Source organism: Falco peregrinus, chromosome 4 (assembly GCF_023634155.1).
Source record: "Falco peregrinus isolate bFalPer1 chromosome 4, bFalPer1.pri, whole genome shotgun sequence".
Lineage (NCBI taxonomy): Eukaryota > Metazoa > Chordata > Aves > Falconiformes > Falconidae > Falco > Falco peregrinus.
The window spans coordinates 118,626,806-118,770,984 of NC_073724.1; the positions used below are offsets into that span (position 1 = coordinate 118,626,806).

At 43.1% G+C, this 144,179-nt stretch overlaps 2 protein-coding genes and 2 long non-coding RNA genes across 22 annotated transcripts; 2 read left to right on the plus strand and 2 right to left on the minus strand.

The window, feature by feature from the left end:
• Window positions 1-18,367: 18,367 nt before the first annotated feature.
• Window positions 18,368-57,615, minus strand: EMSY (EMSY transcriptional repressor, BRCA2 interacting). 17 transcript variants are annotated; one of them, XM_055801918.1, is made up of 21 exons: window positions 57,462-57,615; window positions 56,219-56,327; window positions 52,611-52,710; window positions 51,891-51,965; window positions 49,467-49,642; window positions 48,168-48,320; window positions 44,508-44,767; window positions 39,821-40,094; window positions 38,567-38,869; window positions 36,303-36,452; window positions 34,642-34,815; window positions 32,255-32,391; window positions 30,587-30,760; window positions 29,486-29,684; window positions 28,166-28,330; window positions 27,742-27,897; window positions 25,919-25,978; window positions 24,734-24,888; window positions 22,904-23,467; window positions 21,505-22,017; window positions 18,368-19,988 (listed from the first exon to the last, which is right to left on the minus strand). In XM_055801918.1, the coding sequence occupies exons 2-21, from the start codon at window positions 56,286-56,288 to the stop codon at window positions 19,794-19,796; spliced, it is 4,053 nt and encodes a 1,350-aa protein (XP_055657893.1). In that variant the 5' UTR covers window positions 56,289-56,327; window positions 57,462-57,615; the 3' UTR covers window positions 18,368-19,793. The 17 variants fall into 17 exon arrangements, with proteins under 17 accessions (XP_055657893.1, XP_055657892.1, XP_055657891.1 ...); XM_055801917.1 differs by having other exon boundaries at window positions 27,742-27,900; XM_055801916.1 differs by having other exon boundaries at window positions 30,581-30,760.
• Window positions 57,616-65,369: 7,754 nt separating this feature from the next.
• LOC114010428 (uncharacterized) lies at window positions 65,370-68,059 on the minus strand. Its single transcript, XR_003551849.2, has 2 exons — window positions 67,629-68,059; window positions 65,370-67,040 (listed from the first exon to the last, which is right to left on the minus strand). It is a non-coding gene; the product is annotated as an uncharacterized LOC114010428 (long non-coding RNA).
• Window positions 67,474-80,679, plus strand: THAP12 (THAP domain containing 12). Of its 3 annotated transcripts, XM_027777878.2 has the most exons (7): window positions 67,510-67,663; window positions 72,201-72,403; window positions 72,908-73,016; window positions 74,721-74,841; window positions 76,377-76,484; window positions 77,491-77,527; window positions 77,818-80,679. In XM_027777878.2, exons 4-7 carry the CDS (start codon window positions 74,827-74,829, stop codon window positions 79,737-79,739), a joined length of 2,082 nt encoding a protein of 693 aa, XP_027633679.1. In that variant the 5' UTR covers window positions 67,510-67,663; window positions 72,201-72,403; window positions 72,908-73,016; window positions 74,721-74,826; the 3' UTR covers window positions 79,740-80,679. The 3 variants fall into 3 exon arrangements, with proteins under 3 accessions (XP_027633677.2, XP_027633679.1, XP_027633678.1); XM_027777877.2 differs by lacking the exon at window positions 72,908-73,016; XM_027777876.2 differs by lacking the exons at window positions 72,201-72,403; window positions 72,908-73,016 and having other exon boundaries at window positions 67,474-67,663.
• Window positions 80,680-84,817: 4,138 nt separating this feature from the next.
• LOC114010429 (uncharacterized) lies at window positions 84,818-91,391 on the plus strand. The gene is made up of 3 exons (XR_008746854.1): window positions 84,818-84,940; window positions 85,387-85,753; window positions 86,046-91,391. It is a non-coding gene; the product is annotated as an uncharacterized LOC114010429 (long non-coding RNA).
• Window positions 91,392-144,179: the final 52,788 nt, after the last annotated feature.

Consider the following 144,179-nt stretch of genomic DNA (forward strand, 5'->3'; position numbering starts at 1 on the left):
CACCAAGGTAGTATTTCTAATAATCTCCTCGGGGATGAACAGCAGAAGAATTTGCACCCTGAATTAAATGGGGATCCAACAGAAGATTACCTTGAGTTAATCACTGGATGCCCAAGCTTGGTCCCCAAACCCATACCTGGGTGGAAGGAACAGGTGTGGAAGGAACAGGAGTTTTGTCAGAAGGTCACTTATTACGTGTACCCTGAAATGGCTGGAACGTGCCATGAGCATCAGGGGAACAGAAAAAATAGTAGGAACAGGCAGTACTTTTCAGCTCCTGAGTGCGTGTTGGAAGGAGACCCAGCTGCACCCTTCCTCCTACTCTTCCCTGTGCTGGTTTCCCCAGCAAGAAGGAAAACCTGGATACGTGTACCGGGAGGGAGCCAAAGCACATTCCAGCAGGTCTTCTGGCTGAGGCAGTTGGCCTGAAGTTTAGATAGCTTGGTAGACAATCAGCCCAGATGAAGTAAGGGATGTTCCACGTTTAATGTAGCTTTAGTTCCCTACCAAGTTTCTGAAATAAACTCACGTCTTCAGCTTTTCAAGAATGCCGGAAGAGTTTGCAGGAGGCTTTTGGTTTCTCTCCTGAACTTGCGTACCTAGCTTCTACCTGGGCTGTACCAAACACACCTGAGTCTTACTAAGAGTTTTGTCTCCTGTTTCTACTAAGACAAACAGGAATCAGACCCCCATTCTACCAGAAGGATACTTGGGTGATACATGAGGTGTTGTGACATGCCCCATCGCACGGCCCTCAGGAAGACAGCTTGGAAGGATCCTGTGATGCCCAGCTGGGCACCCAAGCTGTCCATGTGTGGAACCAGCGGTGGTTGAAAGGGCACACACCACTCCCATCCATGCCATGACACTTGAGCCAGAAGCAGGAGTTTCCCAAGACATGGGTGTGCTTACAACGCATGAGCGTAGACCATGACCTCACCATGCCAAGGCAGGGCTCAGGGCTCCCTGCCCACACCCTGCCTTCCTGCCCAAGCGTGCAGCAGACATCCCTGTCCCAGCCTCTCCTCGCACTGACCAGGCCAACCGTGCAGCACTTACACGTCCTACAACTGACAAGGCCAAAAGGAGAGCTGGGGAAGGGGGTTGACCCCAGTCCTGGGTAAAGATTCAGTTGGGAGGAAAGGAAGGAGATCTCAAAAACCCTGGTCCCTCCGCACACATTTAGCTGTTTTCTCACTGAAATGGTGTTTCATCTGGATTCCCTTCAGCAGTCCACTACCACAGCACAGTTAGGCTTTCCCAGTTCCCCACCCGCCTCACATGAGGTGCACAGCACCTCAAGATGTGGTGTGCAAAGCCATATCTAGTGAGCCATAAAGGATCAGGAATGATAGCACCTTCACAATATTTTCAGTTTAAAGTTTGATAGAAAGGTGCAGCTTGGTTTTTATGACATTTCAAGGACTTTGAAGGTTTGTGGTCCCAAATAATTGGAAGCCTCTTCTCTAGATGGTAAGAAATGGGCAAGGACTATCCAGTTTCTGAAGAAACTGCCATCAAGAAGACTTCAGAAGATAAGCAAATACCCTGTGAAAATTAATATCCAACCCAGAACAGTCTTTCAAGCATAATCTGCTCTAGTAAACTAGGTGCTATGTGGATTCAGAGTCTGTCTGTCAGTGTCAGTGCTGCTCAGCTGTCCCTGGTACACCTCTGCCCTGGACGAACCAGCTTTCTCCTAAAGTGCCACTGGTTTGGGGAAAAGCACAAGATGTTCAGACAGTATGTTTTGGTGACAAACAGACTTTAGTAGCATGGACACGGGCTGTCCCGTGCCAGTTGGCCTCAGTGCTGGTGAGCAATCATGGGCAAGTTCAATTTCCTAGTGTAGACATAACCTTGGAGAATGAATTACTCAAGGCATGCTCGGGAGACAGAAATAACTCGGGCTTTTTGATGGGACAGCTCTTGTGCAGCTTCAACCCAAAAGAAAGGGAGGTTCCACGGTAATTTCCTGAGCCTAACAGAAACGATAGTCATGCCTTCAGGGAAAGGACTCGCAGAAATGCCAGCATGTTTAGCTATTTGGGTTGAATATGGAGGTCACGATCAAAAGATATTGAGTCGTTGCTTACCGTTTCTTAGATCAAACGCAGGGAACATGGCAAGGCCCATCAGCAACCTGATTCGTCCTTGCTTTTGCTGTGCAAACACCCCTCTTTGCCACTTCAGAGATTTGGCCCAGCTGCACAAAGCTGACAGTGAAAGAACTCAAGGAACAGTGCTGGCACTAGTCAAATGATTTTGGTTTTGATGAAAAACCCCTTGCATGGGCACAGAACAATACTACTCCACAGATCATGAGTGCAACCTGTTCCCAACAATGCCAGTGGATCAGTGGCAAAGCAGAAAAATTAGGATCTGAGTCCTAACCTGGTGGTCAGCGTCTCCAGCAACAATGAAAAAGCAAGCAAACAAACAAAACCTCCCAAAACTAAGAATTTCTGATAACTTCTGCCTGGAAATGTGGCTGTGGTGGCTGCAGATAGTTGATAACAATATAGACACAAAGCAGACACGCTGTCCCAATATTTGTTGGCAAGAATTGTCCTGCAACTCAATCCAAAGTGCTGAAGGGAGGGTGAGATGGGAGGGGAGCCTGAACACGCTGCACAGAGGAATTTCTGTCACACGCCATGCTTCACATGTGGTATTTTTCCCCCCACCTACTCACACAGTAGGTTTGTGACTTCAATCTGTTTATTTTTAGTGGGAAGCATGAGTAGGTAAATATATGCTCTGAGCTGATATTTTAGGCAAGGAGGTTTAATTATGTATGTGTGCTAACTGTTGTTATGTTTCTGGGTATTATTGATTTTGGACTCGCTCCTGCACACCCACACACACCAGAAGAGAAGACGTTTGGCTGCTATCGGAAACACTCACTGCTACCGCTGTGCACACTGATCAGGGTGAGGGTTTCCCCCACCCCAGTTCTTTGCTAAAAACGTTGGAGCTGTTGGAAGCTGCCAAATAGGTCTTGGGAAAGAAACCTCTTGTTTGTCCGCAGGATGAGGCGAGGACAGGCTATGGCCATGCATGCTGTCCCTACTCTACACGGGCAAATTGCAGCCACCGCCATGTTGAAGTGAGCCACAGGCTGAACCTCTGCTTCTGCTCCATATTTGCTTCTTTTGCTGCAAGAAGTGATGAGATCAGCTGTGCCAGCACGGAAACCGGCTACAAGCTTTGCCCACCCCGCTAAGTTGGTTCATGAATTGCACCTCGCTGCCTCCAGCAAGTCAATGAAGCTGCTCAGGGCTCAGGTCAGTAAGAAATGGAGTCTTTCGCCTCCTGCTTACCCGGTAAATCTGCAATCCTTCAAGTAGTTGTGTAAGCACTTGGCCCTGCCCCAGTCACCCCAAATCCCAGAAGCAGCACGACATTCCTCAATCATGCACAGATATTTCCTAGGACAGCCTTGTATGGGAACATTTGCTGATATGAACTTTATAATCTGGGTAATTTGTGTTGAACTTGGGATCTTTACACAACTCTCTCCTGATTATGTATCTCGTTCAGACTTTGTGGGTCGAAACCTCTGAGGGTAAATACCTGGGTTTTTTAGAAACATTCAGGTTCAGTTTCAGACTTGATCTACATGGTTTGGGTAACATAAAAATAAAACACGGTATAAATAATGCTGAAAACCTTAAATAGATAGGCAAACAAATTTCAAGGTATTGTATATGATTTTGATTAAAACCAAGAACAGAAAAGTAGACCAGAATTTAGTCTTCAAATGACCCAGGCCAAGCTGAACTAGCTTAAGACCTGTCCTAATATCAACCAAAGTCTTATCCTGTTCCACTTATTTTCTAGACTGTAAATCAAACTCTAATTAATCACCACCACCCCATGCAAACAATTTCCTCTAATCACCTTGTCATGACAATATGTCTTTGTAATATTGCAGATGCTCAGGGACATCTTATAAACAGGATGTAAGTGAACATCTATCAAAAAATTAATGAGATTACTGCAGTTGCTAAATATTATTACAAGTTTCATAATACTATGTCCTTTATGGCCAACATATAAAACAGCAGCTGCTGTTAGAGGAGTTTGTTTTTCCACTCACAATGAAATTTTGGCTTGTGGAAGGGTGTTATTTTTCTACCCTCATTCTTTTTCTGGGAATTGTTGCACCAAGCACAGACAGAAAAAACCTGTCTTCCTAACTGTTTTTTTCATGGGTTTCTGTATTTTTGTCTTTAATCCACCCACCTACTCCCCCGTTGATTGCTGATACTTGTCCTCTGTTAACTTCTGTGCTGCTGGAGCCAGCTTATTGTGTCTCCATATGGCTAAATCAGGGGGTTTCCCAGATCCTGTGTCTGGGTACCTGCCCCAAACCAACTCCTGAATCCCTACTGCCATGCTAAATTCTTCTCAGGTTCTCGAGTGAATTACAGCAATGTAAAGATTGTGTGATTTTTGACACATATACCCAAGGGAGAGAGTTCCACCAATCCTGCCAGGAGAAGGGTGACAACCCACTCTTCATCAGCTATCAGGGAGGAAAATCTAGACCAGGACATGATTTTCCTGTATCACCACAGCACCCTGAAGGTCTACTGAAGGGTCTCCTTGACTCACAGTCAAAGTATAAAGCAAGGGGCAGACAGATGAACACAGACAGGGGAGCACAAGGAAGCACTGAGAGCAACCAGCAGCAGTCAGGCCCACCAGAAGCCATCAAGGTTTCTGCAACATCGACGGTGTAGGTCTATCTGCGGGTGTTTGTGGGGGAATTTTATCAAGGATAAGGCACAGAATGGAAAAGTACAGACTTGTGGTTTTGCAAGTCTAATAGATAAGCAATGATAACCAAATCCAAAGAGAAGCAGCTGGTCTTTCCATGTTGGGTGTGAGCAGATGGAGGGAACAATGTCTGCGACAGAATGGAGAGGGAGTAGGTGTTCCTGAACATTTTCCTACAGACCTTTCTGCAAGGGCTCCTCTATCTCTACTCTTATTCTGTGTATTGGTGTTGGACTGGAGCCTGATTTTGGTCCTCTGTGTTTCCTTCTATCCACCTCCTCTCCTGATGTATTTAATCTATGCTTCTCCTGCCATACAGCCACAATGCTGAACCTCAGCACTGGGCTCTGACCTCTCTTCCCTCTCTATCCTAACGCTACCCATGGGGACCTCCCCCACCAAGACCCGCATTTCAAACACACTTTTTTCCAGAAATGAACACATTTTCCTTCCAAATCCCATCTCTCAACCTTCCATTGACACCCAGACCTTTTATTCTTTTGCCTCCTTTCCTGTCTTTGCTGCAGCATGTCACTCTTTTCTTTCATGAAGAGGTCTTTTTCTTTCTTGAAGACCAAGACCTCACACGGTATGCAATTGTGCACTTGAAGTTATAAACACAACTGTCCTAAGACCTCTCCTTTTCTACCTGCAGTGCCCCCCAACCTTGACAACTTGAGTTTTTCCTGCCAGGACCAAGATCTAGACCATTATTTCACAGTGCACTGGCTTACCTCTATCTTCTCATCTAATATTTTTTTCTCTCTTCACATTCTTGGCCTTGTGCCTTTGCCCCTTCTCTATGTTCATTTGTCAAACATCTTCTTTTCTTCAAATCGCTGCTTAAAATTTGGCTTTTCAAGCAGCACTCCTCTTTTCTAATCACTGGCAACCCAGACAATCCTTGCAGTGAAAAAATTTCTCGTGTTCTTCCATGTGTGTAAGTTGACTACTTTAGATTTCAAAGTCTCCTAGAGAGGGAGTATGCCTTATCTGTAATCTATGAAATACTGTTCACATCTATGCTACTCTGCAAATGTTATCTAACAAATGGAATTCACTGCAGTGTATTTATGAGCAGCTACAAAAGGATGAGGAGGACCAGCTAAGATGTGCAGTTAACCATTTAAAACCTAAACCACAGAACACAGTGACAAGAAGAGATTGTTTTTGAAGTGAGATTTTGCTTTGTACTCTAAAGAAATCATTATTTGCAGCTACATATGAGCAAACAGCTGGGTTTTGCTTCATTGCTTCCATCCAGGAGGAATTTACTCTGAAGCATGTGCTCAGATTTGTGATTAAGCATCTCACATTGCTGTGCTAACAGTTACAGTCTTGACAACCACAGGACCATGCTTTGACCCTGTTTGGCCTGTTGGGAGAGTTGTGACCCATGAAGTCAGGCTACCGGGAGCACATGTACTGCCATAAGTCAGGACAGTAGGGAATGAGATAGAAAAGATAAAAGTAGCTTTTGAAAACAGAAGAATCCAGGATGACCTTCAGTTCTGTTACAGTCACTGAAGCGGTGCCTCCTGCCCTTCTACGCAGTAGGAAGATCATTTGGGAATAGAAGGGAAGGCAGCTTATAGTATTAGAGTCCCCCTGAAGCACGCTCCAGCTCTGAAAAGTACATCGCTGCAAACATACTCCGCATTTGCCCAGCCACCCTCAGCAAATGGTTTAGCAGAACATATGGCAGTAGCTGCTCTATCTTGCATATGAAGTCAGCACCTAGATTGCTTTTCCCTGCAAATTTAAGTTACAATGTGCATCTGTTCCTAACATGCCTATAATCCACCAAAGTGAAGAGAGATTCTGGCTGACCCTGGTGCCTTTCCAAGTGTAGCCTTGGTGCTGGGGCCAGGAGGAAGGAAAATAAATATTATCAGCAGCTAATAAAGCCCAATTGCTGTGAATGCTCCCCAAAGCATCTCAGTATCATCAGTTGCTGAACATTGCAAACTATGGTGGTTTCAGGGGAGGAGCAAGGAGTTGCTGTCATGTGCTTTCAGAAAACAATATACTTCACCAACCCTCAGATGGTGTACGCCATTCAAAAAATATATATGCATTTATATATATATATATATATACACAAAATATAACAGTTGCCAGAAGTTCTGCAAACCTGGCTTCTAGCTAATGGCATTTAAAAGTCTGTATTTTCCTATAGCATGTACTGGTGCACACTAAAATTTAAGGTAAAACATGTCATTTCTTTCTTGTTTGAAAAATAAATCTCATCATATAATTAATTGGAATTGAGGCTTGTGAGCAGGTTTCAGCTAGAGTAGCTCTACTACCATCAGCATGGGCTTATGGGTGTACACCCCTGCAAAAGCAGGGTGCAGCCCTGCAAAGCATTTGATCTTATAACAGATCTACAACAACGTCAGACATCACTGCATGGCAATATTTGTGTGGTTGTAGCTGTGACTTCTAAGGATTCTTCAGTCTAGTTCATAATCTTGGTCTGGAATTAGGCAATGAAGATTATATTTTTATTTTTATATATCTATATAATATATAACCTATAGCAAAATAAGGCTAAAAATGAGCACTGCTCATTATCAATGGCATAGGCTTCCTCCACGGAGCAGACAGCGTGGGGAAGCCCTGCAAGAGGATGTCAGTTGTGTTTTATCGTTCAGGCATCACCCAGGGATGTTGCAGGGAAGGGAGGAATTGTGCTGGAAGAGGGCAATGATTTGCCAATTAAAAGCTGCCAATTAGGGAGAGAAGTTGCAGGGCCCTGTGGGGAGCCGCTGAGCGCGGACACCAGATGAGTAGCAGCTTGGGATGGCAAACTGGCCCGAGGAAAGACACAGTGGTTGGTTAATTATGTGAGGAGAGCTGGAGACCAGAGAGAAGACTCTAGAAGATGCATTTTTCTATTTATTTATTTTTTTATTTAGCCCCAAGTCCACACAGTAACCATGCAACTCAGAATCACAAATGGATTTTATCCTTACGTTACCCTGTGAAGCAGGGAGACGGCCAAATGCTCGGGGAGCCAAGGCAAAAAGCAGAGCAATTGATTTATTTGCCTGGGGTCATAGGGACCATCTAACCCAGCTGATGTGAGACCTAGTTCAGCGTCTTCACCACAAAGGCATGCTTTCCCCGAAGGAGGGAAGCTGGTCAGCAACCTGCCGGTATTTATTTGAGAAGAAAAGCTTGAGGATAAGAAAAACACTGATAGAGTATAGAAAGAAATTTCACACACACATACACATAAAAATAACTTTGTTATTATAAAGGTCTTCCACTGGGAAAAAAGATACGTTATTATATATGTCCACACATCAGGGCAAAGCTCATCCGCACAGCACTGTTGGGTCCGTTCGTGAGAGAGGGTGATGGGATGGGTCCTGATGAGAGGCGAGACATTGGTCCACTATGGCCATCCGTGGATTTTTTCCATAGTCTGCATGAAAAGGACTTTTGCATCCTTCCTGATCTGGAAGCCGCAGGTTTCCCAGGTATGTTTCCCACCATCTGAACAGCGTGGTGAGGGTGATGCATTTTCACCAACACAGAAGCACTCCCTTGAGGTTTTTAGGCCGGCTGCTTAGTACCGATGCAAAATCAGCCATTGCTGGATGATGTCCCAGTCACATGGATCCAGCACACTCTTCCTTGCTTCAGCAAAAGGCTTTCATGTTTAGAAGCTGTTATGAATTTCCACCTGAAAAAAGAGAGTACAGGAGATGCATCATCTACGCAACAGTCAGAACTCATCCTCTGCTATGGGTACTCATCACTACTTCTCCAGAAATAGGAGCTTTTAATTTCTCTCTTCCACCAGCATTTTACATTAACCTCTGAAATGTAAGCTGGATCACAACCCTGGAAATTTAATAAACACCAGGGCACTAACCACGGCATCTCCATGACTCACAGAAAGTTTGTGTTTGGTTCCTTACAGAATGCCCCATGGTTTTGCTCTGGCCAGGAGTCTTCATTATGGTTTCCACCACCTGGCCTTAAGACTCCATCAGAATATAACAGAAAGTGCACTGGACTAAATACCAGGAAATGTTATCCTTGCTCAGTTCCATCTCTCAAGAAACCCTGTGATATTCACCAGGAGAGCTGCTACCCTAAGCAAAGTCAACTTGCTGCATGCAGGCAAGAATTTATGATTTCTCTGCTTGCCTTCCCTCCATTCCTCATTTCTCTCACATACACTGCCTTCAGTGGCTAACATAAGCACTTGATTCCATTATAGGACAATACCATCCTTCCTCCTCCCCATAAGGACAAATAACAGAGGATTTTCCACAAATATTTTAACCTGGGAAGTTAATCCCATCGCAGTTTTTTCAACCGTGGGCTTCAGAGAACAGTCTGTTCAAGATGCTTCTGATCAGAATAATACCAGGTTTTCTATTCCTGTGTGTATCACTGATAAAATGTTGCCCTTTAGGAGCTGCAAAAAAACCATACGAAGAACTAAAAGGGACTTTCACCAGAATCTGTTTTTGTTCACTCTTGGACATCACCTCAAATGTCAAGACATGAATGGCTGAATAAGAAACTAAATGCAGATTGGTAAAAAGCATTATTTCTCTCTTTGAGTCTGGGAAAGACTTGAAGAACACATATTTATAATGTCATGGTACATGGCATGACTAGATTAAAGAATTTTGGGTTTTTCTGGTAGCAATTTGATTTTTCTGAGCTATTTCCTTTGTCAAGTGATCATGAAGGAGACCAGCCTGCCACCAAGCTCAAGCGGCAACATAAAAAAGTGATTAAGTATTATATTGTTCTTCACAGGAAACTGTGTTTACAGCAGGATGCAGTTTGTGCTGTTCCGGCTTGGGTTCGCTGTGAAACATCTGCACAGAATTGTTTATGTTCCTGCAAAACAAGAGCGAGCTTGCACAGTGGCTGCAGAGGCCTGGCTTCATTCCTAGAGAGCTTCACGCAGGTGGCATCCGATAAAGACACCTGACCCTTTGATTTGTCTTTTACGTCAGTAAATATATGTTTTCAGGGAGGGCGGGAAATCATAGGTTTAGTTCACAACTCATGTATGTTTTCTGCCAGCTCAGTCCTTCAGCATCCATAAAAGAAAAACACAAACGTACAACATTGTGGGCTCGTGTTTCAGAAATGAAGCATCCAATTAAACGAGTCAGTCTTTCCCAAACAGCAGTCTTTCTCCACTTCCGTTATAATCAAGTTCTATTATATTGGCAAAACAATTTTGGGTCTTTTATGAAACAAGAAATTTTCAGTAGCTGAACTTAAAAGCAAACAGAAGTTGAAGCACAGAAACCCAGGGAAATCCACAGTCACAGTGGCCTTTAGTTCCTTGGTTTATCCCATTCACGCTACACGTGGCTGGGAGCTCCTCCTTGTCCCTAGCGCATCAGAAACCTCAAGGAGTCCTTGCTTTTTTACTACCACAAACTAGCGGTATCCTACCTAGTTCAGAAGAGACTGGTGCCACCTAAACAGTAATATAAAACTAAAACTGTGCTAACGCAAGACTGTAGGGAAGAGGAAGCAGGAGCAATTCCCAGAGCTTCTTTCACAAGCAGCCTCCACGGTGACTCCTCTCTGGTCAGGAGAAGGTGGATCAGCACAAGGCACTAGCATTAAGAGGAAACTTTTCAAAACCGGATGGTTTGTGGGAGAACAGGATGAATTTGAATACACCAGGACAGCAAAGTGGGAACGTCCCTGCCACAGACGTGGAGGGAACAAGACTGTAGCCAAGACACTATGCTCAGCATGGAGCGCATTGTGTCAACACACAGACAGGCTGGGTCCCTGCCAAGCCAGCCAGAAGGTATCTACACTAAGCTCTCATGGGCTGGATAATTTATATAGTTTGGTATTAAAATCTGACAAACAAACAGTATTTGTGGCAAGACTCCAACAGCAGCAACAGTGAGCGTTACGTTAACACAAGTTACTATTTACTACACGGCAATACGCGACAGGTCGGGCCAAGGGAAGGGGAAGACAAGCCTGGTGGACAAGTCACACCAGACAGCACGAATTGCAGGAGTGAGACTGCTCTGTTTCATTGGGCTTCTTGCAGTGCTTTGGTGGCAACAAGGGATGCACATTCTGCAACCAACAGTATGATGAACAACATGGGTGAAATATATTAAATGAAGGGCTCAAATCACAAGCATTTGAATTTTGATAAATCAACAAAACATTAAGTTAGAACAAAGGAATCTTAAGTCTGTAGGAGAAACAATTGTTGTCTTCCACAGGAACAAAATCCAGGTGCATCCTGGCGTTCCCACTGCCTGTTATCTTCCACAGTTCATGAGTGATCCCAAAAAACAATGAAGGAGGTGTCAATACTTATGGGATATTTCCATAGGTCATTGAGCAAACAGGGAGTCCAGGAAGGATGAATGGTTTTGCAGTGCAGACCCTCTCCTTTCTAGAGAACAGTGCTGTATCACCGAAGAGCACACAGACCAAAAATCAAGGTGAAGGATGAAGGCACATTAGATTCCTCACAGGAGACTCCACAGGTCCTTGGGGGTTCATATCATTTTTGTCCTTGCTATTGCACTGTAAAATTTCATCACATCCAGGACTCTTCACACATCCCATGGGACAGTGGGAGTGACTGCATGGTTGATGTCACCACACCTCTCGATGGCATGATTGACAAGTTTGCAAGCTCCTGCGTCAATTCACCTACTGAGCTCACAGGTCCTAGACCCAGAAAGGTCCCCGTTCTTCCCTCCTGCTTCTCAATGGCACATGGGCTTAATCTACTGGTGGGATAGCTCATGGTCTCTCTAAAGACAACACATAACATCAGCATCTTGCTCTGTGCCATGCAGTCAGCACGCCGCACACACTCCTCCCAAACATCCCATCCCTCAGCAGACCTCTCTCCTGTGTGGTGATCTCAAAGGCATAAGAAACCAGAACTTCTAGACTTACTTAAGTAAGCAGCCTCATGCTTTTGCAGAGCTGTCCTAACCAACTAAGGAATTTCTTGATGATTTCCAGGGGGAACTTTCTGAGGAGACCTTATAATGGCCTTTAAATATTAAAAGGAGCTTATAAGAAAGATGGGGAACAGACTTTTTAGTAGGGTCTGTAGTGATAGGACAAGGAGTAATGGTTTTAAACTGGAAAAGGGGAGATTTAGATGAGATATTAAGATGAAACCCTTCCCCGTGAGGGCGGCGAGGCGCTGGCCCAGGCTGCCCAGAGCAGCTGTGGGTGCCCCATCCCTGGCAGGGCTCAAGGCCAGGCTGGACGGGGCTGGGAGCAGCCTGGGCTGGGGGGAGGGGGCCCTGCCCGGGGCAGGGGGTGGGACTGGCTGGTCTTGAAGGTCCCTTCCAACCCAAACCATTCTGTGATTTTATGATTCACTTAGATTTGACCCGAAAACCTCCACTCATTACTTTACAGCCATCCTGCTAATCTCTACGCTGTAGTGACTACTGTAGCGTGACCACAAACTCCAGGACGAGAAGGACAGAGAAGAAGGGAAAGAAAAACCATGAAGTTCTTTGGCAACCACACAAAGGACATCCTTTCTGCTAGAACCAAGAACAAGGGTGTGATTTGTGATGAAAACAAACCTCACACTCATAAGAAAGTTGTCAGACAGGAAAAGTGATTTTTGGTAGCTTTCAGAATGAAGTTGGGAAATTTAATGTTTATTTTCTAGGGGTAGAAGGTGAGGAGGAATGATGTAATGGGGTGCTTAGTCCACCTCAGCCAGGAATTCGATAGCTTTATTTTACTTTGAGAGCCTTTGTAAGCTTTGCAAATAAGCGTGCCACCACCAAATCAACCATCTGGGGGCTAACCGTGTCTCACCATAACAGGAGCTGCAGCTCTCAGGAGGGGATCTTGATAGTCCCCCTCCAGCTGTCGGCTGGCACCTGCCTGCTGTCATTTCACACATCCCACTCACCATCTGTAGATACCACATATGTCCAAGGCAAGCAATTTCCCAGATCACTTCTTCTACTCAACTCTCGCAAGAGGACTAAAGCTCCAGGGCCAGAGATGTCTTTGTGTCTTCCTGCACCTTGATTGAGAGAATTGAAATGATCCAGGTTATGTTTACCCTCGGGTTCAAAGTTTGCAAACCCCGTTCCCCAGCCCCAGTTTATTTCAGCTCGAGGCCCCTATTCTATTTCCAAACACGGTCAAAATAATCTTCCATAGAGCACCTGTGCTAACCGTAACCCAAGGGGAACTCCGAGCCCCATGGTATATTCACAGCAGCTGATCAGACCAGGCAATCGCTCACTGAGTCCACGCAATAATACAAGTCTAACTTCGTAACAATTATTTGTAATAAAGCCACTTGGTAACAACTATTTTTAATAAAGCCCTATCCTGTGGCCTTGGTACTCAGCCAGCTCTGGTTTGCAGCATCCTCCTGGGCTGTCTTAAGATGCTTTGGCAGATCTTTGTTATTATTTTGGTCTCCTCAAACCTATCTATTGCAGAACTCACCCATCCCTCAGGACAAATTCAAAGGGAGGCACTGAAGCAGTACCAGCAATCGAATGAGCTTGTGTGTCCTCAAAGCAAAGCTAGACAGGCTCCATCCTGACCAAAATCATTGCTTTACAGGGAAGGCAGCCCTCTGGTTCTCAAATTAGTCCTTCTGGGCTTGCGTGTCGCACATTTACATGGTAGGTTTGAGGAAAAAGTCAGAGCTAAACCTGTGCCATGGCCACCCATGGATCTATATTATATATTGGCATGCAAAACGAGGAGGCTGCACAGTGCTCACTAACAGCTACTGCATCCAACCGTAGATTGACACAGTTGAAAAAACATCTGAGACCCAAATCCTTCTCCAGACACTCTTTCAGTATTAATACTAGAAAGTGGGAGCTCGCTACAGTCCTTTATTAGTTCCTTGCGTCACCGCAGTCCAAATGTGGCTGCAGGAAGAACGTACGAGTAAAAGTCCGGAGAGGAAAACAAATATCCCTATTTCTGGGAACACTGCAGCTACAAAACTTTGTTCTCACTAAACTTGTGCTACTTCCTATTTCTTGTGGTTTGTTCTCATGCTGTTTTTAACGTCTTCTCAAACCAATATAGTATTTCTATTTCATATCCAAAACAAACCGAGGAAAAAAGACAAAACACAGCACACACATTAGAAGAAAAAAAAAAAAGAAAAGAAGAAAAGCGGGGGGGGGGGGGGGGGGGGGGCGGGATAAACCCTCCTTTGAGTAAGAGGGTTGGACTAGACTGTCATCTCCAGAGGTTCCTGCCAACCTCACTGACCACATGAGTGCAAGAATTGTTCCTAGGCCTTTGCTGTATTCAGGTCTCGGGCACTGAGAAGTTTCTTGAAAGGAAGGGATGCAAGCATTCCCATTCTAAGGAAGGGATGCAAGCATTCCCGTTCTCTCCTTGGAAATTATGGCAGTTACGGGAGACAGCAGCAGATTACAGAACCAAACTAAGCTTAAGGGGGAAAACAGCTTCCTAGGAACAAAGAGAATTGGGAAAAAAAGAGACCTGAAACAGACACTAAGAAAGATACCCTGCATGTTGGCTTGCTTTGCTTTTAAAAAAAGGATACAATATCAAAGAGTAACTTGGCAGTTAAGAATTAATTAGTCTTCAGAAAAAGTCTGGCCTGACCAAGCACCCAACTCAAAGGGTTTACACCTATGGAGACAGTCAACAGCCACGGTGACCGTTACAGGGCAGCAGTGACAGACGCACCGTCATCCCTAGAGCCTGCTGCACACTGCATATGCAAATATTAAAACAAGCAGCATCCTTAACAGCAATAAAAGCCTGTGCAAAGAGACTTCCAAACTCCAAAGAGTTGTCTTCTCCTAGAGACTGACATGAAGGGATGTCCCAAAGTATTGGGGTCCTGTGAGCCTCTGCACAGTTCTGGTTGGCGGCTGCAAAAAACTGGATTTGTTACCATGAAACACAGCAATTCCTGAACAGCATTTGCTCTAACGAGTAATAAATTAGACAGGCTCTCACACTAAGAATTCTCAGGTTTTGCAACAGATCCATCACAGAAGATTCATGCCAGGTTTGGCTGGTCTTTTAAAGGTCCCCTCCAACCCAAACCGTTCTGTGGAGTCTAAATCCCACGCGTAGTCCATGAGAGACTGGCTGACATGCCGAGCACCCTCTGAAGGGTAACCCAAACAGCCCACGGTCCTAATAACCCACACCCAGTCAGGTGATAGGAGTATCTTTTCTTTACAATAAAATCCATTTAATAAAGGCAGCTACAGAAAATGGGATCCCAGAAAATTTCAGAACTGCTAAAAAATTACTGAAAGATGGGAAGTTGAGAAAAACATCCAAGATATCATTCCCAAAAAATTCTGTTTTTCAAAAGTGGCCAAGTACTGGGCAAAACCAAAATCATACGAAGTTTTGAGTCAGACCTGATCTGAAGTAATATTTATGGGACAATTCTAACAGTTCTGGACTCCAGAAATGATTCATAGCCATGCTGTTACTCTTCAGTCCCCTGTGTTTAAAACCTTTTGATTTCCTTCCTGTCCCAAATAATTCAAAGACCCTTTTCTCTAGAAATTGTTAACAAATTCCCAGGTACTCATTCAACTTTTCACCCCAGTACCATGAAAAAAACCACCACCACCACAACCCACCTGAGATCACCAATCACCTCCACTTGCCAGTCATAGCTCTAGCTGCCCCAAGGTACCACCAAGTACTACACATTTTTCATAGTTTAAAGCCTTAACATACCAATGCAACTGCCTTGTTTCATTGCCACTACATCAGATATGAGGTCACTGGATTTCAACCTGCAGCCTCTGTGCTTGTTGGAAAGAAGAGACTCCAAATGACAAAGAAACATGATGCTCTGTGGTAACCCTAATTAATTATCCTCAATCTTACTATTAGTTTTTTTTTCAAGTTTCTGTTTCTATGACTCTATACCAGACTAAAACGTCCCCAATGGCAATTTCTTCTTGCACGAGAACCCACAAATACATCTTAAGGTACTTCCTCCCTAACTTTCTCTTTGATTAGCTTTGTTAAACTCTGTATTTATCATAAGCTGTGTGTTGCACTTCTGCTGGAAGAAACCAGATTCACAGATTTTCAGGACAGACTCTGGGTAGGGGAAAAACTCGAAGCCCCATAGCATGGATGCAAACTTTGCACAGGCTGTTAACGATCACCCCTCATGGTTTACATCCAGCCTAGAGAAAGAAGCCAGTCCTGAGCCCAGCACAGACACACAAGTGCCAAACATACTATTTTTCCAGCACAGGCAAACCCCCAAATAGTATGATTTTTATAGTTCATTATCTTAGGTTATGATCAGTCTTCTCTAGATTGCACATTGCCAAGCTGAAACCATCTGCCTTTGCAGTGTACCTGTGGGGATGCATAATCACCATCATTAGTGAAACCCTGAGAGTTCAGGAACTATTTATATACTAGAGACAAAAGCATATAGTCTTAAGTTTCCCTGACTTTTGATTTTTTTCTAAAGGTCTTAGGTGGCTGTTTGGGATTTTGTTAAGTCCCATCTATTTTGTCATGCATCCAGTTCAAAGGGTCCTCCACATCTAAGGTTACACAACTGCAAGTAGCTTCTGTTCTTCTATTTTAACTCGAAATTTCAAAAGCTCATTTTGTCCACAGGAGAAAGACTAAGACTGAAAATACTGTTACCCCAGTGGTTAAACCTTTCCAGAAAGCGCATAGTCCTCTGTGATCGCACCCATCTTTAAATATTTCTCCCTCGATTCAGTACTTCCTCTAACTTCATTTTGCTCAGCCTTTTTTTAAAAGTTCATGTTTGTACTATTGCAGTGCCAGAGCACATTTGTTAGAACACTGAATTCAAAGCAACTCTTTAATGCTGTTTCACTTGCTCTCCAGTTCATCCACAGCTACTACCTGCTAATCCCTAGTACCAAAGATCATCACCATAGCTCACCTTTCCTTCTGTTCCAAGCAGGGTCAACAAATCCATTTCAGAAAGGAAGATGTACGTTATTAGGGAAAAGGGATATGCAAATATTACCTTACACTCTGATGTTTTATTTTTAGCAGCTTAGTGATATTTATAAGGCTATAAGGAGAAGATACATGGCCGCAGGAGATGCAGGAAGTATCCCAGCGGCAGGTATGAAAAATCTGCGTACCTGCAGGGCAGGACACAGAACAGGCAGTGCTGCCTGGAGTTCATGAAAAGCGGCAGAAGGCCAAATGCTCTGAGCACACCTTCTTATAGTTTGTTCTCAAAAACCAAGTAGCTAGGAAAAAAATTAACATCTTGACCCTACATTTTAGCTCATCTTGTATATTCCTTATTATTAAAGGTATTATATAGTGAAATGCTGGAACAAATTAAATAATCTGAAAACAATCAGCTCATTTTGGGAAAGCATCAAGACAGAAGTTTCAAGAATGAATGTATTGATTACCAAAGTCCCTTTTCTAAATTTCTCACGAGCCCTAGATCTCCCCACCACGTGCTTCCATTTGCCAATTTGAAAACAACTAGCTCTCATAGCAACTCTAAAACCTTCCATGTTTTAAAAAAGAGATTTGCTGTCTTTAAGGATCTGTTAAATAATTCACTGTAGTTGTTCATAACTTTTCTGTAAAGTCATCACTACAGATGCAAACAGAAGCCTTACATAAAATATCGGAGTAGGCTGGACCACAACTCAACAACACACTTCATGCATTAGGAGCATCAAACTCACCCTGTGCCATTTCTTAGTATCCCCTTTTGGCTGGAGAGAGCATATACATTCACCTAAACCAGAAACCATAATTTAAGGCAAAGTTCTCGGGCACAAGCACTAAGAAAAATCTTGCTCTACTTTATATTCTCATGGCCTTTTAGTCCTAGATATGTCAGGGATGCTCAAAAATACTGCAAGACCTCAGGTGATAATTTGATACAAGCCAGAACTGTCATCCGCTTTGGGCTCTTCGTAACTGTGCATGGAAAACTACAGACAATGCCTTATGCTGGCATCTGCAAGCACAACAGACTGTCCAATCCCACCGGCAATAAAACCTGTATTAAATTGCTCTTTGTCGTTCTGCAGCAACGCGCAACTTTCAGGACTTGGATCGTAACTTAGTCACTCTTGCTGGTCACCATTATTTCACTAAAGCAAAAGCAGAAGCTCCCAAACAACTATCAAAACCTGAACGATCTAGAATGGCATAGTGGTAGGCTTTTTTTTTTTTCCTCCCCCCACTACGGGAAAAAATATGGTATGCTTCGTTTCATATATATTATTCTCTTCCATCCTGAGCACTCAGTACAGCAGAAACCAAACCAATACCTATTCCAATGTAAAGGTAATGCAAAAAGTTAGTTTCCTAACCCACTATTCTGGCATTTGCACACTGAATTTATCAGGACACTTCTCCACCATAATAAGCTACATTATTTTGGAACTAAGGCTGATGGAAAAGGAAACAGAAGGAATAAAAAGTGTATGAAAGTCATAAGGACTGAAATTATAAAATAACTGAAGTTACATGAAAAAACAACAGCACCATCTTGGGGTTACTGCATGTTCTTACACAGGTGGATACTCAGGACAAGTAAGGTAAGTGAGTTTTTTAGGTTTTGTATTTTTAGTTTGAGTTACCCTATTGGAATTTAATCTTAACTACAATATCAACAGTAAAATCATAACTTAAAAAAGACTGACGCAAAAAGCTGTATTAGACTTTGGATGAAATCTACTCACAGTAGTACTTCAGCACCAAAAAGTGGGCAGTTAGGCTGATAGATGTATATACAATTAAATGATATGTCAAAGTCTTAAAATGCTTAGTTATTTATAATGAAATCTATACAAAACAGTTAAAAACGTGGGTTTATATACATTTGGGAAAAAAAGTATTGTCTCATTAGCAGAATGTATTAAAACTGGTTCTCTCATCCCATCTGAACGCAACCCCCTCTCTGTGGCTTGTAACTATCACAAAAACCCAATGTATTGCTTCAACAAGCCAAGTCATAAGGCTAATTTCTGAAACCTAACACTGTATACTGATTTAAGCTTTTAAACTACCAAAATGGTCACTTTAAAAACAGCATGTAAGAGTAAAATACAGATTTTAAAAGCCTTAGCTCACTTCTAAATTCGGAGGTTCAACTTGGAAAGATGCTGAACCATTTATCCCCAATTTTGAAAAATTGATTTATAGCAAAATACAACCCCCCACACCCTGTTTGTACTAGAATTAACTCACCTGCCTGTTTCACAGGAACTTTCTAAACAACTTGGCCTCACTTTGAATTTTATATTTAAATAAATAATCAAAGATTAACTAGCGTATATGAGCACTTTGTGTGCTTATGGCACAAAGAAATGCCTCATAGACCGTTACCCTTCTTTTAAAGCATGAAAAAAAAATCCACTAGCAAATCCACTTTGCTGCCAGTTAGTGATTTTGCTTATTAACCATTCACCAACAAGAACTGAAAAAATATAAACTATATTTTTAGGTTTACAAAAAAAATCTTAACTCTAAGTGAGCACAAGTGCAAGAAAGCTAACCAATTCCAAAATTCCTGGGGCTTTTTCAGCACTGTCAGAGACACTTTTTCTCTCACATGCTATTTAAAAATACAAATATTTATTAAACATCCTCTTTTTTTGATGGTTGTTTGGCTCAACAGCTAACAAAAAGACACAGCAAAGTAACAATCCCTTTTCACTGAAATCTATTTCAGTATCTGGGCAACGGCTTCAATAGCACGAGCTGTAGAATTCGCTGCAGATTTGCCTTTTAACAGGAGTACATTCCACTGTCACAGGTTTACTAAATCTTGGTAACTTTTTCTTTTTTTGGGGAACAATTTTTAAGATGCAGCTTTTGCAATACCATCTTGTTAAAACACACTGATGCTTCAAGGGTCCAATGAACAACTCTAATAGGCAAAGTGCTCTAAGACATCACAATACAAGGGTATCTTGGATACTCAAAATCCCAAGATATTTTAAAGTGCACTCCAGTGTCCCAATTCCTTAGGATTGTTCAGCAGAACTTCGAGAGGGGCTGGGCTCAGTGCCATCCTCAGTGCTACTGTCCACGTCTTGCTCCATTGCTGTCTCCTCATCGTCGAGGCGCTGACTGGTGAAGTTGTTGAGCTCCAGGAGCCCACTGGGTTCCACTACCACATTGGAGCTGGAGTGACAAGGGATGGAATAGTGAGGGATAGTCTGAAAGAAAGAAAATATTTAAGTTTTAACACGCACTGTTTTCACAGGGAAAGGCATCTGCACAAGTGCAGGTACTTATGGAAAAGGTTTATTGTGTTCAAGAGCAGTTTTCCCCAGCTAAGGCCTGCTGCATGTGACTATGTTCAAGCTAAAACTTCAAAGCATCCTTTCACCAGATTAGGCTGTGAAAGATAAAATTTTAGTAATCTTGCTCTTAACGTGCTGATCTTGGCCTTGGATCTTCACTAAAGGTCTGTGACGGTATAACCAAACAGCTACACCACCAGTGCCCACCACTCCTCAAATGCAAAGCAGAGAAAATCCTTTCTTCAGCCTTATTTTTTCTCAGTCTTTTTCAGACAAGACATAGAAACTCTGGCCCTGCTCAGAGCTGCAGCAGCACAGAGGCTGAGGAAATGCAATGGATCCAAGCTATTGATTTCTGCTTACACTTTCACAGGTTCTAGGAACTAAATCTGCAACTTTATAGAACTCACATTCTGGGCAGTATTTTACTTTTGAAACAGCTCGTTTGAAACATGCCACAATGACAAACAATACAGATTCTCAAAATACACAGATTTGAAGTAAAACAGCAATCTACCTTTGTCTATTTAGGGGAATGAGGACTAAAAATGAGTACAAAAATGATGATTTCTACAAAAGCGAAGTCTGATGCAATGAAGATTTTACAAAGTAGCATGAAAAATTTGAAAGCTCTGTATACGGATTATTTTCCACTTCAGAAGCATTTTCACTGAAACACAAATACGATATGTAATAAAACCATTTCAGTCCACACTACCATTTGTGTGAACATACACCATGCCAACTAGCCTACAAAGAACTACATTATACCACTATGAGTCCTCTGATGACTTAAATACTTCCTCAGTTGATATTCTGACCACGTATTAAATCATCAAACATCATATTTAAGACAGCAGCATCAATGAAGGTACCAATCATCAGTTAGGCAATGACTCAATGCATTGGGCTAGAGATCAAGTAATTTTATCTCAGAAGTGGCAAGACTGGTTGTAAGTGAAGTTAGCAAGCTTTCTTCTGAATCCAGACTTTATTTACTGAACTTTCCCAGTAAGCAGAACCCCACTACTCCATTTTTTGCGCTAACTTACATTCAGAAGTAACACTAATAGCCACTATACAAATTTCTAATCATTGTTCCATAGTAAGCGTTGAAGGTCACGTTTTAAAGAGTTTCAAATAAAAGTACTTTGTAAAATTAGATGAGCTTGGTTTATTTTCTTAACGGAAAAAGAAAGGCAGACACTGAAGACACAGTGAATGATACAGTGCTAAACAAACTCGAGCTCAGTTTACGAATTATTACACACTTTGTAGTAATCCATTACAAGCATAAGAGTAGAAAAAAAGAACCAAAAACTGGGTAAGGAAAACAAAAATACTCGAACATTGTTCAGTTGCTATCATCACATTAGACACGAGTTTGCTCTGCTCAACCTTTGCCTTATTTGCTCTGATCTTCTCTTACCTGGATAACAATTTCTGATGAAATCTCTTCAGCTTTCTTTTGTGATATATTCTGAATTTGTATAAACTGGTTTGTTGTAGACATTCCTTGTGCATCGAGTTTCCTCTCTGTTAAAGTAGGACCAACAGCAGGAGGACTTGAACTGGATTCTGTACATGTCTGTTGCTGGGGGATGGAAGTTGCCGTCATCCCTACTGCAGTCACCCTCGGCACCTGGGTACAAGGTGACGGCTCTGCTTCGCTAGCAAGTTTACTAGTGGACATGGCCTTGTTTGGGGGATCCACTATTGCATGTTCTACATTTGCATCAATCTGAGCTTCCACCATAGACACTCTCACAATATCTGCTAGTGCTGTCTTCACAGATGCCTGCATGGGAAATAAGCTGGTAACTGGCAATGCCAGTTTGGGCACAGAACTGCCACCTGCTACCTTTGAAACAGAAGGAGGCTGATGCCCCTCAAAAGTTATCTTTGTAACAGTGGATCCTTGCGTTATAATTGGATGCTGCACCTGAAAATCAAATTTTTGTTGTGCATGTTACAGCTAGATTTATTGAAAAGCTAATCAATATTTCCAAGGCAGTATGGCACAAACAACATACTCGCTATTAGGAAGACAGTTGAAACTCAGTGTTTTAACAAAGGAATTAGCAACGATATGATAACAGTTAATTGAAGCCTAGGGAAAAGCAGCTTTTTAGGCTGCTAGATAAGGATTGTAGCAGTATAATACCACAGCAGCCTCGTTTTCCTTTGGGATTTACATCCCCATGTAACGTTTGTTAACCCTCTTGTTTTCACATGCATTCCTGAAAGGGCTAAAAAAACCCAAACCTACTTGTACTTTTCTGGAGTTAGTTAAAATACTTTTTTTTTTTTTTTTTTTTTTTTTTTTTACCTCCATGCTCCTCAGTCTTTACTTTTTTCCCTCCCAAGGAAAAGCAAATTACTCCTGTACATGAAAGCCATATAACTTCAGGAAGATGTAAACTACAAAGGAAGACGTACAATGGAGAGAGCATTAGGAGACTGCAGTGTATTCATCTTTATTTCCACAGAAATAAAAAGTGCTACGGGAACGGAAATTAATAATGTCTCATATCTAAAAATGAAAATAAAATAGTTAGGGACAAATTCCATGCACCAGTGGTGGCAGAAATTCAAAAAAAACTGTCCAACAAAATACGTTTGTGAGCTCTATGGATTTTTCCCCTAGAACATGTGCTTCTCTTTCCTAGTGTCAACCTTCTGACGGGGTAATTAATACCAGCGGAATGAGGAGTTCTCTTGCCAGGACAAAACACTGCTATAGCAACAGGGTTGGTGTTTTGATTTTTTTTTTTTTTTTTTTCCTTGAACAGCGACGTGTATTTTGCATGCTATCAATATTCCGTTACCTGGCTTGCTGGCTGTTTCTCTGAAGAGGCAGGTAGCTGCATTTGACTCTGGGGGGGTTGGGGTTGCACGTAGATTTTTTGTGCCGTTGGTGCCTGTTGCAGTTTGGGCAGCTGCTGCGTGGTTTTTACTGCAAGCACCTGTACTACAGTTTGCTGTGGCTGTGCCACTAAGGTAGGGAGTTGCCTTTCTTTGGCCATCATGTGGTGTGGGGGGTGCTGTGCATCTGGTTTGGTCTGTGCTTGCTCTTGCTGCAGGGGGGTTAGCTTTTGATGCCTTATAGAAAGCTGGGGCATTTGTGGGAGTTTGTGCTGGATTTGATCGGCCTGCAGGTGGATTGTCTGCTTCTGCTTAGTCTGGAAACACTGCAGAGTTTTCACTTGCAGTTGAGTCTGTTCCAGCTGCGGCTGACTCAGTTTTTGCTGTTTTTGTGCCTGCGATTGTGTCAGGGCAGATCTGTAAAACAAGCCAGTCTGAGGATCTAAGGTGTCCATCTCTTCCACTTCTCCTTCCTCAGTTCCAAGTTGCTCACTGTGTTTGGTAAATGCAGTGTGACTGCTTAAGGCCTTAAGAAGAAGAAGTTAAGAGTTAAGTTAGTAAAGAGAAATATAAATTATAAGAATACACAATCTAAAAAATAACTTTTAATATTTCAACTGGACTACCTTCATTTATTTTACCATTACAGACTCCCAATTCACGTATGAAAAGGTACCCTTACATGAAGATTCCACAATACATAAGTAATCCATGGCTATTTTTTATCGTGTTAAAATGTGGTACATATATATCTATGTGACATTAACCACATAACTAATCCTCAGTGGCGATGATGTAGCCCTCACACGTGTCAGACTAAGGTTCAGATCCCCTGAGGTTGCATGATAATTGGATATGAAGCAGCAGGGATTAGCAGGTAGTTGAACCAGTAGCTCCTCGTTAAAGCCAGAGTCTTTCTGCACAGTAAATTCTTGTTCTGCCTCGAGAGGATTCCGAGATTGAGAAAAGATCCTCTGTTCCCCTTCCTCAAAATTTTATTGCAATTTTCCTTGGGAACCGCACAAAAATTGTTTTATTTTGTGATGGATTTGAGAGAACAAGACATCTGCATTACTATGCTTTGTATACCATGGTCCAAATGTATTAAAAAATGGCCTCAGCAGCCTACTCAAACACCTGTGAAAATACACTCTCTGAAGTGGGTTTATAACCCTAACACAGTACTGTCCTGGTCCACAGCTGAAGTTCCTAGAAGTGAAAGCACTGCAGAGCTGAGGAGGTCTTGAACAAAGGCATTGGAGTGACTTCAGTAAGATTTCACTACAAGCTACACCGTTTGAAGTGTTTGGGATCCTTATAGCAGTAGTCTAAGATCTTGCTTTTTGATTCAGAGAAGTTTGCCTATCCACAAACTAAAGCCCTCAGATGAAAAAGACACCATGTGCTCTCTGTACTGACCAGATGCTGCTTCATCCCTCTTCTCCCTACACTAACACCAACATAATCTAAAGAGCCTAGGCCCTTGCAACGCAATAGCAGCTTGTTGCTGTTGAAGGATGACATGCAGAGAGCAGGAACTCATCTAGGAAGCACTGTCTTTTCCACAGTATTTGTTAGTACCTCTTAACAGTCTTAAGCAATCTCATTAACTGCTTCCCTTCTGTCCCACCACCCTCACCACCAAAAACAGGCAATAAGTTATTAACTTGCCCTTACACCTAGCATTTTCAGTGGTAGCAACATGACATGTTCCTTCAGAGCAAGCCCTGGTCCTATGTAACACATACAACCTACTGCTGTTTGTAGACTGTTGGGAAAAGAAAGGGTACAACCTGCTGCATGATATGGGTAATTGCGCCAGTGGAGGATGCGGGGATAGATTTCACCACAACAGAAGTCTGCGTTGCTGTCTGCGACTGAGCCACGTGCTGCAGCAGAGTCCTCTGAGGCTGAGATGACTGCTGGTGGGGCTGGGACCGATGACTGACTGAAAGTAAAGAGGTCAGTGGCACTTCTCCAGAACTAACTGCAGTAACTTCTACTATTTGCATTTAAGCCGCAACTGGAAGCATACACGGGTGAAATAAAGATCCGAGTATGAAAAACATCTTTTACTGTATGCTAGCTTCAACCTTAAAGTGTAGATCTATTCTGAGAAGCCTCTTCAAGTAGTAACTCAGGGGTTTTGCTTTTGTTTCTCTTTCCTAAGTAATCCAAGTATGAAAAACATCTTCTGGCCTCCCTCTCCCAACACACCAACATTGCAAGCAGAATTTATACTTTATTTTCATCTGGGTTCTTTATACAGCACTGCAGACCACAAGTTAGTCTGTGGTTTTTACACTGCTAAATACTGTAGGTTTTTACCTGCATAATTGACTGCAATTAAGAACAGCAAGCCTTGCTCACTGAATTTCTACCACTGATAATCTGCAATAAACACTGTCCAGAGCACAGGATAAATTTGAAAGATTAGCAATTAGAAAATGTTTGTATTTTGTGAAAGCAAGGTTGATCAGAAATTACAGACCAAAAAATGGAGACCTTGTAATGGGTTTATGCCACTTTTTAGAACAGATCCAGCATGAGCTATGATGATGATGGCTCTGTAATTAAATAGTGGATTGACAGAGAAATGATCTGCTGAGGAGAAAAAGCCACAAACCATTCTGTATTGCAGTCACTGATAAGACATGAATCCAATTACTTTGTGCCTGTCCATAATTAAAGCAAATATTTGCATGTTATTAACTTTTTATTTACAAAATAATTAATAACGAAAGAGAACAAGTGAAGTTTAAATTCAGTTGTAACATTAACTTGAAGTTTCTAGTGACTTTCCTGAAAGTTAAAAGAAAGGGCATGTTTTAAACTAGTATGATAATTTTACTTTCCCACTCCAAGAAAGGGGTCTGATTATATCAATACCAGCCTGCATGCTGTGCCAGATCCGTCATGGATATCCCCCAACAATTCCTGTACAATTGAAAATTTCATTTAAAAGTAAAGTTTCTAACCTATATGGTTGTGTAGATATTCTTCCGAATGTGAACCAATACAGTGTTGTCTTCCTGAGTCTGTAGACAGACAAAAAATGGTGACACAAAGATGTGTGAACTGCTCCCTTCATCTCACAAGGAAGCACATGCTGAATCCCAGCTACCATATAGATTAAAGTGTGCCTTATCCTTTGATCTAGATGAATGCAGGAGATTTCACAAGAGATTATAGACTGTTTACTATCTTACTACTGAATTTTTATCAGAAAAATATAGCTACATGGATTACTGATGAATCCTGAGAAGCAAAAATTAAAACAAAAAGGAACACTCAATTACCTGCATTCCCTGTCAGCATTCACAGAAACTGGGGGAAGGGACCAAAAAAAAAAAAAAAAAATCTAACAGCAAAATAACCAGTTTTGCACTGTAGTAGAAACTGCTAGTCAACTCTCAGCAACCTGCATTTTTCTAGAAGATCCCTGTATATCAACTCGAGGTTTACAAAAATCCCAGTATTTCAAACAGTAATCATAACTCAAAGAAATTTTCAACTTGCATACTTTGTGTGGCTTCTACGCTGCAGAAAAGGACTTAAATCTATAAAGATACTGACTGCAATTTCCCATCCTCCTTGCAAAGGGCCCTATTTTACATCGACTTTTACAGCAGGAGCCAGCAAAAACTGGAACCCTGAATAGAAGCTCAACACACAGCGTCTGTGTCAGTGAAGATAACTGACTTAACTGGAAATCACTTTAACACTATTTATTGTACTTTTGAGTTTGTTTTAAAAGAGATCCAAGGGAAGGTGACTCAAACATTCACAGCTGAAGCCAGACACAGTAAGTGTTATTGTTACTTTTTTTAAGTAACATCCCTCCCTGCTTCAATTTCACACAACTTAAACTTAGACCATATGAGGGATGGAAGCAAGGGGAGGATATCCAGAGCAGGTAAATGAAAAATTAAAGTAACTGTTTAAGACATTTAACACTAAAAACACTGGAGTTACAGATATGTACTTACACAATTCAATATAATCTAGTTTTATTCCTCTTTTCCAATGCGGATTTTAAACACATTTTTGATTTCATTTTCCAAATAAAGTAGGTAGATCAAAAATGTAGATTTCAGAAATTAAAATGGAAAATAGGTAATTTGATCTTCTCATGTATGTGTGGGAAGTGGCTAGTGTTCTGAGGTAGCAGGGAGCATCAGAGAGACAAGGGAGTCAAGGACTTAAACAAAATGTGCAAGCAGATAGGAAGAGTCAAGAGTTTCGAAAGAGTTGAATCTCAACCATAATTTCAGTTTGAATAATTTCTTTAAAACGTGCAAATTTCTCAGTTCAAAGCCTTCTAGAAAGTGAAGAAACGGGGGGCTACATTAGCACTCTAAACGCACACCTGGCTTAAAAACACCACTCAGTCCTGGTAAACAATAACCCATGTTTGCAAAATGTTACAAGTCAAAAGTTGGACTCCCCCGGTTATGTACAAAAGCAGTATACAGCTCCTGTACTCTTAGTTTTCTTTTTCCTTACTAAGTGTTTTCTTTAAAAGACAAGTGGGACAGGTTAGGGAACAGAAGATCTGTTCAAGTAGGATGTCTTGAAGCAACAACCCTTTGTTTCAGCTAGAAACATTCTCCACTACGCCCCAGAAAAGCAGATACAATCTCTGTCCCCTGTACAGGGTCTCAAGAGTGGAAGAAAACTCATTTCCTCTACAGCAAATGACAGTGAAAACATAAAAATGAAACCCATTGTAAGAAAAGTTCAAAATTAAGATCCCAGGCTTGAACTGCAAACCCACCATCACACCACCTTAGTCACTTACCAGTTGTGATATATTCAGCAACTAGTTCCGACTCCACTACAGCAATTGAAGGACTCTCTGGAGAATGCCTCTTTTCTTGGGTCATCTGGATTGGGACAGCCATTTGGCTCAAGTCAATGGTAGGCTGCCTTGGCTTCGATTCTAACTTCTCCTTCACTGCTTCAGAAGAAAAACAAAGCATAAAATAAGCCTCCAATATATGAACCTCCATAATAAAATAAACCTCCAATATAAACGCAAAAGTTTAATTAAATAGACAGGGAACATTATATAATATATTCAAAGAAACTGTTACAGGATAAGAAGAAAAGAATCAAGCTGACTCAAGATAGGTGCTTTTCAATTATGAACCTTAGTACAAACCGCTGCTTAAGCAACTAATAAGCTTTAAAGTTATCCTAAACAACCATATGTGTTTTCACACCTGTTGTCTGTTGAAGTTCCAGCAAAGCTTTTATCGTGGAAGTAGCTGACTGAGATTCACTGGATACATCCTGGTAAATTATCGTAGGGCTTGTGTCCACAGCAATTTCATGTTCTGACCAATCTTGACTTCTTGAAGCAATCACATGGACTACGGGCTGAGAATCTGTTTGCAAAAGAACAAAAGCACATCAGATCATCGCAGAACCATTTTGGTTGGAGGTCTCTTGTCCAACTCCTTGCTTGAAAGCAGGGCTATAGTTCAAAATTGGACCAAGCTACTCATTATCCATTAGCATTTTGAACACTGCTAAGGATGCATACTCTCATTCTGCAACACTTTAGTTTTTATTACAATTAACTACTGAAGTAAAACACTGCTGATGTTATGAAGTTTCCAGAAAAAAAAACAAAAGGTCTTATCTATCTTAGTTGTTCATAAAAGCTTTGGTTTGAACAATCAAAGTTAAAGCAGGTTTCCTTGTATACTGAATTTGCCTTGGAATGAACTCTTTTTTTCAGAGGATTTCAGCAGTTCAGGCGATCAACATGTATTGAGCATTCTGAATTAAGAGCTCCTAAATTTTGATAGGTTTGTTGAAGCTTCAAAACTTTTTAAAAAATTTACTTAAAATGGCAGTATAGACCAAGAATGACAGAATTATATAGAAAAGGTGGCTGAAACACACGTAGTAAAGTACACACATTTCACTGAGACATATTTGGTTTTATTTAATGTAGCTATACACCCTACGGCCACTCCTGACTGAAGTCTGGGTGTTATTTATGCCCCGTTATTTATGCTCCTCTACCACATAAAGAACTGCATCCGTACCATGGCTTGAAGCCACAGCAGCAGGACTGATTGTCTGATATACGTCCTGATCCACTCACATGTGCCTATAAAAGGACCAAAATTTACGGTGGTCACATGACAGCTGTCAGTCACGCAGCAGACAGAAGCTTCAATACTCTCAGGAAAAAGGGTTGGCAGAGCATGAGCTGCCAAAAAAACCCCAAAACTGCTACACTGCCTACCTCTGTCAGACTCCCCAAAGAGGGAACAGGCTGCAGGCCACAAGCATTGTAACAAGTTGGCACCCAGCAAGAAACCATTATCTCCACTTTTCACATAGGAAATGCAGTCAATACAGTAAATAGTTCATAAAAGACGAAGAAAGCCATCAGGGAAGTGAACAGTGACTCACTATAACAGACTGGGTGAAAAGCCGTGCTAAAAGGAGATGCAGTGAGTTATATGAAACTAGCTAGCATGCTTGGGAGACAGTCCATTTGTATTTTATGCAACACTAATACACACCTTGGGAGCTCTGGGAAGACTCTGTAGAAGAAGAGCTGCTATCAGTGTAGGTCTGTGGTTCTTCTTTCACTTCTGGGAGGGATGAGTTTCCTGTCTCTGCTACCCTTGATGCCTGCTGTAACGTTTCAGTCACCAATTGCCTAGTTTGTTCGCTCACAACTGTTGCTTGAAATGTCACTGGCTTTGGTTTTATGAGAACCTAATTGGAAAGACAAATTTTGTGTTCAGTAAGCATGCTCAAGAAAACAGATCTGAGCAATCACGAATACAGGGTGCTATTCAAACAGATCAATGTGCAAGACCTACATAATATTTTACTGAAAATGAAAAGTCTACCTGTAAATTCAGCAGCTTTGATTATTAAACCACAAAGCCCAAGTAAATAGCAATGCACAAGAATATACTTCTCACTCAGTAATTTGGAGTACTTAACACAAAACCACTAAACCATTTTTCAAGGCTGATACAACTATGGTGTGACAAGAGAAAGCTACACAAGTGAGCTGGAACATGCACTGAACTGATAAGGACAAGCACTTCTCCTCCACAGCCCACTGTAAACACAGTCTTGAACAATCAAGACATGCAAAACATTGTATGTGACACAAGTTTAGCTTTTTTAAATACTAAGTGCAACCAGAGAAAAAGCTGAAACTGAGAGCATCCAGAAATAGGCCAGATTCTCTGTATACAGCCCCACCTACTACACATGGTTGCAGGGACAACCTGAACATACATCAACCAGAAAATAACTTCAATAAAACCTCAGATTTGATGGATGACCTATGTCCACACTCTGCGTCTATTTCTCATGATCTAGTATTAACTGTAGGAGTTGAAGAGGCATCTAGAGACACAACCAGACAGTTTCAGCTATGTAAAAGACTTAGTAAATCCTTCTGGCTTGCTCAGAAAAAGGAAACAAACCCAAACACCACGCTCAAGAAAGAAGAATCAAGGCCAACTGATTACACCCCAAGTCTTATTCCCCATAGACTTATATTATTCCTGCAACAAATACGACACCACAGTGAAAAATTATTTACTTCCCATTAAAATTTAGGGGTACATTTCAAAAGAAAAATGGGCCCTCACTGTTACCTGCGTCTTCCCTTGCTGACCATAAACAATTTTAGTTGGGATGATTTTGGTGGCTGGCTGGACAGTGGAGCCTATTCCTTTTGGCTGTGTAACAATCATTTTTGTGATGGGTCTTGTGGCAGTGATGATAGCAGGTTTTGCTCCTGCTGGCACTGCCTGAATAGTTTTCTCCCCCTGCAGAGAAGTCAAAGTTTACAGGTTAACTTGGTGAAATTCTTCAGAAAGACCCAGTCTCTAAAAAAATACAGTTATAGACAAGTTTGTGTACCATGAAGTCACTGCTGCTACTGCAACTAGACTTACTTGATACAAAAAACATTTAAAGACCAATAACAAAAAAACCCTACAGCTTTAAATAGAAAAGCTACCAAAATCCCCTTTTCCATTACTTTACCTTTTGAGCAGCTCTGAAGGGGTGAACAAAAAGCAGTAACTAAGAGACACTGACAAGTTTTTTCAAGGTTGCTTCTAAGAATTCACGTAAGTTGGAACTTTCCTCAAATCCTTCACAAATGTTTTCTGAAACCTCTTATTTCTATTAACACTAACTTCAGCAAGACATCTACAAAACTTTAATTTGGATTCTAAAAAAAAGTTATTTATAGATCTTTGTATTATCCTCATGACCAAGACATTAATTATGAATGGACTTTCTTTGAACTAAGAAAAAAAAAAAATAAAGCAGATTCACAGCTGTTTCACAGGGAACACTTGACTTTGGAATAGCGCTGACATATGACTAGATCCCCGACAGCTTAAGAGCAGCAAAGACATTGAGCAACATTAGTTGCCAGTTCTTCCAGTGCTCCTACCAATTCCCATCAAGTAGCGGGAAAAACCCATGAACCATACTTGTTTCAGAAATATCACATTCTGATGGTTCCTACTGTGTAACACCAACGGATTTCCACTTGCGTGAAAATACATCTTCAAGTTTTGTAAACTACGGAAGTTCACAATCTTAAAAATTCCTAAAAGGTTTAGGAAAACCCCCAAACCTCCCTACTCAGCTCTGCTACTCAGGTAGACCTTTAAAGATTACATGATTAATGCATTAAAACTCACAACTCTATCTAGGAATATAAAGCATGATCACCATATTTATTTACTAGCACTTACAGGTAAACCTAGATGAAGCTGGAAACCTGACGTGCAAGACCAAAATCACGTTACCAAAAAAATAATTCAATGCTGTACAATACTGAGGTACAGGATGCTACAGTGTTACACACCACATAAATCAAAAGGTGGTACTCTTACTGTGAAGGACAGTTTATTTCTGCCCTTTACATCCAAAAGATAAACAGCTGGAGATGCAAGTTTGTAACAGGACCATGGTTCTCACTGGAGCACAAAGCAGGCAAGACTAGTAGTTTTCTTCTGCTTAATCCTTTTAGGATTACAAAATCATTAACCATGGCAAAAAGGCAAGCTCAAAAATCTTTTTATCTTCCATTAACTTTGAGAACATTCACAGCTTGTTTTAAGCATCTTTCATAACCCACAAAACATAACTGCTTTTCAAATATCCCTGACATTAAGGCATGCTATATCTGTTAAGGAGCTCACACAGGTTGCTTTTAATAGGGACTTTAACAGAATGAATGCAGCAGCCAGCACACAGCCTGTCACTTGGCTATCAATTTGAGACTTGAATCTCTTACTTACCCCAGCATTCAATAGCGTTGTAACAACATTTTTGCCTGGAAGCCCCTGAATTGTAGTTCCTTTTCCAGTAGTCTTTTGCACAACGATCACATTGGGTTTGGATGTCATTGGAATTGTAGTGATCTTGGTTGTAGTTCCTAAATTTTTGTGGGAAAAGAAATAATGAGTAGTTTATCATATGTTTATATACCACTACAGAAGATGGTGAGCTATACGGGAATCACTGTATTTAGAGCTAACAGCGTATTTAGATCTAACAGCACAACAATGACAAAATAAAAGCAGCATCTGGAACAGGAATTTATGTCATGGAACTCAACATATAAAGATTAAATTCCCACTCCACAAACCTTTCACCTACAGTAATAACAGGCATGTGAAGGACAGAGTAATCTATATTAGGACAGTCAGCCCCTTCTCACAAATTATGGAGCAACCTAATATTCTCAAGCTAACGTGTCTAACTTTTCAAAGGCTAGAAATTGGGGGAGATAAGGACACCACTAATACTCAACTCAAGGTCCTATCTGACCTCACAAATATTCTTCTAAAGATTTCTTCTGCAGAAGAATGTACATACCAAGAATGTATCTGTCAGGAGAAATACCAGCTTTTTTGGGCATTGAAATGTTGTAACACTGAAAGTGACAACTAGTGCCTTGGAAGAAGGAAAAAAGAAAAATATGCTATTGTTTTACAATCAGTTCTTAAAAGTTGCGTTTAGAAGTGGGGGGTGGGGTGGGGTGTTTCTTTTTAGGAAGAGCTGTGCTGGCTATTTCTGATCCTCTCCCAGAACTTAATTAGTTCCATTCCCTGTATCAGGTTTTTATTTAACTGCCATGACAGGTAATTCTAGTCAGCCCCCCCAGTCTACAAGAGTACATATGTACCGATACGTAAGTCATCACCATTACCAGACTGCCATTTCAGTATCTCAGACAACTTTTTATCACTACCTTCCACTTTCTCCTGGAAGAAAGTAGCACTCAGTCACAGCAGAGCTGCAGACCCAAGGATTCCCTCCGTCAGTCATGCCTGTAGATACTTCACTCATATATTCCAGATTAATAATTTTACTAATTCTGGGAAAGGGAATATGTGCTGAGACAAGACCATGATTTACTCAATTCTAGTGACCTTCAAAGGCATCTAAAGATTGCTTCCTTAAACAAACAAACAAAACCCAACAAACCACCCTACCCCCAAAACAACCCCAAAAAAACCCACCACAAAGCAAAAATAAAAAAGGCAAGCATCCTTTCCACACCTGTGTTGTTTCAGGACAATCATTACTATCACTAACAGGGTCAGTCATGGGCTTCCCCACATTAGCTAGTGTCCAGGAGAATTACACTTGCATTTGTGTATAAACCTACTAGTAGATCTAGAAGTCTTCTGAACAATTCATGATATCCACAACAGGCTAAAAAAGTTACTTTTTCCCAAAGAAGCTCTAAATATCATTTTGTAGAAATCAGCATCTGAAAAAACTGAGGTACCTCTACCAGACTACTCCTCAGAGGGGGTTGACTGGACAGCTTGTGCAGCAGCTTCCAGTGGCTGACTGGTGCCATGCCAGGTCTTTGCTAAACACCAACAATGGGACCTTAGAGTAATTTAAAGATATTACTAGACAGGATGAACAGAACCAGCAGATCTTGCTGTACATATGTACCTAGCCAGGAAAACACAGCAGACCCTCTCTGCATTAGCACTGTTAAAAGTCCAAATCAGATACTAAGAAACTGTGACTGCAGTGAGTGTGCTTGGTCCTGGTCCCAAAGATTTAGAGGCTATACAGGCAGAGAGCATCAAGGTAGGTCAGCAGACTAACAAAGATAAGCAGTAGGGTCTGCGTGAGGCTGGGAGGAAAAACTTAAAGTTAGAACATTGTGTAAGGGAAAGACAGGCTGACAATAATAAAAGAAGAACAAGATAAGGCGGAGACTACACCACTGAGTTTAACATACAGAGCTTATTTTTATTCTGGTTCTTTGGACATGCAGTGGAATAGAAAAGGGCAGCACCCAGATTATAAAATGCTTTAAATTTGGGCCAATAGTTTTCTGATCTTTCCACCCTCTAACACAGTAGTTCTCCTCCCCCAACATTTCTCTTCTCCTCCCAGGCTTCCCTCACATTAGATGCTTCCTCCTTACACACAAGAACTGCTGCAATCTTTAAGATCACCTTACATCATTAACTTCTACCCATTATTTTCTTCATCCTCAGCTGCTTTTCTTCTGAATTAACAACTTCTCCTTTAAAGGTCCTACTAATTATTTGACCATGTAACCCACAAAAAGCCCGGAAACAGTTAGAGCAAGTCTGAAGTTACTTTTGAAATAGTCTTGATATGTAAGCACAAGAAGTACTCATATGCCTACCAGAAACAATATTACTGCTGATAATCTTCCCTCCCAGCGTAGCCAGTGATTTTGGTACCACAGTAATGATACTACCACTTGTAGTTTTCACGTAAGTAGCAGCCCCTGGAGTTCCAGCCATCCGAGCCCCTATAGAGGGGCTAACTGTTGGCCGTGTATATGTTGCTTGAGTTCCTGTTTTAAAGACAGAACAAGAAAGTTCACTGTCAGAATATGATCCTCTACTAGTATTTGTGGAAAAATCAGTTAATTTAGGTGAAAAGCATTAGATTTATTCAAAGACCAACACTGATTTATTACCACCCTTTACAATTCTCCTGCTACTTTTTAAACCCACAGAGCAATACTCAAGTATATACCAACTTTAAGAATCTTCTAAAGTATTTTAAACTTTCATATTTCATATTCATAAACTGTCATCTTTTAATACACATCCTTGTGCCCAAGATTTTAATTTTCAATAGATGTTCAGATTCTGCTGTATGTTTGCCACTTGCTCCTTTAGATACCTGAGTCAGGCATCTGATGACACTACCAGAACTGATCCCTACTCTCTCTTGAAAGACACCTATACTATTGCTTCTTCTGTATGACAAATTGTTTATAAAGAACACACCAATGACTGGTCTAAATATCACTCCAAGACTAAAAACATCATTTACAGTGATAATACAATTTTACGGTTTTAGCATTCAGCAGTAAAAACCAAACTTCCTGCCATGGTATGTGTTGTTTTTTTCAGATCTACTCCTTCTCAGAATGCAAACAGAACTGAGTCCCCAAAAGAAACTTGCTCAAAATAATAATATCAGCCAACAGCTACAGGAACATTGTAATTCCATTCTGCTTGTAGTGCTGCAGATAGTGCATTAGACCTTAACTGCTACAGATCACAGAGCAAGACAGTCTAACAAGAAAGCCATGTTTTCAAATCCAAGAGAGCACAATACAGGTTTTACCAATTAAACGAACTGTAAGCCTGCTAGATTTTTTTTAATGTATTTAAGAATGCTTTTGTGAAGTACTTCAAAAGTTTAAAAAAAAGAATACTAACCATTAATTTATGCTAATATTCCCAACCCATGCTAAAAGTTACTGTTTTCTGAAAACTAGGATAAAGATGCCCTTCAAATTTTTCTCACACAAGTTTACAATCTGAACAGTCTGCATTATTTCTGATCTTTAAGAAAACACAAATACAATTAGATCCCCAGAAAAACACTAGGAGTTTAAAATCCAATTTACTGCCCTTTTTATAAATTCACTACAGGACTATGAGCAAGTCACCTGTCTTTTAAAGTCCATATATGTAAAATAGGTCGGCATCATTCCTAAAAAATTAATGTAAATTGTCTAATATAAGATGCTACAGAAGTGCAAAGTATCAGTATATGCTGCAAGAAAACCTCCTTTAAAATAAACTCAGTAAGGAAGGAACAGTCATATTTTTAAGTACCAATTCAAAAAGATCGTCAGAGGAATAAAAGAGTACTCAGTGCAAAAATCCTAATCTAGAACAAGTATCAACAGGACTCTGAACGTGCTGTTGTACTCACTGTTCACACGAGAGAAGTGGTTTTTTTTTTTACCCTAATAAACCATGTTTGATCATCTGTATGTCTGGGTTTACCCTCCCTTCCCTTCTCAGAGCCGTAACTTACCAGTGGGAGTAGTGACCAGTTTAGTTGTCATGATAGTCCCATTACTGCTAACCACCATAATAGGTGAATTGCTACTGCTGGGCAAGGTCGCTGTAACTGGTTTGGGAAGGATTTTACTGGGCTGCACCTGTTGAGTGATTATTTTAACACCTAGGAAAGGAGAAAGGTCACTGTTAAAACACAGGCACGAAAAGTTACTTTTTGAAATGCTTTCTCAGACCAAGCCCTAACGGGCAAGTAGCCCCACAAGGCTTCCATTCTGAGCCCATGTATTCTTGATCCTGAAAAGAATTATTTTTTTAGTTTGGGTTGGAGTTTTTTGCCTTTTTCTTGTTGGTTTGGTGGTGGTTTTTTTTTGGTAAATAACAAGACATTCATCATCTTTGCCTTTCATGTGCCTGTTTCAATTCCTAGTTACTCCCACTGAGGCATGGGATTCCATTCCATCACAGATTTGTTGTAGCGATTTTTAACCTTTTCTGGTCCATGATTTGAAAAACAGAATGTTTCCCAGGAACCAACAGGTTACAACCTATACTGAATTGGTTCATACACAATGAACCATCTAAAAGTGAAATAGACCTTCATCTCTTTAGCCTGTAAATTCTAACCTGTCTTAATTAGCCTAGTTGACTTCATCCCTGTGAATAAATTTAGTAAAGATTTCTGCACAAAGAGTATTAGTGGGTGTAAAGAATGTAGTATTAGGCTAGGGAAGGCTGTTTTAAGTAAACTGCTCACTCGCCTCTTGATTTATTGGTTATCTTAAAGCTACAAAGGAACTGGGCTGAAACAACGTGAGTAGAATCAGCAAGAACGAAGGATGAGGACACCTTGGTACAGCAAAGATTCTGCTCCCTCTCTCTCTATTTGTGTCGTGGAATGGGAACTGTGAGATTTACTTCTCAGTTGCAAACCAGGAAATTCATGTCATCTGTTCAAAAGTATATCCAGGGCACTTACATCTTCTATTGTTCCACAGTGAGGTAAATGCATTGTATTGTGTTGGTGAAATGCTGTGAAACACCCAGCATAAATTAATCCCATCTAAATGTAGGCACTTGTATTTGTGTACAAATGTTTCTAGGTGAACAATTTCTTCCACTCAGGATGTGGAACATCCTCCAGAGATTGTTCCTTCTTTTTATGTTGACTATATAAACAGTACAGAGCCAGTAAGCTCCATACAATGAAGTTGGGAAAGAGGAACTGAAACCTTTGCATCATCCAGACACAAAACTGGGTAAAAAGCAAAGCCTCTGTGAAAACTGGTTCACATCTTCCAGAAATAATAGGAACTAAAAAAGCACACTGAGCCTAAACCCATGGTAGAAGGCAAGAAGTGAAGCTCTTATTGACCAAGTAGTGTTCAGTGACTGGACAATGGAGGCCTCTTATCTGTCTTCATTAGCAGCTATTTTTTCATAGACAATGGTCCTATAATCCAAAAGGAAGTTTATCACAGGACAGGAGTAGGGCTGTTTATTTCTTCATTCTATGGTCTATTTGAATTATCTGATCTAAATAGTACGAATATAAAATATATGAATATAAAATAATAACTTTACTGACATGATTAATATAAAACAGGGAGATAAAAATACTTTGCACTTTTACAGCACCTCTTCCTTCAGAATTAGGCAACTTTGCAAGCATTACTTCTTAGTACACCTTATGGAGATAAGAACTGTATTCTACAGCAGAGTAAAGCCAAGACAGAAAGACTATATGACTTGCCCAAAGTCAACTGAATGAATCAATGTTACAAAAGGAATAGAGTCCAACTTCCAGTTTCTGATCTAATTGTATTTGTTTTGACAAGTACCTCAAAAGCAGGTTTTGATTTCTGAACCCAAGAAAAGAATTAAAACTTGGATTAACTTTTTCTAGCTGATACAGTTGAACAGCTCTTGGATGTTCAGAACACTCTTGTCTTCCAGTTTCAAATCAGGTTACTTTTGAAGATATTTACACACATTTCAATCTCTAAAGTTAAAACATTTATTCCTAAAGCATGGTCTGCAATACTTGAACCAAACAAGAAGAGTGACAGAACCAAATTCTTCAATCAACGTTACCTGAAAACATCAGGACATCCTTCACTACCTACTTCTATCCAAGTTTAATGCTAAATCTTGTACTCAAGTCATTACGCCTTCTTAACAGCTTCCCATGCACGTTTTGGGACTGAATTCTGCCCTACTTTCTCGAGCTGTCGTCAGACCTCACCAGTCAGCAATATGACACAAGATAACTCCAACTACCTGATTCCTGTTTGATCTGAATGGTGGGCTTGATGCCAGGTGGCAACTGAGATTGCTGTGGCTGCTGTTGAGCTACAGAAGACTGTACCAGCTGCTGCTGTTGTGGCTGCTGCTGCTGCTGCTGTGGCTGCTGCTGCTGTGGTTGTTGCTGCTGCTGGGCCTGTTGTATTTGGTGCAGCTGCTGTTTGGGGGACTGTTGATGCTGTTTGGGAAACTGTGCTAAGATCTGAGTTGGATTCCCAACCAAACCTTTTGGGGAAGGTAGTCTGGTAGAGGCAACTTTAATTGCCGATGTAGACACACCTGTGGAAGAGTAAATGGTTTAAGATTGCACAGTGCAACACAAAAGAAAAATATTACAATTTCTAATTTAATTTTGCATTTAAACTATCTTTACAACTGGAAAATACATAGATATACATAAGAAAAAAAAGACTTTATTGTCTAACATTTTGTGGACTGGAACAAGAATGGAAAATATGAACCAGGAAAAACTGCAATGTGACATTTGTCATTCTCAGGCACCGCATTTTTCAAGTGCTGCTCACTGAGATCCTTTCTTTCATCCACAGCTGCCCTTCCAAATGTTAGCTAGTTGCTGTGGAGCTAAAACAGTCAAGCTAGCACACATAGTTGGAATTAGCCATCAGAAACCTAGGGATTTTAATCCAGGCTCACCTCGGGTCTTAATTTTTAAGGACTTGAAAACCGACATGCTGATAAAACACACAGATAAAAAGGTGTAAACACTCCTCTACCTTTCAGAATTGTCACCAGTATTAGCTACCACAAGAAATATTCTTAAGACTGGACATGTCAAGCGTAATTTGTATTTATTTAACGTTAACTTTGCAGGTTTTTGTAAATCAGGCTTTAAGAGAAGCAATCACCTTCAAATATTGGATACATCCATTTTTCCATGCATCAGAGTTGTTAAAGCCAGTCACTTTGAGACTACAGTGTTTTAATGCTGCAAAAGTAAAACCTTTTCAAAATAAAAAGCTATGCTGCACAGTCTCACAACATTCTCTTTAAAAAGGATCTGCACATTAATTGTTTAAGTAGAGAGGAAAAGAGTTCAACAAGAACTTCTGGGGAGTATCTTGGATTAGTTTCATCAGTAGACTTCTTTCATGTCTCCTGTGCTTTGCTCATCATATGTAAACATACAGTGCATCTTCCCTACGCTATTCTCAACACAAAGTAGAATTCATCAGTGAAAGAGTTTTTATAAACATAATGTTATTACCATACCTTGTGCTACTGTTGACATAACCACAGATGGTGTTGATGATACTACAGCAGTCACAGCAATAGTATTTGCAGCACAGGAGGGAGTGGAAGAGCTACTGCTGCTGCTGCTACTGACCAAAGAGGACTGAGAAGCAGTTATAACCACTGGTTGCTTTTGAGTAGTTGAGGCAATGACTGATGTTGGGACAAGTTTCGTAACTGCTGCATAGTTGTGGGACTTTGAAAGGATGTTGGGTACAAAAGTTGAGCTTGGAGAGGTGGTTACTATTATCACCTGAAAGAAGAAAAAGAACAACACGAAATTCATTTGTTCTTTGCATTTATTTAAAAGCATAAAATTTCAGTACTGTATCTGTCTATGTGTATTTACTTTTAAGGATACACGTTATTAAGACCATTTAAGATTGTCATAATCACATTTGCTGGCAACAAAAAAAAATTAATTAGTTTGAAGTAATAGTGTTAAACAGTTCCTTAAAATTAGAAGGTGTTTTCTTCCGAGGAAAACAATTACTATTTAATTAAAGTAGAATTACCTTATGTCTGAAGACAAACAGACAGGAATGAACTGCTTGGCTTATTTACACTGGGCCAGGAAGCCTGAAGGTCATTTTAAATGCAACTGAAGGGATTTCCAGCAAGTTTTAAACACCGTTCTCCCAAACTTCGCACATATTTCAAGAAATGGCAATGAGGGAATAGATGTTTGGGTTGTTTTTTTTTTTTCCCTCTTTAACAATTAGCAAGCAGTTGCTGAGTTAGTAATAGGAAACATTTTTGACCCACAAGGCTGTAAACAATATTTCATCAGTGAAAAAACTGGTTTAGGTTTGAAACAATTTCTGCTTTAATTAGTGCTCTCAATAACAAGAAATTATTTCTTATCTGTCTGAAAACCATTTGTCTAAAGAGAATAAACATTACCCCTAGTGCGACTTACAATTACAATGCCATGAATCTGATCTGACACAGAAAAACATAGAATTCATTATAACATTGGAAGAGAACTGTTCTTACGCAACTGATCTAGAAAACTAAGAATTTTAAGTATTGAATATGGGAACTGTTCACATAAAATGATTCCTTTTATTCTGCTTACATGTACCTCCTTGTACTTACAGTGAAAATAGAAACACACACCACAGAAATACAACATTTTCAGTTTACCATGCAAGAACGTTGACAAATTGTTTTAATAATGCAATTGTCCTAATAAAAAATCCATTTATTAAAACTTTGAAAATTAAAACTTATTATTTGACATAACAAAGGCAGATAGAAAAAAGGTACAGAAAGAGCAAAGAAAACCTGGGTCAGCTCAAACCAAAAGTCTTACACTACTACCCAAGGACTTCTGAAACCTTGCCTGATAGAGAAAATAAATAATATGGTAATGGTACCAGAAAGAGACTTTAGTGACAGATCAAACACTAAAAGATTAAGATATAATTCATTTAATAACAACAACAAAAAAAGCAATAGCCACATGGATGGAGTAAAAGCAGCTAATTTCACCACCATGGTTACCTCTGCCTCTCCTTTTGACCCAGTGTTTGGTTTTATGGTCCCCACTCCTCAGCTAAGCCTTTAATATCTTGACCTGAGGAAAACCAGAACCTTACTACCGCCACAAGCTACAGCAGGTTGACCACAACTGACCAATGTCTGAAGGACAAGAATTCCACATCTGCTGCTCCACCACTTTATTGCATTCTCCAGGAAGAATGTTTTCTCTGCACCACTCTTGCTTTTGCCTTCTGCCTAACCTTGATTTAACCAGAACACCCTTCTGAAACTGCTCTTAGGCTACAACCATGCAGACAAGCTGAACACAACACAACTTGATTCTGGTACGAGACTTGCAGGTGGAAAGACCCTATAATGTGCCTCTGCCATTTTATCCTATTTCTTAAATAGACAGCTAACACTAGAAACACTCCCCTAGTGTTTGAATTTTAGAGCCAACTCCTTTCCACCTAGAATAACTAATTTAGAAATACAGGACAACTTGCAGTTAAAAAAGGCAGATTATTCATATTTAATTTCCTATCTAATCTGTAGTGCAACCTGGCAAGTTCAGCATTTCAACCAAGTAGGTACAGACATGTAGGATGAATCTGGGAATCATCATGACTCCTGAAGACCATTGTTCTTCATTCAAAGACAGAGATAAAACCATCAGTCAAGATTATCATCTAATAAAACTTTATTTAATCATGTAAGGAAAAAAGCTTGTAAAGCATTATAGCTCAACAATAACTGCTGTCCTGCGACTAAGCAGGTTTGGGTCTCTATTTCTTCTTCCAAAATTAACACAGCAAAACAAAGTTCAGTGAGCTGCATGTATGAAGTATATCCAGAAAATTTTTTTGGATATTTAGAAGTAAAAATTTAGAAGTATTAAAGCTCAAATCACAACAATTGTATTTTTGAGATACTGTTTTCTCATGTACCTTGAAATGATCAAAGTAACCTCATCATGGGTACCAAAACCGCACCACATCTCTTTTACAGCAGAAAGACTGCCTGATTTTTAATTATTAAAAAAAACCACAAGTTGCTTTTTTGTTGCTGTTGATTTTAATTGCTACAGTAAAAACAAATTCCTAACATACATTGAAACTAGTCATCAGCTGTGTTTTGATAGACATCAAAACCTAGTCCTTGAAGAAATAAAGGCATTAACTGCCAGAAGCCTCGCTAGCTAGATTCCTTCTGTGTCCTAGACAGAGGACTTTATTATAAGACAATCCAGAAATTGGAGCTGTGACATTATTAGTCTTCCTCCAACCTACTAAACGTCAAAACAATTCAGAAAGTTGGCATGCAGAAATGAAGAATTTTATTCATAGCCAACAACTTCACTCCTATCCAACAGCACTTGTTTAAAATAGTACACTTCCAATTTGAGTGTAACAAATCTGACAGTTTAAAACTACTAAAAGGGATTTCTCCCACTAAAACAATCCAGTTACATATTTTGGCATGTCTAAACCCAACAAAAGAGGGCAGTGTGACACGTTCAGAAAGTCAAATACTACGCAAAGCAAACCCTGAAATTTCCACAGCAGATCAAGCAAAGGCACAACTACAGAAAAGACTGTATCAACAGTCCATTCTCTTCCCTTTGGAGATTTAATACACTCCATCTCTAACTACCATGATATATAATAGTGAAACTTAATACAAGACTACAGACGTTTAAGGAAAAAAAATTCTTCCTGCACAAAAGATGAGTCTAACAAGAGCAACAGGATGGGTAGGTTAAGCCCTATACGAACTCTGGATTTGCTGCACTGAATGCAGGACGTTCTACTTGATGGTTTATGCTCACTCACGGATCTCTATACATGTATTCAGAGACTAAATTTGATTAAGGACACTGTTAAAGAACAGCGAATCAAACGAAAGCACCAAAGAGCTCTGAAGCGGGAAAAGGCCAGAAAGCAAGCTTTTTATTGCATGTTACTTCAGTTAATCTTCCTTGGCTTTAAGGTTTCCAAAAACTAGGACATGGGAACTCTGCTAATCCAAATAGTCATAAAACAATTAAGAAAAGCAAATACCACGTGAAGGTTTGAGCTCAATAGTCAAACTCTCACAGTTGGAAAAAATATGCTTGTTAGTGGCCAGCCTACCATCAGCCTGTCAGTATCAAGGCCAAATTAATTCCACAGACCACCCCCTGCCCCAAGTCTGCCTTAATTAATAACTGTACCAAGAATGAAGTTGGTCTAAGCCATTAATCTTTTTTTAAACCTTAAGAACAAAAAAAGTAGGTGCATCTGAAATGCTTCCTAAAGCATGGGAAAATAGTCATGCCATAGACTAAGCACATAAAAATCTGAGTCCAAAACAAATTTTACACTGAAAACCTCTCTCACACACTGCGTTCTGGTGAAAGCTGGGCACGCTCCGCTGAAATAATGCGACTGAATTTGACCACTATAATACTGTTAACGTAGAATGAGAAATGGCACCCTAGTACTGAAAGGAAAATAAAGCCCCCCCCAAGTCTTTGATCAACTCCAAGAGTAACCTTTATAGACCCCAAAAAACTAGTTTCTAGACAAAAGGCTTGGCAAGGGAAAGCCCATGCCACCTCTCCTGGAATTCTACTACTGCAAAGAATAATTATAAATAAGGAAAATAGAAATAAGAAAGATTACCTTTGACCAATAGTTGTTACCATCTGAAGGCTGTTCAGTGGCCTATGTGATCCAGTTCTCAGTGGACTAGTGTCCATATCACAAAACCCAACACCACAAATGGTACTAACTGGCAACCTTGTTGGCAGTCTCACCAGAGAGGCCAAGAATTGAATGAGCATGGAGACTGAATCCCCTCTCATCCCTAGAAGTGGTCCCTTCAGGTCAGGGTTGAGGCACATTGGTGGGGCAGTCTGGGGGAAGCTTGCACTCCCGCTGCCTGTGCTGTACCTGTTCTGTGGATAAAAAGAGGGCTTCAGTCTCCACGGCTGTCAATCCAGGTCCTTTCACACACAGGTGAACTAAATTCATACAAGAGTTTGGTTTTCTCTTTGTTCTTTTTAAAGGGGGATTGCCTTATCCCAAGTGCAATCCTTAGAAAACAGCTAGACAGTTCACAGAAAGGAAGAGTCAAACATCGTATCTTATTCGTTGATAATACCAGAATAAAGTAACATTTGGCAGCTTCCCCCACATACCTTCTGTGTTGTCGTGTTTGTTGTCTGTGTTGAGGGCTTAGTGAAGGTTATTTTCACAGGCGACATGTGTGGTGGCAAAGAGTTGGCAATGCTCTGCATTATATTACTCATCTTGGGGCTGCCACTTACAGGCACCGTGATGGTTTTAGTGACAGGAGTCACAGCCTTCGGGACTTCTTTCAGGAGAACAGGGGAAGAACTAGAAGAATTTGTTCGCCGTCTTTTGCGGGGCTTTTCATCATCATCTGAGCAAGTAACACCTGGAAAAGAAGTACTTTTTCTGTATTATATTTTCTCTGTCTGTGGCACTCAGTGCTTCCTAAAACACTACAAACTTGCTGAGTGTTACACCCACTTTCAAATATAATAAAAAGAAACAGAGGATGATTTACATCTTACAGTCACAACTAACCTGTACCACACCACAGACGGTCTTAGCCCTTGATATAAACCACACCACCAGTGCCATAAAACAAAGAAAAAAAAAAAACCAAAATCCAAGCTACTCAGTTACTGAGTCACTTCATTCAGTTTAAGAGATTAAAAGGACTTAAGAACCAGTACAGGGATTTCATGGTGTCTACAGAAGTTTGACCAATAAGCCTATACACACAAGGGTGGTGGGGAAACATCATGCACACTTGGGTTTAAAACTTCACGCTACACTGGTAGTGGTGGTTTTGTTAACAGCAACTAGTCCCTTAAGCTTGTCATCCTGTAGTCTTCTCTGATTTCAGGCTTTGCATCTGCTTTCATGCCATGCTTATATCGTTACAGTACCACTCCCCCCTTTCATCTGAACTGCATCTTGAGATACTTTTTTTTAATTATATATATTTTAACCATAAAGGTCAAACTTTACTTTATCAGCTTCTGCCTTGTTTGGTGCATCTTGTGCAACAGATGTAAAATGGCACCTAACACACAATTAAAAACAAAAGTCCAGTCTCAAGGAGTTTCATTCTTCCTCACTATCTGTGTACATACAAAAAAACCCAAATCTGCTGCAATATTCAGCTGAGCAAAGGATAACAGCGTGATCAATGAATGTTGAATCCATATGAAATCTTCCAAAGTAGGCAACAGGTTCAAAAACTGGTATACATTACAGAAAGACACAGCTTAATAACCTTGAAAATCTCTTACAGCTATTGGGTAGCATTTATGTTTACCAAATTAGCCAGTGTAAAAAAATTTTGAAAAACATCCATAAGCTGAAAAGACACTACCTCCTCTATACTGAACAAGACTGAAGATCCTGCTCCCTATGCCTGGGGCTTCAAGACAAAAAATGCTGTCACAGCAAAAAGCAGACTTGCTCGTAATCCAAGCAAATCTGGTTGGCAGTCAATCTCTAATTACAGACAGTATCTCATTACGGTCAATCTCTAATTAAAATAACTAAATATTCTGGCATGCAAAATGTGAAGATGCAGGAATTGACATGGACAAGAAAGTGCCCAGCAGCATAGCAAGTGATTTCTGAAAAATGGGATTTGCCCTTAGTATGAGTACCAGCTCATTTGCAGGTACACTTCAGAAGGCTGACAGTTACATTCACGTAAAAACAGGAAATTGAACTAGAGAAGAGAAGCAAAGGCTCGATTTCAAATTCGCTTTGAACTCCAAAACATAGTTTTAGCTGGCTGCAACAGTACAGATGAAGAGCGGATCTACAAGTCTGGATTTCAAAGCTCTAATCAGCAATTACTTTATGGCCCTGAAGAAGCCCGGTGGTGATCTCCATCTATAAAGCAGAGATTTGGTTACATGACTAAGGTCTATTATGAACTAGCTTTTAAGTATTAGTGAGTGCACTACACAAACTTTCAACTCTGAGGTCTCCAATCGCATTGAAAATGTGCAGGAATTTCAGAATCTCAGAACCCATTTGAATCAAAAATCCACAAGCGAGAGGATGTTAGGACACAGCTGTTATTTTGGTGGGTCACCAAGAAATACTGAAGATAAAGCTATTTGTTATTCACAAAAAAACCACCCAAAAAAACACCCCAATTAACCACAGAAGTAAGAAAGTAAGATTAAACTAGCACAACATTATTCCATGTTAGTACAGCTCATTTAATCTCCTGTTTTCACTGCTGGGGCTTTAAGAACGTTATTCCTATAATTTCACGTTAGAAACTGCATTTGCACAAAGTCTTCCACAAGCATTTAGCTGAAAGGTAATACAGCTTAACCATAATTCACACTTGACGAGCAAGGAAGCAGAGGCACGGAGAGGTTAATGGCTCAATCAGACAGTGACTTGGATAAGGTCACATAACAGATCAGTGGCAAAGTCACAACTAACTCAGGCCTCCTCAGTTTGCTCTTAAGTAGGTTTGTTAAAACTAATGTGACTGATATACTCTGAAAAACACAATTCCTTTAAAAAAGAAAAAGAATAAAATGAAGTGCATGAAGTGGGGGAAAAGTTAAATCTAGGGATGAACAGAATAAAAATGAGAACCTTTCATCCCTCTATCGTGTGTCTACACTGGTTTTATACTCATTACCACGTAATAATTCAATAGAACTCTAAATTAAATTTTTAAGAGGTTAAGAACATTTTCCCCTGAATCTTTAAACTAAAGCTGAGTGATCAGTGCATTAAATCAGAAAAATGAAAAATCTTAATGTAATGGGTTCTGTGGGTTAATGTAGCCGTTAAAGATGGTGGTTTGCAGGTAACATTACATTTACGTACAACGTGACATTTCTGACTAGCTCGAAGTTTATACAAACATGCACATCTAGCATAAAGATTAAAATAATTTTTTAATATTAAAGGTATCCACAGCAAGCATAAAACCAGCACTTATCAACTTCACTATTAATCTGTATTTATCACCTACATTTTGATAGACACCAAAAAAGGCGGAAGGAAAAATTTTTAATTATTAGTTAAATAAAACTATGTTTGATGAGCTGGGCATATGTATGAGGACGTAATTCTGCTTTAAGAACTAGGTGATTTATTAGCTAATGAAAAAAAGGTTGGGGGAGACAAGAAAAAAAGACTGTTTCTAGACATGGATAGAACCTTGTATTTCCAAAGTTAAAAACATGAAGATGGGTATCTGGTGGGATTTTGTATGGAGTTTTCACAGTTGCCCAGGAACACAAACCTCATTAAGATTTGCTTCCAAATACATCACAAAATGGCCAGACATAGTTAATGTAAGCATATAAATGCTTACCAAACTATGGTATTCTAAAATAATCTAGGTCAACTGTGAAAGTGGAAAGGAGGGACCTTTCCTAACTCAAATAAGTGACTACTATGCATTATTTAAACAGAAGGAAAAGGGAAGTCCTCTGCAGAAGCAACCAGCAGAGCCACCTTTAAGACTAGTTCTTAACAAGCTGGATTAGAAATCCACTGATATACAGCAATTCCTGTATTTTATTTTCAAAACACCTCTCACTTGTTGACTTTGCCATTACTGCTCCCTGCAGCATTTTACAGTGAGTGGATTTATTCTGAACACAATTTCTCTGAAAAAGGGAAGCAACAAATTCATTCTTTAGATTAAATGAAGACACAAAGGCATTAAATGACTTGCCCAGGGTCAGAGTGTTTAACTCACTTCATGCTTCAGCCACAAGACTGTCCCTTTCTTTCCCTTTGGTTAATCAGTTGCTAGTATCACTTACTTTTGACGTAAACAGTACTTCCACTTGGCAAGACGACTACATTGGAGGCTGGACTGGCGGGTCTGGGGGACTTCACTGTTGCTACACTGCCACTTGGAACAGGGGTAGATGTTGGGGTTGAAGTGGTACTTGTGTAGGAATAGCAAACCACCACTGAAGAGGAGAAAAGACACCTTCCATATAACTGAAGTGCAGAATCCCATTATTCTATCACTCTTTTAACAATAGAAATGGAAGCCAAAGACTTATTGGGTCATTATCCACATCTTTGCCTCTGCAATCCTGTTACTGCTGAATACTCCCCAGCTTGACTTAAGCATAGCCATGGAATTAACTGCCTTCAAAGACAACATAGAAATCTAACCTCCCTCCACCCATCCCAGAAATCTGCACTGCCCATTCTAGACTTTTTATTTGTATTATTCTGAAGTTTTACTTTACAACCTGTTATTTGTCATTTTAGCATTAATTCAGTATTTCAATTTTTGCTTTTCTGTAAATGACCATATCTACACTGCTGATAGAAAATAGCTAGTGCCGCTCCTCAACAGCGCATCAGCTGAAGAAACCAAAATATTCCTTCAGTAATGAACAACTGATTTTGCTAATCAGCTCTTTTAAACTGTTGCTTATAAGTAATAGAACAACAATCCAGTATTTCTCACAAAACCAGAATAAAACAGCTTCTTTCAAGAAGTGTTACACATTCTCCAGTTGCATGAAGCCTAATTCAAGCCCATTCAGCCAAGCCAGATGAAATGTGTACTAGCATTATTTAAAAGGTATAGGGAAAGCAGAAAGCAATCTTAACTTGTTAACTCAGTATGTTTCATCTGAAGGGGGAAGGGGGGGGGGGGGGGGGGAAGGGAGAAACCCAACAAAATTTTCTTGACTTTCACCAAAACCTACTTACATTATTAGAATAGCGTTCTGAAACATCTTTCACCACTTACAGAACTTCATAAAATCTAAAGCCATCAGTCAAGGTTTTATAGTTTATAGAAATTAACAAGTTACCCAGTGAATTTCCCCCTATTTTCCTGGCTTTTTTTTTTTCTTTTTTAAGTTTCAGTTGCTTCTGTGTTCATTAACACAAAGCTGTCTGAGTTCTGCTGCAGATGCTGCAAAGGCATCTTTAAGAAGTAAAAACAAAGGTATTTTTTCATATTTCTATGAATATAATAAGAGAAAATCTGGGTGGTTTTTTTTAATCTAACACTTCACATCTAAGATAACAATTTCAACTGTGACATTTTTTATATTCCCACAGACTGCAGTAGAATCCCGTCTTTCTCTCACCTTCTTTGTTCCCAGTTTCTGCAGGAACTGGAAGAGATGCATTGTGCTGAACAGCTGCATTGGCAACAGCATTAGCGGTAACAGTAAAAGCTGTTTGTGGAACAAGCCGTGGCATCAGTGGTACCAGTCGACGACCTTCTATAGACCATTCAGAAGAGCTATTTGGTCCAGACATACTAAACAGAAACGCACATTCTGTAAGTATCCTGCAGAGTTTCCAAAATATGCAGTATTCTTAAGTGCCTTTTTTCAACAATGAAAGCCTAAAAAGCAGTTTCTAAAGACACAGTACAGCAATCATCAACTTTCTTCATTTCATGAAAGCCCTTACATTTTTCCCACCTCATGCAGAAACCGTCCCATAAAAAAATGTAAGACTTGCCTCTTCTTTGACTGTTTTGTTTTACAAAGCCCTTAATGGGCCAGAGGTGTGCGCATGTCATACTCAAAATTGCCATATTAGATTACCTAGAATTCAGATAGAGTCGGTACACTCTCCAATTCTGGATGACAAAAATCCCTAGGCATTGAATAGACTGTATACAAGACTACTGAAATTGATTACATTAGAGGAAAAAGCCCTCTGCTTTAATGCAAATCCTGTTTTACCTAAGCAGAAGAGTTTCTCAGACTTACTAAAGTAGTCCCAAACAAGGTAACAGAACATAAGGTGATTTAAACACACCCTCCGCATCTTCCTCAGCAGAAACCAGCCTGCTGCTCTAATTTTCTCTTAACCTTAGTACTTACACACAAATGAGAATGTTTCCAAAAAATGCTGTTCTTATCTAGATGGAAAAATGTTTCTGTTTATGGCTGTTTTACATGAGTCATTTGTCAAATCAGCAAAACCAGAAAAGCAAATTATTTTTCAATGTTATGTTCTTAAGCAAATCAACCCATTAATATATTCTGAAAAACAACTTCAAGTGAACTATTGCAAATAAGTTCCAGCAAAAACTACCACAAATTAGTTTGTAAAATGCAAAGGATTTGTTCTGTCGTTAAATCCTGATATGCTTCAGCATTCTTCATACATATTTATATAGTATAAGCAGAGCTACATCAGCTGAAGTGAAAATACTTTTCTAAAATAAAAAGTAAGACTAGAAATTTTGCCCATAGCAAAGCTAGCACAAAGTTGGCTTTCCGAAAGAGTTAGAGAATTATGTAAGTCAAATACTGTATTACCAACCATCACTTACACAAAGAATTACCCCAGGAAAAATAAAAATATGCACCACTTCACAATTGCACCTTGTCTGGATTATATTTCATCCATTTGAAGTTCAACGCCTCAGGACAAACTTTATACTTATTCTGTAAAACGCTAAAAACAGGACTAATACTTAAAAAGGAAACTATTCAAGAAAGAATCCTGATTTGACAATTAAATGCTCATCCCCCTCCCCCCACCCTTTCTTTAAAGGAGCGTAAGGAAGTTGGTGGTTGTTGTTTGGTAAACAGCATACATCTAACTCTTCAGATTTGAACATTAAAACACTAAAATGTGAAAATGTCCTTCTGCAGCACTCAAAACAGTATGCTGATTTTGGCAAGTCTTGGATCAGACATTTGCTAACTTCAAGTGGCCTGCTACAGGAAATCTGTAGGATTTCCTCTTTTCTCCCCCTAACACCTAAGCTACAGTAGTCAAACTTAAAAATCAATGTTTTTAACACACACAAAAAAAGAAAAAAAATACAATCCAGCTCTGTTTAAAGACAGTCCTTAATCGTAAGACTGTTAAATAACTCTCAAAGACATGTAAGCACTGGCCCTCTTGCTCCTCTCCACCTCTCAAAATCATGTGGAGCTTGCGAAAGCAAATGCAAGCAGGAATCAGCCCAGTTAATACCAGCACAGCAGCTGCATTAAACAGCGAATGGTGGACACTGATGTCATCAGTTAGCTTGCTGCAGTTTTTTTATTCTGACAATTTTTTTCCCCTCTGTGCTGATACACTGTTTTCCACTAATCTCTGCCTCCTCTCTCCCTCTTTGTTCTTTCTATGTAAAGTTCCTCTTAATATAACCTTTCCAAACAGATTTAAATAAAATTAAAGGCAAAACAAATAATAATAAAGCAAACATGTTTATCCTGCATATGGAGTTCTCTATTTTCTCCACTCTCTGTTTCTTTTCACCTATCTCACAGGAACTTCTTCAAGACAAAAGACTGTTTCTTATATTGTACTTGTACAGTGACTGCCATGTCTTCAGATCCAAAATGCAACAGTACTAAACAACCATTTCTAGTTCCCTGGTTTAAGTCTGATACCATCATTCCTTCATCCATACATTGTTTTAACTACTGTTCTTTAAACCATTATCAATCTTCCAAAGTTCTATCGTTCATATAAGACATAATGGATTTTCCAAAGGGTACCTTTGGAAATCATGTAGAAAATGACCTGTAACTTACTTGTGTGCAATAGTCGTTAGTCGTTCATCATTTACTGCTCTCCGAACTTCAGCACGATGTCGCTCTGTTGAAATACTATTAAAAAAACCAGCAATATATTTTAGTCAGAGGGAGACATGAACATTTATCTAAAACTTCTAGCTAAAATTAAACTTATGAATAATCTACTCAAGAGACAAAAGGGAACAGTCATTTACATTTAAGAGATTGTCACTTAACTTGTGCTATCACAGTGAGAAAGAATGAATGTATTATTGTTTAAAAATATTACCGAAGAATAAAAGAAACACTACTGTTCAGAGGGTACCCCTGCAAAACAGCTAGAATCCAACCTCCTAATGAGAGCAATAAATGCAAAGCATACAGTAGAAAAATTCACACCAAACATGCAGCCTTCTTTCTTGATGGAACTTGGGCCCAAAGACCTTGAAGTCCTACCTTGACAAAACTGCAAGCTAGCACATGCTCATGAGCTAGCTGTAATCCTTTTAACACTCTATAACTCACAAAGTACCCACAAAACAGAAACGCTTCCGCCACAGAAGCACAGTTGTTTTCTTTATCAAAACCTCAGAGCAGAATAAGAATTAAATCTCCACAAGATGGAGAATTACTCCTCCAAATTAAGATTTGCTTTGTGATAGTAGTGACTAGAAAGAGCATGCAATACTTCAAAAGAAAACAGGTCATTGGTCCTTATTTTAAAAAGGTCAGGGTTACCTAAGCACTTTAGAGAGTTCTCCAAGAAGATCTTTCTTCTCTTTCGTAAGGTCTCCCTGTGCACGTAAGGCACTGATGACACCTGCATATGCCTCCAGTTCTGAAGAATTAGAACAAACGGTATTTCTATTTAATGCTCACAGCAAAGGGGGGGTGGGGGGGGTGGGGTAGTTACTTTCAGTATTACTGACAGTATTCCATTAATTTTCAAAATCATTAAGAGGAACATGTCTTTCAATTATTTCGTGCTTTTCAAAAGAGATTGATGATTTAGAACTCTCTCAGTCAATTACTCTGCAGCATACAGCTTTTCTATGAAACAATTGTATCATCACAGAGGATTATCCAGTTTAAAAACCAACCGAATATGTCAAGCTCTCTCTGAGCTGACAGTTCAGCCAGAAAGCTTGAAGAAATAGTCCCCAAATTTGGAGAGAATAGCTCAGAATTCTCCAGAAGCAGAAGAAGATCTTTAACACGTACCATTATTGAAAGTTCCATGGAAAAGCTTGGCTTGAAAAAGAAATATACTATCAAAAGAGCAACTGATATTTTTTTTTTTTTTTTGTAATGCCCTTCCTCAATTCCCATGGAGAACATCAGCTCTAGTTTGTTAAATACGATCACCATAATCTTTTATGCCCATTTACTTCATATGTACAACTGCTTGAATTTGAAAAGAATGCAACACACCGAATTTAATCTGCTCAACACAAAAGAAACAATCCAGCTACTCTTAAATGTAGAGCCATCATGAAGATTTAATTCTCAAAAATACAACTCTGATTTAACATGTATTTGTAATTCCGGGTGACTTATGTAAATGTCATGCCATTGGTGTTTTAAAAAATAGTTAAGACTACTGAAACGTCTGAATTTTGTCCTAGTAAACAGAGTGACAATATACCTAACACAAATAATGGAGTCTGCTAATTTGGCAAAGAATGACTTTCTATTCTAAGCTTAGCACAGCTTAAGGAAACATTTCTGAAACTCCTGCTTTAACCAGAAATACAAATTCTTCTAATACTTACATAGGTGCCTTCTATGTAAGTATCACACCCATTTCAGCAGCCAACCCAAACCAACCCCACAACAGATCCCAGTTAACCAAAAGCAAGAATCAAATGGGCAGGCCAAAACCTAACACCTCTGAAGTTTGCTGCAAAAGAAAGACTGATACCATTCTGAAAAGCTTTCAGTTTGGGATTCCAAAGAGCTAATTTAGAAATCAAATCAAGGAATTGTGCTGAAAAGAAGTCCTGCTCTCCTGTCCTGATTAAGCAGGCAAAACACAAAGCAAAGTCGCTTTTGTTAACTATGCAGGCTGCACAGGGATGCCGAGTGACCTACAGAAGCATTTACAGCTTCAGTTATAAAACATTTGCCAATTAATGCAATGGTTATTACTAATATCAACATTTATTTAGACAACCATGTTACAATATTTAAGATACTAATTATTTTACTCTGTTAACAACATAAAGTAATTCTCAGATACAACCATATAATTATTTAGCAAGGACAGATTTTTTTTCTTCTTTCTGCATTTTTAATAGAGATCCACTACACTAGGACTTTAAAAATGCATATTCTGGCTGTTTGGAATGTAGTAAAGATTACAGAACAGCTGTAACTAGCTTCCTTACCCTTATGTCTACATAGCAATCACTAGCTGGTGCGCTCTCTTTCCAACACAACATACAAACAGCCAAAACAGGTTTCACAAATAAATATCATTATTTCAAGTGTAAGGTGCTACCATCACCCCCTTACTCAGTTATAAGTCACAAATGCTGCAGAAAAACCCTAGGTATTGCACACCTCAGGGTGCATTTCAGCCTCACCTACACCACTGCATTTCATTCATGATGGAATTGCTGAACAGTCAGCCAAACAAGATGTTGGGCTGAGAGCTGGAAAGTGGGACTCTATAAATATTGCTGGATATGACTGTTAGACAGCTATTTGCTGCTCCCACTGCTCCTTCACCCTCCACTCTTGTGGTACATCTATTTAACAGAAGAGCTTCTCCACCCCAGAAGAGACAGGGCTGCTACAATCCTCTATCACGCTGGCAGGGCCCTCTTGTGGGGACACTGCTCATGCCAGTAAGAAAAAAAAAAAAATAATTTCCTGTCAGCCTAGGTTATGTCATTGAAGGAGGTGTAGCCGCAGTTCTGTTTGGCTCGGCTGCACCAGCAAGGTTCTGCCAGCACACCACTGTCAGCTGGGGTAGAAGTTTTTTTTCCATGCTCCTAGCCAGCAGAGCTACGTTAACAAAGTTTAGTAGCACAGACCCAGTCCAAATCTTGGCACCCTGCACCTTCTCCTAGCTTTCATACTTCTTGAGCCTCGCTTAAGGTGCAGGGTTGTCGCCTTCATGGATACACAGCTTAGTTGCAATGCTGTGTGCAACATCTGCATCGCTGTTTCAACAGAACGCAAATCCCAGATTCCCAAGAAATCAAATAAAAAGGGCAAATAGAGGGAAAATAAATCCTCAACTCTCAGAAAATAAAGTGGATGGCTTCACAATATACCAGAACCTTGGCACAGTTAAAAAGTACAGCACATCATCTTTTAACGTTCAAGTAAAATGAGAACAAGAATAACTGTGACTTGACAGTCACGGGAAGTTAGAGGGAGCCTCAGCTTTCTTCCTGACATCATCTCCTAGATTATGCTCCTCAGAAGAAAGTCTGAAACCAAATCTATGGGGTTTTTCTTCCCTTCTATTATTATGCATCATGTAACTGGCCAAAAAAAAAAAACCCACACAAAACCAAAAAAACACCTAAATAAAAAGAATTTAATCTCCAAGAACTCAAAAACAACCATGCAAGATCAGATCAATGGCTTAACAAAGGATTCCCTCTCCTGTGGTAGTTGGAAGTGGATACATAAGGAAAGAGCAAATATTTTTATTACCTTCCAAAATACAAAAGCAAGTCTCCTTGTACACATATATTTACAAGGACAGAGCACAAAAAAGTCTCCCAATACCTATCTAATGGGCAGGGGACTCTGATATTGATCTACATTTGTAACAATGCAAAAAGCTGCTGTTGTTATGACAGTTAAGTAAGAACATTGTTTTCACACTTCCCTGATAATCTGTGCAACTGCAAATCACAAACCATCACAATCTTTTTTTTTCCTCCTGTTTCAAGTCTTTACTGCTTGACCTCAGTCCCGCAGTGCCAGTTAAACTAGGGTACCATCACCTCTTTTGGTACAAAAAGGTGTCCAATACAGATTAGAAAAAAAAATGAAGACCCTCCTCTCACAGTGCATCCCGTTGCACGTTAATAGTCATAAAAAGAACAACAGCACAACACTGCAACATCGAGGCTGAGATGGACCAGGACATCCATGGTCAGAGATTCAACCAAACCAAAACAATTCTGTGCTATTCATTTTGCTCAGGCAGAGAGCATCTGCCAAACATCATTTTAAGCCAGGGCTGTCAAACCAATGACACATGCAAAATGCAGGAAATGACTTGTAAGTTGCCTGTAGACATATTAAAGTATTTCGTGGAAGCAGCAGGCAGGCAAATCTTAAAAGGGCAAACATACAGACCCACAAATTGTATCTTACTGTACCCAGTTTGCGAAGGATCCTCTTGCATTCATCTCTGCTAAGATCCAGAAGAGTTGGCCACACCACAGGCATCTTTCCCTTGTGTTTGTGTGCCCACTGAGCTCAGCCTCGCTGGAAAAGGAATATAAATGCAGTAAATGCAAGTCCATCATTTATCGATTTCCCAAGCCAATTAATGTAAACTCTCTTCAGCCTGCTCACATCTCCACCAACATACTCCCTCGCACTCCAGCTCCAGGCTCCAACCTTTGTAATGGCATGTTTTGCCATGCAGGAATTCAGCAGCTTCACAAGGGCACGGACTTCCTGCACTCCCTTGCTCGAATCCATCACCCAAGCCTTTTTACCGAGTTTGCTTTCTCCTTCTCCAGCCTTTTTTCATGCTGAAACGCTCTCCGAATTGATGTTCAAGTCTCCTCCCTCTCTTTATGCACTGAGTACCTATTATAAGAACTCTTCCAGCTAACCGCACGCTCCCCCTTCCCCCCGGGGAATGCATTTAGCACTAGCCTATTATATGACAGAATGGCAAAAACACCGTGGAAATTTGCCTTCCACGTACCAGCACCAGCCCCCAAAAAAACCCAAACACGGGAACACCCCCTCGCCCGATCACATCGCGGCGAGATTCCGGGGGTGACGAGGAGGGAGGGCGCATCTCCCCATTGCAACGAGGATAATAAAGGAAAACGAGGAGCCGGAGGCGAGCAGGGCGAGCCGGCTGGGACCAGCCCGCGGCCGCGCCGTGCGCCCCGGGCAGGGAACGGCACAGCGGGGGGGCGGCGGGGGTTGGGCACCGGGAACAAAAGCCCCGGAGCCGTCGCAGCTTCCAGCGCGGTGCTGGAGGGAGGGAGAATCTCCTACGAGGGCACCCGGAGGCAGCCGCCACCCGGGGACTCCCCGCCCGCCCTTCTTGGGGCCCTCCAGGGCCCTCGGCGCGGGGGACCGGCGGGAGCGAGCGGCGCTGGGTCCCCACCGGGCTCGGGGGCGGCCGTCCCCGGGGGCCCCCGCCGGCAGGAGGGAGGGAGGGAGGGAGCGGTCGGCGGCCGCGGCTTCCCCGCGCCGGGCGGAGAGACAGCGCCGGTGGCCTGCGGGCGGGGGACGGGGCGCTGCCTGCGGGCCGGGGCCCGTGAGGGGGCGGCGAGTCCCCGCCGTCCAGGGAAGGGGAGCTGCCCCTCTCCCCGAGGGGAAGCAGCCGGGGCAAAGCGCGGAGGCGCGGCGGCGCTGCCGGGGAGCGGGACCCACCTGCCCGGCCGCGCTTGGCACATCGAAAGGCTCCTCAGCGACAGGGCTCGGGCTCCTGCTCCTCCTCCCCCCGCCGGTGCCGCTCTCGGGTTTGTTTAGTGGCGGTGGCGGCGGCAGCGCTGCCCCGGGTTAAGATGGCGGCGGGACACAGAGCGCATGCGCGGGAGCCGCAGGGCACGCCGGGAGCTGTAGTTCCCGCCCTCCCCGGCCACCACCCTCCGCGAGCGAGGAGATGGAAGAAGCGGGTGCCAAGATGGCGCAGGGGGTGGGGAGGTGGGGGACGCTGCGCCCTGCACGGCGGCGCGGAGCACGCCTGGGAGCTGTAGTCCCCTCAGCGTTTGTCGACGTGCTGGGACGCGGCGCCGGCCGTCCCGCCATGGCCTGGCGGCTGGGTACGGGCGGCGAGAGGGGACAAAACCCCGCGGCCGTTGGGCGGCTGGGCTGAGGCGCGCTGCACCGCCGCTGACTGAAACCGCTTACAGCGCGGGGCGGGAGGGGCGGCGTTGAAACGTTCCCACGTACCCCTAAAGTTCCGGCATTAACGGCTGACCGCTGCTTCGGGAAGGAAACCTGGCAGGGTCGACATTAGCCTTGACGTCATTCGGCCGTTTTCAGCTTTTCTGACTGAAAACCGGCAGCGGTTCAGCGGGGAGCTGCGCGGGGCCGTGGGCGGGCAGCGCGGACGCGCAGGGCACGCAACCCGCGCCCCACGGCCGGCCCCGCACCCCCGGCCGGCAGGTTTTGCTCCCCGCTGTGACCCCTGGGCGAGCAGGGCCGCAGGCCGGCAGCGCTGGGCCTGGCAGCTGCGTATTGCCTGTTAACAGCCATCAGAACTTTTTTTTTCTGGCAGGTTTCCAGGAAAAGCTGTAAATTACATCTCTTTAAAAGTCCCTAGATCCGATTAGAAGTGTAAAATAAAATATCTCTGGGGTACAGCTGAAAGTTGTAAGCAACACTGCTGATCAGAGCTGTGCGTTGCAGCAAGAAAGTAAAAAAAATAAATAAAAAAAATCCCATCCATGGAACCGCCTGGAAGGTGATGGCTGGAAAATCGCACCAAGGTCCCTCAGGATGAGCGTTTGCTCCCATCTCTCCATCTCCCAGGGCGTCGTTTTTGCTGCAGGCTCTTATTTTCCATGCTTCATCTTGCACGCTTTCTGGTTTTGCGAAGCAAACAGGCGCCCTGGGGGGGCACAGTTTAATGAAGAGGAGGGAAGGGCTCCTCCTTATTCTGCTCTCTCCCAGAAAATTGTGTATTATAGTTTGCTTTCAGAATGCCAGAAACAGCTGGAGGTTTGCTGAGGTGAAGACAAGGCGGATGGATGGTGTGCATTGAATCACAACACCTATTTCCAGATCTGCAAGTGCTGTTATTGCCACCTAACTATAGATAAAAATGTTTCTTCCCTGTGATGGTTGATGAACATTTTCTCAGTTGCAATTTCCTATTGTTCTTCACAGCAGAATAAATCTGAAGTACTTGAAAACAATGCTGAACAGTACAGGAGAGCTAGAACAATTTTCCTCCTTTTTTACTGCCTTCCTAAACATGAACCAGCTGAAGGCAAATCTAATCTCTGTGTAATATTCCTTAATAAAAACAACCGTCCTAAGCTTTGCACAAAACTGAAGAAGATGCAGTCCAGGTTAGTGCCAGAAGTTAGCATCTCCCTTTGCAGGTCAGAGACTCCACTGCAAACTGATCTGCATATGCGCCTTTTAGTTGGATTACTCTGGTCAGTAGGAACAGGCAGGACAACCTCACCACTTACCAGAATAAAATAACCTTTCTGAGCTTTATTTGTCACTTGTAACTGTGATACTGCAGCTGAGTATCAGTTTTATTGCATCTGAGGTGTTCAACAGCTCGTCCTTGTATTTGTAGAACAAATCATTCCTTGAGCAAGAAACTACCAAAACCTAAATTTATCCACTAAGGTATAGATTTTAGCTAAATGTTTTCTTCCAGTTTGTGTGTTTATTAATGCACTGTTTTCATACTGCTCTCCAGTGAAATCTCTGATAACAACGCAGTTTGAGAGAGCACAAATGCATTTTCTCAGCCCTGCTCAGCAGCTATATTCGTTAAGACTAATTAGATCAATTTGCTACTTTTTTTTTAGATCTTTAGGTTTTTTTCAAATGCGAATGAAACTAGCCACAGGATCAAAAGTTAGTATGGGCAAGGTGGACAGACACACACTGATACTCACATACTTACATATGCATGTACTCAAGAAAACGGTATACACTTCATCTCCTTCGGCACATGAAACAGAAAGAGAGATGTAAAAAACAAGCCAGTTACTTATGAAGAGTCAGAAGCCGCGATTGTGTCCTGGTTTCAACTGGGATAGAGTTAATTTTCTTCTCAGTAGCTGGTGCAGTGCTGTGTTTGATTTGGTGTGAGAACAATGTTGATAACACACTGATGGTTTTGGTTGTTGCTGGGTGATGTTTATACTCAATCAAAGACTTTTCGGTTTCCTGGGCCCTGCCAGCGAGAAGCTGGAGGGGCACGGGAAACTGGGAGGGGGCACAGGCAGGACAGCTGACCCGAACTGGCCAAAGGGATATTCCACACCATATGGTGTCATGCTCAGTATATATAAGCTGGGGGAAGCAGAAGGGCGGGAGAGGGGGGACAATGACACACATTTGGCTTTATGGTGTTTGTCCTCTCAAGTAACCATTCCGCATGATGGAGCCCTGCTTTCCTGGGGATGGCTGAACACCTGCCTGCTGAAGGGAAGCGGTGAAAGAATTCCTTGGTTTGCTTTGCTTATGTACAGGGCTTTTGCTTTATTTGTTAAATTGTTCTTATCTCAACCCTCAAGTTTTACATTCCTTTCTGATTCTCCTCCCCATCCCTCTGGTTGAGGGGGAATTAGCCAGCAGCTCCATGGTACTTGGTAAATGGCTAGGGTTAAAACACTACAGATTGCTGCATTTCTACAGATGTTATAAGATGATTTCCAAGAATACTTCCTATTTTTACTCAGGCCCAGACTTGGAAACACATGAGATAGATCCAGAAAGTCCAAAGGCCAAATTCTGCTTGTAGCTGTGGCACAAACATTGCCATTTACTTCAGACTAACCTACAATCAATTTTCCATTCTCCATTTTCCATAAAAATGAGATGGTTGAGATACCATGGACAAAGAAAATAAACCAACAAAGCACATAAATTATGAGTCCTGAAAAGCATAAGTAACCTGAACCAAGGCCAGAGCTCTGCAGTGGTTGATCTACTTGGATGGATCTACCAAGGTTGTCCCTGCAGAGAAGCAGAGATGAGGCGCAGCAGATGCGTCAGAGCCACCCTCAGCAGGCTCTGGTCAGGAGGCTCTTCTTGAATCAAGTCCCACCATCACATAAGAATCACCAATCTGCTGTACAGCCCTAATCAGTCTCAGGAGTAGCACAGATCATTCCATAAGACTAAATTAAGGCTATCTGGACTCAGAATGACTGCATGCAGCCAGTTTAGGATCTTCTAGCCTAATCCAGGGAGGTCACCCATAAGAGATAGACTTGACAGTATTTTTTTACATCTGATGAATAAAACGTCAAGAGTGTTCCAGTTATAGACTACAAAAATGAAAATAAAAACAATATGGTTTAGGCTTACTTCATAAATACAGAAATGTGGCTAAATGTCACACATTTTCTCAGAAAAATCATATGAAATAAGTCATTGTGGGTAAAGAAAGAAAAGGCAGAATGTGAAAATGCCAGCGTTTTTTCTAGTCTTAGTTGCCTTCCAGATGCTAATCACTTTCTTAGTTCTCATCACCTACATCCCTGGGTCCCAAGTTAAGGAGGCCCAAAATTACAGAGCATCTTCTAACTGTTCAAAAAGTAAAACAAGAAACAAACTTGTCGATAGCAATAATGCCCAAGGAGGCAAGGCTCAAGAATGCAAAACCACAAGGTAAAAGTATTTTGTAATAATCCATTTTACTTGGCAGTTCTTAGGCGAGCTAAGAACTCACATCATTAAAACAGCTTCAAGCAGCAAATCACTGAATCTTTGTAGCTTGGGCATATTAGGCTGATACTTTAGTTCTAAATGTGTTAACAGCAGCTCACCGTTGGCTTTCCCCTTACAGCCAGCAGAGGATGAAACTTGTCAGGATCTGGAGTGTTCTTCATCTGATGGTGGCCTAGTGAGCAAACCCACACAAGTTCCATCACCTCTTTTGTGCCTCCGTTTCCCACTTTCATAAAGCATTTTCAAAACTAATAACAGATGGCACTACATAAAAGCCATGCATTATTATTTATAACAGCATAGTGCTGGGGATTCTTTTTAAGATTTTGCTCCATTACCTGCATTTAAGCAAAATTTCTTCCTCCTTCCAGTAAGAGAAAACTCCTACTTTCTATTATGGTCTCTCTACCCGACATCCTCGGATTCCCCATCAGCTGAAATAATATGATTCTCATCAAATACAGACACTGGTCTAATTAGTTAAACTTTCTGGGCACTAACAGAATCATCTACGTCTCACCACACTCCCTTCTGTAGCCGAAAACAACAGGAGGAGGAAGACAATGAGCTTGGAAGCATCAGCGGTGAGCTGGCCCAAGGGAGGAGCTGTGATTTTCACATGGAGAAGGTGATTTGTATGCAGCCCAGGTCACCAGGACAAAGCTGCGCTTCCCAGCTCTTTGGGGGCTCAGAGGAAACGAGCACAGCAGCCTCACTGCAGTTCTTGCTGGATTATTAACTGCATATCCAGTCACATCGCTGCAACCTGATTGATACAGACTCCGAAATAATCCTTTTTCTTCAGTGCAGCCTTTCCTGGGTAGAAGAGAGGTGCGTCAGTGCGGTACTAGATGAGAACCGTGCACAGCTCATGCAGCTGCTGCTTTTCTGCTGTAAACAGAGAATTTTCAGCTTCCCAGAGTCTTAAGCTGGTAATTACAAAAGTAAAATTGGAAAACCAAGGAAAACAAACAAAAATTGTATCAGTCTTCCAGCAACTGAGAAACGTAAGAAACCCACTACGCTTTTATACTAAGATGAATGCAATGCTGTTGGTAATTTTAAATTTTAGGGAGTTTAAAGATGGTTTAAACTATCTCCCATGTCTTGCATAAGAGAGAAATAGCCTAGATTCTAATAAAAGTTAAAAAGATTTCTTGGTCTTCCCCACCCCCCCAAGTTAAATGGCCTAACCAATGGAGCTTCTAATTCTCTTAAAGAGGTTATTCAGTGACTTGATACATTTTCCTGACATAAGCATCTCTATTTTAATTTTATTCTATCACCCTCAGACCACTCCTAAACTCTTTCTTCCTCCTCAAACACTTTCCCGTCACATTTTTTCTCCTGGATAAGATAACAGCAGAAGCTTCAGCAGTGTTTAGGTGCTGGCAGCTTGCCAGAGCAGCCTTTTATATACAGCCTTATCAGATACAGGGATTGTCACTCAGGACTATTTATTTAAAGCCACACAGATATTTCAGCTACTTTCACTGAAGATAGCTTTGTGTTGCCAGTTAACATAGATTCCCCCCCCTCCCCCATTATAAGTAATGCATATTATATTCAACATACGTATTTATTTTACAAATCCTAAGAGCTTCAGTGCTGAAAGTACCTAAATTCAGCAAGGCTTAAATCCATCAAAACACCACTAAGCATCGAGTTGAGCACCTGTTTAGGCACTGAGGCAAAAACTTTATTATATAACCTCAGATAATGAAAACAACATTCATTGTGTCATCCTACAGCATATCAAAGAGCAAATTAAAGTTAGCATCCTCTACAATCTGGGGAGGCAGATGCAAACCTCCATCCTCCTTGTGGTGTGCTGTATTGGTGAAGAACGTACAGACTTGTGGGGAAGAAAGCAAAGCCACTTCTCAGCAGAAAGCCTGGGATCACAGCGCAGTATTAAAGTTATCACTCCCACTGCACAACTTGTGTCCTTATCTATGGTCACATATGTGCTCTACAAACCATTGGTAATTCAAGCATAATTCTGCAATGCAAAGAACATACCCCAGCTTAGCACTTAGAAGAATTTGGCTAGGACCTAATTTGCATTGCATTTTAGGGGAGTTCACATGTTCTTTCTCCAGTTGCACCTTTAACCGATCAACAGACTGTGGATTGCTTTGAAGTTCAACTCATCGGTGAATGACTTGCTCCTGATTTTGACTAAAGATTTTTACAAGGTTAGATATGCTGTAAACACTGGGGGAGCAAGCAAACCTATCAACTGTAAAGGATGTATTCAGTCACTGTGGAGACTGGACAACAATGGCAGCTCCACAGACAACAGGACAGTTAATGATCACAGTTACCTAATGGCCAATGAAACTAGGCATTCACTTATCTGGACAATCCAGGACCTTGTTTTTTCCTAGCAATACAATCATCTGGAAACTCTTTATGCCCAACAGTTTTTGAAGGATCCCATCCATTTGCTGTGCCCTGAATTCAATAAATTATATTGATCCCAGAACACCTTGCAAATAAAAGTTCACTTAAACATACAGCGTTGTTGCAGGGTGAAAACAGCAATGGAAAAGGAAAGGAAGCTGGTGCTGAGTTTGCAAACCAGAAAGAGTAACATTTTTGTCACTGCACACCCTTTGCTGAAACTTTGGGGTCGGCTCATGTACTTTTTAAGAGGTTGGAGTTTAACACTGGCAGTTAGCAAGGCTTGCAGAAACAAATAAAAGCCAACCTGTAATCCCTGCAAAAGGAGCAAATAGGGAAAATAAATGATGGCTCACATTTTCTCACTTTAACTCCTTCATGGTGATACAAAGGTCTTTCCTTTAGCATGTGCCACTCACAGAGCAGCACGGTAGGCTGTGATCATCTGCGTGGGCTGGCTGAACACTTCAGAAACTCCAGCAGCTCAGGTGGAAGCAGGTGGAAGCAAGGACTGGACTCAGAGCAGTTGCCTGTAATTTAGAAGGCTGCTTTCCTATGCAGGGAGAGAATCTCTAAGCCGGAATACAGACAGCTATGAGTAAAGACAGAGTGGGCGAGTAGGCAAGAATACAGCCAGCCTGTGCATAGAATCATGCGATTTGGGTAGACCCCGACACCACACCCTCGCATAAAAGCCCAGTACTGCGAAGCCAACAGCCCTCTGGATTTCCTTACATTGAAAACCTGACACAAAACCTGTGAAAATCATCATTCTTTGAATTGGAATTAACAGAAATCCATCAAGAGAAAACACTAACAGGAAATGGGTCTTATAACCTTTGAGTATCATCCTAGACATTGCCAACGCTCATTTGCAAAAAGCTAACCATGAGGGAGCCAGCATGCTGGATTGCTCCAACTTAGGGTTGGAGTTCAAATCGCACACTGCTCACCAGTATCACATGCCCAGCACACACTCAGGCAGTGTCAGAGGGCTGCAGTCATACAGTGTACAAGACTTATTCCCCCACCTTTGCCTCCCAGTTCTCCAGAACTGCAGGCAAACCCTGGACAGAACCATCTTGTTTTTCATTCTGTTGTTGTGAATTTCAGGACGCCTGGATACAGATCTACAAAAATACATCTACGGGATTAATCTGATGTCCATGTAGTTCTTTGACAGGTTATCCCAGCAACAATGGGGCTGTATGACTTGCAAGGTAACATAATAGTAGTAAGAGTCATGAAAGCATTTCAGACTTCAAATATTCCCTTGCCAATAAACTTTTAATAGCAGGAAACCTGAAGGAGTACACAATTGTACTTAACATGGTACAATCGGAAAATAAAGGCATCCTGACTTTCAGCCTGGGAAAGAGACATGCAGTTGATTTCCAGAAGTACATTACAAGGTTAATTTACAACCATTATTATGTGATAGAGCATCCTGGATTTAAGATACAGCTGACTTAATGACACAGCAGGGAAAAAACAGCTATTAAAAAATCCACACAAACACAAAATTCCTTTAATAGTTTATCCAGAGAATACAGATGTACAACAGTACTAATACAGTATATAATGTCCATTCAATGTCAACAGACAGACACACTTAGAAACACACTGTGAACAATACTTCAATGATCTGGAGGATCACTTAACACACAAAATCACCAGGAAAGAAATTATACATGTACACTACAAAGGCTACTCTGCCAGAAAAATCAAAGGGTTTGGTGATTTCCTGTACTCAACAACAAAAGCTAATTTTGGAATTTTCCAACTAAGTAGTAATGTAAACCAATTTTCTTTTAAAATAATGGGCTACTGGTAACATTGTTAGGTTTTGAAAATAATCACATTCATTTTCTTTCCATTATATGGGGATCTCTTAAAAATTAGTCTCCCCATAGAAAACATCACCCCGCAGAATTTAGTAAGTTAACTTTCTGGACAAGCCATTGCATTCAGCTCATTAGGAAAGCTCATACGTAACTACATACACATTTGAAGATAACAGCCATAACATCCTTGTATAATGATTGAAATGATGCATACCAATAGATGCTTCTGTCAGAACTAGCAGTTCAGAAATATGTTGGTTAATTTCTTTTTAATATTGCCACTGTAACATTCTTGTCTGGCTGTTCAGAACCCTAAGGAGTTTCAGTATGCACACACTTTTATTTGGTGAATCAATCTGGAGGAGAAAAGGCCCTTCAGTCTTGAGCAAAAGACAATTTTCTTACTATTTCATGCTGAAGAAGTATTTTTTGCCTAGTGAAACCTGTTTTAAGTGTTTTAAATTTCACACTAACATTATACAATATGCTCCTAAGCTATTACTGCGATTGAACATAATCCTGCTCTGTGTTCCCTTGTGTCAGCATGAACATTTATGCAATCCGCATAGCAAATCAGATGGCAGTTACCTGAATTGAATCTAACCTAAAGCTAAATGACCCTATTTAAAAAAAGTTTCCTGATCTGATTAACTCCTGTATACAGTTCACTGTAGAAGAACATTGGTGATCACCCAGTGAAGTGAAAGCAGTCAGGTTCAGCTAAGCTTATGTTTAGCACTGGCGTAAACAACTACTCAAAACTACTTAAAAGGAATGCCAGAGTTAGAATTCTAGCAAAGAAATACCACCAAATAAATTGAAGTTATTGCAATTAGTCCACTGACAGACACATGCCTCGAGTCTGAAGGGCACCTGACGGCAAGGCTTCCTCATGTAAAAGACAGAATTTGTCCAACTCATACCAAACAAAAAAGGATCGAAGTTTCAAAGTTAGCCAAAAGGAATCGAGTACCTTTTTTTTTGTTTGTTTTTCCTTTATGTGCTTTTTTGAAAAGACACAGACTTTGGCTAATATGTTTGAATTACGCTTCCTAAAGCCCAACCTGAAACAATTACCATTTGCCATCAGAATTTATATGTTTCACAGCTACTGTATCTACTCCCTCAAACTACTAGCAGGCCACATTTGGTGAATAAATATTTTTCTTCTTCCAGCTATCCAGTTTTATTTTTCCTGTTTCTTTTTTCTAAGCTTTTGTTTCATTTTTAGCCTGACAAAGCCCTCATGCTCGGTACACTCCCTGTTTGACTTCTACTTAAAACGGAAGTGGCTCCTGTCATTATCCATCCAGGCCATAAGGCAAACTTCTTCCTATAAAGCAAAACAGAAGAAAACACACAAGAGAAGAAGATTATGATTCCGCTGTAGACCCCAATTCCGTTTCTAAGGTACACACACCCGACGAAGCGAACACCTACAACCCGCTCTCCGCCCCGGCGCGCCCAGCCCCCGCGCATGCGCGGCACCGCCGGCGGCCGCTCCCCCCCCCACGCGCAGGCTCGGTGTCGGCCCGCGCGCACGCTGGGCGGGGCGGTGGCGCGCCCGGGACGCACGCGCAGCGCTTATCCGGGCCCCGCCGGCACGGCGCGGCGCATGCGCACTCTCCGGCCAGCGGCCTGGCGCGACGCATTGTGGGAAGGAGGCGGCTCTTGTCCCGGCGGAGGGTGGCGGTGAATCCTCCCGGCCGCTCACAGCAGTGTAGAGCCGCTTCCCCCCCCCTACCCCCCTCCCTCCCTCCCTCCCTCCCCCCTCCCCCCCCGTCCTCCTCCTCCTCCACCCTACATACAACCCCCCCTCCCTCCGGCCCGCGCATTTAAAGGGGCAGCGGCGCCAATCCGGGGGACCATGCCGAACTTCTGTGCGGCCCCCAACTGCACCCGCAAGAGCACCCAGTCCGACCTGGCCTTCTTCCGCTTCCCCCGGGACCCGGTCAGGTGAGACCCCAGCCGGGCACTGCCGGCGCCGCCTCAGGAAGGCAGCCCGCGCCGCAAGATTGGCGGCTGGGGGGTGGGGTGTGGAGGCGCTCGCCTCTTCCCCTCCGGCCCCGCCGGTCCGCAGCCCTCCGCTCCGTCTGAGGAGATACGGCGGCGGAGAGGCGTCTCCATCCCTCTCCCTTCCCCCCGCGCCCCCTTGCCGCGCCTGCTCACCTAGCGGGGGTGCGGCGGCGGCGGGGCCGGGGCGGGAGGGGCGCGGGGGGGGCCGCAGCCGTCCGGAGCTGCCGGCTCTCCTGGCGGAGGCCGCGCGCGCTGTGGCGCCGGGGGGGGGCGGGGCTCCGCGGGACCCTCCGGCCTGCGGCGGGGAGGCGGGCGAGCAGCTGCGCATGCGCTGGCGCTGCCGCCGCTGTCCCCGGGGGGACGGGGGAGTGGCGGTGGCAGGCGGCGGTGCCGCTGCGGGGGGGCGGGTGAGGGGCTGCCGGGGCGGGGGGACGCTGAAGGGCTGCCTAGTGATGTTGGGGGGGGTGGATGAGGGGCTGTCTGGTTTGCGAGGGGCGCGGGCTGAGGTGTGAGGGGCTGCCTGCATGGCTGTCAGGAGAGTGGGAGCTGCCTGGGTGTTCGGGGGGGCTGAGGCTGTGAGGGGCTGCCTGGCCCTGAGGGGAGGTGGGGGGTGCTGAATATGTGAGGAGCTGCCTGGCCCTGAGGGGAAGGGGGGGCTGTGGAGGGTGGGTAGTGCTGAGGGGCTGTCTGGCTGGGAGGGGGGCTGAGGTGTGAGGGACTGCCTGGCCGTGACAGGAGTTGGGGGGGCTGAGATGTGAGAGGCTGCCTGGTTATGAGGAGAGTGGGGGCTCTGTGAGTGAGGAGACTGACTCCTGTTCTTACCTCTACTGTCAGGAGTGGTTTCAAAGAATGTTTATCAATATGGTGGTAGGTGCTTTATATGTATAAATATAAATAAATATATATACAAAAACGGGTGTGAGGGGCTGCCTGGCCATAAGGGGAGTGGGGGGTGCTGGGCACGTGAGGAGCTGCCTGGCTGTGAGGGGAGTGGGGGCTGAGGGTGTGAAGGCTGCCTGGCTGGGGGATGCGGGCTGAAGTGTGATGGAGTGCCTGGCTGTGGGGGCCTGCCTGGCTGGGGGGGTGTGTGTGAGGCTGCACATCTGCTAGGAGTGTGCGGCAGAGATGGGGTGTGTGGCTGTTAGAAGCTGCGGGAGCAATGGGATGAGCCAGGGGAGCCCACGCATTGTGGGTGGCCAGCGCAGGGCCAGGACTGGCTCAGGTGGTGGAAGTCCGTCAGTCCTCCTGTGTGTACTGAGGTGATGTGGTGCTGGACAGTGAGGTGTGCAATGTGACAAATAGGACACCAGTGTGACAGGCAGCTGTCACAGGATTGCAAGGGTGGTGGTTGGTGGCAAAGCATCATAAGCAACAGCAAAAGTGACAGGATTTCAAGTTCCCAGCAGATGAAAAGGAGTGGCGCACTGGTAAAGCGAGAAGCGTGTGAGTGAGAAGACATGGAAAATACCATGAAAAATAAAACATGCATTTAGACATGGAAACCCCCACGTACAACCTCACATTTAAATCTAGATAATATTCTTAAAATCGTTTGACTTAACTTGCTCCTTACAATTTTGGAAGGTGCATAGGCACTAGAGCAATACCAGTTATCTCCTAACAGTAGGTAATTAAGGCTGAAATTTTTGATGATTTATACTTGACATCCACTTGCTTCCTTCCTTGAAGCTACTTGACCTGATTTTTGGAAAATTTCAAAACACTTGGGAATTGTGGGTACATAATTTCTTCTTAGAAAACAGTCCCCTGTAAGTGATTTCAGACTAAGATACAAAAAGCTCCTATAGGTAGTAGCTGCTGCTTAAAGCTGTGTTTTCAGATGTCATCAGGCTCTCCTGAGTGAATTCAATGCTAGGGTAACCAGACCTCTTTCCTGATGCCCATACATGTGAGGTTTTGTAGTACAACCAGTATTACATACGTTTATGGCTTTAATGAAGAGTAAAATGGAAATAGTTGATTACCTTCTCTTAACCTTTCGTTTGTATGATTTCACCTAGTGTTGTCACTTTCCACCCTGTCCTGTGAGAGCCACAGACTTAAACAGTCCAAGGGATGACTGCAGTTTGTGAGGAGTTGAAGAGATTTGGTGCTGTCTGGATTTCAGTCTTAATTTGTAAGGAGTCTGTGCTGTGAAATCTGGATCATGTCAGATTGGGCAAAATTGGTTACTGGGCGTGTGAAGAAAATGCCCCGTTCAGTTCGTAATTTTTCTGTGGAAAGACATTTTAAATGAATGTCTTCTGTGGTAGTAATACATAGATACATTAAAAAGTGTGCAGTTAATTAAGCAATGCACATATTCTAAAGACAATTTCTAAAAAACACACACACCAGTATTTCAAAATTAGAATACTACTACTTTTAACATTTATGGAAGTTTAGAAATAAAATACCCTTTCAAAAAAAAGAATGCTTGCCAGCTACAGGGGGTTGGAATCGTACAGATTTATGGATATTTCTTTTGCAGACGTTGATCTGGATCACAGACATGTTTTTAGGAACCATGTACTGGCTCACATTTCTACAGTGTGTGAGTAAGCATGCTTTCTCATGCTTTCTGAGTGCACGTCTACTTCATAATCCCCTTGAAGTAGTTCATGCTAATACGATTAATGTTCCTGTAACAGAATAGTAGAAAATAGAGTTAAAAATTACCCTGAAGGATCATCTAGACCTTTGCACTGTCTAAAGGAAGGATAAGCTATACCTAAACTGTTTCTGGTGTCTTTGTTGTGCTCTTAAAAACATGCAGTGACAAAGATAACACTCTTGAAGTTCTCAACAGGTTCCCTGCCCATCCCCCCCGCCCCCAATATCTTAACGCCTTTCTCATTTAAACCTATGTTAAAATGTCCAGAGCAGATTATATATTATAAATCCATGCAACCTTCTGGCTTTGTAGACCGGAGCATGTTAGTGGTTTATTCTCGGGTTTGAACTACAACAGTCATCTGCAGTTGTCAGTGACAATGTGTTGCTTGTACTGCTTGCTGTCATAGAAACCTCTTACCTCTATAGGTCAAACTGGTCTAGCAAGCAAAGTACTTTATGCCAGAAATGTGTTGTCTGCACTTGGCAGCTTACGGTGAGAAAGTTGACACTAATGACATTAGAATGCATCTTTAAAAATAAATTTCAATCAAGAAAAAAATAAAAATAATTGAGAAATACAGCCATTGTATTTCTTGACTACCTTACTGCTTTCAGTTTTTCCTCAATAACTGAATAATTGCCTTTACAACTTTCCCATTTCAGTGCTCAGCAGTTCCAGTAAGGTATTTCAAGTCAGATCTTCAGAGTATTTGCAGTTCTGTGAGAGCTAACCAGTTATTTAGGACTATCATCTTTTATTGCTACTACCTCAGAAAACTAGAAGGGGTGCACAGATAAGGCTTTGAAAAAGAACCAGCTGCATTTAATGAACGGTACATAGTCTTTTCATATCAAATGAATGTAAATAGACCTCAATAAGGATGTCTGTGACTGTCACGGTGGTTTTAGTGAAGGGAGGTGTGAGTATTTAGAACAAAATACTTCTTGAGAGGTGCTCTTCTGCTGCAGTTGACTACTACTGAGGTAACATAAATGAGTTACACTCTATCCGCACCTCAATAAAATGCCGTTTGAGCTTCCATGAGATGTCAGCAGATCTCTGAAAATGTAAAGTTTGTGACTGAAAAAAACCTTAAAAGCTAATGAGCAATACCTAAGCAGTGGTGTAATATATTGGATTGAGATGGCTTTTAATTTGTGCCAGATGCTTTGCAGCTAAAGCATCTGTGCAACAGTGTACGGTCTGCGTTAGCTGAATACCAAAAAACTGGACAAAATCTTATACATAATTTTATTCTAAAATCTTTTGAATTGTTGCTTGGGAAATACCTTGCAGAGCTATGCTGGGTGATTTCAGGGGACTGATCTCCTTTTTCTTTGTTTTTGTTCCTCGGAAAGTCAAACTTATTTGGAGCCAAACTCATAGCAAGACTGAAGGGCCAAATTCAGACTCAGATGGAGTTTGTGTGTTTGAGTCCAGCTGCATAACCTCTACCATCTCCCTCTAGTCCTGTAGCTACTTGAGAGGATGTCAATGCTCCAGCTTTCCTAGATGTGTAGAGCTCTGGTTACTGATCTGCTGCACCCGTGGGGTGTGAGGACTTGGTGCCTCTGTGTGAGCCGGATCTGCAAACTGGGGCACTGCATGCTGAGGGCTTCTTTTGAATCATGTACTCAGTGTTGACTTCGGCACAAGAGGCCATGGCCATAGCCAGTTCTGTGTAATGGTAGAAGTTGGTAACGGAAAGGAGGATTGGGTGGTTAATCTAATCTTTGTGAGACTCATTTCCTGAGTAAGCCCCCTCTGAAGAGCTGATGGTATCTTTTGCCATTGCTCATTAGTTTGATTCTGGTCCCTAGCTGTTACTGGTATCTACTTAACTTGTTCTCTGGTTGGCAGCAACACTGGAGGTGAAGGGATTCAGGCTGATTTTTGGCTGTCCTTGACAACTCTGTGCCAGTTCTAGATGTGCCATCGCTGCCACCGATTTGTCTCTGTGTGGTTGCCAGGAGGTGATTCAAAGGAGTTACCGTAATGTGAGGAGCTCTGACTTTGCTCCCTGGCAGTCTTCCTCAGCTTCACTGGGTCAATGAGAGAGGCAGGTAAGAACACCAGGGCTGGGCTCTTTGCTGCATACCCCTTTGGACTGAAGCCCTCCCCACTAGCTATAGGGGAGGCTTGTCAGCCTTTGTGACAGCCTGATGTGATAGTGTTTATGAGTTACCTAATAATCAGCACCCACTCAGAAAGTATGAGAGCCAGATCCAATCTAATTTACATGCTAAAGGACTGTGTTTATACAGTTTGGTTTAGCGAAGAACGCTCTCCTGTTCTCTTACTGGGGTGATCTTGCTGTCCAGGCAAGAGCACCAGATCTGCAGTCCTACAAAAAAAAAAAAAAAAATTAAACCATTTTTTTTCTTATTTTAAGTCATATTAAGAATACTATGTGTGGATCTCCAAGAGCAATATTAGAAATTATTCCTGTTTTATGGCACTTGCTGCCACTGTTATTTTGGTACTTTGCATGAACTAAAAGTTAAGGTACACAAACCGTTTACCCAGCAGAGATCAGAATTCAGGGTTCCCCCCTTTCGTCATCGCAGGTGCCTGTTACTGCGCTCAGTTAAAGTAGATGATGGTGAATCCATTCAGAGCTGTGGATTTCCTCATTGGGGCTGCCCACCAAAACATCTGAGGGGACAGCCCTCCTTCGTAAGTTGTTGAATAATCATTAAGTATTTTGCTCCCTCCTTGTCCCTGTGAGCAGTAATTTACATGTTTGTAGTCAAAAATAATTTTAAAATATTTTTGTATTTTAATGCAGTAACAACTTCTAGCTGTTTCTTGGGTCAGGACCCATCTTCTTTTTAATTTAGGAGTGAAAAAGGCTGTTTAGAGCCTTTTGTTTTTAATCAGGCAGAGTAGCTTTTTCACTTTCATGAATTTCAGCAGGATTGCATTGTGGGAAGATCTCACCCACTTTGCTGTACTGAAATAATAGACTCTTCATGTAACTTCTCTGTGTAGGTTCCTGGAACTTTGTGGACATTGCCAACATGTACCAATTTTAAAAAGGCAAACAACGCAACACTTTTAAGTATGAACCAGTGTTGAAAAGTATGTAGCACAGTGACGGATTTTAAAGTAAAGTCACAGACTGTAATGAAAGTTCCTTTCCTTTTTGCTGTAGAATTATTTTGGTATTACTGTAATTCTTTACAATGTAGTTTTCTCGGGCATTCTTGAGTTTGGGTAAGGATTTACCCTAGGAGGAATGGGAGCTTGTGTAAGCACTGTGTACAGTTAGAATAATGAACAAATCCTCAGTGGAGTTCATGTGAAGGTTTTTAGTCTTCCGTATTGTATGTTTTCAACTTTGTTTACTTGTGTGCCATTGTAAATTGGTGGCTTTGTGATGCCACAGGGTGCAAGCAAGTGCATTAAAATAATGCTGCTGCAGAGGATTATTTTTGCAGGAAGGAGATTACTTCCCCGCCCCCAGATTTTTAAATACAGGGATATCAATAGGTGCTGGAGTCTTGTTAATTCATATATATGTATTTTTACAGCACAAATGAAATGGCATGTGAGTTTTACTGGAGTAGCTCTGCAGCATCTGTCTCTGCATGTTGTTGCTCAGAAATCTGTAGCAAGAAAGTGATTGCATAGACCCCTTTGAGGGAAATACAAGCTAACTAATGCATTTACATCAATTACTGCAAGTGGTTTGCTCACCAGAGGAAATGATATCTTGCGTATTTAAGAGAAGCAGTATTAGAAGGGGAAATGTTTCCTTAGCTTTGTGTTATATCTCAGAAAACTAATCTAAAGCAGAAGTAGATGTTGTAAAAATACACATCTTAACAATAACTTAGTTCAGGCATGTTGAGCACTGTCATTAGAATGATTGCTTTTTTTAATTGTTATTATGGCACTTCTCAAAAATCTACTCAAAACTCCCCAATGACCACAATAAATAAGAAAAATGCTGTGTTTTGGAGGGAGGCAGAGAAGATAGCTATTTTAATAGCTGCCTTCAAAAACTTTATATGACTTTAGTCTACAAACACATCTCTTTGTTAAGTTTTCTTTTTAAGATTAAATTCGTGAGAATTAAGTGGTCAGGTTTCATGAGCAACTGCGTTACAATCTGTTGTGTGTGTGAGAAAAAGCAAGAATATATAAATTAAGGGAAAAGAATCCTGAATTTTCTGGGGTGGTGCTAAGTGGTGAGCAAAGGGAGGAAAACAGATTTATAAAAAGATTTGATGGTATGTAACAACAGAAGGTGTACAGAACTTTCCTCAGCCTCACATAAAAGGCAGGGCTCACTGCGATCCAGTTTTGAGTACGGGTTGAAATTGTAGGGGGTTTTGTTTTAACTTAAAATTAGCTAATTCTTTTGCTTACATGCAGATGTCAAAGATGGGTAGAGAACTGTCGAAGGGCAGATTTAGAAGATAAAACTCCAGATCAACTCAACAAGCATTACAGATTGTGTGCTAAGCATTTTGAGACTTCTATGATATGTAGAAGTGTAAGTAAAACCAAGCATTTATCGCATCTTGCAAAATTTGACTAATGCTTTTCATCAGAATGCTGCATTTTAATCTTTGATCTTCTAGGTAACTTATCCCTGGGAAAATTAATCTCTTAGTCTTAATTGAGATCATTGTCATGGTCCAGGGCACCACGCAGGCTCGCAGATGTTGGCACAAAGGCTGAGGTGGAAACGAGCAGTCGGGGAAGAGAAGAGCAGAACTGCTGCTGCTGGTTTAACATGTTTCTGGAGCACTAATCTTCACTGCAGTTCTCCTCATGCTAAGCAATGCTCATTTTGTTTATTGTCACTAGATGTTACAACACTGTATAAATTTATTTGGTATAAGTGTGTAAGCTTACATACTTATAATTACTTAAAATCATTAATGTGCTGTTACAGAAGTGTGTACATGGTGTGATCAGGTTAAATTACACTGTTGTGACCAAGAAATTTAAACATGCATCTGTCAAGCTTTTGGTTCCTGTTACGTTTCATCCAGCTAAAATCATGGCAGTGTTTTCTGCTAATGAAATAATGGCTTTCAATTCTTTTTGTTAACAAGATAATGTTGATTTTAAGAGCTTATGTAAGAGTAGGAAACAGTGGACCTGGGGCTTTGTATCGAGTTTGAATTTCACTCTGATATATAGGTAAAATCAGTCCTTTAGTTAAGAAGGATAATTAAACTATGCAGGTCAGACTGTGAGGTCCTGGTCATATTACATGTGACAAGGTCTCTCATTAGCCCGCACCTCAGAAACAAACAAATGAATATTGAAGGTAATTCTGAATATGAAAAGAAGCTTTATGAATCTTGGTTTGTGTGAAACTTATTTCAATCTAATGACAGGTATAAATATCATACTTACTGGAAATTAGTCAATTTAGACAACATAAGTTTACAGTATATCCAAATACAAAAGTTTTACTTAGTATTTAACTGCTAGAAACATTTACATGATATCTAGAAGTCTTTTCCTTTTCGTGCTCTTTTGGCAGATAAATTTTTCTTTAATATGACCTTTTACAGTAGTGTTTTGTCGAATTTGTAAGTCTACATAAAGAAGCCAGTTGAATACTTTCACAATGAAAATGTTTATGTGATTGTTTATAGAATTGTGAAATAAGTGATAAAAAACAAAGCACAATAGTAACAAAGTGTTTCCTTTTTGATACATAAATGTCTCTTTATCCGAAATGTATGTTTGGGGGTTTTTTAATCATAATATTTCAGTAAATTAAAATTATTGCATCTGGGGTCCTTGATGTGAAGATAAAAGGGAGGAAATAATATCTGTGGTTTGGGTTGGGGTTTTCTTTAGTACCTCTCCTCATTTTCAGTGGTCTCTTGATATCCCTGAAATGCGAATTGCATAGCATAGCTTTCTGTTCTTCAAACATCAGAAAGTAAAAATACTTTTTTTTTTTTTTAAAAAAAGCATGGCATCTGAAATTTTTGGGTTTTTTTGTGCACACGCAGTGAGAATTCCCCAAAGAAATACCTCATCTAGGTGTCTGTCTTCTTACAGAGCCCTTACAGGACAGTTTTACGGGATAATGCCGTGCCAACTATATTTGATCTTACAAGTCACCTGAACAATCCCCACAGCAGACACAGGAAAAGGATAAAAGAGCTCGTAAGTTTTTAATGAAAGATATTTTTTAATATTAAAACAATAAAGGCAAGTAAGTTCATGTGAAACTTTTATGCAAAAATGTCAAGTAACAGTACTAAGCACTTGAGTGTTTGCATTTTCTGTACTGCCTATTCTAGTATCTTTTTGTGGATTATAAGTTAAATGCCCAAATACTATACTGATGTAAATTCTGTCTGCTAAGGAAGGTTTGATGAAATAATCCGGAAAACGAAATGTGTTGGTCCAGAAGTGATTCTGTCTTCCAAAGAAAGTGCATAACTTCCTTTTGCTTGTTATTACAGCGCTAACTGAATACAACTTATGCACGGTACCCTGAAATTCATGCTACAAATTGATTGTGATCTTCAGTTCACCCATTTAACTTTTGAAATCTGCACCAATTCAGATGTGTATTTTAGCTTACTGTTCTGGAAAGATAATCTATGTATAAAAGCAAGATCAAGAAGTGTTTTTTGTGGAATTGTGTCTTACTGATACCTCTTTTGTGTGATTTATAACCACAGGGACTAGAGACACTTTTTCTATAAGTAAGCTGACAATTAAGAGGAATTCAACTCCTAAACTCTGCTTGTATGTTGGAAGATTACAGCCAATTTTTAAACTTCTTCGTGAGTTCGAGTGTTTATTGAGTGAAAATAAGTTAAAGATGTTTCTGTCTACTGACAGTGCATGCTCATACTGAAACAGAATACTTGAATGGAATCTCTTTACTAATAATTATTACAAACACCTTATATAAGTATGGGAGTCTTAGAAGTAGTAGCAGGTGATTGTCATTTAGTTAGTAGATACGTGCTGTGATAGCAATACACTACCTGAAGAAACCTCCTTCTCTTGCACCTTCTAGCGCTTACTGGTAAATATTAATGCCCTTAAAATGGTCTCATTTGCAGAATTTGTATCTGGTCTTGATGTGTTCTAATATTTGAAGGACATGTGCTAGACATCATCAATACAATTTTGTTTTGTTTTGTTTTTTTGTAAGAGTGAAGATGAAATAAGAACACTGAAGCAACAAAAGAGTAAGTGAGCAAAATAACTGAGTTCATAAAAAAATTGTTTACTAAGGCTGACAAGGTAATGCAGGACACATAACTAAGTTCCTACATATATCAGGAGGATAATTGAGTTCCTGTTTGATTCAAACAGGCTGTCTAAACTCTTTGTGAAATACTCATTCACTTATAAACTGGAAACATTCTTCTCTGGGCTCCGGCAACTTAAAAAGTAATGGGGGTAGTAAGGGAAAGCAAATCTTACGGGGTTTTTTGTTCATGTTATCTTGACACTTACAGTATTTTACTTTTTGTAGTTGATGAAGCTTTTGAACGGGAACAGGCAACTCAAGAATTGAACGAAAGCAATGAACAAAATACTGTCTCAGAAGAAGGAGGGGAAGAACAAGAGGAAGAAGCTGGCCCCTTGACATTGGAAGAAAGAGAAAACAAAGATTACCTTAAGTCTTTGTTTGAAATTTTGATCCTAATGGGCAAACAAAATATTCCTTTGGATGGCCATAATGTTGACGAGCTGCCAGAAGGTATCTTTACTTCAGATAACTTTCAGGCTCTACTGGAATATAGAATAAATGCTGGAGACGAAGTTCTGAGGAAACGATTTGAGATGACTGCAGTCAATCTTGAGTACTGTTCAAAAACTCAGCAGAAACAAATGCTTGAGATCTGTGAAAGCTGTGTTAGAGAAGAGACGCTGAGGGAAGTAAGAGACTCACACTTCTTTTCTATTGTCACTGATGAAGTAGTAGACATAGCAGGAGAGGAACATTTGCCAGTGTTGGTGAGATTTGTTGATGACGCTCATAATCTAAGAGAAGAATTCATAGGCTTTTTGCCGTATGAGGCTGATCCTGAAATTTTAGCCGTTAAGTTTCACGCAACTATTACTGAAAAGTGGGGTCTAAACATGGAGTACTGTCGAGGTCAAGCCTACATTGTCTCCAGTGGGTTTGCTTCTAAAATGAAAGTTGTGGCTACAAGACTCTTGGAAAAGTATCCACAAGCTGTTTATACGCTGTGTTCCTCGTGTGCCTTAAATGTTTGGCTAGCAAAATCCGTTCCGGTTGTTGGTGTTTCCATTGCATTAGGAACAATTGAAGAAGTTTGCTGTCTGTTTAATCAGTCTCCAGAATTACTAGTAGAACTGGACAACACAATTTCTGTTCTTTTTCAGAACAATGAGGAGAAGGGTAATGAGCTGAAGGAGATCTGCCGTTCTCAGTGGACAGGCAGGCATGATACTTTTGAGGTTTTGGTGGACCTCATGCAAGCATTGGTGCTGTGCTTGGATGCAGTAAGCAGTGACTCATCCGTCAGGTGGAACAACTTTATTACCGGTCGAGCATTTGTACTTTCAAGTGCATTGACAGATTTTGACTTCATTGTCACTATCGTAATCCTGAAAAATGTTCTGTCTTTTACAAGAGCATTTGGAAAAAATCTCCAAGGACAAACATCAGATGTGTTTTTTGCAGCTAGCAGCTTAACAGCAGTGTTGCATTCTCTGAATGAAGTGATGGAGAATATTGAAGTTTACCATGAATTTTGGTTTGAGGAAGCAACAAATTTGGCTACAAAACTGGACGTACAAATTAAACTCCCAGGAAAATTTCGCAGGGCACAACAGGGGAACTTAGACTCTGAGGTAACATCAGAAAACTACTACAAAGAAATCCTTAGTGTCCCCACAGTGGAGCACATTATTCAAGAATTAAAAGATATATTCTCAGAACAACATTTAAAAGCTCTCAAGTGTTTATCGTTAGTGCCCTCAGTCATGGGGCAGCTCAAATTCAATACTTCTGAGGAGCATCATGCGGACATGTACAAAAATGACTTGCCTAATCCAGACACGCTTTCTGCTGAGCTTCATTGTTGGAGAATCAAGTGGAAGCACAGAGGAAAAGATATTGAACTTCCAGCTACTATTTACGAAGCACTTCACTTGCCTGACATAAAGTTTTTCCCTAATGTTTACGCACTGCTGAAAGTCTTGTGCATACTTCCAGTGATGAAGGTGGAAAATGAAAAATACGAAGTGGGACGAAAGCGCTTAAAGGCATACCTGAAAAACACCTTGACAGAGCAAAGGTCAAGCAACCTAGCTTTGCTGAACATAAACTTTGATATAAAACATGACTTAGATTTAATGGTGGACACCTACATTAAACTCTATCCAGATAAAGTGGAATTTCAAGACGACCTCAAACAACTCTGAAGGAGCAGAAGATGCTTAATTTTTTAAGCTCTAACCGATCTGTTGAAACAGCTTTTTATTAATTGAGTTTCAATGCTGAGGAAAAAAATTGTGAAATTAAAAAAATCATTGCAGTTGTATTTCTATTTTAGGTCTCAAACAGAAGAAGCTGTGGTCAGTGACCCAAGTTATGTTTTGTTAGTCTCATTAAATGTGTTATGCAAGCAAAACAAAGCCTGAAAATAAGCCCATGCTCTTGGCAGAGGTGTTTTCTACATCCGATTGACTTAACTAGGTGCTGGTTTATGTTATTGCATCATGGAAAAAGTACGTTGTGATTGTAGATCTGATGGGGCAGTTATATATTTGCTCATGAATTAGGATAAGGACACCACCCCCCCACACCACAAGATATTAAAAAAGAGGATAATCCATTTGAGTTCTGTTACTTAGGATTTTATTCTTGAAAACTTTTTGAAAAAGTCTTTGCTGTATATTTAAATTGGCATTTTGGAGAGTGGATTCAGCTATTGCACGATCCCCGTGCTGCGGACTGTTCTTGGTGTAAAGTGAATGTTAGTAATATAGAGGTACGTTTACGGTTTCATTGGGAGAGTCAACCTCTTTAATCTCACGATGGCTGTTTACATTCCTTTGTGTGAGACACAATTTTTCTTTTTCTTTAGGCTTTTAACAAGCATGGCAGGAGTATTGAAACTCCTAAAAGACACTAAAAACTTAAAATTTATTTTACAAACATTTAAATCTGTTAGTTCTATCCTGACTGACACAAACCCATGCATCTTACTGTCTATTTGTAAACTCATGCAGGAAAGATTAAAACAAGAGTTTGTTGTTTGTCTAGAAGTAAGTTTGAAAATATTGCTGTTTATTTTTGGCAAGAATGAAACATTTTTGTACAGTTTATTGCAATTTAAAATAAAATGTGAATTGCTTTGTACATAGTATTGAATTTCTTAGTAAAGCTGTGCCTGAGAATGTGTGTTCTTTTGTAAGGTACCTTTAAGTTTTGGCAATTTTTTCTCCATTGTTCTTGCAATTCTAGTGAGTGGCATTGTATTAAGACACAGGAAACATATTTTGAGATGGCATGAAATACAGTGTGTTTTTAATTGTGGAAGTTCTGTCTAACTGAAACAGGTGGAAACTGATTAAATTTGAAATGGTTGAAAAGTTAAGTTTTGCAGCTATCTGATGCATGTCAATTTTATAACATTTATAGTTGTCTTTTATATACTTCCCAGTTGGAAAAGCCCCCAGCAACAGAGAGTTGCATGATTATAGGGACTATGACAAATACAGTTCTTAATATTTAACATGGTCAAACAGTAAGAATAAATTTGGAAAAAAACAACCCAACAACCCAACACTTCACTGAGTAGCCTTGGATATTAAAGTGGCTATGTACATATTAAGAAATGCTTTCAGCAGCATTTATTTACATTGGAGTAGTAAAAATTACTCTTAAAAAGTTTTATCTTTTCTTTCCACTGCTATTAGTTATATGCTTTCTGGCATGGTTTCATGTTAATGCAATTGTTGTCTCGATCAGTAAAAAGTGTTTTAGCTAATAGCTTGCTCTGTTCTTCTTAATAGATGAAAATAGCCCAAATCTATGTTAATGCTATTAAAGGCATTTTGTAATTAGAAGTTATATAGAAAATTGTCCTCTTTTTAAAGATCTCAATTGCAATTTTAATAAAATAAATAAATCTTTCCTATCCTGGGAACATCTGTGAGTTCCCTTGCTAAATGCAACAAAGCGAGGTGGTCGTGACCTCTGAGCTGGTAAGCCCCACACCAGTAAAGTCAGGTTGGATGAGCCCAGGCTTATAGGGATAATCAGAGAAGGAAAATTGATACCCAGTGCTGTGTAATTGGCCAGCAGAGCTGAAGACTACTTTCTGACTGTGTAAATGAGATCTTTTTGACCAATGTACTGAGGCAAATTGAAGAAGGGAAATGCAGTAAAACACTCCTTTAGCTACTGAAGTGTCTTCCGGAGCTCAGCTGAGACATATCGTTGTGACTAGCGTTGCTAATTAGCTGGCTCCAAGAGCCTTGATTGCTTGTTGTGTTCAGTCGTTGCTTTGCCCTTCACAGAGATGCTTAGATTGTAATCAATCAGAAGCTGCTTATTTAGCCTATTTGAATTGTCCTGTTGGTAAGGAATGCCTCATTTTTTAGATGCATCAGTGCATCGCTTAGGAAGCTGTAGCAGGTAGTCTGAATAGCGATGGTTTGGCAGGATGCGGAGAACCACAAGAATCACAGATTGCAGTGGTAGTTACCCCTTTAACTGAAGAGAGTTGTGCAGAGGAAAACCATTTACTGCAGCTGTAGTGGCTCCCTTCTTATTTCTGCAGGTGCAGCAAAAGGGTGTGACTGAAGTAGAATCTGGTAACATAATTGTAAAGAGAATGCTATTGCTAGAGCAGGTCAGAGACTGACAGAGAAGTGTCTGAAAATGGGACAAATAATCACTGAAGGTAAACTTTGCTTCCATTTTTTTTTTTACAGATTCTTGAGACAGAGGGAATTATCATCTTAAACATACTGCCCTGAATTGGCAGGATGTATTTCCAAGGTATATCTGAGGTATTTACCTTGCTTTGACCTGGCTTTTAGCACATTCTGTGTAATGAAGTGACAGGTCTGTTCAAATTATTTTAAGTATCACTGCTGAGATACAATTTCAGTGAAAGTGGGTTTTCCTTAGCTGCTCAGCTGATTGTGCTTTGAAAGCAATGCTTGTTTCTATATACAAAATCTATTTTCTTTTCCCATGTGCAGAATTCCTGTTTGAAAACAGGAAATGCTGTTAGAAAATTCAGAAATTGCTTCTTTGAAAAATTAGCATGTAGCATTCTGTCTCCTGTAGTGTTATTTCTGTCACTGTCTGCAGAAGTCCTGCTTGTTTGGCCATGAGGGTTTTGCTGTAAAGAAGCAGAGGACCAGAGCCGCTTAATGATTCCGGGTGCAGCTATCCTGTTCCCCCCACGTGCTGTTTCTGTGCAACACTGCAAATCTCGAGTTGCCAGAAACATCCTAGTTACTCCAAGGAGATGAAAATAAATCTCTTTCCTGGATCTGTTTCAGGCAGCAGTTGCTAACCTAGAATAACAATAGGTGTTATCCCAAAGTAGGCTTAACATTCAGTAATTTCCAGACCCCTAATGCTGCCTGCTTTCCCTAAGGAAAACAGTACTTACAAATCTGGGTTTTTAGATCTTGATTGATCTAGAAAACCCTAGATCATAAGTAATGAGGTGTTGGCAAAAAAATTGAGTTGGAAGTTTTAGACACATCTTCAGCGGTTTCAAAATAGATGCATGTTCATCATAAGTTTGCTTTACAGAGTAACACTGTTAATCAAATCAAATTCAATGTGCATGTTCCATAATGCAATAATTGTTCATTTTATTATTGCTATAGTTGTCCGATGTTTCTATTTATTTCAATGTAGCAAGCTTGCTTTTTTCTTAAAACCATGCCTGTGTGTCTTCTGTTTTAGCTGGCAACAGTTATCCCTGGAAGCGTCCTTGAAGGCAAGGCAGGTGCTAGTAAAGTTTGTTCAGTGAGACTGAGAAGCAGTAGTGCAACAGTGACAGAGCAGATGCCCGTGCAGTCCCATTCTTCTATTTTGTAAGTGTTTTGCATAAGACTCCCCAACAACCCCCTGTGCATATTAACTGACATCACTGCTCTTCAGGAATATATTAGTTTCCTAGCTGTAGAACTTGGGCTACAGACTAAATGATGGCCTTTATCATCCCCCAAGGCCACCTGTGCTATCTACAGACCTCCAACAAACCCTTGTGCATTCGTGACCACATGCTCCACCAGCAGCAACACTATAAAACATTTGTGGGGGCAACCTAGGATCCTTCCTGCTGAGAAGCCACGCTGTGAGCCTGCGAGCATACCATATGGAGTCCAGACTAGAGTACAGGCTTCCCTTGCAGCACCTGGAGGAGAGGGACCTGTTACAGCTTTACCTTTGCTGAGAGATACTAAACAGCACTGATTTACACCTAAAAATTGAGATCCCTGTGAAAGGCAGGGCTGGAGGCAGTTCAGCAAATATGCCAATAGTGTCTCATGACATCTTTCACTGAGAGGTGACTACTAAGTCTGACCATCTGTGACAGTCTACAGTCAGAGCTGGGACTACATACGTGGCTGCTGGAGTCTGAAAATTCAGATTCTGTTGCCTCTTCAGCTAGCAGATGTCTGAGGATCTGGGGAAAGGACTGTCTTTCCTTACTTCTGGAAGAACCTCTAGAAGGTAGACTCAGCAAGACAACACCTCTGGCATGGCACAGAAGCCTCAGTGGGATTTTTCTAGCAGGTAGAATCTAGCAACAAGGAGACTTCAGTATCTACTGCCTTCAGGACATGGTGGTTGAGGGCAAAAGCTTAGCACCAGCACCTTACTTTTTGGTCCTCTGTTACTCCCAGAGCAGAAGAACTTGAAGTTCACAGCTTTTTCCTAACGAAGCAGCAGGGCACTTCCATACAGTTAGCACTTGCTAACTTGGGGGAGGAAAGGCATTTATGAGCTATTGGGAAGGAGTGGTTGTGGGTTTGGGTTGTGACGGAAGCAGGAGAGGGGTGGGGTGATACATGAGATGGTGGTCAAGGGCACCAGTCCGTTGGTTGTGTGATGCTCTAAGCCTATGTACTATGTAAGCCCAGACTTAAGCCCAGGTGGGGTCCTGGTCTTCTCCTGCAGTGGTGTCAGGCTGAGCCGGTGCGGGCTGGAGAGCTTTGTGCTGCTGACCGAGGGGGTGCCTCACACGGCATGGAGGGGAGGTGGCTGCAGGGAGGCTGACAGCGCTGGGAAGGTTGGATCTGCATCTGTTCCTGCAGGTCCACCAGCATGCAGGCAGCCAGCTAAAGGCACACTTGACCTCCTTTTTAAGCTGGGGGACTCAACAAGCTGAAGGTGGATCATCTGTTTTAAAAAATCAGAGACTACTTCAAGGGCTGCAGCCCAGTTATGCCACGTGTACATATCCTGAGAAGAATATTCATGGAGGAATATATCCGTATGGGCAAAGCCTTGCTGGTGAGCATATCCTGCTGAAGAACAGCCTTGGGTATCTGCATGCAGAGATCAGCCTTAGTAGGATACAGACCTGAACTCTTAATTTATAGTGCTGAACAGCTCTCAAGAAGAGGGGAGGGATCTGCAGGAGGTACGGTTATACAGTGGATGGTGCTGTGATATGCATTCCCCCTGCATTCCCCTCCCCGCGCCCCCAAGGAGGCTTGCTATCTTAACCTTGGTGTGAGGCTCTGTGCTCCAGGAATAAGCAGGAATATCATGGTCTGGCATGAATTCCTCCCTGGAGGAAAGAGACAGATAATATCACTATTGGAGTTCTTTGGATACCACAAAGGTACATACTAAGATGAAAAAAATACAGGTTCAAAGTCCTTTTTTTAATAATAAAAAAGTAACAGAAAAATATGAGTGCCAGGAACCTCACTGAGAAAAGAGGCTTTGCACCCTGGAGAACTTTTCTTCACCTAACGAATTAACACTTCTTAGTCACTTTTTGGTTCATTTTTTGTGTGTGTATATATATATATATGTAGATAAAATACGCAAAGCCAGATGAAGTTCTTCTTTGTCTTGCAGATGTCAACATTGCTGAGCAATGCTTTGGTTAAGAAGAATCACGCCCAGAGGGAAAGAACACAGCTTATTGCTGAGAGACTTTGTTCATGCCATACCCAGCTCCTCCTGAACCCTGTACCCTAAGATCCAAGCACACAACTGTTAAATTAGGAAAAAGACATGAGCATAAATGCATGCTAATTTTTAGATAGTTTCCACTCCGCTCTGAAAAGATTTAAGTGGAAGTATGCAACTGAGCACTGACGTTAAGACTTCAAGTTCACCGTACAAAACTGCATCTTGCAAGTCAATGTTGTGCGTAAAACAGGGTACCCTGTTCAGTGTCTGCAGAAACAGCAGAAAGCCTGAAGGAATTACTGCTTGGCAGGTGAGCAGACCTCTCTTCGTTTAGTTGTTCTTATAAACTTTAATCCTGTAAGTGTATCGTCGTCGCAGAAGATGTGTTTATTGGGAAACCTGCGGTTTTGGTGTGGGTTCTGGCATATGTAAAGGCACCCTTCTGTGTTACTGTATAAGCTGGATTTGGAAAGTACTTGTAACGTGTACAGTTTAACATCAGGTATTCCTGTATTTTCCAGACTATTTCACATTCTTATTCTAACAATGAGGATAATGGAACAGATTTGCAGCTCTAATCCTGATTCTTTGCACCTTTTCAGGCAGGACAATCCAGCTAGAGCCTGATGTAATTTCCCATCTGAGAGGGCACCATTGCTCTTGGGAAACTCTTCAAGGGAAAAAAAATGCTGAAAATGCTGATGCAACAGTTTTCTGCTCTATTTGCTTCTCCAAGGTATGCATGAGCTACTGCACACCTTGCTGCTACATAGTCCTTCAGGTCTCACCACTGTTCTCCCAGCACTGACATGCAAAGAGCTGCAAGGAGGACAGGTCTCTTTCCAGGCCTGGCTGCTATTTTTCTGCCCCCGTATGGCCTATAATTTTATGCCTAACTTGCTGTCCTCTGAACTCATACTTTACAAAGGTCAGTGGTTTTGGATGCCTGTATTTTATATTTCTCAACTGGAAATGCATTGAAAGGCTGTGGGTTTTAGAAAATGTTTAGCCTTATCCCGCTCCGTGGAAAGGAGCTTTAAAGCAGTATCGGGTTGGGTATGCACAGTTAAAGGCAGGAAGAAGCACAGGTTTTGAAACTCTTCATTTAGGAACAAAATTCAGCATTTGAGTAGAGCACTGAGTTTAACTGCCTTGGTATTACATTCCCCAGGTGACTTTCAGTAGATACTGTGACAATGAAATCTTCCTAAACAGTGTTAAAATTTGCCTTGTTTGATACATTCCCTCATTTTAATTGTGGTTCGGAGAATAGATGAATCTTAGTGTATTCTATTTCTGCTATTAAATATTATATATGCTATATATTTTTCTACTTTACTCCATTTACTTTCCCCTTCCAGTTTCAGGCCAACAGTCCTCTGGGGTTTTTTTTGTCTACAAAGCTGCATTCTCTTCTCAATCCCAGTTCACATGTTAGTCGTTGCTTCTGATCTTTAGGAGACTGGTTTGTATTCTCATAATGACCAAGAGGTATCAGGTTAGGTTTAAACAAACCAACCCATCCATTTTCTCACCTAGCCTCCTGTTTCTCCCTCCATCTTAAAACGTTGCCTTCATGGAACACAACTGTAGAAAAGCAGACAGTTTCTCTTCACTTTTCTTCAAATACCAGCATTCTTCAAATATTAAGTAAGATTTGTGTTTTCCTTCTGTAACCTTGGCTGTGCAGGGAGCCCAGCCAAGGGAACTACTCTTACAGTCTTCAGGGAAAAGGTGACCTTAAAATAGCTCAAACTGATGGAAGAACTTTCTAGGCTTGACACTGGAGTGTCCCCTAAGAGTTCCCTCAGGGGTGAGTGCAGGAAACAGCCCTTACTACAGTGTTGTGTATTAATCGGTAATGTACGATCCTAAATGGCATAACCCCCAAGGGGTGATTTACCCATTGACTGCAGCAGCCGCTACAGTCAGGATCCACTCAGAACAGCTACTTATTCTTGGCTTGAGCAGTTGGTACAGTCATTGCCTGTTGTTTAAATACTACAGTATTTAAAAATAAAAAGTTGCAGTGTTTCCTCTGTTTTCTCACTGATCAAGAATGTTATGAGATGTGATGGTCACCCTGGCAGTCAGCTGCTGAGCGTGCTTAGTGGGAGATGTTCTAGCTATGAGGATTTGAGCCACCCAGCCTCCTGCAGGTGGGGAGATGGCTCCAGGATTCCTGGTTGGCTTGGGACACAGGAGGACTCACTTTTGTATGCAAGAGACCATGTAGATATAAATGTGGATGTTCATACGACCCCCATTAATGGAATATTGTCTATGTCATTGATTGATTTATTTTCGTAAAGTCTCTGGGATCTGAGGCCCAGTTATCAGATATCTGAAGTGATTATAGCTTCTATCTGGTCACATGAAAAATTTGCAGTGAATCAGAACATGACATCAAGGTCTGTCAAAGCCCTGCCTAGTGCTATAAAACAATGTCTTACTAGCCCAGGAAACTTACAGATACGGCATGATGAGAGACAGCAGAAAGACGACCAACAATGCTTAAAGAGAAGAGGTAGCAGGGGTGAGTTACTTTGTGATAAATGAACATACAATCCATGGCCTTCATAAAAGCTAAGACAGCCTCTCCTAACTTAAGATTCTGTTTGGGTTCATGCTTTGTCAGCAGTGGACAAGGAAGGATCACCAGCAGAGGAAGAATCTTAGAAACTCATTCCATGTGGTTTTGGTTATTCAAGCTTCTTCTCCCATAACAGCGCTGTCCCCTCTTGCGGTGCCAGCAGTTTATGAATGGTTCTGCTTCACAGGTTCCTCTTCACGCCGGTACTTGCACCCTGAAACTGAATATTTCTGCAGAAAAGAAGGTGGGAACAGGTTGGAGACAGGAGTGTGAGTATAGGGAAGGAGCGTGGGTGGGAAACATCCATTCAAAATATTAACTATCCGCAGCTAACTCAGAAACCTACCTCCCATGTTTATCTAATTACAAAAAAATTAATACATTAATTTCTTCATTTCCAGCAAATCAGTATTTCCTGAAGTACTGTGATACTTTCCCTGAGCCGAGCAGAGATCCACTAGGGTTTTCGTTTACAGACAACTTGGTAATATCTTATTACATGTAGGAGTTGTGCTAGGTCAGATAAAAATGTGTCTTGCATTCCTTGCTTGTCCCAGAGCTGCTGCACAGTAGATGTTTCAATGTGCTAAAGGCATAAAGAGTTAGGAGTATGCAGTTTTGGGATTATTATTTTTTTTTAATTAGGGATATTTCAATATATTATAGCCTTTACAGAGTAACTGCTTCTCCTGGGCTAGGAAAGAATTTGGGAACAATGCTATAAAATAATTGGTATTTTTGATTCAACAATAATCCTGAATAGTAAAAAAAGGAAGGTATCTTTTACAGAAGCAGCCATAATCTGGTGTAAAGCAAAATTTTATAAATTTTTAATCTTCTCGTGATTAAATTGAAGACAAATTAAGACAAACTTGTATGGTTAGATATCATCAAAATAAAATATTTCATCTTAAAACCAGTTTCATTCATTCTGAATGAGCCATGCAGGAAAACAGAGCAGTTCACAGATCATTTTCTGTTTACAGAAAGTTTCAGTTGAAAAACCTGGATGAATACTATATAAAATCAAATGTCAGTACCACCCCAATCCAACTAATTTGCATAACAGATAAAGACAAATTAAATCTTCTTTTTGTTTTGCTTTTCAATTTATTAGATAGCTCATTTAATTAGAGTGAGTGCACAGCTGAGCAGTGAGCAAATCTTTTGTCTAGGGTTGGGGTTTTTGCTTACTTTTATAGATAAGTTACAGGTGTTACGGCAGCAGGGTGAGGGGAAGAACTGTTTTGATATTTGAACAACTTGGCATTCCTTTTCCGTGCGGAATAAAAATGTGTGTTGTATTACAGAGCAGGCACCTTAGACCTGACGTTCTTCTATTTCCTTCCTGTAATAAAAAAAAAAAAAAAAAAGGGGGAACAAGAAGCAAAACTGTATACTAGGAAAAATATATGGCAATAACAGTTTCTCACTAGGAATGTGAAGTAGGCAGATAAACTTCAGTTTCTATACAGGTGAGATCCAAGCTAAATGCAAAATGATTGTGTATGTGCAAATTTCCTGGAGTTCTTGAGATCGGTGTGTAGTGTGTTTCAGAACAGACTTTCCAGATGCTGCAGTTAAATCTTGAAAAGTTGTTCTGGAAAGTTATTCCACATTTATGATTCAGTATCAGCTCAGCAGAACTAAGTGGGAAATTGTGGCTTTTTCTGTGCTCTCAGCACTTCACTGTACTTGTGTCTAATACGTAAAAGATGCTGCTCGTGTGTTCATTGTGTGTTGTTATTTTGTTGTTACTTCTGAATACACGATTCAGCTCAAGCATCTGGCTAACTGTTCCGGACCATGCAAACTCACGTTGCAATGCAGAGAGTTATTAAAATGAAACCCTCACTGCGTAATGAAGGACATTTTAACACTCAAGAACAGCTGTTCCTACAGGTGTTTGAAAAGGACACCTATTTTGCAGCAACCTCTGAAGCTTGCCAGGCACTGCACAAGTGTGGTACTTGGAGGGCCGAGAGAGCAGTGCTGTTTGACAGCTCTAGATTTTTCTTGCATTTATTTGCTTTTACTTTTAGGAATAAACTGTGCCCATATCCCATTACAGATGGAAAATTACTGGTGATTCTCTTTGTACTTTGCAAAGTGTCACTCTGTCATTCCACTGGATCGGGGTAGGGAATGGGAATGGAGATGGGGACTATTGACATGACCCTGGCTGTTCCCTAGAGACCTGCTGGTAACTCAGAGCTTGGCTCCCTCTCCCTGTGCAAGCAGAGATGGGCAGTGATCTACACATCTGCTCCCACGTCCTCCACCTGTGCATGGCGCTGTTGAAGGAGGGGTTCACTGAGAGGGTACTAGCTCCCTTGCGCTGCTGTGGAGACATCTCCCATCCTCTTTGACTCTTGACAGGGACACCTAGGAGGAGGTCCTCCAGGTCTCGAAAATGAGTGAAACCCCTGTCTTCAGATGCATACTCAGCCACCTCATGAATGTATGACATCATGTGATGGATATGGCAGAGACCAGCACGTTCAGGCCTGTGCAAAGCATGAGTGACTGCTGCTAAGCTGCTGCTGAAGGAGGTGTCTTCTGGAGGTGGTTTCCCTCAGCCAGGCAGGATGCCATCACCTGCCTCCACCATCTCAGCGTGGGAGAGCAGACCCAGTGCTGTGCTGCAGATGTAGGAGAGGATGCACACAGCAGGAGGGCCGGGAAGGACCAAAAGAGTGGATGTCGTATGTGGTTTGTGATATCCCTACTAGTTTTTTTGCCTGTTGTGGTCTCAACAGCAGTGAGGTATTTAAAGTGCAGGATTTTGTTGCAGTAGGAATGGTCACAGGGAGCTTCAGCAAAGCCCCTCCCCTGTTTTTTTTTTGCCTCCTAGACCGCCAGGATCCCAATTCATGTGTGACTTTTTCCCTAATGCACTCCAGCAGTGTTACTTTGATCCTGCCCAGTGGAAGGATGTCCTTGCAGACCTCAAAATCTGTTTGCTCAAGCGTGTCTCCCTTCGCCACCCGCCACCGCCACAACCCCTTCATGTCTCAGTCTTGTCTGGTTTTTGGTTTCGTTTTTTTTTTTTTAATTAGAAAGATTAGTGAATTGAATATCCAGAACAGTTTTTATTTGGCTCCAGGTTCAGCTTTATTGTGCTGCTGCTGCTGATCCTTTTGTTTTCCTTCTTACAGGGTGGTTGTGACAGGTTGGAGCACCTCATTTGTGGAAGCAGACAGCCCAGAAAATAAGGAAAATACAACAGCTGGATAAATCCAGCTCTGAAGTCTGGAATGGTTTCATCCTGCGGATTTCTCTAAATCACAGCTAAGAAGGGGCACGGCTCACTGAGAAAATGTGTGCCCTGTAAAATAAAAGGATTAGGAAACCACTTTATAGTTTGTGAGATTTATGATTTCAGAACAAATGGCTGTAGTTCACTTGGCCTGCAGCTCTAAAGGAGGCCAAAACAAACGGCTTTAAAGCTTTGATTCAAAAGGATGGCTCAGATCCCCCCTTATGTGGGTGTTTGTAAATGATGGGAGTACTGGAAAGGGTCTTGTGTGTCCTGAAGCACCTCTAAGCTACCACTTTATGTTGCCTGAATGCGGTCATACTGAAAGGTAAATTTGTTCCAAATGTCCCAACACAGTGGAAATGTCAACCTGGAAACACACTGATGGAGCAGAGATTATTAAAAAAATATATTATGGGAAGGATTGCTGAGGAAATGTGTGATGTGACCTTTTTTTTGTCTGTCAGAGAAATACAAGTACAGGGCATGGCATCACCTTGCCCTTTTGAAGAGAAGATTTGAAGTTACTTTGGGATTAGCAGAGCCAAAGAAGCTTCATTTCATCTTGATTTGTGTTTCCCAGGGGAGCTCACCTGTGTGGATTCTCTGACGTCTGATAAAAGGTGAGCCCACATCCAGCAGTGTTTTGTAGTGAGGGGGAGCTGACGGATCACTGTCTCTCGTAGTTCTGCAGGACCTGTCTTCCTTCCCCATAGTTGTATGAAATTGGCCAGTTGGTTCAAAGGTACTAGTGGAAGGCGCGATAAGATCACACAAGTACCCCAGCACATTCGCAGGGTTTTAAAAATTCTTTCTTTCAGAAACTGGGCTAAAAATACCATGTCAAAGAATAGCATGTGTAAGAGCATGCGGAACTGTTAACACCATTTCCGCCTGGCAACTTAGTACATTCTAGCAGACAAATACGGTAATTAGTTTAATTTTTGCTATTGAAAAGCCAGGCACATTGGGATTCTTCTAGTTTTTAAATGTGATCCATATAATAGGATTGGATAACTTACTGAGGACTAGATTAATAAACTTGATGATTCCCCATAAGCAGCTCAAATTGAGTTTATTCTGAAGGATTCAGTCTCCCAGCCCAATCACACCAGGACTCGCTCTAGCGTGACCAGGGCGGTTTGGGCGTAGGTGTGTTTGTCCCTGCCTGATTGCTTCAGATTCCTTCTTGACACTGGGAACCCAAAAGGATTCCCAAGCTGCTGGCAACATTCATCAAGCCCAGCTGCCGAGGAAGGATGCTGATTATAGGCAGCCCATAGTATGTCATGGAGAAAACATTTCCTTCTTCTATGCTTTCCAAGTCACTGCGGTCCTTCTGTGCAAACAGAGACAACACTAAATTGCTGCTTGGCAGTCCTCGGCATGGCCCTACGGAGTCATCTGCCTACCACAGAGAGCCACCTGCATTTAAATATATTCACCTTCTTTGCGTTAATCTAAATGTGGTCAGGAGCAGTAGGGATGTGCAAGGCAAACCAGGAAGGAGAGCATCTGTCAACGGCAAATCCTTCCAAATTTTCTAACGAGACTGGTGATTATAGATGCCTTAGGTTTAAGCTGGTTGATTTGCAGCCCCTGCCCAAAAGGCTTTCTAGCAGTATGTTCATGGCCGGTGCCTTTGAAATCAGATGCCATTAAAATGTCTTCTTTCATGTAATTTCAGATTTCTGAGTATTTCAGCTATTCTGAGAAATGGTGGCACTAAGAAACCATCAAAGGAGCTGAGAGATTGTAATAATTAGGTTTTCTGGGTTAGAAATAAAAATAAAATTATTGCTTACCTTTTCAGTAAGTGATTGTATGCCTTGGTGCTCATATCTAAATATTTAGACAAGTGGCCTGATTTTGCAGGTTCAGAGATTGTCTTGATTCTCCCATGCAGATAAGCTGCCTTTTTGGACTGAGTTCTTGTATTATTTAAACAGTGAAAAGCAATAATTTGGGAGCTGGAATCGATGCCAAGGAGCCTTGTAAAACCTATGAGTCTTCCACTCTCTGGCCAAGCATTTCCCTCCACCTTGTGGGTTGACACTGCGAAAGCAAGTCCAGTAATGATGAGAGAAGAGAAGGAAGAGGTTTCTGGGAACAGCAGCCAAGTCTCTCCTGAGGAAGTATTTAGAGCTCAGTCTGTTGTGCGTATGAATTCTTCAGACTTGCACTGAAATGAAGTATCAAGTGACAAGAGCCATATTCACTGGTTCCTACATTACAGCAATAGTACAGAGAAAAAGAGATCGTCCCAGTTCTGCAAGCTAAGTAGTTACTTAATTTATATCTTCCCCATTCCCAAAAGAGAAGAAACACTGGACAACTCCTCCATTGTTTGGTTTTTGGTTTTTTTTTTTTCTTTTGGGAAATAATGGATGTCTTTGGTTTGCAGCATCGCCGAAATTGCCATTCTCTCTAAAACTGCAGCTCAGTGTCTTGCTGCAGACACTGGCCAGACCCAGCAACACAGGGAAAACTGCAAAAATCTCTTTAGGATGTATTAGAAGGTGAGATGCCTGAAGCAAAAGCTTTCTCCTGGCCCCTTCCTTCTCCCTAGTAGCTTGAGGTTCAGCCACACACTAAGCCATAGGTATTTATAGCCTCCCTTAAGCTTAATATTACTGATTACAGCTCTGGATAGTGTTTTTACTCTTATACAGCTGATCTGTTGTTTGAAAGGTACTGGAACTAACCAGGGCCTGAAATATCTTATTTACTAGAACAGATGGAGCCACTAATATTAACGTGGCTCTGAACTGCAGAGACACTGGTTGTCCTTTTGTTCTTGGGTTGCTGCCTGCCTACAGAGAAGGACTGGTAGAGTTAGCAGGCTTGGAGACAGGGACTTGATGGGGAAGGCAGCGGTGTTCAGGATGGAGTAAGATTGTTTTCAACAGGGTGAGTGATTAGCACTAGAGCAGGTTACTAGAAGACAGGATGTATTTTTCATCCCATGAAGGCTTCAGAGTTAAATTACATATTTTTCTGTAAGATGATGCTCCAGATATGGGTGCAGATGTATTGGTGGAGACAGCAGGGCTGTAGCTCCCTCCAGCAACAGCCCTGCCTCATGGGGGCAAGCGTGCAGACTGCAGGAGAGTGGGTGCTGTTCGCTACTCTGTGTGCAGGGACCTTGCAGTCTGTGTGGCACGGGAGGTCAGGAGAGGAGACAGCCCCTTCCAGAAGTGAACATCCTCCCCAGGTTTAATTTGGTTGATAACCCCATGTCCTTCTGAGAGGTGATCCTCTTTTGCTGGCACAGCCAGTACTTGGCAGACTTTTTTTGTGTCTCCTCCTCTTCATTTGTGCTTGGAGGTGGAGGAGGTTTTCTCTACTGGATGTGACAAGTCAAAAAGAGAATGACAAAAAGGGGGAATGACAGTGAGGGGACCAAAGTATTCAATGGAGCACCTATGAGCACAGCTGAAAGGTTGCAAACAATTTAAAACCAGTTTTCATCGTTTGCTTAATGGATTTGATGCCAACACTACTGGTAAAAGTGGTGCTTTTCCTTGCAACTTAAAAAGTGTCAGGAATCACTGCCAAAAAAACATGGCTACAAAAACCCCATAAAAATCTCTAACCAAAAAACCCCACTACCAAAAAAACACTACCAAAGTTGAAAAGGTAACTCAAAAACTAGCCCTTATTGCCTTCTTTTTTCCACTGAAATCCTCTAAACCTTTTAATGTTTCGCAGCTGGTATGGAATCCCATCAAGTATCTGATCCCAACTGCTCTGGAGATCCCTGACTGTCTCTGTGGCCCAGCCACTGGGTGATGAGGTGTTTCAATGTTTCACCTTGCAATGCCTAATGGACTTCAGTGCCTAAATTTGGCTTTCCAAACTGATTCACTCATGGAAGTGCCTGCAGCTTGCTGGCTCTCAGTAAGTTAAAATTTTTAATGCTGCAAGTGGGTCAAGGGTAGGACCGCACGCATAGCTGGGTAGCACAGCCCAGGTGATGAACAGAGATTTTGCTAAGCGGGCTGTTACGTTGCTCACTTAAGCCCTTGATTGTTTGCGCTCACATCCTCACTCCAGTCTTCCTCTAAGTCCTTTGGGCACTGCAGCACTGAACATTGCTAAAATACCAATTAAAATCTGGGCCACAGTCATCTCTTGCATGAGCAACTGTAGTCTTGTCGCAGCAATGATCTCCCATGGTTGGCCAAATGTCTCTTGTGAGATGTATGTGAACCCTGAAAAATCATTATAAAAGTAAAATTTTCTACCTATACTGTCAGTTCAGTGTTCACATCTTTCATTTGCAGCATTATATTTAATCCATTATCTGTGACTGTAGAATAAATGCAGAGTAAGGACTACAGGCTTTAATGAGAATAAGCCAGAGTTTCACTGCAGGTAAATTGGCAGAATTACCTACTCCACTAAGAAATTGAATTTTGCCATTGCTTTGTTATATTCTTAGCGGTTGGGTTTTTTTTAAAGAGCTGCCAAATCTGAATAGTGGTTTGTGTCCAGTGAGGAACAGATTTGGACTAAATGGAACAGCTGCACAGAGATGTTCAACATAACAGGTAATGCGAGTCTTTAAACAAAAGTCAGTGCCATCAAAGCCAAAATTTGAAAAGCTCTTAACACAAAACATATTTGCAAAGAGCAGATGGAAAAAAAATTGTTCTGAGCTGTGTAACAGGATCACATCAATCAGCCCAGCAGCAATGGCATACAGAAACCTTCACACATGACCAAAAAACATAACCAGAACCAGACACAATACTGATACCTCCAACTCCTCAAAAAGCAAGAGAGAGTTGGGGTGAACAGTGTCCTGGGGGGCTGAGGACAGGCAGGAAGCACAGTAGTTCTAGAGGTGTTTTATCTCCATAAAGCTGGGGTTTGGGGGATTTAGGAAAGCATCGTTCCAGTGTTTTTCAACAGAACAGTTAAAAATACAGCCTCGTTACGCGTAGTAGAAAGCAGGTGATAATCGAGCTGTCTGAAAGATGAAGCAAAGCACTCCGGTGTATTCCCCAGCGTATTTTAATGTTGATTTTGCCGCTAGATGTCTCTGCTGACTTCACAGTGCGCGCGATGAGCCCCCTTCCCTGGTGAACAGGAGAGACCAAGGTGGAAATCAAGCTGTGGCAAAACTTGCTTGTGACTTTAGTTCCTAGGGGTTTGTTTCGGATTAATAATATCCTCTGTTTAACGCAAAGGTAAGAGTCTGTGAGAGCTTTCTTGGCTAGCTCCTTTTTTTCAAGTGCCAGTAGGGGAATAAGACACTTGCTGCCTTGCTCCTCTTTCAGAACACTTGTTGCCTACGCTGACATTTTGATTCTCATCCCCTTCCCATCTCCCTGATGATCTCTTGGCTTGTTTCCAGGGTGGTTTTTTTTCTCTTTGGATCTCATAGGCACCTGCAAGAGCTGTGGACTAAGAGCAGTGATACCTTGAAAGCACCATGGCCGGCACAAAGGGCTGTGGGAGTTTGTGTAGAGCTCAGGGTGTCTGAGCAAAGCACCATTTCGATAGGTGCTAGTGACAGACATGAGAATAATGGGAGGGAAGCCATAGGGACAACCTGTACCATCAGGTGCAGACTCCAAGCTCCTGTACTCCCAAGATTTCAGGTGGCTTGAGGCTGGGTGACAGGCAGTGCCCAAACTGTGCAGTCTGGGAGCCAGGACTGCATAAAATGATGACCGTGGTGAGTGTGTGTCCTCTGGAAGAGAGCTGGTTGTCTTCTGCTGGATCACAGCAAGGTGGATGGGCTTAGTGCATCCTTTGGCTGTGACTGCAGGATTGCCCCCAGTGACTGACAGCTTATACTGAGAGCTGGGAAACAGTTGTGAAATGAAGGTGCTGGAGACTGTAGTAACTTTAATACTATAGCTCTCAAGATGTAAAGGGTACCCGGCTCAGAGATTAAGCAGTGTGTGCCTGAGGTAGAAGCTGTGGCCCCAGCAGGTTACTCGTATTGCCCTTCATGCTACAGCGGTGCTGTGCCTGCGGTTTCTGGTAGCACAGACAAGAGCAAGCCTGGCATTTATGGTGGTGTTTGCACTCGTGACTGAAGTGAGCCCAGGGCTGTGGTGGAGGCCACTGCCATTCACCTGAGATTTGAAACCGGGTCCAAAATGGCTTTTTGCCATTGATGCCATCACTACAGGAACTAGCCCCTGCCCTGAGACCGCCTCTCCTCTTGGATAGATGTGAGCGTGCCCTGGGTAGGCTTTGCAGGGGGGACGTAAAGTCTCAGGTTATTATAGTTATAGTCTCTTCACCATTACAATGAACAGATAAACTCAGCTAGACTTCAAAAAATCTTCATTGCTTTTCCTTTTTGCAGCTCACCACTCTGTGTTTCCATTAATTCCTGACAAAACTGAGAAGCTTTCAATGCCAAATGACACCTTCCCAACTTCACCATGTTCCCACAACAGTTCAGGGCAGTGTTCCAAGTGCAAGGAAATTCCAGGGATGCTCAGAGGCATATCTCAGGGAAGGAGCATGGAGGAAAATATCAGAGGGTTCATGTTTTAACAGGCTACCCTGAAGATAATGGTGAGATTTAGTGTTTTCTTCCCTTTCCATTATTTAGCTCTATATCTCAGCAGCAATTATCAGAAAGGAAGTGCTGCACGGGATAGGTGGGGCTTTGACAAACAACTGTATGATACAAATTCTGGGACTGGCAAATACGGTCAACGTATCTTCTGAACTCACATGACAACACACTCAGTCTGAGCTTAAAACCAGTTGCTGCAGGAAGAGAAGGTGGGAACCAGAGCTCGGGCTGGTCCCCAAGTCTGATATGGCAACTCCAAATAACAGACCTGAGAATGGGAGGGCACATGGCTCTCTCCTGTCTTTACCTGCTACCACTAAAGGGGAAGCTGCACCTAAAACGTGATGTGCGTTTTGAGTGCAAATCCCTTTTCTCCTGTCCTCATTTATTCTGTTCGCTTTCTTTGGTGTGATTCAGGTCAGCAGTAAACCTTGGCATAGTGCTAAGTGCTGTTCTGAATTGCAAAGGGGTGCTTTCCCACTCCGTGGGTATGGTAACACACCGAACATCTCTCTTCCTCTGTTTGACCAACGTAAAGCAGAGCATAGCAATATTGACAAAAAGAGGTTGTGACATTTAAATGCTTGACAAGTCCTGGGTGAGAGATGGCACAGGATGAGCTCCTGTGGCACGCTGAAGAAGAAAATTATCAAGGTGATATGTGCAAATCATGCTCTGGCACAGAGACTATTTCTAGGAATCAAAGTCTAATATCATACAACCTCTCCTGCTTTAAACTTGTGGTTGCATCCACTGAAATCAATGGCATTATCTGTGATCTGTCATAGAGAACTGATAATGACCTTAGCACTTAAAAGGAGTTACAAGGGGACTTTTAGCTCTGTTTGAAGTCTGGATGAGTCTAGCTTTATTATCTAGTTTGATCTAATTCATGATCTGGCTCATTGACTTTCATTCAGTGGTTCTTTTGACATGGTTTTTGATGCCTAGATTACTTTGATCACAGATGGAGACAGGATGTTGCAGCCACAGGTATGAAGCAGCTAAAATGTCTCATTACTTCATTACATTAGGGCAGAGAGAAGAGCTGGAACCCAAATGGGAATGTGACGCACTCTTTTTCTAGTCCCTATCAGCTCATCCATCCAGTAGCTGCCATCTGTCCCACTGACTCCAGACAGATGTTGAGCAGCTTTGTACAGGATAGTCGAACACTGAATTTGTTGACAGTACTAGTTGGATGAAAAAGGCCATAAACACAATGCAAAGGGGAAAAAAGGTGGGACTGAGATTTTTTTTTTTTTAATGTTTTCCTTCTTCTCCTCATAAATAATATAGATGATAAGGTTTTCATTTCAGTCTTGGTCTTTCTTTGCTTCCACGTGACCTCCTGAGCTGAATCTGAACCTTGATCCTCACTTGTGGGGTGAGGTTGGACCTCGCTTGGCAAGTTTTCACTGATGAGGCTGTGGCACCATTGCTCTTGCAAGCACATAAAACTCTCTGACTATATCCATGTTAGCAACCAGCCCAGGTCTCAGCTGGCCATACAGCTAAGTGTCGTGCATGGCCCCTGGAACAGTTTTGGCCAGACCCAAGCAGTCCTGTAGTTGCACAGGCAAGGTAGCCTTCCCAGTGACAAGATGGATGTGACCAGCCTGCTCCGGAAAGCAACAGAGATTGATGATAAAGGTACAGACCCTTCCATCTCATCTGGCCATCGGGCCAGGGAACAGGCCTTGGCGGTGCTCATTTTGCTGGCATAAAGACAACTGAGATACTTCAGTGCCTGCTCCGGAAGGTGTTCTGGTAAGACGTGCTGCATAGGTCATAATGTTTCAGCTTTTTATGGGTTTGTTCAGTTCTGGCCCTTCCTGCATATGAAGTGCATTTGGGAGCTTAATCCTAAAGCTGGCAGAGGAAGAGATGGGGAGGGAGCAGAATGGATTGCTTTTACTTGGGGCTGATGTCTCCAGCTTTCCAAGGACACCTTGCATCTCACTGCTTTACTTGAAGCATGAAGTCAAAAAGTCTGGCAGCAGTTGAGCAGTCAGTCACTCCTCTCTGCTTTAAAACTCTCCCTAATTCTTCATTCCAGTAAGAACCACTGAATTCAAAGTAAGAAATCATATCCAGGGTGGATGCTCAAGGCAAGGATGCAGAAAAGATTTCAAGTAAAGTTTACCAGCAGATTCTCAAATGGCTTGAAATGGGTTCCCTTGGCTGTATTTCAGTTGTTTCCCCAGCTCATCCCTCCTTCGCCTTGTGAACTGTTTGTACAGAGGGACAGCTACCTCTTTAAGTATTTTGTTCTGGTTCTGTATCACGTCTTGGGTCAATCCAGAGAAAAGATTTTCAAACATCTTTTAATAAATTGTCCTGATATGAAGAATTTCTTCCCTGGTGATCCCTGGGACAGAATTTCTAAACAAGGCAGGTAAAATCCCTCTCCCTGAGCGGACTCCTCTTTCTGTAAGAGCAGCCTTCACCCCAGGCAGCTCTAACACCATGTCAGAGCCCAGCGTGCAGCTCCCACCGAACAGCAGTGCTTGTTGAGAGCAGGTATGTACCAGGAGAAGAAGAGAGATGATGGGTAAAGGGGATGGCAGAATAATAATTGGAACAGCTTTAAGCCCATTGCTGCAAACTGCATCTTCTGCCAAAAGCCGCCTTTTATGAACAGATGCTGGGCGGGGAGGAGGGGGAGAGAAATTTAAAAAATAATAGCTGTATCTAGATTTAGGGTACGTCAGATCTCTGAAGTATTTTGTATTCTGCTTGTGCTTTACATGTGTTTTACAGTGTCGGGAACAACCCATGCCAGGATTCGGTGATACGTGGACACGCAGTCTGTGTGACATTGACATAAATTAATGGTGATCTTTATAATTTTCTTGCTGCAGAGCAGGGCCACTGGTGATGGACCAGTGGAGCAAAGGGAAATTGTCCATAGAAATGCAATCTGCATGGCTGAACATGGATAAGGAGGAGACAGCAGGAGTGCTGGACAGCACTGACTGTGCACCACAAATTAGATATGAGGGGAAGAAGGCACTGAGATTTTCAGACAATCTCTCCTTGTTAGAATGGAGTTAAGCTCAAGGGCTCAGCAGTGCATTTGGTTGCAGGAGCAGGAAAGGATGAAGGCAAGTGGGAAAAGGTGGAGGTGCTGATCCCTGAGGACAGTAGGAGGCAGATAGGTCGTGTACATTGGCATTCAGGTCAGCTTAAGGGCTTCAAATAAACATAGTTGACTGGACCTTTATGTGGCCCATGGGAAAAAGTGAGGCATTTTCAGAGGGTGGTTGTAGGATGGTGTTAGATAGCCAGCTTGGAGTGGGCTTGCTTAACCCCGATGATGCCCTGCTCTCCCTCTTCACTGTGGGAGAGCACTAGGTGACTATCTTTTGCCGGACTTCAGTCAGTGAAAACTCCCTCCCCACCTCTTACAGAGGAAAAAACAAGAAAATCCAGGCATGAATGCCTGAGTGACAGCTTGTAAGTAACACGGCCAGCAATCAGCTGCAAGTGTGAGAAGGGTGAGAACAGGAGGCTGAAAGAAGGGCTGCCTGGGGTGCCAAACGGGAGAGATTATTTCGAGTGGATCAAAGGAAAGGGAAGCAGGACACAATAATCTGGGACAGCCCTTCTCTGGGTTGGGATCTACTGGGTTGCAAGCTCACATCTGCAGGGAGACTGCAAGAGCCACAGGGACTGGGTCTCTTAAAGCAGGACTGGATGAAGAAGCAATGTGTGTGCTTTAAGGAACAGTCCCAGAGCAGGCAGGGGACATCTGTGTCGAAAGACATCTCCAGCTCTTGTGTCATTGTTTTAGAAGGAATAGTAGTTCATTTGCAGATTACTGGGACTGTTGTCAAAGTAAGGCAGTAATCCATGGAGCAAATCCCAGCTGGCCTTACTAAAGGAGGTGACCACTACAGCGAATAAAGCTGCTGCAGCTTTTGTCAGAGGAGGCTGTGAAGGTGCTTTTCAGTGAACGGGGGTCACACCATGCATCCCTGAACTCTTTGGCTCTGGGGACCATGAGGTGGCGCAGTTACCCTGGATATCAGACCACAGCTGGCTGCACGCTGGCCAGGTATCTTCCCAACATTCATGTCCGCTCCCCAGCTGCATAACTACAACCATGTGTTAAGGAGCTGCTGCTATATATGCTGTATAGCTACATCACCTAACACCCCCCCCCCCCCTTTTTTTTTTGCCTTCCTAGGGAGTCTGTGGGGTAGTAAGGGACAAGAAAGAGCAGTCAAGCGTGTGTTGAGCTCTCCTGTTAGCAACTGTGCCCCTTGCAGGGATTCCTTTCCTCTCCTTTTCTTAAATAGAGCTTTAAAAAAATAAGCTAACGGCAAATGCATTTTATGTTTCCCCCTTGGAAAGCACTACAAGGACATTGCTTGTTTTATTAGCGGGGCGGTGGGATTCAAAATAACAGACACAGACCACATGGCAGAAGGTGTTGGTGGTGGCTACCCCCTCTCCACATGCCCCATCTTCAGGAGTGGGAAGAAAGGGTCTGATAGCTGTGTCCTAGTTGCAGGTGGTGTCCACTACTGGCTGTGTTTGGATCCCTTCTGGGCTTGTGAAGGGGCAGTAGCTCCAGTGCCCAGGCTGATTTCCAGGGAGGGGGGGTACACTGAATGTCTCTCAGCTTCCCCATTGGTTTGAACCGGGTCTGTGTTTTGGGGTTTTTTTTTCCTGCTTCCCCTTCCCAGCAGTTGGGTCATCTTGCTGTCTGCTCTCACATACTGCCCCAGAGGTGGTGTGTTTCAGTGGAAAAGCTGCATCTGCTCACGAACTGGGACACTCAACGCCATGCAGGGAGAACAACCTGAGCCCTGTGTTTCACATGAGCTCCATCCTGAGAATAAAAGTGCTTTGGGATACAAAGAGCATTTCCTCCCTGGGATGTGCTGTCTTTGCTCATGCAGTGGCTGCAGCTTCACTCAAGCGTTTGCCTTCAAAAGCTATGGTGAAGCCGAGGCAGATAGATCTTCAGCTCCTGGCAGCCAGCATGGCCATAACATGCATGCGGTGTTACACGCGTGGGTACCGTATGGTGCTGCATAAGCACTCATATGGGAAACACACCCTGGCAGTAGGTTTTGGTATTTGTTCCCTAGAGCGTCACTGATCCTGAGCGTGATATGGTGTGAACTCGCCCCCCTGCTCCACAGGCGCTTTTTGCTATGTCTATAAATGCTCTCCCAGAACGTCAGGCCCTGATTCTTATCACCTTTACACTTGAGAGATCAAAACAGCTGTAGAAAGGCTTCTCCAGACTCTGCTGTGCGCACCCCTGCCGCCTGCCTGCCCCCGGCCACATTCCAGCACAGGAGAGGAGCTCTACGCTCTCCTGTGCCAGCACTACACCGGCACCATCTCCTCCCCTTGGCCGAAAGTGCAGGTCTTCAGCATTTGAGGCAGACCACTGCTGGCCAGAAACCCCAGCGGGTGCAGGTGATGCCTTTGGCTCCAAGGAGAGAGGGGACAAGCATCCCATGTAGGGTAAAGAGCAGAGGGGCCACTTGTCTGGGCACAGCCACCTCTTCTGAAAAGCTTTTACAATTGCCTTCCAAACTCGGTACAGCGTCCGCCATGTCCTGCCTCAAGCAGGACCAACGTTTTGGCAAGGCTTAGCGCAGAAAAGCCCTTTTGTGGTATGGCTTCACCCTAGAAGCCCTGCACTGAAGGGGCCAAGCCATGAGCCTGGCTTTCCTCTGGCCATCTCAAAAGTCCAACGAAACCCCCATGAGATGTGAATCTCCCTTCAGGAGTGGCCTCCTCCGCCCATCAGGTGCCCAGGGATCCTGAAGGAACACCCTTCAGGGTGCAATTAATTATATTCAACGTTTTCTTTGCCTTCCAAAATTGCTTTCCACCTTCCCTTGGCAGTTGCTGTGATGCTGGTTCCTGGACCAGCTGCCCAAAACCTGCTGGGTCTCCCACCTGGGTGGGCTGAGATGTGGAGATGTGATGCTTACAGTCCCCCATTTCATCTCTGGCCTTGAGACAGCACATTGGGATCACGGATGAGAGCAAGTGCTAGAGCAGGGACCTGGCCACCCTTGACATCTCCAGTTGGGTTTTGCTCAAGCTTTCCCCTGTGCTTCTCTGATGCCTGACCCAGGCACCACATCCGCTTTTGCTGTCGGCTCCTGGTTGTGAGCCGAGCCCTGCAAACCTATGCATTCCTCCTTGCTTACACACTGCAAGCTTTATTTGTTTTAATCAAAGGGGGCCCTGATAATTATTAACATATTTAATTATTTTTACTCTGAGTCACTCGGTTCGGGCGTGGAGTGATCACAAGGATTGCTTTACTACAAAGACCCAGCCCTGGAGCACTTGCACCACTGAGTAATCGCCCTTCCCAGATGGAGCTCCCATTGATGCCTGCCTCTCAGCTTGCCTTTCCTCCTGGTTTGAACTGCTTTTTGCTTTGCTGGGAAGTGCTGGCCTCAAAAGGAGGAAAATAGGGCACATTCAGACAATTTGCAGGGCTGAGGCTTTGCACGCAGAGGTTGCTAACTCTGGGGTGGAGCTGGCAGGGAATGGTGTTCATCTGAGCTGTGCTCCAGCCCTGCATCTCATGGGGGGTGTTAGTCCAGCTGCCCCCACAAAAATCACACCATCCCATCCAGCATCCCCCCAACCCAGGCCCGCCAGTGAGTTACGTGGCCTCACACCAGCAATCAGAGCACACTGTAATTAGCAGTGTTTGTCTGAGGAAACTCATAACTCTGCACTTCCACATGATTTATGAGGTTCCCCAGCCTGGGCTGGCCCATGAGCCGCGATCGTTCCCAGCCCCAGCAGTTCACAGTGAGGCTATCCGGGGCAGTCTGGCGTTTTTCCTCCCCCCGGTGTCCATCGGGGCTTTGCAGTGAAGTGCTGCCCTTGGCAAATGCTCCCCCATGAGCCCCCAAGGTCTGGGGGGTTTGGCTGGGGACCAGACGCATGTGTCCAGGGTGCCTTTACATTAGGGTGTATCCACACCATCCTGAGTGAGCTTGGTTCCTGCTCCCTCCTCTGTGCCCTGCAACTTTATCGCCAAAATAAGACAGGACCCTGTGATCGTGGATCCCACAGGACTGAGAGCATCCAACATCCAGAAGAATCCATGTGGCTGGCAATCAAGAATCCCTTTAATTCTCTGTCCCACCACTGATGCGGGATTGCATTAGCCAAATCTGTGGGGTACAAGGAGGGACTCAAGGGTGCCCAGAGGAGGGCTTGGCAGGGCTGGGCATTGAGCAAAAGTCTTCAGACACCTTAATGAAGATGTTGGACCTTGTTGAAATCTGTATTTAAGAATAAGTTTTTGGTTCAATACATATATAAATGTTTATACAGAGACAGAGGAAGAGGTGCAAAGAAGTTTCACAAACCAAAACCTGCATAATTTTCAACAAATCAGATCTTTTAATAAAAACCAGAGCACTGATGCTACTTTAAAAAGATATAAGGGCTGGTCTCTGCTTTCTCTTGTGGGAATAGACTGGAAAATAGTGATCAGGCTGTTCCTACTAAGGTTGGGGTTTTGCTCAGAAAGCCTTTTTATTTTTATTTTTTTTTGTCCATAGTGTTCTGTCAGCATTTTTGTTAGCTCTAATAGTAGCAGCACTTCTTTCATCTTGGCTGTTTTCACCGAAGACTCCAGGGAGCAGAGCTGGTGTCTTGGCATGTAAAGGCTTGTCCCCACCACAACCCGTTCCTAATCTTAGTCAGCGCTCTGGGGACAGCGGTCACCTTGAAGTCCTTGTACTTTTGGTGTTGTCTTGTCTCTCTAAAGTCTTTGTGTGTGTCTCCAAGCAGCCCCCAAAGGCCACACGGTGGCAAACTGCCCGTGAGACCCCGTAGGCAGGAGGTGCATGGGGAGGGGTCAGAAGGTGTGTTTGGAGCTGATTTTTGCTCCTGTACCTTAAGCACAGTCTGGACCCTGTGACGGCTGTCCAGTGCCTCTCGCCGAGTGCCGTCCCAGCCTCAAACCTGCTTTCCTGAGGGTATTTAGCAGCTGCAGTCCTGCTTGCTTTGGACACAGTGGAGAAAAAGCAAATGCGTAAGTGTGGGGTGAATTCCCAGACTCAGTTCTGTCTTCACCCGGTACAGGGAAGAGCTGGGCTTGCTGACGTACCATAATTGCAAAATAAGAGGGACTCCTCTTGTTTAGGGACGTTGCAAAGTGCAAAAAAAAAAAAATCCAAAACTGCAGGAGGCAGGAAGAAGCATCATGAAGAGCCATGTCTCCTGTTTGCTCCAATTGCAGCAACTGAGCATAATCTCAGGACGTGTCAGGACCTCAAAAATCTCTGCGGTACTTGAGCCTGGTTGGTTTTTGATCCAGATCAGCTGCCTGAGCTAATTCCCAGTTTGCATGGGTGACTGTCCTGGCAAAATGCAATGGACGGCCATGAGTGCTGACTCTCATTGCTGCTGCTGCTGAGAACAGACCCATGCCATCGCAGCATCCTCCGCTCCTCACTGCTCCCCATCCCCTCTGCAAACCACCAGACAAAGCTCCTTTATTGCAAGGCCAGAGCAGGGAGGGGAAAAAACAGAGCCATTAAAGCCAAGACTATATTAAGCCACAGAAAACCACAAAAATAAGTGCCTGCAATCCCAGCAGCGCTAAAGCTGTCCACTGACTTCCCCTCTGAAACCAATCTCGACCTGACCCGGGTGGGAAAACGCCTGTAGTCATAACCACCCCATCACAAAAACACAAAGTGAGGCATTTATCTGAGCGTTTGATTGCACAGCTCACCGCTGTGATTTGCTCCGCTCTGCAAAATAACAAAGCCAAGACGCTGCAGGTAACAGTCAGGCCAAGAAGTCTGCGAGTTTCATTCCCTACAAGTGAGTTTTGGCACAGTAGCTACTTCACACCCAATTAATTACTTCAGCACCAGATTATACTTGCAGGCTCCAATAGAAGTGATAATAGGAACCAATTAAATTAATTTATATTTACTTTGTAAGCATATTTTCCTTTGGTAAATCTTTGCTTTAATTTGACAGATTGGACTCCAGCATTTTGTTTTTGTTAAGAGATACGGCCCTAAATCCAGAGGAACAAATCCAAACCTGTAAAACCAAGAAATGCTTCCCTTTCAGGTTCAAAAACATGTAGGATATGGAGTTTAAAAAAAAAAAAAAAGTATGCACGTGCCTGGACTAATAAAAATGTATCATGAAATGTGCAGGGAAGTGCCAGCATGTCTTGCTGGAGGAACATGAGCATGAGCTGGGTTGGAGGTGGTGGTTGGTGGGATGTCCATGCCAGGGCTTAAACCTGAGATAAGCTTTCATGTGACAGCGGGCAGGCTCACCGAACAGCTTGCATGGGAGAGAGCCGCGTCCTGCTGTCATTTGCTGTTGGGGAACTGGCTCGCTAAGTGCAACTGGCTAAAGTGGGACAGTCCCAGTTTATGCTGTTATATTTTGGCATAAATCTTAAAGGATTAAATACTTTTGTGTCATAGCAACATATGAATGTATGCTCCTTTTGCACCCAGTTTGGATGTCTCTACAGTACACACACCTGGGAATACCTGAAGGCCTTTGTGTCTTTCATGAATTTCATATAGGATGACTCAGAAGTGAATGATTTATAAACCATTGCGTTATCTCATCTACGTGTAAGGGAACAACCCTAATAAAGCACAGTACCAGCCAGCTAAAGAGTGGCCTGCCAGAGACAGAAAAAGCCACAAAAGCAGACCTGCATCTCAGCATGTGATAAACGTATCGTTTATATCCCCCTTAGCCTTCCCTACCCCACCAGCAGCCCTTCCTTCCTCCCCTTCTCCCCTCCAGCACTGTCCTTACCAGTCTCTGAAGGCTCACGATGTGAAGACCTTGTCACCCGGTGAAACTGTTCCTGAAATATTTAAGGCACCTTCTATCCTTTCTTCTCCTCTCTTGAACATCTATCACAGGGCGGTGCAACTCCAGCAAAACCATCCTTGGAAAACCGAACCTGGGACCTGCCAGAGCTCTCCACTGCTGCAGGACAGCCTGACCTGGTGTTTTCCCACAAGCTTCAAGCAACAGTCTGGGAACTGCAGCGTGAACAGTGTTATCCCTTGCTAAAATCCTCTGCTGATGTTGGTAGAGTCTTTGTGGTGGTTTCCACCAGTGGCACTGAATTATGGACCCTTTTAAAGGTAGCAGGGCTAGCGACACCCAAGATGACAGCGTGGCCCTGGGAGTAGGAGATCAGGAGAGACATTTCTTGGTGCTGATAATGGGCTGGACACATGCAGGACGGGAGCAAATACATGTCCTCATGGATCCTCGTTTTGCCTAGATGGAGTGGGGCTGGGTGAAGCCTCTGCCTTCCTCTGAGCTGGCAGGAATGGGGATGAATGTAGAAAACCTGCCTCTTTCTTTCCCCATGGGATGAAAGTCAGGCAGCTCACCAAAGTTTCCAAAGAGGCGCTGGGGACACTTTAATGCCTTTGGAAAGACATTGTGCTCCTTTTGGGCTCTGAAAATTTGCTACTTCCAACGGTGCTGTTTTCTCAGCCTAGCATAGCACGTGGATTTTATAGTCATAGAGTTGCTGCTCATTTTTCACCCTCTGGATGGCGGTTTATGGCCTCTGGAACAAAGGTTAAACCCTCTTCCTCTCCTTGTTAGTGCTGTTTCACACGCTTCACACAGAGCAGTGCCATTGCACTCGGAAGACTTTGTTGGCCAGGGTCCCATAAAATCCAATTTTCTCTTCATTTAGGATCTCCCATGCTTTAAGTCTAGGAGATGCGTGGGTATGTCATCTCAGCAGACCCACAAACAAGAAGTCTTCAGTGCAATGCAGTGGAGAAGGATCAAAAAAAAAAAAGCATCTGCAGGAAAAGTGCCCCTGTCTCCTCTGGCATATACTAGGGAGGCAATAATATCAGGCTGCCTCAAAGTGCTGGGTAGGTCCCTCTTTTCTTCTCCCATGTGAAGGTATGTTGCCCACTCAACAACATGCTTGTGAAGATGGACATGCATTTGGTAGGTCAGAAACCTTGTTTGCTCCTCTTCAACTCTGGGGGCAGGGAATGAAGGAAATAAAACTATTGTGTTAAGTGAAAGGACATGCTGCATCCTTGCAGTCTAGGCTTCCTGAAACCTATTCCAGCTGATTTTCCTTTTCTGACTCATCATTTTCCTTTTAAGGCTCAGCTTGCTTTCTGCTGGTGGTGGCAATGGAGAAGTGCACGTGGACAGTCTCTGTGACAGTAGCTGCTGCATTCCCACAGGGCTGGGCTGTAGATGGGGTCATCGCTGAAAGCCAGAGCTTGGTCCTGAGCTGAAGGCACCAATACTGGTTTGCACATCCCATGACCCATCTGCCGGTGACCTGCGATGGATGAAGCTGTTGCAGGTGGTCAGTGTCCTGAACCTAGAAGAAGGCTCCAATACGCAGTTCTTTGTCCGCAGTGAGACTTTTAACGGCTTTACCACCACACCCGATGAGCCATTGTTATACTTGGCTTATTCTTCCACCAGATGCAGGTTTTCTGTTTTAAAGCAGAACTTAAAAATGAAAACCATGCGAGGAGAGATTTATGGGCTGTGTTACCCCTGGGCCAGGCAGTAAGGGCCTTAAGAGCTTAAGTCTGCACAAATATTCAGGTTCTGCTTTTCACCCTCCGTGAACTCCACCAAATTGACTAAGAGTAGCCTCTGTGCTCTCCTGTCTACTGCAGTTAAATTTAGACATCCTTCAGAGCAAAAGATGAGACCTAGTCAGGCTGTGCCAGAAGAACGCCAGAAGGGAAACCATGTGAGCCACCATTTCTGGGACACGCTCAGCAAGCCGTAAGGATATCATATTATCATTTCTGTGCCTTCTCCTAGCCTTTCCTCATCCTTAGTGGAAGCCTCTTGTGAGCCCTGAATATGTCACTGCTTCTTCCTCTGGCTCTCTCTGAAAACTTAGTTTCTGACTTAAGAATTTTAGGACAGGAGATAGTGAACAACATGAACATTTTAGCACTGTCAAAGCCTACATCAGACTGAGAAATTAGACTTTTAGGTTGTTTGAATTCTTGCTTTTTCACCTCTCACCCTTCTCCCTGCTTTGGTCCCTCTTGTGCATTGACTGCATCAATAAAAATCTAGTTTGTAAGTTGTCCAAGCTATTGCTATGTCAACCTATTTTGAAAGCCGCCCCCCCCCCCAAAAAAAAAGTGAAAAGTCACAAAATGTTTCAAAATCCTAGGAAAAACGAGTCTCATGCTAGTTCTCCACCTGCTTCACTTGCTGCTGGGAGGTCAAGAGGAGGCTCAAGAAGGGTAGAAGTCCATCCTCAGGAGAAAACACCCAGAGGCAACAGAGCCTTGTAGTCTATCAGAGGTCCAAGGCCGGAACCTAAAAGCAGACATATTTCATTTCAAAATGAGGCCCAGTGCTTTAACAGTGGGAATGATTAAGTGTTGAGACAAAATACCAATGAAAGTAGTAGATTCTTCCTCTTCAGATATTTTCAAATTGTGAGCAGATGCCTGCTGGAACAGAGGTTTTAGCCAAGCAGAAGTTATTGGGTTCCTTATTGGAGTATGCGATTTTATGGTCCATATTATATGGAGCTCAGAATAGATGATCTTATGGCCCACTGTGACTTTAAAATCTAAGAAATAGGTAGTTCTGGATCGAAAGGAGCCAGGTTTCCTCTGGATTTGTGTCTTGAGGCTGACTGACTCTGCTGCCTAAGAAGACACAAAGTCCGATTGAAGCTTTTCTCATTTAACAGCCGTGCTGTTAAAAACACAGACTCTATTTCCAAGTTGAATTTGTCTGGCTTCAGTGTGGTTATGGGTCTGCCTCTCTCTGCCTGACTGGCTAGAAAGCCTTGCTCTCAGGGGGATACTGAGCAAAGACTCTTTGACCTCTAATCTCCTTCAGGTTTGGTTGAGCTTGGCTAACAGGGTCGAATGCTGTTACAGTGGGAATGGGCAGACATGAGCACACGCACATGCCCACTGTCCGACAGAGAGAAGGTTGCAATAGCTTCATTTCTCCAAGCTAAAGATAGACAATAATGAAGGTTAACATGAAATTAAAGGAAAATTTATCTCTTCAGATGGAGGTTGATATGTTCAAGAACATCCTTTGTCAAAGCAGTTGCCTCTGATAGCAGAGTCAGATGACCCTGAAGATCTTGTCATGTCTTTTGGTGTTACAGACTAAATATTCGTGTCAGTCTGACTTTATTTATTCTTGGATTTGTAAAATGTGAGAGTCATTCAGTGCAGAATTCTGATCCCTACTCAGTTTTCACAAGAGGTTGGCAGCTCACCCTCCAAAAATAAAAGCTCACATGGTTATTCACTGTCCACATCATCTGAGCCTGTTAGGATTCAATTAAGAGCATTTCTGGTCTGTATTTTAGGAGTTAGTGTCTGTCAAGAATTTACCTTGGGGTTCTTGGGTTAAACCTTCCTGTCTCGGTGTCGTGCTGTGTGGAATAGCTTTGCTCTTTGAAGGAATCCATCTCCCCTGTCTTTCCCCCCACACCCTCCCACAGACACGAGGGTGAGCTGATTTTTGGTATGTAGTAATAACAATTTGTCAGGATGCCAAGTTCAAAGCCTCCAACCTACTGCCAACGCGAAGCCCAAGAGTGAGGTCACGACTAATCTCAGACTTTTGACCTCCCAGTCACATCCACCATTGCTGGATCAGAAGACAGAAGTGGAAGGGTTTATTTTGAAAGGTTTTAGATTTCAGGTGAGGTCAACAAAAGATTTGCCCAGATGGAAGAAATCAAGAGGATAATATGGAGCATATTAGGGAAGATGAAAGGCGTTGTGTAAAGCAATCTCCTCCTTAGCTGAGAAAGGAAAGTCTAACTACCAGGGTAACCTTCCAGTAATGGCAAATAAGCCCAAGACATCAGAAAATGTGGCAGAAATGAGGCATTATCCTGGAGAAAGACATGCAAGCTTAGAGATTCAGAGTGATGCTGCTGGGATTTTTGAAAGCTCCTAAAGAGAGTAAGCTTTAGCCTCTTAAGTCAGTGAGGTTTAGGTGCCTTGACACGTTTGAAAATCCCATGAGGCATCTTTTGGTATTTTGGGGAGTGTGCATAGCTAGGTAACCCCAGCACGGGGGCTTGATTCACTGCAACTCTGTATCTGAACATTTTGAAAAATGTGGAAATTAAAAATATTTGGGGACTTCACCTAGAAGAACCAAGGCATTCATGCAGTATCCAGCCCACTTTCAGCTCATTAGCCACCTAACATACCTGGTATTGCCACGTCCTTCTCTGGAGATGTGTTCCTAGCCCTACTGCGAGCCCATAACAGACTTGGGAAGGAAAAACAGATTTCCTGACTGCCAGCTCTGAGCCACCGATAAAATGGAGAAAGGACCAGCAAAACAGATTTCCATTTCTGGAACCACCTTTTGAACCAATGACAGGATTTCTGGTGAGCTGAATTTTTCTTTAGATGTAGGTAGGGAAACCCCATGGAGATGTGTCTGAGGTCCTGGGACACAGTTAGTGTCTTCCCCTCTCCCAGGTTTCTCCCTGCTGTCGTAGTCTTTGCCCCCATATGCTTTCTTGCAACTTCTCTTCCACCTGGATTTGCCCCAGTCCTGGTGCCCTGGAAGAGTTGAAGCACTAGCGAGTCCATTTCTGGGGACACATCACTTGAACTGGAAGTGGGTTGTGTTGGCATTCAAGTCTATATTTCATCTGCTAACAAGATTACATCCATAGAAGACTGTCCTGGAGTAAAAGGATGAATTATACAGAAGAGGCCAATCCTCCCATTATAAGAATCAGACAGTTTTGTTAATCCAAGCTAACAGAGATGTGAGCATTGGTGGACACACAGATCTTGGGGCTACTTGGAGATCTAGCCCTAAAGGGTATTCGTGGCTCTGTCCAATGCGCTCTGAAAGGACTTGTACAAGAGATCCCATTTTCCATTCCTTGGATGCTTCCGTTGGTGTTTTGGACACAGGCAAGCAAGGAGAGATGATGCTGTCAGCCTCTGTGCTGGTCTTATCGGGGGTTAGCTGGGCCATTTTCAGCTCGGAGCAGATAACTGCACATTATGGGCTTACCATATATGTGTTGCGTTTATTAGTATAAACACAAATGTTGGTACAGGCATAAATCAAATGACAGTTTAGACTTTTCTACAGAAGTTCAAATGTGTATCATAGCCAGCATCATTGTTAATTCAATTATTTCCTGGAGTTTTTGCAAGCCCAGGCTAGAAAATACGTCCAATTTTGCTACAGACAGGATGGGACACGTGAAGGCTGCAGACGTTTCCCAGCTCACCCCTGTGAAATCTGCTTTTAGCACCTCTTCCCCTGACTTCTTGTGGAGCAGCCCCCAGACAGCAGAAGGGGGCTTTCGCTGTCTTTCAAAATGCCTCTTGCACAAAAATAATCATCTGTTGGTGAGGAGCATTACAGGTGGCTTGTATACAGCTCCTACACTGACCAAGGTGCTCTCCTGATAGATGAGCCTACCACATCTCAGGCAGATGACCACTGGACCTACACAAGCAAGATAAGCAACACGTTTTCTACTGCAATCCAAAGAACCTTCAAGCCGCTGTAGAAATGAGACTATAAATTACAGTGGAAACAAGTCTTAGCAGGAAATGTGGGTTGCTGTGTCCAAAAATAACAGCTATAACACCATGAAAACAGAGCAGCTGATAGGAGAGGAGTGCTACTCAAGATGCAGATTTTTGATTCCCGTTTTACCCATCTTACTGGATTTCAGTGGGAATATTGGCAGGGTGAGGAACAGTTTGTCATCAGGAGCAGCCTGAAGTCCTGAATCCTGAGGGGACAGATGCACACTCCATTGAGGCATTGCTCACTGGGCTCGTTGGATAGACCTTGTTGCTGAAGAAGTGAACTCAAATTCTTGGGGACAATTCATCCTTTATATAACCCATATATATATATATATATATATATATATATATATATATAATGTATAAAAATAAATAAATATATAATTTCCTCACACACACACACACACCTTATAACCCATTGCATTTCACTCCATTGCACTTCAAATGCATGGGGACCCATTTTCTGTAGCTTGTTGTGCCTCACTGTTCATCTCAAAGCTTTTCCCAGTGGTGGCACACTTCGGCTCTTTCTTATAGATCTGTTATTAGCTAAAAAAGGGACATATATTTTTATATGGCAAAGATCTAGTGAATTATCTGAATCCATTTTTTAAGAAGAGATTATGTTCTGTGCTTGCATGGAGTGCAGTAAAAGGACAGTCACTTCCATCACTGACTTGCAGCATCTTATTGCATTCAAATTCACATCACCATTAAATAAAAACAACTGGTCTTTACTGTCTCCCATGTCCAAGCTGTTGTTTGCTAAAATACTGTCTACTTTTGAAATGATAATCATAACATAATCGTGATGGAGATGGGAGAAAAGTCCAGTTACAGATAATTTGTATAAGGATATATCCTAACGAAGATCCTCGTACAGGGGAAAAGCAGTAGGTGATGTTCCCCTGAAACTATGACCCAAATCTTCAGTCTTCGGTTGCCCTTCTCTGTTCCAAACTTCTTTGATCAGTGAAACCATTTACAATATTAATACTGCTTATAATTTTCCTTCATATCTGCTGAGATGAAGAGGAAGAGGTATGATCTCCTCCATTACAACTGCGTATTGCTGGATTGATTTGCTCAGAAAATAGTTTGAACTGTTATTAGAAAGGCAAGCAGAGAGAGATTTAGGTTTTCCCATTAAGAAAAAAAATGTGAATTACTGAGCTGTTATAAACTGGCCTAATTTGATTTAAGCAGAACAGAGTGGAAATTAGGACCTGTCAATTTTCTTCTTCCTCAGATGTAATGGAAGATAGAAATGACAAAAGAAATATTAAAAGGATCTGGTATGATGACAGAAGATGCTGACAGTATTAATCCTCAGTCATGCTGGTTATTATTATAAGCAACTTTAATACTATGGAAAAGAAAGACTTCTACTTGTTTTACTAATTTTTCAAGTTCCAAAATGATAAGGAAAAATAGTGAACCAGAACTGCCTTTATTCAACCAGTTTCTCTCCATGGGAAACCTTGAGCACTTCAATCAACTTACTCAAGCATCAAGTTTTGAATCTGCAAAATCACATTTCTCTACTTCACAGCAAAGAGCTGTACTTAAGAAAGGCCACGTCCCCAGCTCTGCAAGTTTGGGGATTTTTTATTTTTATTTTCTTTTTAACCCAGGCCAATGTTTAAAATTAAAATGCTTTGAGCAATATTACTAAACCCAGATCACTCCAGAGATACCAGGCTGGGAAGGACTGGGAGAAGTGTGCACAACTCTGCGTTACTGTCTGCCTGCTTCCAGTGATAGCTCAATTTATAAAGGCAAAATTACTCACCTCGTAGCAATATGTTTGGCACAAATGAGAAGGACTCATGCTTCTGTAACCAAATGCCCTGGCGAGCAGCAGAGTTATTGGGAAGGCTCGGCTGAGTGATTTTTGCTTGGCTTCACTTTGGCACCCATCTCTAGCTCCCGCTGAGCCCACATTAAATGGAGCAAAAAATCAAACTGTTTTGTACCCATTTCAAAGGAGATGATTTTTCACAGCTCCCAGGTCATTTCTAACAAGCTGTGCCTACAGCTAGGTCCCTTCTGGTTCTGGCACAGCTGCTGTCAGCTCTTCTACCAAAAACCAGTAGCCCATGACTGATGGTGTATAAAATGAAACGTTGCTCATTCTTTTTCTTGGTTTTCCTCGCTAAATGCAAAGCCCTTTGTAGGTCCCTTTGTTCTCGGCAAGAATGGAGATTAATCATTTTGAAAATGAAAGGCAGGATTTGAAAGACCTCCCTTTGAGATGAGCTAAGGTGACTGCAGAGTGGGCTGCAGGAGTGGTGGGCAAGCAGTCTGATTTTTTTCTCCTGGCTATTTGCTTTTATTATATGAAAGAAACACTCGGGTCTGTGCACACTGAGTCTCAGCCAGGCTGAAATTAGTGTTTTCACCAACTGAATATCAAGTTGCATCTGCTGAGGATCAGCATTCAGCACTGCCACTGTGCATTTCTCAGAACATTAATTAACCTGGAGAACCAATCAATACACCTTGTGATCCTAACAGTACTGCAATACCATGCTTTGGCCATCTGAACCTGAACGCAGTCTGACATTTCACAACAAAACACCGAGCACCCAGACCTCCTTCATCGCTGATGGTTCTGAAAATGTCATGTTGATAATGCAGGTCCTGGTGGAGGCTGTCGTGACTGACACAGCTCCCTGTGGGACCTCAAGAGCTCCTTAGCAGATGCAGTTCACAGCTCCTGCTAGACTTCTTGCTGTTGCCTCGTTGGCCTTAGCTGCCACGTGTAGGCAGGGCATCTGGAACCAGCTTGTCCCTGAGCAGCTGAAGGTGTTCTTTGTCCTTGCCATGCATCTGCACTACTTAGGATCAATACCCAGATCAAATCCTTTCTTTTTGCATAGTCCCTACAAGAAGTAGATAGACTGATGTAGATGACCCATTTGGTGATGATACTAACCACTGTTTTGTTATTTCTCAGCCTGGAGTTTGTGGAAGGAAAAAACAATAGTAAACCCACTTAATTCTCCTCCTGCTCATCTTTGAGATTTTTCATACAATGTCAAGCTCCATCCCCTGCTGGGAAGGGACCACTTCGTGGGAAGTTTTGGACTGCAACCCAAAGAGTGATTCAGCCTTTCCAGTCCCAGACCAAGCAGCTGCAGCACTCTGTGACAATATCAGCTCCCCGACACCAACCTTCCACCCCCAACAACCAGCAACACAAAGCAGAGGAAGTCCCTGATGGAAACATACAGTCAAAAAAACCTCTCAGAACTATGAAGTACTGCTTTATCATCCTTTAAAAACAGGGACAGGAGTTGCAAACTCTTTAAACACTTTCCTAAACACAAAGGTCAAAATCTTTTACAGCCTGCAACTATCACAAAAGCCAAATATTGGAAAGCTAAGCTATACAAGTGGTTTCACTTAAATCAAAGTTTAAGATGTTCCCAGCCCTCAGTATTGTGGTGGTGATACCAAGGTACCCAGGTAGCTTAGCGCTTGAGCTATATTTGTCCCGAACATGGGTATTACGGTCATGGAGAGTTCAGAGGTTAATGGCACAGATATAGGGCACAGGCTTGTGTGGGAGTACAATGAAATCTGAAAACTATTACACGTATTTGGGCTCCACATCCTGCCTGGCCACACACAGGTCTGTTTAATGCCTTCATGGACCACAGTCTGCATCACCTTGCATCACACCAGAGACTGGCATCACACAAGGTTTGCAGCTGGGTGATCAAGATCCAAGCCTGGAGTCAGTGATCTAATCTTTCACATTTTGGGTGTCAATGTCCTTGAGAAATGTGAAGTTACAGCAGACAGTGACCATTGGTGGTTTTTATGTTAACACAAGGAAAACAAAATGTACAGGAGGAGCAAAATTATTGCTCCAAAATTGACTACCTCCATTAAGTTCCTGGCTGATCCCATACATCCGTGCTCTGCAGTGCCAACTTCTTCCCCTCATGCAGTTGTATTTCCCTTTGGCTTTGTTCCCCAGCGTAAATCAGCCAGAGTCTGGCTCAGTGCTGGTGTCAGCTGTCAGCCTGGTGCTTGGTTTCAGCCCAGCTCCTCAAAGTGTGCTATAAATAAAGACAGAGTGGCGCAGGGAAGCAGCAGGTGGACAGCATTTCTTCCCCAGACCCTTGGCAGCTACCTGGAACTCTTGTGAGAAGTTCTTCAAATAACGTTGCAAACCCCTCTACCTTCTGACTACAATAATTTAGTTAAGTAACTAGCATGGAGAATATCAGAAGACACACAGGTGAGATAGCGATGCTTTAAAGATAATGTAAAATTCAACTAAAATGCATTAGAGTTTCTGTCTTTTGGCTATGATTTTGTTCTGTGCCAGTCTGAGACTGGATGGGAGTCTTCTTCCACAGAGGAAACCCAGTGTATGACTCAGGTCTGGGAGGGTAGAAAGCATTTGAAGGAGTTTCTCTTTTTGTCTCTCTTCTTCACACTGTTTTTTCACTAAGTGCCTGAGGAACCCCAGCTCTCTCTTTTCCCTACCAAACCACCACACTCTCCATGTCCCACAGCTGACAAACTTCCTCTTTTCCCATGGGAAATAACCATCTTGCCACCCTCTTCTTTCAATTAATGAATAGCTTGCACTTAACCTTTTTTTGTCCTTCTTTCAGTCAATTAACACATCTAGTTTAACTCTGAGCACTTGCTAGTGAAATGTAACCACCACAGAATTTTGTTGCTCCTGTTTCAGACCTGCAGAAGGCCTGGTGTCATGGAAACCTTGTCTACTAATCAGTGGCAGGTTGGTGTAATAATAGATGTTCTCCCCACCACAAACCTTGCCTAGCAGGAGACATACTTACAGAGCTGGGTGTGAAGACTTCTGTCCTGCTTTGCGCCTCAAATGGGGTGGCAGATGTGGAGAGCATCTGTGGTCCATCACTACAGAGATGCCATCTGCAAGGTTATCATGACTGCCCATGTCTGGGTATCATGTTTATGATCTCTGTCCCATCACACTGTCCATCCTGTCCAAGGGAAGTCCTGTAACCCCACCAGCTCTGCGGGTGCAATTCAATAGCCCCTGAGCTACTGAAGGAGGATTTATCTGGGAGTTGGCAGCTACCCTGTACAGGGTCAGCCACAGGAAAAGAGGGAGCTGAGGCTTGGGCTATACCCAAAATTATCTTCAATTGGCCTTTCTGGAACTGGGATCTTTGAAAATATACAGCTTTGAGAAGACGAGAGGGCAGAAGAGATGACCAAATCCAGTAACAAACATATCTGGGACCCTGGGAGTTGCTGTGCTACTTTGACTCACATTTCACATATTGTCTTCAACAACAGCTACCACCAAATACTCGCAAGGACAGTGTAAGAAACTTCACAGCTGTAGGACTCACCCACTCCACAAAGACGCAGCAAGTCTGGGATGGTTTGTTGCTCCCAGGCAAGAAGAGCTCCATCTATTTCAAAATCTTGATGATCTCTTTGAGTAGACAGTCACTCACCTCTGAACTTTGCTGAGATCTTGGAATTAGACAACTGAAAGGGAAAAAAAGAGGCAGAATTTAAATGTTTGAAATAGCTGTGGCAAATTCCTTCCCCCAGGCTGGTGCTCAGAGACAGGTCTCTGTTGCTGCTTGTAAATTAAATTCTTACTTGAATTATTTAGTATATTGTTAGTGAAGTTCATTTCCACAGGTTAAATCCTCTCGAGGCCTTTAGCAGTTAGAGATGGATTGGGGAAGAGGGTCCCACAGAAGTGGCCGGTGCTGATGAAGAAGAGGATGAGGCAGCAGACCCTGAGGAAGGAGTGAGGAGGAGCTGGTAAGAGGAAAGCAGGGAAGGAGGAGGAGTAGCTGTCCTAAATGGGAATAGGTTGAGATGTTGGAGATTCACAAGCTGCCTATATAGGCTTTTTTAAAGGTTCCCAAGTCCTGACATGGGGGCACCTGAGAAAGCCCAGGGCCACGTTAGCTGTGACTGGTGGGCATTCACTAGGAGAAAGCCAGCTCTGCAGAACACATGGGCAGAAGCCGCTTCCCCACCAGGACTATCTGTGGCCAAAGCCCCTGCTGTTGGGGAAATTTGTGGGTGGATTCAGGCAGCTGTGGCAGCTGTTCACAGCACAGCCCAACAGACCTGGGGCTGCTGTGAGGATGGCATGGGCCATCACAACTGTTGCAAACTGTAGGATCACAGAACGGTTTGGCTTGGAAGGAACTTTCAAGACCAGCCAGTCCCACCCCCCGCCAGGGGCAGGGCCCCCTCCCCCCAGCCCAGGCTGCTCCCAGCCCCGTCCAGCCTGGCCTTGAGCCCTGCCAGGGATGGGGCACCCACAGCTGCTCTGGGCAGCCTGGGCCAGCGCCTCGCCGCCCTCACGGGGAAGGGTTTCTTCCTCACGTCCAACCTAAATCTCCCCTCTCTCAGCTTCAAGCCATTCCCCCTTGTCCTATTGCTACAGGCCCTACTAGGCATGCATGGGAGTGTACATTTTAGATGACATGCTCCTGCTTCTGTGCACTTAGCACCAATGGCCCTGGAGCCTTTCTCCACCCAGGATCAGCAGCATCCAGTAACTTCATCTACTCAGTAACACACCAGGCACCCAGAGACCTCCTGCCTGCTGGAGATGGAGGGATGAGCTGCAGGGGAAAGGAGTGATGCCGTCGCCATCTCCCTGGCATTCCAGTGTCTCTGCAGGGAACAGTGCTAAGGGGAGGCTTGTGGTGGCAGTGGTTTTCTGACCCACCAGAAAGTGGAGTGGAGATGCATTTCCCACCAAACAACGCTGTGATCTTTTGGTCATTTTGGGTACAGATCTGCAGGTTGATGATCTTTGATTTTCACCGCAGGACTGACACTCACATCACAACATCCTGCAGACTGTAATCTATTTAAAGGAGAGAAGAATCATACGGCAGAGCAACGGATGGGTGAGATGACTACGTACTTGCATGACATTGAAAACCAATGGTGGATGCAGGGAAGTTAAAGAAGAAGCTAAACTAATTTTCTAGCAGTAGCCCAGGGACAGGAGAACTGAATAGCCGTGAGATGATGGCTTTGCCAGCCACAGCTTTGTATTGTTATAATTCTTCTGGAGTTGAACATTCTGGTGTTACAGGTAGTTGACACAGATGTAAAAGTTATTGGTTGACACCCACCCACACCACCCCCCTACCCTGCCAACACCTCTCTCTATTTCAACCTTTTCCTCCTTGCACTTCAAGATTTTTTTGTCTTGTTCTGCTTATTCAGCCAGCTTCAGTGTTGGATGTATTTGAGTTTCTTGCCACAAATGCCTCCCTGTATAAATGTCAAGACTGACTATTTAGGAGACTATCAGCCTCAGGAAGAAATTAAACATGCTGTAATAATGTGCCGTGACCCTGGCACATTCTCTCCATGGTAGTGGATGTTTATGAGGATAACAAGAGCATCAGCAATTAAAATAATCAGTTTTCACATAACAAAGAAAATTTGAAAATTCTGAAGGGAGGTAAATCTTCATTCTCCAGAACAAATCTGATGTAAAAGTCCAATTGTTTTTTTACAGGGAATATTGTTTTCTTTTTAATGTGTCATGGTGTTTTTGCTTTGAGGATGGTAGGTAGATTTCTGAGCACAGAGAAAAAATTAAAATACTTGAGCTTTCTTTTCAGGGAAAAAAAAAAGCAGAACATTCAAATAGAAGCAAACAAAAAAAAAAAAAGCTTAGAGCTTAGATTTTCTTTTTCCATTGAAAAGACATTTTTAATCCCTTCCCCCAAGGTCTGATGAGGCAATATTTGTCCATGTCTGCTCTGGGGGTTTAAGTCAATATTTGCTGGAAGTTAGAAAGAGATTCCTGCTATTGATCCACGTTTGCTTATTCTGGGTTTTCTTGCAGTTTTCCTGACGCATTTGTTCCTTGCCAGAGTCTGAGACAGGAATGGGATTGCTCAGGGGTCTGGTCCTTGGCAGCCCCCCTCACTTAAGCACACTTTGCACGGCACAGTCAGGAGGCCAAAGCAGGGTCCTGCTAGGGTAAGGTGGATTGAAATGTGAAAGAGATCTCTGGATGTGCGCAGCTGAGAGCAGACCTCAGTCCACACAGCTCTTGGGTGGAGGGTAAAGTGTTGCCCACACGTGCTACATGCCAGAGCACCTGGCTGGTCCTGATGGCTGGACTGGGCAGTGAATTGTCCCGTCTGCATGATCCCAGGTCTACAAGCCATAATGTTGAGGCAATAATTTATAAACACTTGCCAGGAAGGAGTTCAACATGTCTAACACCCTTGTCCGTGGACTATTTCTTTCACCTGCCATGTCTTTTGGCACCATAGTCTTCCGTCCTGTTGGTGCTTAGAGGCTCCAGAGCAGAAATGCAAGTGTGATCACAAGAGCTGGAAAAAGAACATATTGAGCCCACTTTGCTGAGTTTACTGTGGATGATGGGCTTGAATCACCCGCCTGGAAAGTCTTTTGAGAAAAATATCCACTGCCTATGCCCCTTGCTTAATACACTTCATCTGGATAAAGTTAAAGAAATCCCAACCCTATCCCAAACCCAAGAATGTATTCAGCAGTTAGCAGAAGGTCAAAACTAATTTCTCTGCAAGGAAAGATTATGTCCCACACATATGAGCGATTTACTTCCCATAATTAGTGTGCTAGCTGGACTGCGCTGAGCTGTGGGCTGCAGCTTGTTCCTGTGTTTGCATGTGGCAAATATGGAGAGACACACACTGAAACATGTCCATGGAGCTGTTTTGTTTCCTCTGACCAAACCCAAGAGAGAGCCCTTGCTCCCCAAACCAAGAAGAAAGATAATTAGTAAGAAGCAGCTGTGGGAGGTGGAATCTACCCTTGGTATGGAGAGATGAATGTAGGCCAAGTTTTGAGTCCAAATATACAAGGCAATGTGTCCACCACGTTAAGATATGCAGAGTTAATTGGGGTCCTACTGTTGAATGCTTGTAACTTTTAGCATCCCCATGCCCCGTGGTAATGAAATACACAGTTTAACCTGGTGAGCTTGCACTTGGGGATCTTGATAAGAAATGATGGCTCAATCTGGTATGAGTAGGGGGAGGTGAGTGTATTGCAAAACACAGGGAGCTCCTCAGGTTGGGGTCAAATGGAAGTGTAAGCGCACGATGAAGCCTGTCTTCCCTCTCTGGATACATTCAGGACATCTCAGTGACATCCAAATCAGACCAAATGCTCTCTTTGGTACAACCATTGTAAATTTTTGATTGATTTAGGTTGTCAGGCTCTGGATTGTTTTAGAAAACCCAAGTAATGATCTTCATTTCAGTGCCTCTCAACACCCCCCATATAAAGTAAGACTTGTCTTTGAGATTTCCAAGAAGGAGGATGAGCCCTGCTGGCAAAGGTGCTGGGCTGAGACAGAAGTGAGGGGGAGTCTAAGCAAAGATGTGTGTGAAGAAAAGTAACTGGGAATTAAGGGGAAGGAAGACAGCCAGAGCACCTCATCTGAGGATGCATCTCCAAAATATGTCCAGTCTGGCAAATCAAGGGGAGCCTCCTTCATTGTTGTCACAGTCATGAAGCATCACTTGAATCGTGCTTCAATGACTACTTCTGAGGACAGCATTTAGGGTTTGCCCATAGGATAAATGACGTTGGGATGTGAGGGGCTGGCACTGCCCACCTGGCCCTACAGCAGGCAGGGTCACATGCACAGGACTGGGGAAATGTTTTGGAGGGGCAATGCTTGGCCACAGAAAGAATCAGGAGCAGAGGCAGGAAGAGCAAGAAGCACACATACTGCATTTTCTGCACCCTGTGCAGCTTTTTTAGTTTGTAAGGATCTCAAAAAACTCCACTTTGTTCAATTTCCTTATAAAAAGGAGGATCGCAGCACACATTTATGCAATAAATGTTCACAGCTCACATCACAAATTATGGGGTGGCCAGATTGTCAAGATTGTCTCCCTACATGTTGCTTTTCCCATTCAGCATGCCTGTCTCTTCAACTCGGGGGACAGCCAAGGAAATTCCCACCGCAGGTGGCTGCACAAGGTGCAATACCCTTCCTGCTCCTGTGTGTTGTGGGGCTGGTACATGCATCATCAAAAATGATACATCAAAAATGAAAAAAAAATTATACTCAGAAAGAAAGATTTTACTGAAGATTGTAAAAAGGGAGACACCCCACCATCCTAAGAGCGAGGGCTCCCCTTGACCCCATGACTGTGTCCTGCTCACTGGTGGTGACACCAACAAGTTGTAAGGTGCTTTAGAGGGCACACTTGCTCCTCAACTAGCTCCAGCGCAAGGGCCACATCTTCAGGCAGCATAAATCTATGTGACTCCGTGGCACAGGAGACATCGAGAGCTATAAAGCATCTGGGGTCTAGGCTCAAGTTTCCCAGCAGTGAGAGCTGGAAGAGACCTAGGAGAATTTTGATCCGTTTGTCTTGCTGCAGCAGAATTGCTCCTCACAGTGTATTTTCTCTTGCTTTACCCTGTCTTATTTTAAAAGCAATGGGATGGTCCCCAAGGTGCTTTTGGGGGGGATTCTTTTCAGCTTGCCTTCTCAAGGCTTTGGAAACAGATGAACACAGCGAAGTCAATGGCCGGAAAACCAATCAAGATCCTTTGGTGTAGAAACACAAGGTTGGACATGCCCCACCCCCACCCCACCCCCCCCCACCCCCCGTGAATGGGTCCTTTCAGGGAGCAACGTTTTACCCTAGGAGCAAATCCCATTCCCTCCCCACATCCCTGCTGAGTTTGAAAGTAGTGATTTTCTCTATTTTTTTGTCCAGCCATCCCATGTCTCCTTCTCTGTTCCTCCTGTTACAGCTCGGTGTTGAGTGCTCAAAGGTCAGGGCTGGAGAAGGAAAGACAGAATTTATTGGGATTTAGCATTACAACGGTAAATGTGCCCATCAGCATAGTTCCACCCACCACCTTGTAACCCTTCTGACTGCATGCAGTGGTGACCATGAAAAAACCCTGCAATCAATGGGGAAAGAAGCATTCTTATCTGTCTGAAAATATATTCCACAGATCTTCGGCATTAGTGTCAAAAGCTGTGCCAAGCTACGTTGGCTTTAGGGCAATGGGGGTTTCAGCCTTCAGTCCTTGTTGTTTGTGCTGTGTTAGACCCCGTGCAGCTGTATTCAGCCTTTACCGGGGTGGAGGAGGGACATGTGGTAGTTCACATTGACTGAAAGAGCATTGGGCCAGAAGAGATAGGAGGATGCCAACCAGAAAAAAAAACCAACCACAAACAAACCCCAAAATTGTCTTATGAGGTCTACAAATGAAAGCATGAGGGGAAAAACTGACCATCCTGAGAGTATGCTGAGGAACATAAGGGAAAACCAGAGGGATATAGAAGGATACTGGGTCTGGCTCCATCATATGAATCAATAGTAGCCTCCTTGACCCTGAAATAACCCGAAGAGTTTCCTTCTCATGCACAAATGTCACTTTTGTTCAGCAGTTAAAAGCAAGTTTCTTCTGACCCCATTGTACAGAGCCCAGCAAATCTGGAGAGCAGACTGAAATATGAAGCAAAGAAAACTGGACAGCAGTAATTGGAGGAGACAAAAATGTGTCTCCCCCTAGCAATGTTCTGAAGGACAAGTCTGAGACCGCCTTTTCAAAGGGCCACATGAACTGATAGTCTGCACTGGGGCTGCTTTCCAAATATCACAAGAGAAGGCTTCGAAACGTCAGAAGGCAAGCCTTGAGTTTGTGCCAAAATAGAGGTGGGAAATCGTGGCACAACTGTTGCTGAAAGACCCTGATTTTTTTCAGACTAAGCAGAGTGGATCATTCAGAGAAGCAGACACATTTTTGGATACATGTCAGCTCTTGAAAGGCTTATGACAGTTCTTTGCAGCCTGGTTTTCTTTCGAGGTCTTGCATGGGAAAGTTATAAAGGCAGGCATAATTCTAGATCAATGAGTTTCTGCTGTTCCTGTGAATATATTACTTTGTGTGTCCTCTACTCATGTGGATATATGACTGCTTTTTAAATGTTGCTTTGGAACCAGTTTCTGCTGAAATTGTGTGAGTGTGTCTGAAAAGATCTTTTGGGGCCAGAAGACCTGGGGATAAAAGCCCTCCCTGCAGGAACAGCAAGCAGTTGTGCTGGTGATCGAATGCGTAGCACATGGGCATGCTCATTTCCAGCCTGGGATCTTCACTGCATCAGCTAAATGCTGGCCTGTTGGCGTGATTCAGAGCTGAAGCCTTGGCTGCTGCCAGGGACCACAGCAGGGTTCTGGTGAAATCCAAAACTGGGTAATGAGAATTTTGCAAGCCACAACATATCGCTCCTGCAGACCCAGCTGAGCCTGGGCCCAAGCTGATGGAGGATGCACCACGCTGCACCTCACCAGAGCAGCTGTGGCTTTCCGAGCCCCCATGTGCAGGAGCGTGCCAGTGATGTACCAAATGATCCCCTGCACCATGTATGCGCCAGGCTGCTAGGTCTGCGCTTGGTGTCCCGTCAGCAGTGCACAATGGCCGCTTAGGATGGCACATCAGCTCAGGCAGGGTCTGCAGCCCATTTGCTGATATATGCAGAAATTTGGAAAGGGCATTTATCCCACCCCCTTTCACAGTCTCAAGTCACTCAGCTCCCTTTCATTTCTCTGATTCCTTCCACGCTCCATTGCCTATCCAGATCAGTCCTCGGGAGGCATCACTACCCGGTGAGCCCACGGCACGTCCCCTGGGGCTTTCCTGGAACCTTCTGATGGTTAAATGGTTTCCTCCATTCCCTTTGTTTCCAACTGAGGGATTAACTGGGTTTCAGAACATGGTTTTAATGTGGTGCATGAAGTAGCCAGAGGGTCAGTGTTTGTGGCTTGCATGCTTTAGCAATCGTATTTGATGAGCAAAGCATGAAAAGCAGGCATGGCGGGATTTATATACCAGAGGTTCATTGCTGACTTCTCAAAACTATACCATACTGAGTATTACTGCCTTCCAGCTTTATTATACCTTTACTAACCTTGAGTGCATGTTTTCCTTCCCCTTTCCCTTCCTCTTTTCCTTCCCCTTCCCCTCCACCTCCCCCTTCTCCTTTCCCCCTCCCTTTCCCCTCTCTTCTTCCTTCTTATCCCCTCTCCCTCCCCCTCTTCCTTCCCACTAGTGGCAAAAAATGCAAGGCAAAAGGGAGCCATGGAGCACAGCCAGGGCTTTGTTCTCAAAGCCATGCTTTAAAGCAGATGACTGTTGTCACCTATGGGTTTTCCATCACTGTCACTGGGGCTGTATGGGTTTGCAGCAGCTGACCATCTTCCCCATTTCAATACAACACTCTGAAGTTGTGTGGGATGTCTGAGTGTTGCAAGTGTGAGGATGGAAATGGTGCGATGAACCTTTCTGTTTCTGAAGATGGCCAGGCCAGGCAGGTGGCTTTTCCTGGGCAGGACACACTAAGGTTCCTGTTCAGGGCACTTAAAGAGAGGGTAGATAAATAGATGGCAATTCCTGAGGCTTGGACAGACAAGCTTTGCTTAACTTCAGCCCCTGGATGGATGTACTACCCTGGTTGGAGGAAGCACCTATGTGCTTCAGGGCCAGGCTGGACACCTCTCATATCCTGCCTTGAGCCATGGCTGGAGATGCTCCAACCTTATCATGAGCTAAATAAAGCTCAATAGTCACGGGGAAGCCTTGAGGCATGGATAATGTGATGCTGAGGCAGGAGGGTAGGTGGGTAGAGCTCCATCCACTCGTGTGTTTTGTGTGTGTGCCCCACAGCTGCTTCAGCTTTCCAAAAATTGGTATTGTAGTTGGAGGAGGCAGGTCCAGAGCCCCAGGTACTTGGCATCTGTGCTGGGAAGGGAGTTTTCTGGCTCCTGTGGCTGTTCAAATGGAAGAACACGGCATCTTAAGATGCTTCAAGTCATGGGGACTCATTTCATGGCTGGGGTGGAAAGGGAGAGGTGGAGTCCCAGCCCTCCCCAGCCCCTTTGCCAATTTCTTAGCTCTCTTACCCAGGCAGCACCAATCGTCTCTGAATCAAGAGAAGCAAAAGGTGATGAGGGCAGTTTTAAAATTAGATCCGTAAGGAGCCCTTATCTCCAGCTAGGCTTTATCAGACAGGCAGGCAAGCCTTATCCCACCCCGTAATCCCCTCTTCTGGAGGCTCTTGAACGCCAGCGACAACAAAAATGTGCTGTGTTGAAATTGTCGCCTGAGGAAACATGAAATATCGCAGGAGTGCTCCCCCCAGCCCCCCATCCTTGGCTGTGGTCACGTTTCGTCAGTGGATAATTGCTCACTTTGCAGCAGTGGCATTGGAGAAACTGAAGCATCTTCCCTCTTCGCCCGGCTGACTGCAGGGCATGGGGAGATTATCCTGCTGGTACCCCCCCTTCAAAAAGCTCATTAATGTCACCTGGGAGGTTTTCTGTTATAATGATGCTGGTGTTGATTCAAGTCTGGCCGTATCCGATTCTTAATGTTTTACTTCAGATCACATGCTGGAAGTGTTTGATGTGGTGCCAGCCACAACCCAGAACGTATTCTGCAGAGGGATGGGCCTGAAAGGATAAATCCTGCCCTGAGACAAGGGTCCTGAATAGAAACCCCAGACCCAAACGGGCTGGAAAAAAAAGGATTTAAGTATTATGGGGGTCCCTAAGACACCTAAATAAAATTCTGAAACCAAACAGCTCCTCCCTCATACTCTATCTGCCTTCTCTTGGAGTACCTCTAGTTTTCTATCACGAACCCAGCACTATTTCTCCTAGCTGGGGTGTCACGTATGGGCTTTTTCCAGCCTGAAGTTAGTGGCTGAAGGTGAAAATCAGCCCCTTCATGAGCTTGGCTGAGGTTTTTTAATTTAACCCTCCGTGGCATCTCTTCTTTCAGGTGCTCAGTCTGGGTCAGCAGCCCAGCCCCAGGCAAGGTCTCAGAGCTGCCAGACTTGACGATGTGAAGGTTTCCACCTCTCTCCACTGAAACACGGGTTATGGAGCAGTTGTTTGCTTACAGAGCAGCTCTAGGATTCAGTAACTTGAACTAACATGCTTCTTACAGCCTCTTTGCATTCACACTCCCTCTGCTTCTATATTTTTAATGAGCTCTTGACATTTTTACTCATTCCCTCTCTGCTGCAGGGATGAGTCTGCGATCCACAGCCCGCACACTCTGCAGCTAGTGGGACCAATTTCCAGGTGTCCTGCAGCTAAAGTGGTGTAGGAGCTGCAGGATCTGCATCCATAGACCCCCCCCTGGCCCAGAGCCTTCAGCACGTGTGTCTTGTAAAGCATGTTGTACATTTCCAGGGCTTCATAAACAGCAGTCGGTGGCTGCCAGAGAAGCCAAGTTGAGAAATCTTTCTCCCCTCCTTCTGCCTTCTCCTCTGTGTTGCAATCTGATTGATAAACCAGCAATATACAAGGATATGCATTTACTCCATGATTTCTCTTAATCACCTAGAATGGTGTTGGCTTGCACTGTTTTTTTGGGGATTTTAATTTTAAGAGGGTGTTATTATGTTCTGCTTCTCCCCCACTGTTTACTACTTGTTTTTTGCCAAGAAGGCTCAGAAATGCCTCCTTCAGGCTTCATGGGTAATTGTCTAATCAAAACCCCAAGGAAGAAAGGAGAGGAAACAAGCCCATTTGGGCTACTGTAAACAGTTCCATCAGCATCCAGTGTTCAAAGACCCACTGTGGTCTCATCCAGCATCTGAAGACCTAATGTGGTCTCCTGAAGCTCCCTCTGTGGTCAGTAGGCTCCTCCAGCAGCTCAAAGCACAGCCTCAGTGCTGCAGATATACACCTTTACCAGCAGGTATTGTTTTGGGATATTCTGCCAGACAGGGGCCAGAAAACTGTGCTTACATCTGTGGTCCACAGTCCTGCCCACAAGTCGGTCCCTGGCATTTCTACTTGGCCATTCATTTACCCAAATCCGTCTTCACCCTTCTGCTCCCCTGTGCTACAGAGGAAGAGCAGAAGGAGGGAGGTTGGAAGAATACCCTATGTGCGATGGAACCAGTATGGTTTTAATGGAGGATGTGAAAAGGGTGCTTGATGTCCTGTTGGCGTAGGTCTGGCTGAGGTGGGAGGGCTGCTGTCAGCTCCTCATCAGGAGCCTTCTGCTCCCACCTCTGGAGGACAGGCAGCGATGGTAGAAGGTCCAGTGCTGCAAAGAAGAGGTTAGCTCCTTTGCAGGGGATTTTGGGGCTGGAAGAAACCCCAGCAAATACCTAGATCTTGCAGTTTCAAGCTTTTCTAAGTGTATTCGAAAGGGATGGGACCTGAGGTGGCAGCAGGGCGAGGAGGGATGCTCTTGTGCACAAACAAACAAACATGCAATAGAAAGGTGACCTGCTTGGCCCACCCAGGGGCTGGGGAGGGTGCTTTGCACCCATGACCTGCTATACCCTAATATATATGTATTTGCAGTTACGCCAGCTGCAATATTTATGTGACACGGATGGACGCCTGGAGTCTGAATTACTCCAGCAGTGGGAAGCCACAAGTCACAACACTTGGCACAGTGGCTACATACTTGCAGCACAGAAGTCTCCACAGAGAGAGGAATAGGCTGCCAGCCACCGCTGCAGTCTCTTTGCTGCTAGGAGCCCTGTATAATTTGAATGCAAATTCCCCACAGATGAGGTGACACTTTGCTTTTCACCCAGAGGCAAATGAAAGATCTACTTGAGCATGCAGATGGAGACCGGGAGCCTGGCCCACCCAGCTCAGCCTCAGCGGGAGCTGCAGAACTGGCTGGCTTTGTGGCCGAGGGCAGCCTGTTTGCAGAGGGGAGCAATGCTGGCATCTCCTTCAAACAGATTCCACTTGCTCCAGCCTTTTCTTAATACCAGCTTTGAGCTCCAAAGAAGTTAAAAATCTTTGGGCACTCTCTCTGAAATGACTTATGGAGCTCCCAGCTCCCAAGAGCAAAGAGATGCTCAGACGGCATGGGTTTGCTTCGTTTCAAGGATGTGTGCCTGGATCACACCCAAGCAAGACAAAAACAAATATGCAAAGTGCATCAGGACAGAAATGAAAGCAGCAGTGGGTCACAGCTTTCCCCGCACTTGATGGTCTGAAAACTTAAGGCATCCCTTAGCTTAGCTTGCAAGAAGCACCGCAGTCCATGAAGCCCTCCCTAGCCCAAATATTTGATGACTCCAGTTCTCCCAAGTTATCCCATTCACACATTGCCAACTAATTCTGACAAAAGGGTCTGTGAAATTTTAACATCTGCAGGTTTTGACCTTTCTGCTGAGAATTTGAGCTGAAAATCTGCTGCGACTGAAAGGGAGAAGACTTGGAAAAATACATGTTCTCATCCCTCAACTTGAATTAGGCAGGAATAACTAAGACAGTTTTTAAAGTCACAAGAGTGATGGTGAGGGTGGAGCCTGGACAGCAAGGAGCTGCAGAGCTGAGCAGCTGGGGCTGAACGTGTCAGCTCAGACAGTGCTGTGCAGGAGCACCACCGTATCCTTAGACTACCCTAATTTCCCTCTGAAGACATTACTGAAGCCCCAAGACCCAGCTCAACTTGCTCTATCCACCCCACAGCAGCAGAAATAGAGCTCACAGGTTCTTAGTGGTCTGGTCTGGTGGTGCATAGCCTTGCCAAAGCCCATAGCACTATGAGCATCATTAGGGTCACTTGCAGGGCACCAGTGGGAGGAAGAAATGGCCCTGCAGACATGACAAGGCTGATCTGCAGTCATTGCAGATACCCCTGGCTGGGTGGAAGACATGCAGTCCACAGCACAGCTGAGCTTCCACCACTTTGCCATCATCTTCAACAGGGCAAAAGCTTTCTCCTATATGTCCAATCAATTGTGTTTCTTGGATTGCCTACTCCACAGCCCTCTTGGGCCAAGTCATATCCCAAGCTATTTTCAGGTTGAAGGAGGGCTGAGGCACACAGCTCTCCTCTTTAACCTCTGTTCTGGGAAGTCATGTAAAACCAGGACTTGAGACGGGCTGGACTTTGTGCTTTGCTCTCGATATCTCATAAGCTGATCAGCTGGGAAGGGTGTGTGGAAGGCATAAATCAGGAATTCTGCTAATGTCACCAAGTCAAGCTCCCCTTCCCTCTCCACTGAAAGGAATAGCCTCGTATGATGCAGATTAAACCTTTACTTAAAGGCCATGCTGATGGCTTTCTGTGTCCTACAGAAGTCCTGAAGCATCAGATTTTGTAAGGGGAAATCAGCAGAGGTTGTAGATGGAAATTTTCTGAAAATGTTAGCCAGAGGGAAAAGGCTGCCTGCACAGCTGATAAATATGCCATTTGTAGGGTTGTAAATCATTGCTCCAAGGCATGACTCTGTAGAAAGCTTGTAACACTTCTAAATGCATGTACCAGTTGTCCTTTCCAAAGGGCAAATCGCTTAATCATAGAATCATTTAGGTTGGAAAAGACCTTTAAGATCATCATCACTGCAAAGTCCACCACTAAACCATGTCCCTAACTGCTACATCTACATGCCTTTTACATACCTCCAGGGACGGTGACTCCACCACTTCCCTGCACAGCCTGTTCCAGTGCTTGATGACACTTTCAGTGAAGAAATTTTTCTCTTACTATCCAATTTAAACCTCTGCTGTGGCTGTGCTCCCTGGCTTTTCTTTTCCTGGTGGTCTTGGGGTAGAGAACCAACTTCATTTCTGGTGAGGCTTACCTAGATTATACTGCACTTCTTATGCTTTGGGTATGATCTTCAGTGTGTGACTGGTGTGAGGAGAGGCGGAGGAGGGTAAGGGCTCCTATGTCCTGCAGAAAGGTGAATTGCTCCTCTGTGTCACAGACCTTGAGTGTTGGACCTGGGCACCTAAATCTGCAGGGCAGAGATTCACCAAGACCCTCTATGACCAGAGGCTGCGTCTGTGCTACAACCTTTAGGTGGCAAAGCTATGGCTTTCGGAGATATAGAGTAGAAGTGCAGCCTGCGAGTAGAAAAAGAGTTGGTGATCACCCAGATAAGCTGCCCTACTGGCAGACCTGGATGGCTGGAGGGAGCACAGGTGTGTGTGATCTGGAAGAGCATCTTCTCCCATCAGCACAGCTACTAGAAGAGGCTGTCCCATGGCTAGGTTCACCTGGTATAATGACCACGCTGATGGGATGTTTCTAGGGTAGAAGAATGGCAACTTACCTGAAGAGAAGTGCAACCATGCTGAGAGTGGCTGCTATTATCAAAGGCAACGCTTGACTGACTGCACCTGCCAGTGTTGGATGGGCAATCCTAAACCGTAGGCTGCATCTGTCCCTTCACTCTTCCTGCACCAAAACCTATCTCCCCATGCAAGGCATGCAGGATGGGTTTTCTGCTCCTTACTGATGTCCTTGTCCAGTCTGCAGCAACTTCTGCTGTTTCCCTGCTTGTTTTACCAACCTCTGTAATAATATTCTGCTTTTTCCCTGGGTTTGCAACACCTCTGGGTTTAGCAGCACCTGGAAAGGTAACTAAAGGCCTGTCGCACCCATCTGCACCTTCCCAGGTCAGTAATGAGCAGGTTGTATAAACCCCAGGTTCAGCCTCCAGGCTCTCCCAGCCCCAAGGAATGGGAGCACGAGGGGACAGCGTAGTGGGGAGGGGAAAGCCAATCTCTTAAACGGACAGACAAGATGTGCCTCTTTCTTGCACCCCCCCTCAGGGCAGGTACAGCCTGACTTGATCCCTGAAAGGAGACAGTGGGATTAAATGGAAGTGGGATGCTATCAGAGCTTGTCCAGGGAGGACTTTCTGGTCTGCCAAGCCTGGCAAGCAGTGACATCATTTCCATTAGTGTCACCTCCATAGAGCTACAATTCATGAGGCACCTCGGTGGGAAAGTGGTGTATCCCTTTGCAAGACAAGGCTGAAGGGAATGCCTGAGCTGTGACTGTAAACAATATAAATTACTCTGTGTGTACCTTTATGATCTATATCTAATGCAAATGCTGACTGTCTCCAAGGTAGTAAAACATCACGCCCAGAGGAAATAATAGCACCTATCTTACATTACCTGCAGCCAATGTTTCTGTTAAAGCTTAACATTTAAGGAACTATATAAAGAAGGTGTGCATTTCTAAACCAGAATTTCAACACTTATGTAAGATGCTTCTAAGTGTTAATCAGCACTCCAGAAAGGCTTAATTGAGTGGTAAATAAGGAGAACTTATACCTTGGAGGATGGCCACAGAGGTCGTCACTATTTTTAGCAAAGGGGGTGGAACTCAAGTGCTTGATGCTCATACCACAAGATATCATCATCACAGTCATGGGCTCGGTATGTCTAGGTAGACACATTTGCACCTATATTTAGTGTAAGCAAGATGCTAATGGGGTGAGTGCACCGTGATGTGCAGCTGTGGGACTGACATTAAGAAGTGACAGAGGTTTTAGCAAATGGATAATCTCCACACATGCATATGTGTTCATACATACATCTGGTTGGAGATAAGCCTTGTCATTTCCCATATCCCACCAGAAATGACTGAAACTGCCCTTTGTAAGCAGGTCCGTAAAGTTCAAGAGAAAACATGGACTTTCCTTTGCCTCTTGGATGTAATGTCAGAGCCACGACTGCAGTGGAAAGACAGAAGCAAATCTTCAGAAAAAATAAGTAAGTGCAACTGATTTGGAGGCCTTGAGTCAAATTAATTTCATGTGCAGTTCTCTTGAAAACAACAAAGAGTGGCTTGGAGCCATTCTGTCCATAACAGATGTTGGGATCTCTTTACTAGTAGTCTAATCTCTTTGCTGTTGAGTGGTCTTAACCCATTGCTTTTGGGTCAGATGCTGCTCAAGGTCTTTTGTCACCCATGGCTGGGGAAAAAGGAAAAAGCAGTGAAGGTGATGGGTGCTTGGAAGACAGCCCAACAGTGCCTGACCACTATCACTTGCTCTGGATTGCTTTTTTTGTGGATCAGCAGAGCAGTGCTGGGAAAGGGGAGGCAACACCTAACGGATCAACATGACATCGTCCAAGCTGGTTGAAAGCTAGATACCAATGACCCTCATGGCTCTACATCTTGCTTTTCAGAGCAGGTCTTGAAGACAAAGATGGGGTTTGGAAGACGAGGTTTTAGTCTGGTGGATAAGGAGTTACCTCATGCCCCACTCACCTCCCCCCCTCCAAAAAAAAAAAAAAAAAAAAAAAAAAAAAGAGAGAGAAACACTTCACTCCTTAAGGCCCGATTGAAAATGACTGGCTTGCACTGGCAAGCTGCTACTCCCAGAAAGAGCTGGACTGACTTCTCTACATTCACTCACATGAGTAAGCACTGCAAAAACATGGTTTGGCCTGGAAAGAGCTAATAATCACACAGATAAAATCTTGTTTTGAAAGCAGCAACAAAGGACACATGATTTATATCTCAGCTGGTGACTTCATATGTTTTGCAGAGTTTCTCCAAAATGTATCGGAATTCATAATTCATTTTTACAACGCATTAAATTAAAATAATAAATGTCAGGAAGTTTTTTGAGAGAAAGAAAACTGTAAGCAGCGCTGGGGGATCAAAACAAATTTTGACAAAGAGAGACTCCTGTTGTCTTGAGGGGCTTTGGATCAGGCTCGAGATTGGCAGCCAAACGGACAACAGTTAAAAGCATGCCTGTTAGACGTGCTGGAGCTTAGGTAAGTTGGAGCAGAGTGGGAGCTGGCTGCAGCATCTCGGCATGAGTCGCAGGGACCTGTGTGCTGGCCAGAGCCTCGTCACCGCATGTGGTGGGCTCTCGTTGCTCATCTAAATGGCAGCAGCCACAGATAAGTCAAGACAAAGAAGTGAGAGTGGAGGTGGAGGAGAGAGTGGCGGTTAGAGGACTGGAGGAAAAACAATGTTCAAGGGCAGAAACCATCCCAAACCTACATTTATCCAGGGAAGAGGATTGTTGCATTAAATGGCTGTATATAATTTCTGGAGTTATTAATTTCCTTCATATTGGAAGCGTTATTATCTCTGTGTGTTTCCGTTCTTTTCCTTAATGCAGGAATATATCATGTGCTTCTCAGCCAAGGTAGCTTTTCATTTTTTTCACGCACATTAGGAAAAGCACAGGGCAAAGCCAAATGGGTAACTCTGCTCACCTTGTCTGTAGCACAGCAGCTTCAGACAGTTACAGGACTTGTGAGCCATCATTTGAGTTGGGCAATGTTGTCCCTGTCTGTACCTACAAGAGACATGTTTTGCTGCAGTTATGATTGGTAGGCAGCTAGTGCTTCTGTTGGACCAGAGCTGATGGGTACTTGCACCATCAAGCGTACAATGAACTTGACCCCTTCACAATCTGACCCACGAGTTGCTGGGTACAAAGTTGCAAAGTTGTCCTACCTCTTGGTGCTATTGAGGCAAGATAGCAGCTGTATCCTCTTTGGTGGTCTCAGCCTTTCATCAGACTCAAGCTTCCTTCGGCACACCTTTTCCAAGATACATTTCTTTGTCTCTCATAAGTGTGGTGTAGCCAGTTAAATGGAAGAACTGCTATAGCTACCCCATGTCCCCTTGCACAAGGTCAACAGGCAGCTCTAACTTCTGCAACACAGGTGAGGAAACATTGCTGTGGTGCAACCCCCAGCACTCTCCGCTTTTAGAAAAGGTTAGATTCAGCCTTGGCCCTACAGCTGTCTGAGATGCCTGTATGTCTCAAGAACTCTGCATCCTCCCGTGCAGGGGAACAGAAGTACATATTTCCATACCTATATCTACATATGATGGTTTGCATGCTTTGCTTTGCACTTTTCCATGAGGCTGTTGTTTTGCCCGATTCTGTAAGGTGAAGGGATACTGTTTGGCATAGAGGAGGACTGGGTTTATATGTGAGCTTTGGCTCTGTTAGCTTCACAGTTTGTCTAGCAAATGGTTTGTGGCTGAGTCTTGGTGCACAGTGGGAAGAAAAAAAATTCACACTTGGAGAATCACCGAATAACAGACTGGAGGGAACTTCCTGGGGTTGTGTGTCTCTGGTCTAAACCTACTCAAACCAGGTCTATCACATCAGGCTGCAGGGGGCTGGGCTCGCTCCTGTTATCACCATCTGCCTGGTACTGAGGAGCCCAAACTAGACCCAGTGCCCAGACGTGGCCTCAGGTCCTGAGTAGAGGGGAGGAATCTCATTCCTCAGCCTGTTGGTTGTCCCCCTGCTAATCCAGCCCTGGATGTGATCATCCTGTGCTGCAAGGGCACAATGCTGCCTTGTGGGCACCTCAAAGTCCACTGAGACCCCCGGGTCTATTCAGCTGGCCCCAGTCTGTGCTGTTGTGTGGGGTTATTCTACCCCAGATACTGAACTTTTTATTTCTCTACATGGAGCTTCATGAGGTTCGTGCTCATCCACTTATGCAGCCTATTTCTTTGAAAAACAACCCTATTTGCCAATACATCAACTGTCCGTGCACGCCACCTCCCACCCCGCCTTGTTGGGTATCCTCTGCAGGCTTGTTGAGAGGGCAGCCTGTCCCATTGTCTAGGAATCAGTTGAGATGAATGATGACATCCTTTGGAACTGTTCACCACCTCCTATTTGATCAGCTGCGCTATGCAACTTTAATGGTATAGAGGAGTCCATGCATTTTCAAGACATCATCCAACCTGGTGTAAGATCTAAAACACCACGTGGGGCTTTAATATCTTGATGATTTATGGCTGGGATTGAGACTTCGTCCGAACTGTTGCTCCTTTTATATAAACTTTTCAGACTGATGGAGGACTCTGCAACTTAAGTCTCTGACTTTTATTTAGGCTCTGTGAAAATTGAGTTGTTCAGAAGCAACCCTATGTCTCATCTTGGAGTGGTGAAACTTCACAGTCATGGAGCACGGATTCATGCAGATTGAGGGCTTGGTTTGTAGATCTCAATCAAAGATACTCAAGAAGATTTTCCCTGGGGGGACCAGTCATATGTAGATGATAAAACTGAGCACATTTAATATACTGAGAGCATATCTTCTTACTGCATTTGCTCAGAGTGTCTGTTTATGATGGATGTTAAGCAGACCCAACAGTTCAGGCAAGCGTGTTCCCGTTTATGTTCTGGGATTTCATGTCTAACATGACCTGTTAAGCTTTTGAAACAGCAAAACAAGAAAATGTGCCTAGTTTTTATAAAATGCATTACTGCAACACTTTTCATGTTTTAAACCACTGAAAAAAGAGGGAATTATTTATATTATTTGTATTATGTTAAGCCCAAGGAAGAACAGATACAACCCCATTTACATTTACTTCTGTGCCAGCAAGTACAGTTTGTGTTGGACTGAACAGCCCAAGAAGGCATCATTATTTGTTTCTGAGAACTCATCAGCTCAATGTCTTGCTTAAACTCACATATGAAGTCTTTGGAACAGCTGGAGCTGCAGGCAGAGTCGCTTCTGCCAGGAAAACCAAGGCCAGATCAGCTGGGTGGTGGGTGCCTTTGAAGTGTGAAGGATACAAAGAAAGCTGTGAAAAGGTTTCTGAGAAGGAACCACAGGGCTTTGCTGGGCCAGTGCTCCCTTGGTGCCTGGAACCTCCTGCTGCTGATGTTCCTAGAGAGAGAAAATAGACAGACGTGACATTTCCTAATTTTTGAGGGCTGGCTTTGCAGCCTGGCCCATCTTTTTCTGAAGCGGTTAGGAGTCATAGCTGATTCCCAGATGTGTGGCTAAAAGAATATTTTTTGCTCTTACTAATATTTGGATATTAGAAGCTAAAAATCAACTGGTGTTTATAAAGACATTATGGGCAGGTTATTCCACATTTTCTTGCCTTTTGCCCTGAAAATGCTTCTGCTGATCCTGAGCTGGATGCAGGCTCCTGGCCATGACCCCCATGCTGGGTTGGGATGGTGTTGCTTGACTTTGCCTGGCCTAATGCCTGCACTGCTGGGCTGTGAGCATCTCATCCTCTTTAGTGTGTCTCCCCAATGCCTTGTAAGGCAGTGGGTACCCCCTTTCAACAGAAGGGAGCAGGAAGGCTATGATCACGCTCATTTGACCAGGTCATTGTGGTGATTTATAAAAAGTCTGTAGAACTCATGAATTCCAAGTTGATTTTATTAAAACCTTCCAAAGTTTGTATTCTATACCTCATGGGACCCTCAACGTGAGTCCTGAAGGGTGCAAGTGGGGAACTCTACTTGAGTTTGCACATCCTGGGCAACACAGGAGGGCAGCTTTCTCCTTGGTGGTCTTCTGCACTGCTGCCCATGGTCCCTTCCAGTTGAGACAAGATGTCCTTTGAGACAGGTCAGAGAGAGCCAAGACTGCAGAGGATGCTGGAGAGGCTTCAGGGCACAAGGACCTGAGAGACTGGACCCAAACGCAGCCTTTGGGGGAGCAAAGAAATAGGGGAGAGGTTTCCCCAGCCTCCCTCTTTGTGTTCTCATCCAGACTAATAAACTTTTCTACAGTTAGTTATATTTCACTGGTGGATAGGATGATTTATCTGTCTATGTCAGTTTAAGTTGCTAAAGCTCTGTAGGATTGAAGGCACTTTAGGTCTGTGAGCTGGTATTATTAATAATGATAATTTATCACATAGTTCCACTTTTCTTTCAAATACAGACTTTTATCATCTCTTCCACCTTCTCAGCCCCTGGAGCAATTTGCCATTTGTCAGGAAGAAATGGGAGATGAAGCTGCTCTTCCTCATGCTGCAACTGCAGGGGCATCCCAGAGGTGGGTGGAAACTGAAATAAATCTCCCCCATCCAAAGCCCTGAATCCCACCCTCTCATTAATAATAGAGAGATTTGCTCCAAGTCTTTCCCAATAAAACTCTGAGGGTGTATGTATGTTGTAGGTTGAAGGAAAACATTTTTGAAACATGAAAGCAGAGCGAGAAGTAAAGCCTTGTAAGTTTGCCTCAGATAATTTGTAATCTCAACACCAGCTGTCTGACCCTCACCAGTTTACTGCATCTTGAACCAACTGCTTTGGCGTTTGGGATTTCCAAAAAAAACCCCAGATTTTTCACTGTGCCTGTGTGAATGGTAGAGGAGACCACATGGAGAGCTGGTCCATGAGTAGGTATTAAAGAAAATACTTTGGATGCAACCTCCAGCTGAGAAAGTCTGTAAGCATGGCTGGGGGAAGGGTCCCTGATTTCCAACACCCTTTTCCTCAGCATGGGACAATGTCAGAAGTGAGTCACCAGGACAGATGGCCCCTTTGATCTGTCCCAGTAAGGTCATTCCTGCATTCCTATTCTCATAGGTGTTTGTTACAAATAACACCCCATCCAAGGAGCTTCACAACTGTAAAGTCAAGATCTAGGGAATACAAGTGTAAAAATGTCATATTTTATAACTTTATTTATAGTAGTGAAGCTTACATTGATATAAGAATAATTCAGCCAGAGGCTCAACTTCCACATGGACTATTTTAACCAGATTAAAGATGGATTTTATTAGAAACTGATTTTCAGAAATGCGCAGCAAAAGAAGGAAAGTGAAGTGCAGCAACGCTGTGCTCAGCATTTGTTTTTCAGCCTGATTTCCAAAGAAAACTATGTTTATTTGATCATACAACGTATAGGTATACTTTTGCCCCCTGCAGAGCTTTGAAATCCCTGGTCATTTGGTCCAGCTCTGAGCAAAAGAGAGCTCAGAGAGATTAAGTTTGCGCAAATGCTGCAAAAACTGATAGAAGGTAGAGAATCCACTATTTCTTGCAGTGAAGGGACTGAGTTGTTAGACAAAAGAGAATCCCCATTTAAAAAGCTATTTTGGATATGCCAGTGATGGGAAAACTTTAATCCAGAGGTAGGGGCTTGTGAGACATGCAATAACTCAAGACCAGCTTCCAGTGGCTGCATGTGTCCTGCAGCTCATGCAACGGCTCCTCTTACCAGAGCAGCAGCTCCGAGGAATGAGAGGTCCATCGTGTCCATCTGCACCTACCTTTGGGTGAATCTGCGCCAGGCCCGGCTCCTGGCCGTGGGGATGATTTGCAATAGCAGCTAATGGAAATGGCACTTGCTGCCAGCCACCTCTTCCCTGCCCATTGCCCCGCGTCATCTCCCGAAACGACTCTTCCCAGTTTGGGGAAGATGCTGTGCTTCTGTCCTCCCCACTCAGCTCTTTTAATGGGTATGAAGGCAGCTGCTGGGTTTGAAAGCTTTGTCTCCCTTATCTTTTTTGGAGACAGTTGGGTTTTGATTTCATGCCCAGGCACCCATCCCAGCAGCACCTGCCCTGTGCTCATGGCAGCCCGCTCTCCAGTTTCTTATTTAAGTGCATTGTGCACACACCAGAGGGCGGGGGCTCAGACATCGGGTGGACTCTGCTCTGTAAGCATCAATGTCAAAAGGAGGGTAGCATTTATCCCTGTCCATCTGTTGGGTCTCCCCTTGCCCCTACGAATGCCCCTGCCTGGCACAGCGATGCCTGCTGAAACCCAGGGAAGAATCAGAGCCAGGGCTGGGGGATTGCAAGGGCTGCCCCATCCTGGCAGAGAGGCTGGGTTATTTCACAGGCAGAGCTGGGTAGCAGAGGAACAAAAAGAGAGTCTCAACATCACAGCCCACTTTGCAGTAACCAAGACTGTAGAAAGCCCTGGGGGAGTGGGGAAAAAAGGGAGAGAAGAGAACAAGGGGAATGCTGGCACCAGCAGTGGCTGCCTGCTCTCAATTTACTCCCAAGGAGTCCCCTAATAACATCAGTGGAGGCCGTGCACGCTTTACCGGGAGCTTCAAAAGTGTTTATGGGATGATTTGTGTGGAACGGTTATGCTGGAAACAGTTTAGGGAAGGTATGCTGTTATTAGAGGATTTTTTTTTTCTTAGCTCCATTTGGACACTTCTTACCGTTATATACCAGCAAGGAATGAGCCCCAGCAGCTGTTTGCTATTTATTAGAATCTACAGTGGAGTAACGAGGAGGGAGGCAGCAAAGAGGGGTTCAGCAGCTTGGAGAGTTCTTCCTTCTCCTTTTCTGTAGGATTTTTGCAGGGCCCTGTTGAATCCTTACAATTTCCTGCCCCATGCAGACATCAGAGGTGAAGAGCAAAGTCCTGGAGAGCATCCATGGGGTCAATACCCACATGTGAGTTGCTACCTTTTAAAACCCAGACTGCACTCAGGGAGTCATCACTGCACTGTTTGCACTCTTTGTGGTTTCATGCTCATCTTTTCTTGCAAAGAAAGCCTTGAATTTTTTGTTTTGGATGTCACCTAGCCCTAAGCTGTCTCCTTTATGGCAAATGGAGATACACCAGATTTATGCCAATGAGAGACAGTAATTTCTAGTATAACTCTACATTGTGCAGTCCTGGTCCAAGCTGCCACGAAAATCTTTCTCCTGCTCTTTATATAACTCCATGTAAAGTTTTCCGAACTCAATTATGAGTCTGAGTATGGCTTGTGTCCAGACTACAGGGTGTAAAATTGCTTGGCAAAGCCAGTAGGACTCAAGGGGTTTCAGCCCATCAGTGGAGAATCTCTTGATGCTGCCACGTGGCCTGTGAAAGGGAACTGAGAAAAGTGCAACCCATCACCATGAAGGTGCATTTGCTGCATGGGCATCCACGCTCAAGCTGGGAATATTTTCCGTGCAGGAAGAAAGTGAGTTGGGGAAGGCCAGCCTCAGAGTCTGCTGTGTCAGTACTGTCATGCAAAGCCTCACTCCGCAGATGCAGTTTTTGAAATACCTTCCCCTTTCTGATGAAAGATTCTGTGGTGTCTCTCAACACGGCATTTGAAATCGCACTCATCTCTCTTCCCCCCTCCTCGATGATCCCTTGTTCAAGCTGTCACGGTTTAACAGCCCTGCTCTGCTATATTATCAACATATACAGTAACTCGCAGGTGACCTTTGCTCTTTCTAGCACTGCAGAGCCAGGAAAGCTGCAGGGAAAGGGAACAGGATCTCATTCTGGTTCATGCATCAGCCACAAAACCATCTGCTGAGTGTGGAGCACAGGAGTTTTATTAGCCGTGTGATATAGCAAGCAGAAAGGGCTCTGCTATGTTGCCATATGCCCAGGAACAGGATAAAACCTTTTCCTTCCCTCAGAGGAATTCAAGCAAGCTCCATCAGACTCCCTGTACTGAATTTCATTCCTCTCCTTCCTTCTGCTGCAGGACCACTGACTAGCTGTTTCACCCCAAAAGATCTGTGTCCCACTGGGAAATGAGTGGGAACCATATGCAAAACCTCAGTGAAAAGTGTTAGGCAAAATCCTGTCCCCACTAAAGGCAGCAAGACTTTTGCCACTGCTTCCCGTGGAGCTGTGATTTCCCTTTTTGCTCCAGTAAGTCCTGCTGCTTTAGTGTATGAGCAGGGCTTTTATTTTCCCTGGGGCATTTATTCTCCATGCAGATGGAGAACAGAGTTGCAGAAGGGCTGCCAAGCCAAGAGGCAGGTATGCTGCAGTTTCAAATCCCCGGTGCTGTGTATTTTACAAATCCCCCTACTCGATTTTTATTACTGAGGAGGCTTTATTACACTTCCAGCTAGGGCACAAATGAGTTTGAAGAGTTGTGTCATTGAACCAAAGACAAATCCTCCCCAGTAAAACTTATATTGGGACAGTCAAGTGAAAGGTAGGATAAAGGCACTTGGAAGCCATTGAGCTGGCCTTGCCTCTTCTTTTCTCCCCCACCTTGTAGCTCTTGCTCATGTTCTCAGGGGCCTCAATTCATGGCTGCCTCTTTCCTTTGCTCCTTCCCCCTGTTGCTGTATCTCTAGTGGAACATGGGTACACAAGTGTCTCTTGAAGGGCTGGTTTAAGTGCAGAGATGCACAGGCACTGTGATTTGGACTAGCAGAAACAAGAAAAGATGAATAGATGCTAAGCACCTTTTTGGAGGGACCTAATACGGGCTATTTCCAACCGTGACCCTTTGCTTTTTACCTCTTCTTGCCTTTTCTGTGTCCTCCAGCTGTTCTCCTCCACTCCCCACCATGGTGTCTCAGAGTACCCAGGCTGCACAGGGTGGTTCCACTCCATGGTCTGTCATCAGCCCCATGAAACATCCAGTTCACCATCATCTTTCCAGCACTCCCTGATTTTCCCCCTCTCCAGCCCCACCCTGAGACTGCTGTCCCACAGGGCAGTAAGGCTTGCAGAAACATATGTTTTTTATAGACTTTTGCACAACCTGTTCCAGTTTGGTTTCCCAGGAGCACTAAGCCTCACCCAGGGTTTTAGTCTCAATTATCCCAATAATAGGAGTTAAATTGTTCTGCATTTGGAGGTGCTGAGGCAACAGCAGAGATGCCAGTAGACTCACGCTTACTCCTGGGTCATGTCTTGTACAATAGCTGGGAAGAAAGTTTAAAACAGTGTTGGCTGGGTAATCGAAGCCAGACTTGGGTCAGATTTTCAGGTCTGCTCAGATCCTTTCAAGTATTTATTTTCTTAACCTTCCTAAGGTGACAGATGCTGTTCAGGACCTGGACCATGGAAAACCAAGAGGACAGCACAATAGCAAATTGGAACAACAGCTATTGTTCTAACAGTTCTGAGCCACCACAGGTGCTCTTCCTAGAAAGCAGATCCCCTTTGAAATGGGTTGTTTCACCACTTGAAATTCATATTATTTCCAGGAAAAAGCTGGAGGAAAGAGCAGGACATCAACACTGTAAAGAAAACAGGCTTAAGGCTGTGAGCACGTGGTGGTGGTAGTAGAGGAATAACTCCCACCAGGAGTTTCTGGAATTACCTCATCTGTCTGCTGAGGGAAGCCCTCCCATCTCCATCTCACCAGCAGGTTGAGACAGGATGCTACAGACTGGCAGTGAGGAATCCAGTCCTCACTTAGGATCATCTCAAGCTTTCTGGGGACAAATCCTTTTCAGACACTTCAGATATTTGGAGCTGGCTCCCAGGTGAGACTGAAGGACCTCAATTTCTTA

What these genes read in the sequence shown, in the direction of transcription:
- EMSY (XM_055801915.1), bottom strand. Translation starts at nt 56,288, where the DNA reads ATGCCTGTGGTGTGGCCAACTCTTCTGGATCTTAGCAGAGATGAATGC. An exon ending in CAAACACGACAACACAGAAG is followed by an intron (nt 40,095 to 44,507) that starts GTATGTGGGGGA and finishes TTCTTCTTTCAG; the next exon opens with GTGATAATAGTAACCACCTC. An exon ending in CATCAGAAATTGTTATCCAG is followed by an intron (nt 19,989 to 21,504) that starts GTAAGAGAAGAT and finishes TCTTTCTTTCAG; the next exon opens with ACTATCCCTCACTATTCCAT.
- THAP12 (XM_027777876.2), top strand. Translation starts at nt 67,575, where the DNA reads ATGCCGAACTTCTGTGCGGCCCCCAACTGCACCCGCAAGAGCACCCAG. An exon ending in TTCCCCCGGGACCCGGTCAG is followed by an intron (nt 67,664 to 74,720) that starts GTGAGACCCCAG and finishes GCTTACATGCAG; the next exon opens with ATGTCAAAGATGGGTAGAGA. An exon ending in CTTCTATGATATGTAGAAGT is followed by an intron (nt 74,842 to 76,376) that starts GTAAGTAAAACC and finishes GTCTTCTTACAG; the next exon opens with AGCCCTTACAGGACAGTTTT.